Source organism: Ranitomeya imitator, chromosome 2 (assembly GCF_032444005.1).
Source record: "Ranitomeya imitator isolate aRanImi1 chromosome 2, aRanImi1.pri, whole genome shotgun sequence".
Taxonomy (NCBI): domain Eukaryota; kingdom Metazoa; phylum Chordata; class Amphibia; order Anura; family Dendrobatidae; genus Ranitomeya; species Ranitomeya imitator.
The window spans coordinates 23,210,522-23,354,700 of NC_091283.1; the positions used below are offsets into that span (position 1 = coordinate 23,210,522).

The following is a 144,179-nucleotide window of genomic DNA, read 5'->3' on the forward strand; positions in this document are numbered from 1 at the left end:
CAGGGGCCGGAGGATCAACAGAGGGAACAACGGGCACCACATATTTCCGCAATAAAGATCTATGGAAGACATTATGGATAGCAAAAGAGGCCGGAAGCGCCAATTGAAAAGACACCGGATTAATAATCTCAGAAATCTTATAAGGACCAATAAACCGAGGCTTAAACTTAGGGGAAGAAACCTTCATAGGAACATGACGGGAAGACAACCAGACCAGATCCCCAACCCGAAGCCGGGAACCAACACGCCGACGACGGTTAGCAAAACGTTGAGCCCTTTCCTGAGACAACGTCAAATTGTCCACCACATGAGCCCAAATCTGCTGTAACCTGTCAACCACAGAATCCACACCAGGACAGTCAGAAGGCTCAACCTGCCCAGAAGAAAAACAAGGATGACAACCAAAATTACAAAAGAAAGGCGAAACCAAAGTAGCCGAACTAGCCCGATTATTAAGGGCAAACTCAGCCAATGGCAAGAAGGCCACCCAATCATCCTGATCAGCAGACACAAAGCATCTCAAATAGGTCTCCAAGGTCTGATTAGTTCGCTCAGTCTGGCCATTTGTCTGAGGATGAAATGCAGAAGAAAAAGACAAATCAATGCCCAGCCTAGCACAAAAGGCTCGCCAAAACCTAGAAACAAACTGGGAACCTCTGTCAGACACAATATTCTCCGGAATCCCATGCAAACGAACCACATGCTGAAAAAACAACGGAACCAAATCCGAAGAAGAAGGCAATTTAGGCAAAGGCACCAAATGAACCATCTTAGAGAACCGGTCACAAACAACCCAGATAACAGACATTTTCTGGGAGACCGGAAGATCAGAAATAAAATCCATCGAAATATGCGTCCAGGGCCTCTCAGGGACTGGCAATGGCAAAAGCAACCCACTAGCACGGGAACAACAAGGCTTGGCCCGCGCACAAGTCCCACAGGACTGCACAAAAAAACGTACATCACGCGACAAAGAAGGCCACCAAAATGGCCTACCAACCAAGTCTCTGGTACCAAAAATGCCAGGATGACCAGCCAACACGGAACAGTGAACCTCAGAAATCACTCTACTAGTCCATCTGTCAGGAACAAACAGTTTCCCCACAGGACAGCGGTCAGGTTTGTCAGCCTGAAATTCCTGAAGAACCCGTCGTAAATCAGGGGAAATGGCAGAAAGGACCACCCCTTCCTTCAGAATACCGACCGGTTCTAAGACCTCTGGAGAATCAGGCAAAAAACTCCTAGAGAGGGCATCAGCCTTAATATTCTTAGTACCCGGAAGGTACGAGACCACGAAATCAAAACGGGAAAAAAACAAGGACCATCGAGCCTGTCTAGGATTCAGCCGTTTGGCAGACTCGAGGTAAATAAGATTCTTATGATCGGTCAAGACCACAATACGGTGCTTAGCTCCCTCAAGCCAATGTCGCCACTCCTCAAATGCCCACTTCATAGCCAACAACTCCCGATTGCCGACATCATAATTGCGTTCAGCAGGTGAAAACTTACGGGAAAAGAAGGCACACGGTTTCATCAAGGAACCAACAGGATCCCTCTGAGACAAAACGGCCCCTGCCCCAATCTCAGAAGCGTCAACCTCACCCTGAAACGGAAGAGAAACATCCGGTTGGCGCAACACAGGGGCAGAAGTAAATCGACGTTTAAGCTCCTGAAAAGCAGAGACAGCCGCAGAGGACCAATTCGCCACATCAGCGCCTTTCTTCGTCAAATCGGTCAAGGGTTTAACCACGCTGGAAAAATTAGCAATGAAACGGCGATAAAAATTTGGAAAACCCCAAAATTTCTGAAGGCTCTTCATGGATGTGGGCTGAATCCAATCATGAATGGCCTGAACCTTAACCGGATCCATCCCTATAGACGAGGGAGAAAAAATAAAGCCCAAAAAAGAAACCTTCTGCACCCCAAAGAGACACTTAGACCCTTTCACAAACAGGGCATTGTCACAAAGGATCTGAAATACCATCCTGACCTGTTGCACATGAGACGCCCAATCATCGGAAAAAATCAAAATATCGTCCAAATATACAATCAAGAATTTATCAATATAAGTCCAGAAAATATCATGCATGAAGGACTGAAAAACAGATGGAGCATTAGAGAGTCTGAATGGCATCACAAGGTATTCAAAATGGCCCTCGGGCGTATTAAACGCAGTTTTCCATTCATCACCCTGCTTAATACGAACAAGATTATATGCCCCCCCGAAGGTCAATCTTAGTAAACCAACTAGCTCCCTTAATCCTAGCAAACAAATCGGAAAGCAAAGGTAAAGGGTATAGAAACTTGACCGTGATCTTATTCAAGAGGCGATAATCTATACAGGGTCTCGAGGAACCATCTTTTTTAGCAACAAAAAAGAACCCCGCTCCCAACGGTGAAGAAGATGGCTGAATATGCCCTTTCTCCAAAGATTCCTTAATATAGCTCCGCATGGCGGTATGTTCTGTCACAGACAGGTTGAAAAGTCGACCCTTAGGAAACTTACAGCCTGGAATCAAGTCAATAGCACAATCGCAGTCCCTGTGCGGTGGAAGGAAACTGGACTTGGGCTTATTGAATACATCCTGAAAATCAGACAAAAACTCTGGAACTTCAGAAGAGGAAGAAGAGGAGATTGACATCAAAGGAACATGATTATGAACCCCCTGACAACCCCAACTAGTCACAGACATGGACTTCCAATCCAAAACAGGATTATGTACCTGCAACCACGGAAAACCCAGCACGATAGCATCATGCAAGTTATGCAACACCAGAAATCGACAATCTTCCTGATGGACAGGCGCCATGCGCATGGTAACCTGTGTCCAAAACTGGGGTTTGTTTTTAGCCAAGGGTGTAGCATCAATGCCCCTTAAAGGAATAGGGTTCTGCAAAGGCTGCAAGGGAAAACCACAACGCCTAGCAAATTCAAAGTCCATTAAGTTCAAGGCGGCGCCTGAATCCACAAACACCATGACAGAAAATGATGACAATGAGCAGATCAAGGACACAGATAACAGAAATTTAGGTTGTACAGTACAGATGGTAATTGAACTGGCGATCCTCTTTGTCCACTTAGGGCAGACTGAAATGACATGAGAAGCATCGCCACAATAATAACACAACCTATTCTGACGTCTGAAACCTTGTCGTTCCGTTCTAGACAGAATCCTATCACACTGCATTGGCTCAGGAATTTGCTCTGAGTACAACGCCACAGCGTGCACAGTTCTGCGCTCCCGCAAGCGCCGATCAATCTGAATGGCCAGAGACATAGAATCACTCAGACCGGAAGGCGTGGGAAACCCCACCATAACATCTTTAACGGATTCAGAAAGACCCTTTCTGAAAATTGCCGCCAAAGCATCATTATTCCATTTAGTCAACACCGACCATTTTCTGAATTTCTGACAATACAATTCTGCCGCCTCTTGACCCTGAGACAGGGCCAACAAGGTCTTTTCAGCTTGATCCACAGAATTAGGTTCATCATATAACAATCCCAAGGCCTGAAAAAAGGAGTCTACATCAAGCAAAGCCGGATTCCCAGTTTCCAGGGAAAATGCCCAATCCTGCGGGTCGCCACACAGCAGGGAAATGACAATTTTTACTCGCTGAATGGAATCACCGGAGGATCGAGGTCTCAAAGCAAAAAAACAGTTTACAGTTGTTTTTAAAACTCAAAAATTTGGACCTGTCACCAAAAAACAAATCAGGAGTAGGAATCTTCGGTTCCAAAACAGGAGTCTGAACAAAATAATCAGAAATACCCTGTACCCGAGCAGCAAGCTGGTCTACACGAGAAGCTAATTCCTGAACATTCATGCTTGCACAAGGCTCTTCAGCCACCCAGAGATAAAGAGGGAGGAAAAGACAAAGTAGACTGAAGAAAAAAAATGGCTCAAGACCTTTCTTCCCTTCTTCTGAGATGCATTTAACTAATTATTGGCAAGTTGTACTGTTATGATCAGGTGACCTTGGAGCAGCATGAATAACTTCCACTGGAGTAGGTGGTAACTATACTGACCGCAAACCCTGATCTTATCACCGCAACTAGAAGTAGCTGTGGAGTGTACCTAACAAAACCTAGACACCTCGACACAGCCGGAGGACTAAATACCCCTATAGATGGAAATAGGAATTTCTACCTTGCCTCAGAGCAGAACCCCAAAGGATAGGCAGCCCCCCCACAAATATTGACTGTGAGTAGTAGAGGAAAAGACACACGTAGGCAGGAAACAGGATTTAGCAAATGAGGCACACACTGGCTAAATAGGAAAGGATAGGACAGGATACTAAGTGGTCAGTATTAAAAATCCTTCCAAAAATATCCACAGCAGAAAATACAAAAACTCCACCATCTAACTAAAGATGTGGAGCGTATATCTGCATCTCCAGAGAATCCAACAAGACCGAGAAAACACTGACACAGTCTAAGCTGGACAAGAGAAAAACAAATGAATAGCACAGAATATAAGCACATTGCATGTGTGCCAAAGAAACAAAAACCAGACACTTATCTTTGCTGAGTTGGCAGCTGAGCAGGAGAAGCCAGAAAGTGAACCAACACGTCAGAAGAAACATTGACAACTGGCAAGGACTAATGAATCCTGCACACCTAAATATCCCAGTCAGAACTGCAATCAGTAGATACACCTGACCAGGACTGCAATCCAGGGACAACTGCATTCCCACCTACAACCACTGGAGGGAACCCAAGAGCAGAATTCACAACAGATATAGCGCACTGTACAGGTGACTGTGACATATCACACACTATACGGGTGACTGTGACGATATCACAATATTCGGGTGAAGGTGACGATATCACACAATCTACGGGTGACAGTGACGATATCACACAATATACGGGTGACGGTGATGATATCACACAATATATGGGTAACGGTGACGATATCACACAATATACGGGTGACAGTGACGATATCACACAATATACGGGTGACGGTGACGATATATTACACAATATATGGGTGACAGTGACGATATCACACAATATACGGTGACGGTGATGATATATTACACAATATATGGGTGACGGTGACGATATCACACAATATGCGGGTGACGGTGACGATATTGCACAATATACGGGTGACAGTAACAATATCACACAATCTATGGGTGACAGTGATGATATCACACAATATACGGGTGACAGTGATGATATCACACAATATACGGGTGACGGTGACGATATCGCACACTATACAGGTGACGGTGACGATATCACACAAAATACGGGTGACGGTGACGATATCACACAATATATACGGGTGACGTGACGATATTGCACAATATATACGGGTGACGGTGACGATATCGCACAATATATGGGTGACGGTGACGATATCGCACAATATACGGGTGACGGTGACGATATCGCACAATATACGGGTGACGGTGACAATATCGCACACTATATGGGTGACGGTGACGATATCACACAATATATGGGTGACGGTGACGATATCACACAATATACCGCTGACGGTGACGATATCGCACAATATACGGGTGACGGTGACGATATCGCACAATATGCGGATGACGGTGACGATATCACACAATATGCGGGTGACGGTGACAATATCACACAATATACGGGTGAAGGTGACGATATCACACAATCTACGGGTGACGGTGACGATATCACACAATATATGGGTGAAGGTGACGATATCACACAATATATGGGTGACAGTGACGATATCACACACTATACGGGTGACGGTGACGATATCACAATATATGGGTGACGGTGACGATATCACACAATATACGGATGACGGTGACGATATCACACAATATGCGGGTGACGGTGACGATATCACACAATATATGGGTGACGGTGACGATATCGCACAATATGCGGATGACGGTGACGATATCACACAATATGCGGGTGACGGTGACGATATCACACAATATGCAGGTGACGGTGACAATATCGCACAATATACGGGTGAAGGTGACGATATCACACAATCTACGGGTGACGGTGACGATATTACACAATATATGGGTGACAGTGACGATATCACACAATATACGGGTGACGGTGACGATATCACACAATATGCGGGGTGACGGTGACAATATCGCACAATATACGGGTGACAGTGACAATATCACACAATCTACGAGTGATGGTGATGATATCGCACAATATAGGGTGACGGTGACGATATCGCACACTATAAGGGTGACGGTGACGATATCACACAATATGCGGGTGACGGTGACGATATCGCACAATATACGGGTGACGGTGACGATATCACACAATATGCGGGTGACGGTGACGATATTGCACAATATGCGGATGACGGTGACGGTATCACACAATATATGGGTGACAGTGACGATATCACATAATATACGGGTGACGGTGACGATATTACACAATATATGGGTGACGGTGACGATATCACACAATATATGGGTGACAGTGACGATATCACACAATATACGGGTGACGGTGACGATATCACACAATATGCGGGTGACGGTGACGATATCGCACAATATACGGGTGACAGTGAGAATATCACACAATCTACGAGTGACGGTGACGATATCACACAATATAGGGTGACGGTGACGATATCGCACACTATACGGGTGACGGTGATGATATCGCACAATATATGGGTGACGGTGAAGATATCGCACAATATACGGGTGACGGTGACGATATCACACAATATATGGGTGACGGTGACGATATCGCACACTATACGGGTGACGGTGACGATATCGCACAATATACGGGTGACGGTGATGATATCACACAATATACGGGTGACGGTGACGATATCACACAATATACGGGTGACGGTGATGATATCACACAATATACGGGTGACGGTGACGATATCGCACAATATACGGGTGACGGTGATGATATCGCACAATATACGGGTGACGGTGACGATATCGCACAATATACGGGTGACGGTGACGATATCGCACAATATATGGGTGACGGTGACGATATCGCACAATATATGGGTGACGGTGACGATATCGCACAATATACGGGTGACGGTGACGATATCGCACAATATATGGGTGACGGTGACGATATCGCACAATATATGGGTGACGGTGACGATATCGCACAATATACGGGTGACGGTGACGATATCGCACAATATATGGGTGACGGGTGACGGTGACGATATCACACAATATACCGGTGACGGTGACGATATCACACAATATACGGGTGACGGTGACGATATCGCACAATATACGGGTGACGGTGACGATATCGCACAATATACGGGTGACGGTGACGATATCGCACAATATATGGGTGATGGTGACGATATCGCACAATATATGGGTGATGGTGACGATATCGCACAATATATGGGTGACGGTGACGATATCGCACAATATACGGGTGACGGTGACGATATCGCACAATATACGGGTGACGGTGACGATATCGCACAATATACGGGTGACGGTGACGATATCGCACAATATACGGGTGACGGTGACGATATTGCACAATATACGGGTGACGGTGACGATATCGCACAATATACGGGTGACGGTGACGATATCGCACAATATACGGGTGACGGTGACGATATCGCACAATATACGGGTGACGATATCGCACAATATACGGGTGACGGTATCGCACAATATACGGGTGACGGTGACGATATCGCACAATGTATGGGTGATGGGACGGTAACTGATATGATTCTACAGTATATACTGTGACTACATCATCACACATCTATCACACCTTATCTAGCGCTGCTCCCCCTGCTGGCCGCTCAGCAGCTTCGCACTTATAGCCACACTCTGACGTCACTTCCTGGTATAACCGCACTGCAGTATGGGAATTGTAGTTTTAGTGGAAATCCGGAGCGGGTGACAGGAAAGGAAGAAAGGGAGAGGCAGCGACATGGTGAGGAGCGGGCACCGGGATCATTCATCGTAACGTTACTGTGTGATAACCCGCGGCCGCCGGTACTGCGCTCACATCGCCTGTAGTGTCCGCTGCGTGTCATAGTGACAGGCGGCATCTCTGTGTATGAGGACAGGGCATCCCCTACAGCGGCTCCATAGATCCAGACATCCCGGGGTCACACACAGAGTCTACCACCCCACATAGTGTCTGCATCCCCCTGTAGAACGTGTGCACCCCCCGATACCTCCGTATATGACCCCCCCCCCGCTACCTCTGTATATGGTGTACAGCCCCCCCGCTACCTCTGTATATGGTGTACGGCCCCTCCGCTACCTCTGTATATGGTGTACGGCCCCTCCGCTACCTCTGTATATGGTGTATGGCCCCTCCGCTACCTCTGTATATGGTGTATGGCCCCTCTGCTACCTCTATATATGGTGTACGGCCCCTCCGCTACCTCTGTATATGGTGTACGGCCCCTCCGCTACCTCTGTATATGGTGTACGGCCCCTCCACTACCTCTGTATATGGTGTACAGCCCCTCCACTACCTCTGTATATGGTGTACGGCCCCTCCGCTACCTCTGTATATGGTGTATGGCCCCTCCGCTACCTCTGTATATGGTGTACGGCCCCTCCGCTACCTCTGTATATGGTGTACGGCCCCTCCGCTACCTCTGTATATGGTGTACGGCCCCTCCGCTACCTCTGTATATGGTGTACGGCCCCTCCGCTACCTCTGTATATGGTGTACGGCCCCTCCGCTACCTCTGTATATGGTGTACGGCCCCTCCGCTACCTCTGTATATGGTGTACGGCCCCTCCGCTACCTCTGTATATGGTGTACGGCCCCTCCGCTACCTCTGTATATGGTGTACGGCCCCTCCGCTACCTCTGTATATGGTGTACGGCCCCTCCGCTACCTCTGTATATGGTGTACGGCCCCTCCGCTACCTCTGTATATGGTGTACGGCCCCTCCGCTACCTCTGTATATGGTGTACGGCCCCTCCGCTACCTCTGTATATGGTGTACGGCCCCTCCGCTACCTCTGTATATGGTGTACGGCCCCTCCGCTACCTCTGTATATGGTGTACGGCCCCTCCGCTACCTCTGTATATGGTGTACGGCCCCTCCGCTACCTCTGTATATGGTGTACGGCCCCTCCGCTACCTCTGTATATGGTGTACGGCCCCTCCGCTACCTCTGTATATGGTGTACGGCCCCTCCGCTACCTCTGTATATGGTGTACGGCCCCTCCGCTACCTCTGTATATGGTGTACGGCCCCTCTGCTACCTCTGTATATGGTGTACGGCCCCTCCGCTACCTCTGTATATGGTGTACGGCCCCTCCGCTACCTCTGTATATTGTGTACGCCCCCCCCCCCCCCCGCAACCTCTGTATATGGTGTACGGCCCCCCCGCTACCTCTGTATATGGTGTACGGCCCCTCGCTACCTCTGTATATGGTGTACGGCCCCTCTGCTACCTCTGTATATGGTGTGCGACCCCCCCCCCCCCACTTCCTCTGTATATGGTGTACGGACCCTCCGCTACCTCCGTATATGGCCCCTCCGCTACCTCTGTATATGGTGTACGGCCCTCCGCTACCTCTGTATATGGTGTGTGGCCCCTCCGCTACCTCTGTATATGGTGTGCGGCCCCTCCGCTACCTCTGTATATGGTGTGCGGCCCCTCCGCTACCTCTGTATATGGTGTGCGGCCCCTTCGCTACCTCTGTATATGGTGTACGGCCCCTCCGCTACCTCTGTATATGGTGTACGGCCCCCCCCGCAACCTCTGTATATGGTGTATGGCCCCTCCGCTACCTCTGTATATGGTGTACGGCCCCCCCGCTACCTCTGTATATGGTGTACGGCCCCTCGCTACCTCTGTATATGGTGTACGGCCCCTCTGCTACCTCTGTATATGGTGTGCGACCCCCCCCCCCACTTCCTCTGTATATGGTGTACGGACCCTCCGCTACCTCTGTATATGGCCCCTCCGCTACCTCTGTATATGGTGTACGGCCCCTCCGCTACCTCTGTATATGGTGTACGGCCCTCCGCTACCTCTGTATATGGTGTGCGGCCCCTCCGCTACCTCTGTATATGGTGTGTGGCCCCTCCGCTACCTCTGTATATGGTGTGCGGCCCCTCCGCTACCTCTGTATATGGTGTGTGGCCCCTCTGCTACCTCTGTATATGGTGTACGGACCCTCCGCTACCTCCGTATATGGCCCCTCCGCTACCTCTGTATATGGTGTACGGCCCCTCCGCTACCTCTGTATATGGTGTACGGCCCTCCGCTACCTCTGTATATGGTGTGCGGCCCCTCCGCTACCTCTGTATATGGTGTGTGGCCCCTCCGCTACCTCTGTATATGGTGTGCGGCCCCTCCGCTACCTCTGTATATGGTGTGTGGCCCCTCTGCTACCTCTGTATATGGTGTATGGCCCCTCTGCTACCTCTGTATATGGTGTACGGCCCCTCCGCTACCTCTGTATATGGTGTGTGGCCCCTCCGCTACCTCTGTATATGGTGTGCGGCCCCTCCGCTACCTCTGTATATGGTGTGCGGCCCCTCCGCTACCTCTGTATATGGTGTACGGCCCCTCCGCTACCTCTGTATATGGTGTGCGGCCCCTCCGCTACCTCTGTATATGGTGTGCGGCCCCTCCGCTACCTCTGTATATGGTGTGTGTGGCCCCTCCGCTACCTCCGTATATGGTGTGTGGCCCCTCCGCTACCTCTGTATATGGTGTGTGGCCCCTCCGCTACCTCTGTATATGGTGTATGGCCCCTCTGCTACCTCTATATATGGTGTATGGCCCCTCCGCTACCTCTGTATATGGTGTGTGGCCCCTCTGCTACCTCCGTATATGGTGTGCGGCCCCTCCGCTACCTCTGTATATGGTATGTGGCCCCTCCGCTACCTCTGTATATGGTGTACAGCCCCTCCACTACCTCTGTATATGGTGTACGGCCCCTCCGCTACCTCTGTATATGGTGTACGGCCCCTCCGCTACCTCTGTATATGGTGTACGGCCCCTCCGCTACCTCTGTATATGGTGTACGGCCCCTCCGCTACCTCTGTATATGGTGTACGGCCCCTCCGCTACCTCTGTATATGGTGTACGGCCCCTCCGCTACCTCTGTATATGGTGTACGGCCCCTCCGCTACCTCTGTATATGGTGTACGGCCCCTCCGCTACCTCTGTATATGGTGTACGGCCCCTCCGCTACCTCTGTATATGGTGTGCGGCCCCTCCGCTACCTCTGTATATGGTGTACGGCCCCTCCGCTACCTCTGTATATGGTGTACGGCCCCTCCGCTACCTCTGTATATGGTGTACGGCCCCTCCGCTACCTCTGTATATGGTGTACGGCCCCTCCGCTACCTCTGTATATGGTGTACGGCCCCTCCGCTACCTCTGTATATGGTGTACGGCCCCTCCGCTACCTCTGTATATGGTGTACGGCCCCTCCGCTACCTCTGTATATGGTGTACGGCCCCTCCGCTACCTCTGTATATGGTGTACGGCCCCTCCGCTACCTCTGTATATGGTGTACGGCCCCTCTGCTACCTCTGTATATGGTGTACGGCCCCTCCGCTACCTCTGTATATGGTGTACGGCCCCTCCGCTACCTCTGTATATTGTGTACGCCCCCCCCCCCCCCCCCCGCAACCTCTGTATATGGTGTACGGCCCCCCCGCTACCTCTGTATATGGTGTACGGCCCCTCGCTACCTCTGTATATGGTGTACGGCCCCTCTGCTACCTCTGTATATGGTGTGCGACCCCCCCCCCCCCACTTCCTCTGTATATGGTGTACGGACCCTCCGCTACCTCCGTATATGGCCCCTCCGCTACCTCTGTATATGGTGTACGGCCCTCCGCTACCTCTGTATATGGTGTGTGGCCCCTCCGCTACCTCTGTATATGGTGTGCGGCCCCTCCGCTACCTCTGTATATGGTGTGCGGCCCCTCCGCTACCTCTGTATATGGTGTGCGGCCCCTTCGCTACCTCTGTATATGGTGTACGGCCCCTCCGCTACCTCTGTATATGGTGTACGGCCCCCCCCGCAACCTCTGTATATGGTGTATGGCCCCTCCGCTACCTCTGTATATGGTGTACGGCCCCCCCGCTACCTCTGTATATGGTGTACGGCCCCTCGCTACCTCTGTATATGGTGTACGGCCCCTCTGCTACCTCTGTATATGGTGTGCGACCCCCCCCCCACTTCCTCTGTATATGGTGTACGGACCCTCCGCTACCTCTGTATATGGCCCCTCCGCTACCTCTGTATATGGTGTACGGCCCCTCCGCTACCTCTGTATATGGTGTACGGCCCTCCGCTACCTCTGTATATGGTGTGCGGCCCCTCCGCTACCTCTGTATATGGTGTGTGGCCCCTCCGCTACCTCTGTATATGGTGTGCGGCCCCTCCGCTACCTCTGTATATGGTGTGTGGCCCCTCTGCTACCTCTGTATATGGTGTACGGACCCTCCGCTACCTCCGTATATGGCCCCTCCGCTACCTCTGTATATGGTGTACGGCCCCTCCGCTACCTCTGTATATGGTGTACGGCCCTCCGCTACCTCTGTATATGGTGTGCGGCCCCTCCGCTACCTCTGTATATGGTGTGTGGCCCCTCCGCTACCTCTGTATATGGTGTGCGGCCCCTCCGCTACCTCTGTATATGGTGTGTGGCCCCTCTGCTACCTCTGTATATGGTGTATGGCCCCTCTGCTACCTCTGTATATGGTGTACGGCCCCTCCGCTACCTCTGTATATGGTGTGTGGCCCCTCCGCTACCTCTGTATATGGTGTGCGGCCCCTCCGCTACCTCTGTATATGGTGTGCGGCCCCTCCGCTACCTCTGTATATGGTGTACGGCCCCTCCGCTACCTCTGTATATGGTGTGCGGCCCCTCCGCTACCTCTGTATATGGTGTGCGGCCCCTCCGCTACCTCTGTATATGGTGTGTGTGGCCCCTCCGCTACCTCCGTATATGGTGTGTGGCCCCTCCGCTACCTCTGTATATGGTGTGTGGCCCCTCCGCTACCTCTGTATATGGTGTATGGCCCCTCTGCTACCTCTATATATGGTGTATGGCCCCTCCGCTACCTCTGTATATGGTGTGTGGCCCCTCTGCTACCTCCGTATATGGTGTGCGGCCCCTCCGCTACCTCTGTATATGGTATGTGGCCCCTCCGCTACCTCTGTATATGGTGTGTGTGGCCCCTCCGCTACCTCCGTATATGGTGTGTGGCCCCTCCGCTACCTCTGTATATGGTGTGTGGCCCCTCCGCTACCTCTGTATATGGTGTATGGCCCCTCTGCTACCTCTATATATGGTGTATGGCCCCTCCGCTACCTCCGTATATGGTGTGTGGCCCCTCCACTACCTCTGTATATGGTGTGCGGCCCCTCCGCTACCTCTGTATATGGTGTGTGGCCCCTCTGCTACCTCCGTATATGGTGTGCGGCCCCTCCGCTACCTCTGTATATGGTATGTGGCCCCTCCGCTACCTCTGTATATGGTGTGTGGCCCCTCCGCTACCTCTGTATATGGTGTGTGGCCCCTCCGCTACCTCTGTATATGGTGTACGGCCCCTCCGCTCCTCTACATTTTTTTCCATGATCAGTTAAAGTTGGTTTAAATTATTCTGAAATAATTTGCGCTGCAGATATGAAACGACTTCAAATCTGCATGAAAAAAATGCAACATGTGCGATAGAATTCAGAAATTGCATTCACTTTACGATGAAAGTAAAATGCTATTTTTTGTTTGTTCGCAGCAAAAGCGCGTCGTCTGAACGTCGCCTTTGCTGATGTGTTTTTTTTAATTTGTTACATAATTCAGTGTTTTGGGGTCGGGGTCTCTCAGTGTGGCACATGTAGAATTGCATTGCCGATCTCTGCTCCTCCTTACAGTCGCCCCATGTCTGTCAGATAAATGGGACATCTCCTGTGTACAGCGCCCTCTTCAGGGCACCACAGATTGCGGGACATCTCCTGTGTACAGCGCCCTCTTCAGGGCACCACAGATTGCGGGACATCTCCTGTGTACAGCGCCCTCTTCAGGTCACCACAGATTGCGGGGACAACTCCTGTGTACAGCGCCCTCTTCAGGACACCACAGATTGCGGGGACATCTCCTGTGTACAGCGCCCTCTTCAGGACACCACAGATTGTGGGGACATCTCCTGTGTACAGCGCCCTCTTCAGGTCACCACAGATTGCGGGGACATCTCCTGTGTACAGCGCCCTCTTCAGGTCACCACAGATTGTGGGGACATCTCCTGTGTACAGCGCCCTCTTCAGGTCACCACAGATTGCGGGGACATCTCCTGTGTACAGCACCCTCTTCAGGTCACCACAGATTGCGGGACATCTCCTGTGTACAGCGCCCTCTTCAGGTCACCGCAGATGGCGGGGACATCTCCTGTGTACAGCGCCCTCTTCAGGTCACCACAGATTGCGGGGACAACTCCTGTGTACAGCGCCCTCTTCAGGGCACCACAGATTGCGGGACATCTCCTGTGTACAGCGTCCTCTTCAGGTCACCACAGATTGTGAGGACATCTCCTGTGTACAGCGTCCTCTTCAGGTCACCGCAGATGGCGGGGACATCTTCTGTGTACAGCGCCCTCTTCAGGTCACCACAGATTGCGGGGGCATCTCCTGTGTACAGCGCCCTCTTCAGGTCACCACAGATTGCGGGACATCTCCTGTGTACAGCGCCCTCTTCAGGTCACCGCAGATGGCGGGGACATCTCCTGTGTACAGCACCCTCTTCAGGTCACCACAGATTGCGGGGACATCTCCTGTGTACAGCGTCCTCTTCAGGTCACCGCAGATGGCGGGGACATCTCCTGTGTACAGCGCCCTCTTCAGGACACCACAGATTGCGGGGACATCTCCTGTGTACAGCGTCCTCTTCAGGTCACCACAGATTGCGGGGACATCTCCTGTGTACAGCGTCCTCTTCAGGTCACCACAGATTGCGGGGACATCTCCTGTGTACAGCGCCCTCTTCAGGTCACCACAGATTGCGGGGACATCTCCTGTGTACGGCGCCCTCTTGAGGGCACCACAGATGGTCACTTGGGTTTAGTTCTGGGCTCGGACATTGAGAATTGACATCTTTTGGTGTTTTGGAGGTCACTGGGGTCATTGTTGTGCTGATGCCCTGATAATGTCTTTGTACCTTCTAACCGTAACGTTTCGCACTGAGATTCTTTGCTGTGTTGTCAGCTGTTTACAGAGCAGAGAATGTCAGGAAAATCCTCTTAGAACAGCGACACTTTCTCTGGGTTACGCAAAACTGCTGTATATGACGGCGGCCGAGCGCTGACTACTGCGTAACAGGAGAGGAAATGTGATTGGCTGATTCTGAGCACAGCCCCCCACCCCCAATATAAGAGGGTGTGTACACTTGTGCACTTGTTAGTTTTGGCATCTCAAAATTATTATTTTTTCCTATGGATTTTCACAGATTGTCGGCAGGTGGAAATGATTCCTCTTTGGATTATTATTTTTTTTTTATAACAAACACCTGACATTTTATCAAAGGTGTGTAGACTTTTTTATCCAATGTATATGATGTAGACATCACCTTTACTACCTCTATATATCGTAGTATATCCGAAGTTTAGTCTCTGGAGAGAATGCTGCAAAGAAGTTTAAAAAACTAGAAGTGAGAATAGTTTATTTTCTTTATTTTATTACTTCTTTACTCACTTGTCCAACTGCGGTATTTTCACAACGTTATATAGAAATCATCGCTGTCCCCATTGGGGCTCACAGTCAGGAATCCAGATCAGTCTTTGTAATGTGGGAAGAAACCGGAGAACCCGGAGGAAACCCACCCAAACACAGGGAGGACATACAAACTCTTCACAGATGTTGTCTTGGTGGGATTTGAACCCCGAACTCCAGCGCTGCTGTGCTGACCACTGAGCCCTCGTGTAGTGCTGACCACTGAGCCCTCGTGTAGTGCTGACCACTGAGCCCTCGTGTAGTGCTGACCACTGAACCACTTGTTACCCTTAAAATGTAATGTGAATGGAGAAACACATCAGGTGCTGATGGCGGGGGTGACGGGCGCTCTACTGGTGCTGATGGTGGGGGTGACGGGCGCTCCACTGGTGCTGATGGCGGGGGGTGGCGGGCGCTCCGCTGGTGCTGATGGCGGGGGGTGGCGGGCGCTCCGCTGGTGCTGATGGCGGGGGGTGGCGGGCGCTCCGCTGGTGCTGATGGCGGGGGGTGACGGGCGCTCCACTGGTGCTGATGGCGGGGGGTGACGGGCGCTCCACTGGTGCTGATGGCGGGGGGTGGCGGGCGCTCCGCTGGTGCTGATGGCGGGGGGTGGCGGGCGCTCCGCTGGTGCTGATGGCGGGGGGTGACGGGCGCTCCACTGGTGCTGATGGCGGGGGGTGACGGGCGCTCCCCAGGTGCTGATGACGGGGGGTGACGGGCGCTCCCCAGGTGCTGATGGCGGGGGGTGACGAGCGCTCTCCAGGTGCTGATGATGGAGGGTGATGGGCGCTCCCCAGGTGCTGATGATGGGGGATGATGGGCGCTCCCCAGGTGCTGATGGCGGGGGGTGACAGGCGCTCCCCAGGTGCTGATGGCGGGGGGTGACGGGCGCTCCCCAGGTGCTGGGGGTGACGGGCACTCCCCTGGTGGTGATGGGCGTTCCCCAGGGGCTGATGGCGGGGGGTGACGGGCGCTCACCAGGTGCTGATGGCAGGGGGTGACGGGCGCTCACCAGGGGCTGATGGCGGGGGGTGACGGGCGTTCCCCAGGTGCTGATGGCGGGGGGTGACGGGCGTTCCCCAGGTGCTGATGGCGGGGGGTGACGGGCGCTCCCCAGGTGCTGATGGCAGGGGGTGATGGGCGCTCCCCAGGTGCTGATGGCAGGGGGTGATGGGCGCTCACCAGGTGCTGATGGCAGGGGGTGATGGGCGCTCACCAGATGCTGATGGGGGGTGACGGGCGCTCCCCAGGTGCTGATGATGGGGGGTGATGGGCGCTCCCCAGGTGCTGATGATGGGGGGTGATGGGCGCTCCCCAGGTGCTGATGGCGGGGGGTGACGGGCGTTCCCCAGGTGCTGATGGCGGGGGGTGACGGGCGCTCCCCAGGTGCTAATGGCAGGGGGTGATGGGCGTTCCCCAGGGGCTGATGGCGGGGGGTGACGGGCGTTCACCAGGTGCTGATGGCGGGGGGTGACGGGCGCTCCCCAGGTGCTGATGGCAGGGGGTGATGGGCGCTCACCAGGTGCTGATGGCAGGGGGTGATGGGCGCTCACCAGATGCTGATGGGGGGTGACGGGCGCTCCCCAGGTGCTGATGATGGGGGGTGATGGGCGCTCCCCAGGTGCTGATGATGGGGGGTGATGGGCGCTCCCCAGGTGCTGATGGCGGGGGGTGACGGGCGTTCCCCAGGTGCTGATGGCGGGGGGTGACGGGCGCTCCCCAGGTGCTAATGGCAGGGGGTGATGGGCGTTCCCCAGGGGCTGATGGCGGGGGGTGACGGGCGTTCACCAGGTGCTGATGGCAGGGGGTGATGGGCGCTCACCAGGTGCTGATGGCAGGGGGTGATGGGCGCTCACCAGGGGCTGATGGCGGGGGGTGACGGGCGTTCCCCAGGTACTGATGGCGGGGGTGATGGGCGCTCCCCAGATGCTGATGGCGGGCGGGGGGGGGGGGGGGGTGATGGGCGCTCCCCAGGTGCTGATGATGGGGGGTGATGGGCATTCCCCAGGTGCTGATGATGGGGGGTGATGGGCGCTCCCCAGGTGCTGATGATGGGGGGTGATGGGCGCTCCCCAGGTGCTGATGATGGGGGGTGATGGGCGCTCCCCAGGTGCTGATGATGGGGGGTGATGGGCATTCCCCAGGTGCTGATGATGGGGGGTGATGGGCGCTCCCCATCTACTGATGGCGGGAGGGTGATTGTCGTTCCCCAGGGGCTGATGGTGGGGGGGTGACGGACGCTCCCCAGGTGCTGATGGCAGGAGGTGGCAGGTGCTCCCCAGGGGCTGATGGTGGGGGGGGTGACGGACGCTCCCCAGGTGCTGATGGCAGGAGGTGGCAGGTGCTCCCCAGGAGCTGATGGTGAGGGGGGTGACGGGCGTTCCCCAGGTACTGATGATGGGGGGTGACAGGCGTTCCCCAGGTGCTGATGATGGGGGGGTGACGGGCGTTCCCCAGGTGCTGATGGGGGGGTGACAGGCGTTCCCCAGGTACTGATGATGGGGGGGTGACAGGCGTTCCCCAGGTGCTGATGATGGGGGGTGACGGGCATTCCCCAGGTGCTGATGATGGGGGGTGATGGGCGCTCCCCAGGTGCTGATGATGGGGGGTGATGGGCGCTCCCCAGGTGCTGATGATGGGGGGTGATGGGCGCTCCCCAGGTGCTGATGATGGGGGGTGATGGGCGCTCCCCAGGTGCTGATGATGGGGGGTGATGGGCGCTCCCCAGGTGCTGATGATGGGGGGTGATGGGCGCTCCCCAGGTGCTGATGATGGGGGGTGACGGACGCTCCCCATCTACTGATGGCGGGAGGGTGATTGTCGTTCCCCAGGGGCTGATGGTGGGGGGGTGACGGACGCTCCCCAGGTGCTGATGGCAGGAGGTGGCAGGTGCTCCCCAGGAGCTGATGGTGAGGGGGGTGACGGGCGTTCCCCAGGTACTGATGATGGGGGGTGACAGGCGTTCCCCAGGTGCTGATGATGGGGGGGGTGACGGGCGTTCCCCAGGTGCTGATGATGGGGGGGTGACAGGCGTTCCCCAGGTACTGATGATGGGGGGTGACAGGCGTTCCCCAGGTGCTGATGATGGGGGGGTGACGGGCGTTCCCCAGGTGCTGATGATGGGGGGTGACGGGCGTTCCCCAGTTGCTGATGAGGGGGGGTGATGGATGTTCCCCAGGTGCTGATGGTGGGGGGTGACGGACGCTCCCCAGGTGCTGTTGGTGGGGGAGGGGGGGTGACGGACGCTCCCCAGGTGCTGATGGCGGGGGGTGGCAGGCATTCCCCAGGTGCTGATGGCGGGGGGTGGCAGGCATTCCCCAGGTGCTGATGGTGGGGGGTGACGGACGCTCCCCAGGTGCTGTTGGTGGGGGAGGGGGGGTGACGGACGCTCCCCAGGTGCTGATGGAGGGGGGTGGCAGGCATTCCCCAGGTGCTGATGGCGGGGGGTGGCAGGCATTCCCCAGGTGCTGATGGCGGGGGGTGGCAGGCATTCCCCAGGTGCTGATGGCGGGGGGTGGCAGGCGCTCCCCAGGTGCTGATGGTGGGGGGGGGTGACGGACGCTCCCCAGGTGCTGCTGATGGGGGGTGGCAGGCGCTCCCCAGGTGCTGATGGTGGGGGGGGGGGTGACGGAAGCTCCCCAGGTGCTGCTGATGGGGGGGTGGCAGGCGCTCCCCAGGTGCTGATGGATCTTACATTTTTCGTTAGTCACTTTGCATTTGTCAGTTGATGATTATTTATCACTGCTATATATGAAGCTTTACCACCTGCCTAACACTTTTGCACAGCGCTGTGCCTCTAGATGACATTTTGGTTATTTTCCTGTCCGTCCTCTTCCTGCAGATCCGCTTCATCCTTATCCAGAATCGCGCCGGTAAGACCCGCCTGGCCAAGTGGTACATGCAGTTTGATGACGATGAGAAGCAGAAGCTGATAGAGGAGGTTCACGCCGTGGTGACGGTCCGTGACGCCAAGCACACAAACTTTGTGGAGGTAAGTGCACGGCGTGGACCCATCTGTGCGCTGGGGGGGCGGCCGTCACTCCTGTGTGTAGAGATGCTGCCGCTCCTCATCTTCTTATCTTCTCTGTCGCCGCCATTTTGACATTTCTCCCTTTTTTCCCCTCCAGTTTAGGAATTTTAAGATTATTTACCGGCGCTACGCCGGCCTCTACTTCTGTATCTGCGTGGACGTGACCGACAACAACCTGGCCTACCTGGAAGCCATCCACAACTTTGTAGAGGTAAGATGTTTGGGGCGGAGCCTCGGTGTCCTGCTTCATCCTCCATCTTGTGCTCGGGGGCGGAGCCTCGGTGTCCTGCTTCATCCTCCATCTTGTGCTCGGGGGCGGAGCCTCGGTGTCCTGCTTCATCCTCCATCTTGTGCTCGGGGGCGGAGCCTCGGTGTCCTGCTTCATCCTCCATCTTGTGCTCGGGGGCGGAGCCTCGGTGTCCTGCTTCATCCTCCATCTTGTGCTCGGGGGCGGAGCCTCGGTGTCCTGCTTCATCCTCCATCTTGTGCTCGGGGGCGGAGCCTCACTGACCTGCTTCATCCTCCATCTTGTATTCTTGTACTCGGGGGCAGAGCCTCAGTGTCCTGCTTCATCCTCCATCTTGTATTCTTGTACTCGGGGGCCGAGCCTCGGTGTCCTGCTTCATCCTCCATCTTGTATTCTTGTACTCGGGGGCGGAGCCTCACTGTCCTGCTTCATCCTCCATGTTGTATTCTTGTACTCGGGGGCGGAGCCTCACTGTCCTGCTTCATCCTCCATCTTGTATTTTTGTAGGGGCGGAGCCTCAGTGAATTGCTTCATCCTCCATCTTGTACTCGAGGGCGGAGCCTCAGTGTCCTGCTTCATCCTCCATCTTGTATTCTTGTACTCAGGGGCGGAGCCTCACTGTCCTGCTTCATCCTCCATCTTGTATTCTTGTAGGGGCGGAGCCTCAGTGAATTGCTTCATCCTCCATCTTGTATTCTTGTACTCAGGGGCGGAGCCTCAGTGTCCTGCTTCATCCTCCATGTTGTATTCTTGTACTCGGGGGCGGAGCCTCAGTGTCCTGCTTCATCCTCCATCTTGTATTCTTGTACTCGGGGGCGGAGCCTCACTGTCCTGCTTCATCCTCCATCTTGTATTCTTGTAAGGGCGGAGCCTCAGTGAATTGCTTCATCCTCCATCTTGTACTCGAGGGCGGAGCCTCAGTGTCCTGCTTCATCCTCCATCTTGTATTCTTGTAGGGGCGGAGCCTCAGGGAATTGCTTCATCCTCCATCTTGTACTCGAGGGCGGAGCCTCAGTGTCCTGCTTCATCCTCCATCTTGTACTCGAGGGCGGAGCCTCAGTGTCCTGCTTCATCCTCCATCTTGTATTCTTGTAGGGGCGGAGCCTCAGTGAATTGCTTCATCCTCCATCTTGTATTCTTGTACTCGAGGGCGGAGCCTCAGTGTCCTGCTTCATCCTCAATCTTGTATTCTTGTACTCGGGGGCGGAGCCTCAGTGAATTACTTCATCCTCCATCTTGTATTCTTGTACTTGGGGGCGGAGCCTCAGTGACTTGCTTCATCCTCCATCTTGTATTCTTGTACTTGGGGGCGGAACCTCAGTGAATTGTTTCATCCTCCATCTTGTATTCTTGTACTTGGGGGCGGAGCCTCAGTGACTTGCTTCATCCTCCATCTTGTATTCTTGTACTTGGGGGCGGAGCCTCAGTGAATTGCTTCATCCTCCATCTTGTATTCTTGTACTTGGGGGCGGAGCCTCAGTGACTTGCTTCATCCTCCATCTTGTATTCTTGTACTTGGGGGCGGAACCTCAGTGACTTGCTTCATCCTCCATCTTGTATTCTTGTACTCGGGGGCGGAGCCTCAGTGACTTGCTTCATCCTCCATCTTGTATTCTTGTACTCGGGGGTGGAGCCTCAGTGTCCTGCTTCATCCTCCATCTTGTATTCTTGTACTCGGGGGCGGAGCCTCAGTGACTTGCTTCATCCTCCATCTTGTATTCTTGTACTCGGGGGCGGAGCCTCAGTGTCCTGCTTCATCCTCCATCTTGTATTTTTGTACTTGGGGGCGGAGCCTCAGTTTCCTGCTTCATCCTCCATCTTGTATCCCTCTGTCGGGGGCGGAGCCTCAGTGATTGTCTTCATCCTCCATCTTGTATTTCTCTGTTGGTGACGCTTTGGTGACTCCTTTCCTCCATCTTGTTTCCTAGGTGCTGAATGAATACTTCCACAATGTCTGTGAGTTGGATCTAGTCTTTAACTTCTATAAGGTGAGTCCATACGTCTCTGTTCCGCCCAGTTTCTGCTCGGCCCCCGCCTGACATGCTCAGCTCCCGCCTCACATGCTCGGCCCCCGCCTCACGTGCTCTCCCCTCCCCCCAGGTGTACACGGTGGTGGACGAGATGTTTCTGGCCGGTGAGATTCGGGAAACGAGCCAAACCAAGGTTCTCAAACAGCTGCTGATGCTTCAGTCTCTGGAGTGACTCCGCCTCCTGTCACGTGACCACATTCCATCCTGTGTACACGCCCCCAGACCTCCCCCGCTGTGCTGACTCCACCCTCGCTCTGCTCATCATGGACAAATGGACTTTGTTTTTCTTTTTTGTACATTCTAAGTGTGAAAACAAATAAAATATTCCAATTGTGAATGAGGTCCGGTCACTCGTCATACCCCTGGGGGGAAGGGTGGGCGGTCCGATTTTTATTATACCGCTGGGGGGAAGGGTGGGTGGGCTGATCACTCGTCATACCCCTGGGGGGAAGGGTGGGCAGTCCGATCTTTATTATACCCCTGGGGACTGATCACTCGTCATACCCCTGGGGGGAAAGGTGGGCGGTCCGATCACTATTATACCCCCGGGGGGAAGGATGGGCGGTCCGATCACTATTATACCCCCGGGGGGAAGGATGGGTGCTCCGATCACTATTATACCCCCGGGGGGAAGGATGGGCGGTCCGATCACTATTATACCCCCGGGGGGAAGGATGGGCGGTCCGATCACTATTATACCCCCGGGGGGAAGGATGGGCGGTCCGATCACTATTATACCCCCGGGGGGAAGGATGGGTGCTCCGATCACTATTATACCCCCGGGGGGAAGGATGGGCGGTCCGATCACTATTATACCCCCGGGGGGAAGGATGGGCGGTCCGATCACTATTATACCCCCGGGGGGAAGGATGGGCGGTCCGATCACTATTATACCCCCGGGGGGAAGGATGGGCGGTCCGATCACTATTATACCCCCGGGGGGAAGGATGGGTGCTCCGATCACTATTATACCCCCGGGGGGAAGGATGGGCGGTCCGATCACTATTATACCCCCGGGGGGAAGGGTGGGCGCTCCGATCACTATTATACCCCCTGGGGGGAAGGATGGGCGGTCCGATCACTATTATACCCCCTGGGGGGAAGGATGGGCGGTCCGATCACTATTATACCCCCGGGGGGAAGGATGGGTGCTCCGATCACTATTATACCCCCGGGGGGAAGGATGGGCGGTCCGATCACTATTATACCCCCGGGGGGAAGGATGGGCGGTCCGATCACTATTATACCCCCGGGGGGAAGGATGGGCGGTCCGATCACTATTATACCCCCGGGGGGAAGGATGGGCGGTCCGATCACTATTATACCCCCGGGGGGAAGGATGGGTGCTCCGATCACTATTATACCCCCGGGGGGAAGGATGGGCGGTCCGATCACTATTATACCCCCGGGGGGAAGGGTGGGCGCTCCGATCACTATTATACCCCCTGGGGGGAAGGATGGGCGGTCCGATCACTATTATACCCCCTGGGGGGAAGGATGGGCGGTCCGATCACTATTATACCCCCGGGGGGAAGGGTGGGCGCTCCGATCACTATTATACCCCCTGGGGGGAAGGATGGGCGGTCCGATCACTATTATACCCCCGGGGGGAAGGATGGGTGCTCCGATCACTATTATACCCCCGGGGGGAAGGATGGGCGGTCCGATCACTATTATACCCCCGGGGGGAAGGATGGGCGGTCCGATCACTATTATACCCCCGGGGGGAAAGGTGGGCGGTCCGATCACTATTATACCCCCGGGGGGAAGGATGGGCGGTCCGATCACTATTATACCCCCGGGGGGAAGGATGGGCGCTCCGATCACTATTATACCCCCGGGGGGAAGGATGGGCGGTCCGATCACTATTATACCCCCGGGGGGAAGGATGGGCGGTCCGATCACTATTATACCCCCGGGGGGAAGGATGGGTGCTCCGATCACTATTATACCCCTGGGGGGAAGGGTGGGTGGGCTGATCACTCATCATACCCCTGGGGGGAAGGGTGGGCAGTCCGATCTTTATTATACCCCTGGGGACTGATCACTCGTCATACCCCTGGGGGGAAGGATGGGCGGTCCGATCACTATTATACCCCCGGGGGGAAGGATGGGCGGTCCGATCACTATTATACCCCCGGGGGGAAGGATGGGTGCTCCGATCACTATTATACCCCCGGGGGGAAGGGTGGGTGGGCTGATCACTCATCATACCCCTGGGGGGGGAGGGGGGGGTTTGTGTAAACCTCATGCACATGGGAGGATAGTGTCCTGGTCACTCGTCATTTTGGGGGCAGATGAGTGGCAGGATGAGATGATGGTGGGCGATGCAGCGGGGCGAGGACGTGCGCTGCTCTGACGTTGGTCCTGGTGTTTTTTCTGCTTCCCATTTTTTATATAAATATCAGAGGGATTCCGGCCGTTCAGGAGTCTCCGCCATGGAGGCAGTGAGGAGGATAGTCACTACACCCATACAATAATCATCTCTCCATCTGATCCCATACACTGCAGTCGCTGAACACACGGTGCTGCAGTGTAAAGCATGGGGGCAATGTGCATCCTGGAGTCACTGATCAGCGCTGTGGGGTCTCTGAGGTCTCGGATGGGTGGGGGTCCCACTGTCACATTGTAGGATGGGGGTCTGGGCTCTGGAGGCTGAAAATCCTATTACATCTTATAATCGCTCGGGTCCTACAATCCCTTCAGGCGGTTTGGGGTTTAACCCCCTAATGACCGCCCACTGCGGATTAGCAGCCTGCGGCTCTGAGCTCCCTGCAGTCATCACGGGATACAATGGGGAAGGAGCATTCGTGGGGATAACGCCGCATAAGTCTGTAATGCCCGGCAAATCTCCTTATAGTGACTGCGTGTACCAGAGACAGCCATGATTAATTCACACTGGCCGAGAAGCCACGAGTTCTGTTACCCTGCTACCTAAGACGTGTGATAAGGAAATAATTCTCCTGATCTCCTGGAATCGGAGCAGGAGGAACCCGGAGGATTTCCTGTTTTTCTGGTGATTTTCAGCTGAATTCATCATTTTTTTTAAATTGCTGTTCTACCCCAAATGTCCACGGTGGGGCGATAAAGCATCACAATCTGAAATCTATTCCATTCAAGCGCAGCCATCGCCCCGATGTATCTAAGTGCAATAACTACCGATATAATATAACCGCACCGATCACACTGGCAACAGCTCTACAGTACTGCCCCGCGAAGCATAACTGCTATAATACTGCCCCGCGAAGCATAACTGCTATAATACTGCCCCACAAAGCTATAATACTGCCCCACAAAGCATAACTGCTATAATACTGCCCCACAAAGCAAAACTGCTATAATACTGCCCCGCAAAGCATATATAACTACTATAATACTGCTCCTGTGTACAAGAATATAACTACTATAATACTGCTCCTATGTACAAAAATATAACTACTATAATACTGCTCCTATATACAAGAATATAACTACTATAATACTGCTCCTATGTACAAGAATATAACTACTATAATACTGCTCCTATATACAAGAATATAACTACTATAATACTGCTCCTATGTACAAGAATATAACTACTATAATACTGCTCCTATATACAAGAATATAACTACTATAATACTGCTCCTATGTACAAGAATATAACTACTATAATACTGCTCCTATGTACAAGAATATAACTACTATAATACTGCTCCTATGTACAAGAATATAACTACTATAATACTGCTCCTATGTACAAGAATATAACTACTATAATACTGCTCCTATGTACAAAAATATAACTACTATAATACTGCCCCCTATGTACAAGAATATAACTACTATAATACTGCCCCTATGTACAAGAATATAACTACTATAATACTGCTCCTGTGTACAAGGATATAACTACTATAATACTGCTCCTATATACAAGAATATAACTACTATAATACTGCTCCTATGTACAAGAATATAACTACTATAATACTGCTCCTATATACAAGAATATAACTACTATAATACTGCCCCTATGTACAAGAATATAACTACTATAATACTGCCCCTATGTACAAGAATATAACTACTATAATACTGCTCCTATGTACAAGAATATAACTACTATAATACTGCCCCTATGTATAAGAATATAACTACTATAATACTGCTCCTATGTACAAGAATATAACTACTATAATACTGCCCCTATGTACAAGAATATAAGTACTATAATACTGCTCCTATGTACAAGAATATAACTACTATAATACTGCCCCTATGTACAAGAATATAACTACTATAATACTGCTCCTATGTACAAGGATATAACTACTATAATACTGCCCCTATGTACAAGAATATAAGTACTATAATACTGCTCCTATGTACAAGAATATAAGTACTATAATACTGCTCCTATGTACAAGAATATAACTACTATAATACTGCCCCTATGTACAAGAATATAAGTACTATAATACTGCCCCCATATACAAGAATATAACTACTATAATACTGCCCCTATGTACAAGAATATAACTACTATAATACTGCCCCTATGTACAAGAATATAACTACTATAATACTGCTCCTATGTACAAGAATATAACTACTATAATACTGCCCCTATGTATAAGAATATAACTACTATAATACTGCCCCTATGTACAAGAATATAAGTACTATAATACTGCTCCTATGTACAAGAATATAACTACTATAATACTGCCCCTATGTACAAGAATATAACTACTATAATACTGCTCCTATGTACAAGGATATAACTACTATAATACTGCCCCTATGTACAAGAACATAACTACTATAATACTGCCCCTATGTACAAGAATATAAGTACTATAATACTGCTCCTATGTACAAGAATATAACTACTATAATACTGCTCCTATGTACAAGAATATAACTACTATAATACTGCTCCTATGTACAAGAATATAACTACTATAATACTGCTCCTATGTACAGGAATATAACTACTATAATACTGTCCCCTATGTACAAGAATATAACTACTATAATACTGCTCCTATGTACAAGAATATAACTACTATAATACTGCTCCTATGTACAAGAATATAACTACTATAATACTGCTCCTATGTACAAGAATATAAGTACTATAATACTGCCTCTATGTACAAGAATATAACTAATATAATACTGCCCCTATGTACAAGAATATAACTACTATAATACTGCCCCTATGTGCAAGAATATAACTACTATAATACTGCCCCTATGTACAAGAATATAAGTACTATAATACTGCCCCCATATACAAGAATATAACTAATATAATACTGCCCCTATGTACAAGAATATAACTACTATAATACTGCCCCTATGTGCAAGAATATAACTACTATAATACTGCCCCTATGTACAAGAATATAAGTACTATAATACTGCCCCCATATACAAGAATATAACTACTATAATACTGCTACTATATACAAGAATATAACTACTATAATACTGCTCCTATGTACAAGAATATAACTACTATAATACTGCCCCTATGTACAAGAATATAACTACTATAATACTGCTCCTATGTACAAGAATATAACTACTATAATACTGCCCCTATGTACAAGAATATAACTACTATAATACTGCCCCCATATACAAGAATATAACTACTATAATACTGCTACTATATACAAGAATATAACTACTATAATACCGCTCCTATGTACAAGAATATAACTACTATAATACTGCCCCTATGTACAAGAATATAAGTACTATAATACTGCCCCCATATACAAGAATATAACTACTATAATACTGCTACTATATACAAGAATATAACTACTATAATACTGCCCCTATGTACAAGAATATAACTACTATAATACTGCTCCTATGTACAAGAATATAACTACTATAATACTGCTCCTATGTACAAGAATATAACTACTATAATACTGCTCCTATGTACAAGAATATAACTACTATAATACTGCTCCTATGTACAAGAATATAACTACTATAATACTGCCCCTATGTACAAGAATATAACTACTATATTACTGCCCCTATGTACAAGAATATAACTACTATAATACTGCCCCTATGTACAAGAATATGAGTACTATAATACTGCCCCCATGTGTGAGAAGATGTCTAGTGTAGAGCCGTGTGGGGATGATGAGGGTTCTCCTCCTCCGTCGGTGACTCATCACTTTTCTCGGCTGTGGTATAACGGTGACTCGGCATCTTCTGTGAAGATTAATTTGCAGACGTCTTTATTATAATATAATGGTTCCTGTTGTGTTCTGCATTCTTTATCCTCGCGGACCTTCCTGCCTTATAACCCTTTCAGCCCCAGTTGTGTATCAAACAGCAGGTGACGGGTTACTCCTGACATCTGGGCGGCATTATTGTGATGGGCACTGGGACATTCTGTGGGCAGACTACCTGCCGGTGTTCCCTGTTCCTCTATGATCACCGCTGTCCTCCTCTCGGTGATCAGTGCCCGGACTCTGGGAAGACATTTTGGCCGCCTTCCTCGTGGGATCAGCGGCGGCTCCTCGGCACCAGGACGCAGATCCTGTAACTGATCCGGCGGTTGCATCAGATCCTATAAGCTGCAGCGGGAGGAGGGGAGGACGCCGAGACGCCATCACCTGTGGATATCTTCACTGCGTCACGGGCAGGTTTACTGACGAGCCGCCACGTCTTGGTGACCTCGCCCCGCACAGACTCTACGACCTCGAAGCACACTTGTATTGACATTCATTGTTTGCATAAGTCTTGGCACCCTCAGGAGTGGCTGTAAGGAGTGAACATGTGTGCGTGCACAGGAGCTGGAGATACATTGCAACAAACCCTTCATGTGTAAGCATGACATGGAAGGGTGGTGCAGTCTCTTGAAAAAAAAAAAAAATGAAGAGGCCGCGTATGGTATAAAATCACAAAACACACAAACTACACATCATACCGTATACACAGCACACACTATATACACGGCGCACACATGTATGGCGAGACGTGCTGTATACTCTGCACTGGAGGCCACAGTGTGACCTCGGCGATCTCCGTGGTGACGGGTTGTGGATTTATAAATAAGCACGCGCAGGTGTCGGGTGCGAGCGCAGGTGTCGGGTGCGAGCGCAGGTGTCGGGATGGAGCACAGGTGTCTGGAGCGAGTGCAGGTGTCTGTAGCGAGTGCAGGTGTCTGGATGGAGCGCAGGTGTCTGGATGGAGCGCAGGTGTCTGGATGGAGCGCAGGTGTCTGGATGGAGCGCAGGTGTCTGGATGGAGCGCAGGTGTCGGGATGGAGCGCAGGTGTCGGGATGGAGCGCAGGTGTCTGTAGCGAGTGCAGGTGTCTGGATGGAGCGCAGGTGTCTGGATGGAGCACAGGTGTCGGGATGGAGCACAGGTGTCTGGAGCGAGTGCAGGTGTCTGTAGCGAGTGCAGGTGTCTGGATGGAGCGCAGGTGTCTGGATGGAGCGCAGGTGTCTGGATGGAGCGCAGGTGTCTGGATGGAGCGCAGGTGTCTGGATGGAGCGCAGGTGTCTGTAGCGAGTGCAGGTGTCTGGATGGAGCACAGGTGTCTGTAGCGAGTGCAGGTGTCTGGATGGAGCGCAGGTGTCTGGATGGAGCGCAGGTGTCTGGATGGAGCGCAGGTGTCGGGATGGAGCACAGGTGTCTGGATGGAGCGCAGGTGTCTGGATGGAGCGCAGGTGTCTGGATGGAGCGCATGTGTCTGGATGGAGCGCAGGTGTCTGGATGGAGCGCAGGTGTCGGGATGGAGCGCAGGTGTCGGGATGGAGCGCAGGTGTCGGGATGGAGCGCAGGTGTCGGGATGGAGCGCAGGTGTCTGGATGGAGCGCAGGTGTCTGGATGGAGCGCAGGTGTCTGGATGGAGCGCAGGTGTCGGGATGGAGCGCAGGTGTCGGGATGGAGCGCAGGTGTCGGGATGGAGCGCAGGTGTCGGGATGGAGCGCAGGTGTCGGGATGGAGCGCAGGTGTCTGGATGGAGCGCAGGTGTCGGGATGGAGCACAGGTGTCTGTAGCGAGTGCAGGTGTGTGGATGGAGCGCAGGTGTCGGGATGGAGCACAGGTGTCTGTAGCGAGTGCAGGTGTCTGTAGCGAGTGCAGGTGTCTGGATGGAGCGCAGGTGTCTGGATGGAGCGCAGGTGTCTGGATGGAGCGCAGGTGTCTGTAGCGAGTGCAGGTGTCTGGATGGAGCGCAGGTGTCTGGATGGAGTGCAGGTGTCTGGAGCGAGTGCAGGTGTCTGGAGCGAGTGCAGGTGTCTGGATGGAGCGCAGGTGTCTGGAGCGAGTGCAGGTGTCGGGAGCGGGCGCTGGTTGGGAGGGAGCACGCAGGTGTCTGGATGGAGCGCAGGTGTCTGGATGGAGCGCAGGTGTCTGGATGGAGCGCAGGTGTCTGGATGGAGCGCAGGTGTCTGGATGGAGCGCAGGTGTCTGGATGGAGCGCAGGTGTCGGGATGGAGCGCAGGTGTCTGGATGGAGCGCAGGTGTCTGGATGGAGCGCAGGTGTCTGGATGGAGCGCAGGTGTCTGGATGGAGCGCAGGTGTCTGGATGGAGCGCAGGTGTCGGGATGGAGCGCAGGTGTCGGGATGGAGCGCAGGTGTCTGGATGGAGCGCAGGTGTCTGGATGGAGCGCAGGTGTCTGGATGGAGCGCAGGTGTCGAGATGGAGCGCAGGTGTCGGGATGGAGCGCAGGTGTCTGGATGGAGCGCAGGTGTCTGGATGGAGCGCAGGTGTCTGGATGGAGCGCAGGTGTCTGGATGGAGCGCAGGTGTCTGGATGGAGCGCAGGTGTCTGGATGGAGCGCAGGTGTCTGGATGGAGCGCAGGTGTCTGGATGGAGCGCAGGTGTCTGGATGGAGCGCAGGTGTCTGTAGCGAGTGCAGGTGTCTGGATGGAGCGCAGGTGTCTGGATGGAGTGCAGGTGTCGGGAGCGGGCGCTGGTTGGGAGGGAGCGCGCAGGTGTCGGGATGGAGCGCAGGTGTCTGGATGGAGCGCAGGTGTCTGGATGGAGCGCAGGTGTCGGGATGGAGCGCAGGTGTCTGGATGGAGCGCAGGTGTCTGGATGGAGCGCAGGTGTCTGGATGGAGCGCAGGTGTCTGGATGGAGCGCAGGTGTCTGGATGGAGCGCAGGTGTCTGGATGGAGCGCAGGTGTCTGGATGGAGCGCAGGTGTCTGGATGGAGCGCAGGTGTCTGGATGGAGCGCAGGTGTCTGGATGGAGCGCAGGTGTCTGGATGGAGCGCAGGTGTCTGGATGGAGCGCAGGTGTCTGGATGGAGCGCAGGTGTCTGGATGGAGCGCAGGTGTCTGGATGGAGCGCAGGTGTCGGGATGGAGCGCAGGTGTCTGGATGGAGCGCAGGTGTCTGGATGGAGCGCAGGTGTCTGGATGGAGCGCAGGTGTCTGGATGGAGCGCAGGTGTCGGGATGGAGCGCAGGTGTCGGGATGGAGCGCAGGTGTCGGGATGGAGCGCAGGTGTCGGGATGGAGCGCAGGTGTCGGGATGGAGCGCAGGTGTCGGGATGGAGCGCAGGTGTCGGGATGGAGCGCAGGTGTCGGGATGGAGCGCAGGTGTCGGGATGGAGCGCAGGTGTCGCGATGGAGCGCAGGTGTCTGGAGCGAGTGCAGGTGTCGGGAGCGGGCGCTTGTTGGGAAGGAGCGTAGGTGTCTAGAGCATGCACGGGGTCGGGAGAGAGCGTAGGTGTCTGGAGCGGGCGCAGGGGTCTGGAGCGGGCGCAGGGGTCTGGAGCAGACGCAGGCGTCGGGAGCGGGCGCAGGCGTCGGGAGCGGGCGCAGGCGTCGGGAGCGGGCGCAGGCGTCGGGAGCGAGCGCTGGTTGGGAGGGAGCGCTGGTTGGGAAGGAGCGTAGGTGTCGAGCGTGCGCGGGAGAGAGCGTAGGTGTCTGGAGCGTGCGCAGGGTCGGGAGGGAGCGTAGGTGTCTGGAGCGTGCGCGGGGTCGGGAGAGAGCGTAGGTGTATGGAGTGAGCTTAGGTGTCTTGAGCGTGCGCAGGGTCGGGAGGGAGCGCTTCCCCTTTAACTCCTTTCATGTGAAGTGTCATCATCAGTGTGAGAATCTCCATTGTTCCCCTTGTCCTGTTCGGTCAGTTCTGCTGTCTGAGCTGTGATCTCTCTGGGGATCTCAACATTCCCGCGCCAGTCACATACTTCCTGGGGGTCCGGCCCATACCGATGGTGGAGGACCCCTGTACGGCCGCCCCGCCCCTGCTGTAATGGTGGAGGATTCTCTATATGAACGTGCCGCCCCTGCCGTACATACAGTGCCTTCAAAAAGTCTTCATACCCGTGAACTGTTCCGCACCTTTTCACGTTGGACCCACAAACTTAAATGTATGTTATTTGGATTTTCTCTGATAAAACACAAAGTAACTGTTCTGTGGAAAAAAAACACGCGGAAACGCAGCAGTTTATATTCCGCAGCATGTCAATTCTTTGTGCGGATTCCGCTGCGGTTTACACCTGATCCTCAATAGGATTCCGCAGGTGTAAAACCGCAGTTGAATCCGCAATAAATCTGCAGTAATTCCGCAGGTAAAACGCAGTGCCTTTCACCTGCGGATTTCACAAATCCGCTGCGGCAAAATCCGCAGACCTTCAAGATACGTGTGCACATACCCTAAAGGGAATGATGCAGGGTTTTCTAATTCATTTATAAACATAAATCTGAACATTGTTCTGTGCATTTATATCCAGCCCCTGAGTCAGGACTCTGTAGGACCACCTTTCTCTGCAGTTACTGCTGCGGTCTATTGGGGTCTGTCTCTCCAGCTTTGCACATCTAGAGGTGACATTTTGCCCCTTCTCCTTTGCACCCTCGCTCAGTGACATTGGATGGAGACGTCTGTGATCAGGAATTTTCACGTCTTGTCACAGATTCCCGGGGATTTGGGCATGGATGGTGACTGTGCCGATCACACACAGGAATATGCTTTGATCTACAAGGATGTTTAGGGTGGTTGTTCTGCACCAAGGTGAACCTACGCCCCAGGGCTCAAGTCTTCTTCAGCCTCTAACAGGTTTTTCTCCTGGATTACCCTGTATTTAGCTCCATCCATCTTCCCATCACCTCTGACCAGCTTCCCTGCCCCTGCTGGAAAAAAGCCTCCCACAGTGTGATGCTGCCTCCAACATGTGTGACGGTGGGGATGGTGTTTTCGGGGTGATGTGCGGTGTTAGTTTTCTGTCACACATAGCATTTTGCATTTAGCCCAAAAAGTTCTCCTTTGGTCTCAACCGACCACAGCACCCTTTTCCACATGCTGGCTGTGTCCCATCCATGGCTTTTTGCAACTACTAATGGGAGTTTGATGCCTTTCTTCTTGCCTCTCTTCCATAATGGCCTGATTTGTGTAGTACACGACTTATAATTGTCTTGTGGACAGATCCTCCACCTGAGCTGTGGATCCCTGCAGCTCCTCCAGAATGACCATGGATCTTTTGGCTGCTTCTCTAGTTAGTGCTCTCCTGGGTTGGGATGTCGGGTTAGGTGGACGGCCATGTCTTGGTAGGTTTGCAGTTGCCATACTCCTTCTAATTTTGAATGATGGATATAACAGTGCTCCGTGAGATGTTCTGAGTTCAGGGTATTTTTTATAACCCTAATCCTGCTCTTCTTCACAACTTTATCCCTGACCTGTCTGGTGGGCTCCTTGGTTTTCATGAAGCTGTTTGATCCCTACTGTCCTCACATAAACCTCTGAGGCCTTCACAGAACAGCTGTAGTTATAATGAGGAGAAATCACACACAGGAGGACGCAATGTACTAATTATGGGACTTCTGGGGGCGATCGGTCACTCTGGATTTTATTTAGAAAACTCATTTCCTTTACTCATCACAAATATTTGCTACTTTGTGTTGGTATCACATAAAATCCCCCAAAAATACATTTAGGTTTGTGGGTGTGACGTGAGAAGATGTGGAAAAATTCACGGGGAAAGAATATTTTTTCAAGACTGTATATTCTGCGATAGAACAAATTTTTGTTCTTTTTGTCAGATTGTACCAGAAAACTCAAGGTATCTCTGGCCCCTATGGCCGCCCTGTTACATAATACAACCCCGTACTTGAGGCTTCACTGCCGGGAAACTCCTCATCATCAGACAGGGCCCTGATGCTGGGAAGGTCATTACAGCAGAGCTCGTCAGAGGCCGGTGGGCGGTCAGCGACTATTTTTGGGCTGTGATGTGGATGGCAGAAAAATAAACTACAGAACGTGTTTGTTTCTGCTATGGGGACATCAGACCCCACCGGGCGCAGCGGCCTCAGGTCCGGATATTTCCTTGCTGTAGTGGGTTCGCAGCCGCAGCGTCTGGTGCTCCTGTTTATATCGTCCAATCACAAGACCTCGTTCTGCGATGTCAGTGGTGATGTCCTCTGTCATGCTTTACGAGGTGGAAGGGATTACGTCTGTGTCATCCTGCATCTCCGGAGGAAGCCATGAATGGCGCCGACAGGAGGCAGTGGTGAGGATGAATGTGCCGCCTATTAGAACGCTGATCCTGCTGGGAGATCGCTGCACTCAGACGATCAGGAATTCGCGCTCATCATGGGGTTAATAGGAGATTTAGCAGATGCCCGGGGTCTGGGTGCAGCTGTTCTCCTGCCCAGACCTGCCATGTTCTCTGCCAACGGAGTGAGAAGAGTTCAGAACTGGGGTAATGACGCCAGCGACCCGCACCTCTCCCTGACAACGGACGTTTATTCTACTGTCCGGGCCTGGAAAAGCTGTGTGACATCCAGTATGACTGCCCACCGTGACCACTACGGTCACCACCAGCTCGGGGCGTCATGGCCGTCAGTGTTACCACATGGCTGAGCACATGATGATTCAGAGACGAGAGGATGAGATCCTGACTGTGAGGAGAAGCCCCCGGGGTCATGTGGTCGGGGGTCACACCTGTCACATGGTGCCGAAACGCTGACGCATACGGCAAAAGCTGGGGGTCATCATCTCGCACGCACAAGGCAGCGGCCATTAATATCTGCTAATGATGGAGTGCGAGACCCCAGGAGTAACCATGTACTCTCCAGCACGGACCCCGATATACGGACCCCCGATATACGGACGACAATATACTGACCTCAATATTATGGTCCCCCCAATATACTGACCTCAATATAACGATCCCCCCGATATACTGACCTCAATATACTGACCTCAATATAATGATCCCCCCAATATACTGACCTCAATATAATGATCCCCCCAATATACTGACCTCAATATAACGATCCCCCCGATATACTGACCTCAATATACTGACCTCAATATAATGATCCCCCCAATATACTGACCTCAATATAATGATCCCCCCCAATATACTGACCTCAATATAATGATCCCCCCAATATACTGACCTCAATATAACGATCCCCCCGATATACTGACCTCAATATAACGATCCCCCGATATACTGACCTCAATATAACGGTCCCCCCGATATACTGACCTCAATATAACGATCCCCCGATATACTGACCTCAATATAACGATCCCCCCAATATACTGACCTCAATATAACGATCCCCCGATATACTGACCTCAATATACTGACCTCAATATAACGATCCCCCCGATATACTGACCTCAATATAACGATCCCCCGATATACTGACCTCAATATAACGATCCCCCCGATATACTGACCTCAATATAACGATCCCCCGATATACTGACCACAATATAACGATCCCCCGATATACTGACCACAATATAACGATCCCCCGATATACTGACCTCAATATAACGGTCCCCCCGATATACTGACCTCAATATAACGATCCCCCCGATATACTGACCACAATATAACGATCCCCCGATATACTGACCTCAATATACTGACCTCAATATAACGATCTCCCCAATATACTGACCTCAACATAACGATCCCCCAATATTCTGACCTCAATATAACGATCCCCCGATATACTGACCTCAATATACTGACCTCAATATAACGATCCCCCGATATACTGACCTCAACATAACGATCCCCCAATATTCTGACCTCAATATAACGATCCCCCGATATACTGACCTCAATATAACGATCCCCCCGATATTCTGACCACAATATAACGATCCCCCAATATTCTGACCTCAATATAACGATCCCCCGATATACTGACCTCAATATAACGATCCCCCGATATACTGACCACAATATAACGATCCCCCGATATACTGACCACAATATAACGATCCCCCCGATATACTGACCACAATATAACGGTCCCCCCGATATACTGACCACAATATACTGACTTCAATATAACAATCTCCCCATATACTGACCACAATATAACGATCCCCCCGATATACTGACCTCAATATAACGATCCCCCCCGATATACTGACCACAATATAACGATCCCCCCGATATACTGACCACAATATAACGATCCCCCCCGATATACTGACCACAATATAACGATCCCCCCGATATACTGACCTCAATATAACGATCCCCCCCGATATACTGACCACAATATAACGATCCCCCCGATATACTGACCTCAATATAACGATCCCCCCCGATATACTGACCACAATATAACGATCCCCCCGATATACTGACCACAATATAACGATCCCCCCGATATACTGACCACAATATAACGGTCCCCCCGATATACTGACCACAATATACTGACTTCAATATAACGATCTCCCCATATACTGACCACAATATAACGATCCCCCCGATATACTGACCTCAATATAACGATCTCCCCGATATACTGACTTCAATATAACGATCCCCCCGATATACTGACCTCAATATAACGATCCCCCCGATATACTGACCACAATATACTGACTTCAATATAACGATCTCCCCATATACTGACCACAATATAACGATCCCCCCGATATACTGACCTCAATATAACGATCTCCCCGATATACTGACCACAATATAACGATCCCCCCGATATACTGACCTCAATATAACGATCCCCCCGATATACTGACCACAATATAACGATCCCCCGATATACTGACCTCAATATAACGATCCCCCCGATATACTGACCTCAATATAACGATCCCCCGATATACTGACCTCAATATAACGATCCCCCGATATACTGACCTCAATATAACGATCCCCCCGATATACTGACCTCAATATAACGATCCCCCCGATATACTGACCTCAATATAACGATCCCCCGATATACTGACCTCAATATAACGATCCCCCGATATACTGACCACAATATAACGATCCCCCGATATACTGACCACAATGTAACGATCCCCCGATATACTGACCTCAATATAACGATCCCCCCGATATACTGACCTCAATATAACGATCCCCCCGATATACTGACCTCAATATAACGATCCCCCGATATACTGACCTCAATATAACGATCCCCCGATATACTGACCTCAATATAACGATCCCCCGATATACTGACCTCAATATAACGATCCCCCGATATACTGACCTCAATATAACGATCCCCCGATATACTGACCTCAAAATAACGATCCCCCGATATACTGACCTCAATATAACGATCCCCCGATATACTGACCTCAATATAACGATCCCACGATATACTGACCACAATATAACGATCCCCCCGATATTCTGACCACAATATAACGATCCCCCGATATACTGACCTCAATATAACGATCCCCCGATATACTGACCTCAATATAACGATCCCCCGATATTCTGACCACAATATAACGATCCCCCGATATTCTGACCACAATATAACGATCCCCCGATATTCTGACCACAATATAACGATCCCCCGATATACTGATCACAATATAACGATCCCCCCGATATTCTGACCACAGTATAACGATCCCCCCGATATACTGACCACAATATAACGATCCCCCCGATATACTGACCTCAATATAACGATCCCCCCGATATACTGACCTCAATATAACGATCCCCCCGATATACTGACCTCAATATAACGATCCCCCGATATACTGACCTCAATATAACGATCCCCCGATATACTGACCACAATATAACGATCCCCCGATATACTGACCTCAATATAACGATCCCCCCGATATTCTGACCACAATATAACGATCCCCCCGATATTCTGACCACAATATAACGATCCCCCCGATATACTGACCTCAATATAACGATCCCCCCGATATACTGACCTCAATATAACGATCCCCCCGATATACTGACCTCAATATAACGATCCCCCATTATAGCCGATGATGGGCAGCGCAGGATGCGTCGCTGACCGATTTTCCGACATGCAGAAAAAAACGTTCCTCTCAACTTTTTCTCCGCACGACTGACCGCTATTTTCCGACGGATCCAGTGCATGACGGATGAAATGGATGGCCAAATTTTTTTGCGTTTTCTCAAAAAACGACGAATTGTGACGAAAGCTGAAAGACGGAAGTGTGAAAGAGGCCTAAGAGATGATGTAACAGCAGAATAGTGACTGCAGCTCTGGAAGTGACTGGAGGATAAGACACGATGTAACAGCAGAATAGTGGCTGCAGCTCTGGAGGTGACTGGAGGATAAGACCACATCTACCAGCAGAATAGTGACTGTAGCTCTGGAGGTGACTGGCGGATAATGACCGCAGCTCTGGAGGTGACTGGAGGATAAGACACGGTGTAACCGCTGAATAGTGACTGCAGCTCTGGAGGTGACTGGAGGATAATGACCGCAGCTCTGGAGGATAGTGATTGCAGCTCTGGAGGATAAGACATGGTGTAACCACAGAATAGTGACAGTAGCTCTGGATGTGACTGGAGGATAATGACTGCAGCTCTGGAGGTGGCTGGAGGATAAGACATGATGTAACTGCAGAAGTGACTGCAGCTCTGGAGGTGACTGGAGGATAATGACCGCAGCTCTGGAGGATAGTGATTGCAGCTCTGGAGGATAAGACATGGTGTAACCACAGAATAGTGACAGTAGCTCTGGATGTGACTGGAGGATAATGACTGCAGCTCTGGAGGTGGCTGGAGGATAAGACATGATGTAACTGCAGAAGTGACTGCAGCTCTGGAGGTGACTGGAGGATAATGACCGCAGCTCTGGAGGATAATGACTGCAGCTCTGGAGGTGACTGGAGGATAGTGATTGCAGCTCTGGAGGCTATGTCCAGAGGCTAGGACAGGCTTCCAATGATTTGGAGGCCATTAATGCTCGGTGTCCGGCGGTGATGGCCGCGCCCTCTGTGAAGGTGAATTATGTAACGTGAGCAGCTGGGACGGAGCGTGTGACTAATATATATTTGTCCTGACACCACGTGGTCGCTGTATACTCCGCTGCGCCCAATGAGAGGTCACCATGGCCGGCCGTCCTCTGTACTGCAGTGACAGGGCCCAGCCCGGAGGGGGCGCCATATGTGGGGTCAGATATCTTCTGTCTGTCCTCGTCCTGCGGATGCTGCGGCCGGTTACCTGCTGCGATATGAGATCTGTTGGGTGAACGATCCCACAGCCGCCGTTTATAGGGCAGACGTTACATAGCGCTTCCAGCCGCGGCCTGTAATTGGCTGGCAGCAGAGGCGGCGCACATCTGGCCCTGATTCATAGGACTCACATGTGGCTCGTACATTCTGATCTTGGCGGCAGAACGTGGAAATGTTATAATAAGACGGCTCCGGCTGGAAATAGTAACTCCTCCATGGACAGATCCAGGGGTGCACAGTCATAGCCATGAAACCATGCAAGAGCTGAGGGTTTGTCACAGTCACATCCAGCATCAGCAGCACACGGGCGATAGAGCACGGTCATACAGGGCACAGATAACCAGACCAAACACTATCGTGCCCAAACCACAGCGACATACACAGGGGACGGCACAATCTAACATAATGCAGATAATACAGTATATCAGTATCATGCTTCCTAGTGCATACCACCAAACCGTGCACAGATACCCCCAAACCGTGCACAGATACCAACATACAGTGCACAAATACCACCAAACCGTGCACAGATACCACCAAACCGAGGAGAGATACCTCCATATGGAGCGCCCGCTGGGGCCGTGGGGTATTCTGAACCGGGTCGGACGATTCTTAAAGGGGTGGCCACTTCCCGTGCCCCTAGGACCCCTTTGTTCCTTCTTGGAGCTTCTCTCCCTCTCTCTCTTGTTCTTTCATGCTGGGATGAGCTCCCCCAGCTCCAACTCTCCGCTCTCTCTTCACCCGACTTAACCCCTTCTCCACTTTCTCCACCCACACCTTCTACCTAATCCCTCCCTGGCCTGGAGAGGTCCAGTGATGGGTGCAAATGTTAGGGTTCTGTACTGTGTCCCCTCCTTACCAGAGAGTGGGGGCACCACACCTCTGGCTGAAATGCAGTACCTCTGTGGCGACTGGACCCTCAGGGGTACCACATACCCCCCCCTTCCATTAAACACAGCACATCCCCAGGCTGGAGCAAAGCACTAACAGGTGAACAACATACAAACATTTTTGTGAAATGCATTTCAACGGGTAAACAGGTAAAACATTAACTCTTCTTCCTTTTATGGGAGGTACTTTTGTCTTGAACGTTACATTTAAAATATTAAAAGTGCAAAACATAACATTACTATAACACCACTTTACAGTACTTTAAATAACATTTTCTTCCATTGTTGTGATATCCCGAACCGGGTGCGTCCTTCTCATTAATTGTCCTTGGAGCAATATGGGGGGGGCGGACCCGTCTCAAACCCCCAATGTGGGCCTTGGGCGTGGCTACAAGGCATAACTGATTAAGTTGTTGGACCTTTCTTCGGCCACGCCAGACGGTTTTCGTTCTTGGTCAACAGTTAAATAAAGGACGTTCTACTCACACTGACAATGTGATGTAAAACCAATAAGGAGCACTTAAAGTGCTAACGATTTACAATTAAGTTCTGATGATCACTCACTGTTCATGACCACAATGTCCTGAAACCTTCCTGCACAGACCTACCCAGGTTAACTAACTATCAACTATAAACACTGACTTTCTGCGACCTCATTTACTTTCTTTTCCAGGGCAGTTCCTGGTGCTCACAGCCTCCTGCTTGGGGAAGCTTTCTTTCCTGTATCACAGCAGGTGATACCAGTAGGGCTAGTCCAGCAACCGGGGTCTGCGTTGCCTGTGACCGCACTGCGATTTTGGTTGCTGCAGCTGCAAGTGAAGCTGCCGATTTTGCTTCTTTGGCATCGCTTCCATTTGTTTGGAATCAGCATGCTCCCCGTGCATTTTTTTACATCGAGGGTGTACCAGCCCCTTTCACCCCCTATGCCGGGTGAATGTTACCTGATCCCCCACGTATAGGTCACGGTACGGGAGTCCCTTTTAAGAGACGTGATTCCACGTTCCGGCGGTTTACAAAGAGTTCCGAGAACTCTCCATGGTCCCTGATGAATCCCCAGCCCTTGTTCAGCTTGAAAGAGACCACAGTGCCCTGCCTTAGCGGACCCCGGTCAGCAGGTCTGACTTTGCGGGTCTGGGCCTTTGCTTGCATGTTGTGCTCCTCCATTGCCTCCCACTGGGCCCTACGCTCCCGCCCCTCCGCCTCCAACTTCAGCCCCTGCCGCCGGCAGTAGTCCTCCCCGCTAATGGTCTTCACAGGGTTTGCCCCTGCTTGGGCCTCCTCCAGAAACCCCATCAAGTCTGTCCCCGGGAGTTCCCAGCGGAGTGCTTCTCCTTCCCGGCGCACCTCCAGGAACAAGGGTTCAGGTAGCAGCGGATCCACCAGCATGTCCCCTAGGTCTGCCAACCGGTCCCAGGTTATATCTATCTACCTGGCCGGGTTCTGTGGTCTGCAGGGGCCTTAAAGTTCCCACTAGGGTCTCCTCCGCTACTGGGTCAATGTTCGTACCTCTCCTCCGCCACCGCTGGGGTTAAGGATGCTGGTTTCGAGGCAGACCACGGTCCGACGACGAGGGCAGCAGCGAACAGTCCTGGACTCTGCCCTGGCACTTAGGCTGGCGTGTGGCGCTTAGCTGAACAGGGCTCCTGGCTCTTCCCTTATTACTGCGGGGGGCTCCGGCAGCGTCCCGGCATCGGTCCAGCTGCGCCCGCTCAGAGCCTACTGCGCATGCACCTTGCCTCTGTCACCACCGGTGGGAAACTGCCCGACGCTGCGCACGCTTTTACTTATAACCGTTCCCCCAGCTTCCGGGTCAGGGAGCCTGTCCGGGCTTTTAGCCTTCCCCCGGACAACATGGGACGCAGCCTCAGTAGTTCCGGACCCGGTCTGGCACAGGTACCCGCAGTCCGGTCTTCCTCCTTACAGCTGCACCAACCTATCATATTTGTCACAATGTATCGGTGCAGTCGGACTGTTTGTCTCGATAAAGCTGACCTACAACATTTCAGTATCCAAAATTAGGACATTTAAAGGGGTTGTCCACGGCTCGGACCGGTCGGCTGTGGGGAGGCCAAATATGGACACTGTGCGGGGCAATATATTCTGCGAGGGACATTATACTGACCGGGGGGCATATGATGAGTCACATGATCCATAATCCATCACAGGCCTGGAATACAGGCGAGGTCTCCATGGAAACCATTACGTCTTCTTACGCGAGTCACCATGGAAACCGATAGTGAGGGGAGGAAGGGTGAAAAATGACCCCCAGACAACTCAGCACGAGGATCAGTTACGGGTTTCCTGCTTCATCCTCGGGGGTCCGGTAGCTGCTGTTCTGGATGAGCCGCCCGTGACAAGATCCATAACCAGAATATCAGGATAGACCGGGGTGTCGGGATTCCCAGGATCGGGCCATTAACCCCATGCTGCCTGTCAGACCCCCATAAACAAAATATAAACAAGGAATGTTCTCATTCACTGACAGCAAGCAGAGATCGATAAAATGATGCAAAACAAACTTATTAGAAAGTCGCAGAACATTTTAATATTACAACCATGAATCCGTCATTTCCAAAAAACTGGCCGCCGGCCCTTCAACTGTAGCTGGGGACCACCACATCACAGATGGAGGGCAGCAGTAATGGCGGCACAGCTGGCACAAGGGTCTTACATTCAGGAGGACATAGAGGAGCGGGCGAGGGTCACCATGTGCCAGATCATTGCATGCACATGTGGAGCCTGGGGGCGCCCAAAAGATCACACTATTAAAGACCCATAATAGTTGGGGGCCATGAGTTTCTGGTTTCACCACCGCCCTATGACTCTGCAGTAAAATGCCAGGGGGTCGCTGCCAGCACACAACCCACGAGATCGGGTCCAAGTCCCAGTCGGGTCAAATAAGGTCAAGATGCAGGAAATAAGAGACTGGGCCGACACATGATACGAGAAGGTGAGTGCCAGCAGCGGAGGGTGCTGGGTACAGAGGGTGAGTGCCAGCAGCGGAGGGTGCGGGGTACAGAGGGTGAGTGCCAGCAGCGGAGGGTGCGGGGTACAGAGGGCGTGTGCCAGCTGCGGAGGGTGCGGGGTGCAGAGGGTGAGTGCCAGCAGCGGAGGGTGCGGGGTACAGAGGGCGTGTGCCAGCTGCGGAGGGTGCGGGGTACAGAGGGCGTGTGCCAGCTGCGGAGGGTGTGGGGTACAGAGGGCGTGTGCCAGCAGCGGAGGGTGTGGGGTACAGAGGGTAAGTGCCAGCAGCGGAGGGTGCAGGGTACAGAGGGTAAGTGCCAGCAGCGGAGGGTGTGGGGTACAGAGGGCGAGTGTCACTAGCAAAGGATGCAGGGTACAGAGGGTGTGTGCCAGCTGCGGAGGGTGCGGGGTACAGAGGGTGATGCCAGCAGCGGAGGGTGCAGGGTACAGAGGGTGATGCCAGCAGCGGAGGGTGCGGGGTACAGAGGGTGATGCCAGCAGCGGAGGGTGCAGGGTACAGAGGGTGATGCCAGCAGCGGAGGGTGCGGGGTACAGAGGGTAAGTGCCAGCAGCGGAGGGTGCGGGGTACAGAGGGTGAGTGCCAGTAGCAGAGGGTGCTGGGTACAGAGGGTGAGTGCCAGCATCAGAGGGTGTGGGGTACAGAGGGCAATGCCAGCAGCGGAGGGTGCGGGGTACAGAGGGTGAGTGCCAGCAGCGGAGGGTGCTGGGTACAGAGGGTGAGTGCCAGCAGCGGAGGGTGCAGGGTACAGAGGGTGATGCCAGCAGCGGAGGGTGCGGGGTACAGAGGGTGATGCCAGCAGCGGAGGGTGCGGGGTACAGAGGGTGAGTGCCAGTAGCAGAGGGTGCTGGGTACAGAGGGTGAGTGCCAGCAGCAGAGGGTGTGGGGTACAGAGGGCAATGCCAGCAGCGGAGGGTGCGGGGTACAGAGGGTAAGTGCCAGCAGCGGAGGGTGCTGGGTACAGAGGGTGAGTGCCAGCAGCGGAGGGTGCAGGGTACAGAGGGTGATGCCAGCAGCGGAGGGTGCGGGGTACAGAGGGTAAGTGCCAGCAGAGGAGGGTGCGGGGTACAGAGGGTGATGCCAGCAGCGGAGGGTGTGGGGTACAGAGGGTGAGTGCCAGTAGCAGAGGGTGCTGGGTACAGAGGGTGAGTGCCAGCAGCAGAGGGTGTGGGGTACAGAGGGCAATGCCAGCAGCAGAGGGTGCTGGGTACAGAGGGTGAGTGCCAGCAGCAGAGGGTGCTGGGTACAGAGGGTGAGTGCCAGCAGCAGAGGGTGCTGGGTACAGAGGGTGAGTGCCAGCAGCAGAGGGTGCTGGGTACAGAGGGTGAGTGCCAGCAGCGGAGGGTGCGGGGTACAGAGGGCGAGTGTCACTAGCAAAGGATGCAGGGTACAGAGGGCGTGTGCCAGCTGCGGAGGGTGTGGGGTACAGAGGGTGAGTGCCAGCAGCAGATCGTAGGGGATAGAGAGGGACAGAGGGTGAGTACCAGTAGGAGGGGGTGCTAAGTACAGAGGGCGATGCCAGCAGCGAACTGTGTGGGGTACAGAGGGCAAGTGCCAGGAGCGGAGGGTGCGGGGTACAGAGGGCGATGCCAGCCGCGGAGGGTGCGGGGTACAGAGGACGATGCCAGCAGCGGAGGGTGCTGGGTACAGAGGGCGATGCCAGCAGCGGAGGGTGCTGGGTACAGAGGGCGATGCCAGCAGCGGGGGATGCAGGGTACAGAGGGCGATGCCAGCAGCGGAGGGTGCGGGGTACAGAGGGCGATGCCAGCAGCGGAAGGTGCGGGGTACAGAGGGCGATGCCAGCAGCGGAGGGTGCGGGGTACAGAGGGTGATGCCAGCAGCGGAGGGTGCGGGGTACAGAGGGTAAGTGCCAGCAGCGGAGGGTGCGGGGTACAGAGGGTGATGCCAGCAGCGGAGGGTGCGGGGTACAGAGGGTGATGCCAGCAGCGGAGGGTGCAGGGTACAGAGGGCGATGCCAGCAGCGGAGGGTGCGGGGTACAGAGGGCGATGCCAGCAGCCAGGGCTGCCACTAGAAATTTCGGGGCCACATACTGGCAAAATTTTCGGGGCCCCCTTGAGACTCCGCCCAGGCTCCACCCCAGCCCCGCCTCCACGCTCCACCCCTCGAACTGTCCACAGTCCCACCGCTCTCTCTTGGAAAAACTCCACTTCTCACCTATCACACATTAACAGTTCCCATCACCAGTTTTGGCCAAAAGATTTTTTAAGCCGCCACCATAACACGGTAGACACTTTTGGCCGGGCCCTACTCTACTATAACCTATTAAATATTTGTTAAAATATGCAATACAATTTAGGTATATTTTTATTTATTTTTCAATGTTTAAAATGACCAATAATATCACATACAAGGAACAAATACCACAACACCACAACAACCACATATTACCACCACAGTGATCGAATAATATCATATACAAGGAACAAATACCACAACACCATGACCAGACCACATATTACCACCACAAAGTGACCGAATACTACAATTCTGATCAGTAATTAAAAAAAAAAGCACCATACTATCACCATAAGTGCCATTATACACAGGAGATCTGTACTTAGTATGCAGTGTCTGTGTACAGGTAATACAGTGATCACTAGTGAAATTATACACAGGAGCTCTGTATATAGTATACAGTGTATAGTGTCAGTGTATAGGTAACACACTGACTCACCAGTGATGTCTCTAGGTGAAGTCCTTCATCTTTCATCCAGCACAGACCGTCATCATTTCATCCAGCCAGGGCTCTTCTCAGCAGGAAATAACACAGTTATCTCGAGCTCCGCTTGAAGAACACATTACTTAATTTTTCACAACTTCTACATTACACCACATGAAGAAAAAGAGGCCACATAGTATCACTCTATACAGTAACAGGACCGCCCCCTCATTTAAAACAGTATACTCAAAAAATAAAATAAATTAATCACTGCAGTAATAATATCCCTAAATTAGCCCCTATGGTAATAATATTCCCCATCCTGGCCACCGTGTGTCTCATTCCTGGCGTCAGCCATATGTTCTCCCATCCTGCCCTCATGAGTATCCATCCTGCCCCATGTGATCTCTCCATCCGGCCCCATCTGTCTCCATCATATCCATCCTGCCCCATGATCCTGCATGATCTGTCTCCAATTCTGCCCCCAGTGTCTCCAATCATGCCCCAGGTCTCCATTCTGCCCCCTATGTCTCCAACCATGCCCCTGTGTCTGCAATTCTGCCACTTGTCTCCAATTATGCCCCCTGTGTCTCCATTCTGCCCCATCTGTCTCTAATCCTCACCCATCTGTCTCCAGTCATGCCCCCATGTCTTTCATCCTGCCCCGTGTCTCCAATCATGCCCCGTATCTCCATTCTGCCCCGTGTCTCGCATTCTGCCCCTGTGTCCAGCATTCTGCCCCAATGTCCAGCATTCTGCCCCCGGGTCTCACATTCTGCCCCTGTCACTGTGTCCAGCATTCTGCCCCTGTCACTGTGTCCAGCATTCTGCCCCTGTCACTGTGTCCAGCATTCTGCCCCTGTCACTGTGTCCAGCATTCTGCCCCTGTCACTGTGTCCAGCATTCTGCCCCTGTCACTGTGTCCAGCATTCTGCCCCTGTCACTGTGTCCAGCATTCTGCCCCTGTCACTGTGTCCAGCATTCTGCCCCTGTCACTGTGTCCAGCATTCTGCCCCTGTCACTGTGTCCAGCATTCTGCCCCTGTCACTGTGTCCAGCATTCTGCCCCTGTCACTGTGTCCAGCATTCTGCCCCTGTCACTGTGTCCAGCATTCTGCCCCTGTCACTGTGTCCAGCATTCTGCCCCTGTCACTGTGTCCAGCATTCTGCCCCACTGTGTCCAGCATTTCTGCCCCACTGTGTACAGCATTCTGCCCCACTGTGTCCAGCATTTCTGCCCCACTGTGTTCAGCATTTCTGCCCCACTGTGTTCAGCATTTCTGCCCACCTGTGTCCAGCATTCTGGCCCACTGTGTCCAGCTTTCTGCCCCCCCGTGTCCAGCTTTCTGCCCCCCCCCCGTGTCCAGCTTTCTGCCCCCCCCCGTGTCCAGCTTTCTGCCCCCCCCCCGTGTCCAGCTTTCTGCCCCCCCGTGTCCAGCTTTCTGCCCCCACTGTGTCCAGCTTTCTGCCCCCACTGTGTCCAGCATTCTGCCCCCACTGTGTCCAGCATTCTGCCCCCACTGTGTCCAGCATTCTGCCCCCACTGTGTCCAGCATTCTGCCCCCACTGTGTCCAGCATTCTGCCCCCACTGTGTCCAGCATTCTGCCCCACTGTGTCCAGCATTCTGCCCCACTGTGTCCAGCATTCTGCCCCACTGTGTCCAGCATTCTGCCCCACTGTGTCCAGCATTCTGCCCCACTGTGTCCAGCATTCTGCCCCACTGTGTCCAGCATTCTGCCCCCCCGTGTCCAGCATTCTGCCCCCCCGTGTCCAGCTTTCTGCCCCCCCGTGTCCAGCTTTCTGCCCCCCCGTGTCCAGCTTTCTGCCCCCCCCCCCCGTGTCCAGCTTTCTGCCCCCCCCCCCGTGTCCAGCTTTCTGCCCCCCCCTGTGTCCAGCTTTCTGCCCCCCCCTGTGTCCAGCTTTCTGCCCCCACTGTGTCCAGCATTCTGCCCCCACTGTGTCCAGCATTCTGCCCCCACTGTGTCCAGCATTCTGCCCCCACTGTGTCCAGCATTCTGCCCCCACTGTGTCCAGCATTCTGCCCCCACTGTGTCCAGCATTCTGCCCCCACTGTGTCCAGCATTCTGCCCCCACTGTGTCCAGCATTCTGCCCCCACTGTGTCCAGCATTCTGCCCCCACTGTGTCCAGCATTCTGCCCCCACTGTGTCCAGCATTCTGCCCCCACTGTGTCCAGCATTCTGCCCCCACTGTGTCCAGCATTCTGCCCCCACTGTGTCCAGCATTCTGCCCCCACTGTGTCCAGCATTCTGCCCCCACTGTGTCCAGCATTCTGCCCCCACTGTGTCCAGCATTCTGCCCCCACTGTGTCCAGCATTCTGCCCCCACTGTGTCCAGCATTCTGCCCCCACTGTGTCCAGCATTCTGCCCCCACTGTGTCCAGCATTCTGCCCCCACTGTGTCCAGCATTCTGCCCCCACTGTGTCCAGCATTCTGCCCCCACTGTGTCCAGCATTCTGCCCCCACTGTGTCCAGCATTCTGCCCCCACTGTGTCCAGCATTCTGCCCCCACTGTGTCCAGCATTCTGCCCCCACTGTGTCCAGCATTCTGCCCCCACTGTGTCCAGCATTCTGCCCCCACTGTGTCCAGCATTCTGCCCCCACTGTGTCCAGCATTCTGCCCCCACTGTGTCCAGCATTCTGCCCCCACTGTGTCCAGCATTCTGCCCCCACTGTGTCCAGCATTCTGCCCCCACTGTGTCCAGCATTCTGCCCCCACTGTGTCCAGCATTCTGCCCCCACTGTGTCCAGCATTCTGCCCCCACTGTGTCCAGCATTCTGCCCCCACTGTGTCCAGCATTCTGCCCCCACTGTGTCCAGCATTCTGCCCCCACTGTGTCCAGCATTCTGCCCCCACTGTGTCCAGCATTCTGCCCCCACTGTGTCCAGCATTCTGCCCCCACTGTGTCCAGCATTCTGCCCCCACTGTGTCCAGCATTCTGCCCCCACTGTGTCCAGCATTCTGCCCCCACTGTGTCCAGCATTCTGCCCCCACTGTGTCCAGCATTCTGCCCCCACTGTGTCCAGCATTCTGCCCCCACTGTGTCCAGCATTCTGCCCCCACTGTGTCCAGCATTCTGCCCCCACTGTGTCCAGCATTCTGCCCCCACTGTGTCCAGCATTCTGCCCCCACTGTGTCCAGCATTCTGCCCCCACTGTGTCCAGCATTCTGCCCCCACTGTGTCCAGCATTCTGCCCCCACTGTGTCCAGCATTCTGCCCCCACTGTGTCCAGCATTCTGCCCCCACTGTGTCCAGCATTCTGCCCCCACTGTGTCCAGCATTCTGCCCCCACTGTGTCCAGCATTCTGCCCCACTGTGTCCAGCCCGCACGTCAATAGCGTTAAACAGCTGTAGCGCCGGCCGCCGGCACCGCTAAGGGCCCGGTTCAGCCTGCGGCTGCCGGTAGGGGCCCGGTGAGCAGGTAAGAGGGGGCCCGATGCGGGCCCCCTCTGCTCACCGGGCCCCATACGCCAGTCACGGCTGTAATGCCCTGATGGCGGCCCTGCCAGCAGCGGAGGGTGCGCGGGTGAGAAGTGCGCACAGAAAGCACCCATCATCCCTCACTGTGAGGGCCAGTGCCAGGCCTGAGGGGCAGATTACACAGGGATTATTGTGGAGGGTTGGCAGGCCGCGGCGCAGGGTGTGGTGTTCTGTTCTTAGCAGGATTCCATCGCCCCTGTTCTGGGGATTGTGAGATCTTTGCTCTTCCTTAGTTGCAATGTTAGTGGGCCGGGGGTATTTTGTGCCCCCCGTGGTTACAGCGGCCGGAGGGGAATGTTCGGGTCTCCTCATTCGTACCCATGGGGCAGGTGAACAGACGCCACGTCTGCGCCCGATGACTGGCACATTGCAGCAGCGCGGGCAGCGGCGTCACCCTGTAATGAGCCGCTTGGGTTATTATCCCAGGATTTCTGAAAATCTCCCCGGAGGCTACAAATCTGCAGCTTTATAGGGAGCGTCCTCATGTCTGGCGGCAGACATTCTCCGCCGCTGCTGTGTGTCTATCACTATGAGAACACATCACTGCGCAGGTAGCTGCGTACCCGGCGTACAACACTACTCTGCAGCCCGACCACATGCGAATGAATGAGATCAGTAAACAGCAGGTGTGGCCCCAGGGGTCATCAGCCTGCAGAAACAAGGGTTAATAATATCCTGCACTTAGGGTCAATTTATGGAATCTGACAAAGGGGCGGGGCATAGAAAAGGGAGTGGCTTATATTTTACTCCTACTGGGGGAGAGGCTCCTGCTGCAGCCATGTGGCCTTTACACAGCAGTATTATATTAGCAGTGTATGGCAGTATTATTTCAGTACTGTACAGTGGTATCGTCACTGATGTGCTGCAGTATTGTCGCTGTCGGGCGATGTTATATGGCGGTGTTACGCAGCATTGTACCGTTTATCCTGCTCTTTGTTATCGCTCATTGCTGCGACCGCTCCGTTTTATAGTTTTGTTTTTCTCACTTTTCCCCTTTGCTCTGGATTCGGGGAGTTCAGATCAGACGTCCGGAGTCGCCACGTCCGCACTCGATATTAAATATAACGCTCTAGTGGGAGGAACATAACCCCCAGCCGCCATGACGCCTGCTGGGGGTTATATTACTATCATTATTAAGGTGCTGCGGAATATGTTGGCGCTATATAAATAAAGAGATTATTATTATTATTGCACTTTCTGATTGATGACATCTTGATCGGCGCTGATCGATCCTCCGCTACAAATAAATTCAGCTCAAAAGAACCCGATTCTAAGCGACAACGGGGCGGAGCTATGCAAATCAGCTCAAATAACAGTGATAATAATAATAATTTTTATTTATATAGCGCCAACATATTCCGCAGCGCTTTACAAATTATAGAGGGGACTTGTACATACAATAGACATTACAGCATAACAGAAATATAGTTCAAAACAGATACCAGGAGGAATGAGGGCCCTGCTGCTCGCAAGCTACAAACTATGGGGAAAAGGGGAGACACGAGAGGTGGATGGTAACAATTGCTTTAGTTATTCGGACCGGCCATAGTGTAAGGCTCGGGTGTTCATGTAAAGCTGCATGAACCAGTTACCTGCCTAAGTATGTAGCAGTACAGACACAGAGGGCTATTAACTGCATAAAGTGAATGAGAACATTTTTTTTTTTAAATAGGCCACACAGGGATCCACACAGGGATACGTGTATGTGGGGGTCATTACATGTCAGCAATAAGGCCACAGGGACTGCGGAGCCAAAGTCCCATCATGCCTGGCTTTATATCTGTTGCAGAAGAACCACAAGTCCCAGCCGATCATACTAGCAGTTCAATACATTACAAGGAGAGATATAAAATGTGCCAGGCCTCCGCCAGCGCTGCTCCTCTGTTAACCCTTCCATTATCCATCCCATCTCCCAGGTATAATCCTGGGGTCTTCTCAGGGGGCAGCGGGGGCTTCCGGCTCCAGGGTCCATGTGATACCCCCAATACCCGCCCCGGTTTGTGTCTTGGGGTCTCTCCTCTGTCCTTGATAGACATTGCAGTATGTAGTGCAAGCGATCGAACATTCACAGGTTAAAGTCCCTTATGGGGACTAAAAAAATTATAGTAAAAAAAAAAAATGTTTTTAAAAATGTTTTAAATAATAGAATAATAAATAGCAATACTAATAATAAATAGCAATAATAATAATAATACATTGAAAAATTAGAATTTATCATACTGAGGATCGCCGGGTCCCTACAAGTCCGATCTATGAAAATATTGTCTGTACAAGTCCCCTCTAAAATGTGAAGTGCTGCGGAATATGTTGGCGCTATAGAAATACAATTCTCATTATATTTAACTCATAAGGGTAAAGTCCTTTAAAAATAAAAATACTTATTAAAACAACAAACGTTTTGCTGGATGCACCTCACCCAAAAATGCAATAAAAAGTGACAAAAATGTCCCCAGAAATAAAAGTAACAAAGTGACAAGTTTGGGAAGAATCAGAGGGGAAAAAAAGGAAAACTGTGGCAGGAAAGGGTTAAAAAAAAGCTTACACCCCAGACACACCTCCTCTAGTTTCCGCCTGCGTTGCGTCAGTGTTGACAGGCCACGCCCCCTCAGTATAAGAGCGGCCCCCCACCGCGTTCCTCGCTCACTAGAAGCGGCAGCGGGCGGTGCACGTCACGTGCGGGTCTCCGGCTACAGACACGTGTCCCGGCATCATGAAGGAATGTAACGGAGGAGACCCGCCGGTGCCCCCCGGCCTGCACCGGCCCCAGAAGGACTCCTCTTCCTGCTGCGCCCGCACCCGGCGCTTCCTCGGCGGCAATGCCCTGGTGCTGCTGACCGTGGCCGGGGTGCTGGCGGGCGCGGCGCTGGGGATGGGGGTCCGGCAGCTGGAGCTGAACGCGGCGCAGATCTCCCGCTTCTCGTTCCCCGGGGAGCTGCTGCTGCGGCTGCTGAAGATGATCATCCTGCCGCTGGTGGTCTGCAGCCTGGTGTCCGGGGCCGCCTCCCTGCAGCCCTCCGCCCTGGGGAAGCTCGGCGGCTGGGCGCTGCTCTTCTTCCTGGTCACCACCCTGCTCGCCTCCGGCCTGGGGGTCTGCCTGGCGCTGCTCATCCGGCCCGGGGACGGCGCCGAGGCCAAGCTCGGGGCGGACGGCGACATCCCGGAGAAGAAGGAGGTGGTGGACTCCTTCCTGGACCTCGTGCGGTGAGTTACGGGCGACGGAGGGGGAAACGGGCGAGAAGTGTGGGGTGAGGAGCCAGGAGACAGAGGGGGAAGTGCGAGGAGCCTGGAGACAGAGGGGGAAGTGTGAGGAGCCGGGAGACAGAGGGGGAAGTGTGAGGAGCCGGGAGACAGAGGGGGAAACGGGGCGAGGAGCCGGGAGACAGAGGGGGAAACGGGGCGAGGAGCCGGGAGACAGAGGGGGAAGTGTGAGGAGCCGGGAGACAGAGGGGGAAGTGCGAGGAGCCGGGAGACAGAGGGGGAAGTGCGAGGAGCCGGGAGACAGAGGGGGAAGTGCGAGGAGCCGGGAGACAGAGGGGGAAGTGCGAGGAGCCGGGAGACAGAGGGGGAAGTGCGAGGAGCCGGGAGACAGAGGGGGAAGTGCGAGGAGCCGGGAGACAGAGGGGGAAGTGTGAGGAGCCGGGAGACAGAGGGGGAAGTGCGAGGAGCCGGGAGACAGAGGGGGAAGTGCGAGGAGCCGGGAGACAGAGGGGGAAGTGCGAGGAGCCGGGAGACAGAGGGGGAAGTGCGAGGAGCCGGGAGACAGAGGGGGAAACGGGGCGAGGAGCCGGGAGACAGAGGAAGAAGTGTGAGGAGCCGGGAGACAGAGGAAGAAGTGTGAGGAGCCGGGAGACAGAGGGGGAAGTGCGAGGAGCCGGGAGACAGAGGGGGAAATGCGAGGAGCCGGGAGACAGAGGGGGAAGTGCGAGGAGCCGGGAGACAGAGGGGGAAGTGCGAGGAGCCGGGAGACAGAGGGGGAAGTGCGAGGAGCCGGGAGACAGAGGGTGAAGTGTGAGGAGCCGGGAGACAGAGGGGGAAGTGTGAGGAGCCGGGAGACAGAGGGGGAAGTGTGAGGAGCAGGGAGACAGAGGGGGAAGTGTGAGGAGCCGGGAGACAGAGGGGGAAGTGTGAGGAGCCGGGAGACAGAGAGGGGAAGTGTGAGGAGCCGGGAGACAGAGGAAGAAGTGTGAGGAGCCGGGAGACAGAGGAAGAAGTGTGAGGAGCCGGGAGACAGAGGAAGAAGTGTGAGGAGCCGGGAGACAGAGGGGGAAGTGTGAGGAGCCGGGAGACAGAGGAAGAAGTGTGAGGAGCCGGGAGACAGTGGGAGAACCGGGGTGAGAAGTCGGGAGACAGAGGGGGAACCGGGTGTGAGGAGCTGGGAGACAGAGGGGGAACCGGGCGAGAAGTGTGGGGTGAGGAGCCGGGAGACAGAGGAAGAAGTGTGAGGAGACGGGAGACAGAGGGGGAACCGGGGCGAGAAGTGTGGGGTGAGGAGCCGGGAGACAGAGGAAGAAGTGTGGGGTGAGGAGCCGGGTGACAGAGGGAGAACTGTGAGGAGCCGGGTGACAGAGGGAGAACTGTGAGGAGCCGGGTGACAGAGGGAGAACTGTGAGGAGCCGGGTGACAGAGGGAGAACTGTGAGGAGCCGGGTGACAGAGGGAGAACTGTGAGGAGCCGGGTGACAGAGGGAGAACTGTGAGGAGCCGGGTGACAGAGGGAGAACTGTGAGGAGCCGGGTGACAGGGAGAACTGTGGGGTGAGGAGCTGGGTGACAGAGGCAGAACTGTGAGGAGCCGGGTGACAGAGGGAGAACTGTGAGGAGCCGGGTGACAGAGGGAGAACTGTGGGGTGAGGAGCCGGGAGACAGAGGAGGAACCGGAGCTAGAAGCCAGGGACTGAGGGAGAACTGTGAGGAGCCGGGTGACAGAGGGGAAGCTGTGAGGCGAGGATCCGGGTTACAGAGGGGGAGCTGTGGGGCGAGGATCCGGGTGATAGAGGGTGAGCTGTGGGGCGAGGAGTGAACTTGGATGTAGATGATGGGGGTTGCTGTATCTTCGGTTGTTGGTACCAGGTGGGAGCTGTAGTTGTGGATTGAGGGGTGCAGATGATATTGGGGTCTTGGTTAGATGAGGCTCTGGTGTTACGGAGTTGCCGCGCCCCCTCATGCTTCCTCTGCATTCAGCTGATGCAATGTTGACTGTGGATTGTGTGAGACACGTGGGGGGGCTGGCTGTGGTGACGACTTGTGGGGGGGGCTGGCTGTGGTGACATCGCCAGCCGCTCATTGTTTCCCTCCTGCGTCACTCGTGGTCTCTGGTTACACGGTCCGGGATGTTCCTCCTGATGTCAGAGCGGGGTCCGGCCTCTTGTTGTCTGACTACAGGCTGTTATCGTCCGGTCTGGCTGCTACGGGCGGACATGTTTGCCTGTGTGCTGACTGTGCTTGTCTGCAGCTTCTCGTCCTGACAGACGGATGTCACTTCCATGTCTGAAGTTCGTCTTTTCTCCACAGAAACATCTTCCCTTCGAACTTGGTGTCGGCCGCCTTCCAGTCGGTGAGTTTGGTGGCCCCCCGAGCTGTGGGTGGGCTGTAGTGGCGGCTCCTGCGAGCTGCAGCGCTGTGACCTGTGCGTTTCTCTTGCAGTACTCCACCTCCTATACCTGGGAACACCGCAATGGCTCCCGCATCAATGTGTCCGAGGCCGCCGACATGAACAGTACGATCCAGGTGAGCGGTCGCAGCCATCGTCCACCATCGTCCCCACGCTGCCTGTGTCTCACAGCTTGTGTCCTCTAGGTGCCCTACGGTAAAGAGGTGGAGGGCATGAACATCCTGGGCCTGGTGGTCTTCGCCATCGTCTTTGGGGTTGCGCTGCGCAAGTTGGGGGAAGAGGGAGAGATTCTCATCAAGTTCTTCAACTCCTTTAATGAGGCCACGATGGTGCTGGTGACCTGGATCATGTGGTAGGTGCCGCAGACGTGGCCGCTGCTCAGGCTGTCACTGCCTCCGGCTAAATGTCTGTCTGCTTCCCAGGTACGCACCGCTCGGTATCATGTTCCTGGTGGCTGGAAAGATTGTGGAGATGGAAGACGTGGTGCAACTATTCACCAGCCTGGGCAAGTACATCTGCTGCTGCCTCGTGGGCCACGCCATCCACGGCCTCATCGTCCTGCCACTCATCTACTTCGCCTTCACCCGGAAGAACCCGTACCGCTTTCTTTGGGGCATCATCAGTGCTCTGGCCACAGCATTTGGAACGTCTTCTAGGTGAGGTTGTCAAGCGGGTAGTGATGTGTACACAGAATAGTGAGTGCAGCTCTGGAGGATAATACAGAAAGTAACTCTGGATCAGTAATGTATGTACAGTGACTGCACCAGCAGAATAGTGAGTGCAGCTCTGGGGTATAATACAGGATGTAACTTAGGATCAGTAATGTATGTACACAGTGACTGCACCAGCAGAAAAGTGAGTGCAGCTCTGGGGTATAATACAGGAGGTAACTCAGGATCAGTAATGTAATGTATGTACACAGTGACTGCACCAGCAGAATAGTGAGTGCAGCTCTGGAGTGTAATGCAGGATGTAACTCAGGATCAGTAATGTAATGTATGTACACAGTGACTGCACCAGCAGAATAGTGAGTGCAGCTCTGGGGTATAATACAGGATGTAACTCAGGATCAGTAATGTATGTACACAGTGACTGCACCAGCAGAAAAGTGAGTGCAGCTCTGGGGTATAATACAGGGTGTAACTCCGGATCAGTAATGTAATGTATGCACACAGTGACTGCACCAGCAGAATAGTGAGTGCAGCTCTGGGGTATAATACAGGATGTAACTCAGGATCAGTAATGTATGTACACAGTGACTGCACCAGCAGAAAAGTGAGTGCAGCTCTGGGGTATAATACAGGAGGTAACTCAGGATCAGTAATGTAATGTATGTACACAGTGACTGCACCAGCAGAATAGTGAGTGCAGCTCTGGAGTGTAATGCAGGATGTAACTCGGGATCAGTAATGTAATGTATGTACACAGTGACTGCACCAGCAGAATAGTGAGTGCATCTCTGGGGTATAATACAGGATGTAACTCAGGATCAGTAATGTATGTACACAGTGACTGCACCAGCAGAAAAGTGAGTGCAGCTCTGGGGTATAATACAGGGTGTAACTCCGGATCAGTAATGTAATGTATGTACACAGTGACTGCACCAGCAGAATAGTGAGTGCAGCTCTGGGGTATAATACAGGATGTAACTCAGGATCAGTAATGTAATGTATGTACATAGTGACTGCACCAGCAGAAAAGTGAGTGCAGCTCTGGGGTATAATACAGGGTGTAACTCCGGATCAGTAATGTAATATATGTACACAGTGACTGCACCAGCAGAATAGTGAGTGCAGCTCTGGAGTATAATACAGGATGTAACTCAGGATCAGTAATGTAATGTATGTACACAGTGACTGCTCCAGCAGAATAGTGAGTGCAGCTCTGGAGTTTTATCCTGATGTCATCGCCTTTGTTTAGTGGTCCATGTGTTGTGCTGTAGTGTTACGTCCTCTGCTCTTTCTGTAGCTCGGCCACCCTCCCTCTGATGATGAAATGTGTGGAAGAGAGGAATGGCGTTTCTAAGCAGATCAGTAGATTCATCCTCCCCATCGGTGCCACAGTTAACATGGACGGCGCGGCGTTATTCCAGTGTGTGGCGGCCGTCTTCATTGCGCAGCTTAATAACCATCCCCTGGACTTCATCCAGATCATCACCATCCTGTGAGTGCGGTGCTCGGAGCGGCTTCTCTCCTGACCAGGGGCCACGTATCTGGATCTGACCTTTCCTCTTCACTGTCTCCCAGGGTCACGGCCACAGCGTCCAGTGTGGGGGCTGCGGGGATCCCGGCGGGCGGCGTGCTGACACTCGCTATCATTCTCGAGGCGGTGGGGCTGCCCACTAATGACATCTCCCTCATCCTGGCTGTGGACTGGTTGGTGTAAGTATCGGCCTTTGGTCTCTACAGTCTGCAGGGCCGAGCTCTGATGTAACGAGGGCAGTGGGGGAGCGGTTGCTGTAATCTGACACATGGGTGGAAATAATCCACACTATTACTCAACATCGGCCACAAGTTGAAATGTAAAAATGTTCAATACCTGTGTAGGGTGGAATCGATTCTTTAAAGCGCCTTAATCACATGGGCCAAAACTGCAGCGTGACTGTGTGTGATGGAATCCATCAGTGCGTGGGTGTTCAGAGAGCAAAGATACACTGCTCAAAAAAAATAAAGGGAACACTTAAACACCAGAATATAACTCCAAATAAATCAAACTTCTGTGAAATCAAACTGTCCACTTAGAAAGCAACACTGACAATCAATTTCACATGCTGTTGTGCAAATGGAATAGACAACAGATGGAAATTATTGGCAATTATCAAGACACACTCAATAAGCAGTGGTTCTGCAGGTGGGGACCACAGACCACATCTCAGTACCAATGTTTTCTGGCTGATGTTTTGGTCACTCTTGGATGTTGGTTGTGCTTTCACACTTGTGGTAGTATGAGACGGACTCTACAACCCACACAAGTGGCTCAGGTAGTGCAGCTCATCCAGGATGGCACATCAATGCAAGCTGTGGCAAGAAGGTTTGCCGTGTCTGTCAGCGTAGTGTCCAGAGGCTGGAGGCTCTACCAGGAGACAGGCCAGTACACCAAGAGACGTGGAGAGAGCCGTAGGAGGGCAACACCCCAGCAGCAGGACCACTACCTCAGCCTTTGTGCAAGGAGGAGCACTGCCAGAGCCCTGCAAAATGACCTCCAGCAGGCCACAAATGTGCATGTGTCTGCACAAATGGTTAGAAAATGATTCCATGAGGATGGTCTGAGGGCCCGACATCCACAGATGGGGGTTGTGCTCACAGCCCAACACCGTGCAGGATGTTTGGCATTGCCACAGAACGTCAGGATTGGCAAATTCGCCCTGGGTTCCTCCTCATGCAGGACAATGCTAGACCTCATGTGGCTGGAGTGTCAGCAGTTCCTGCAAGATGAAGGCATCGAAGCTATTGACTGGCCCGCCCGTTCCCCAGACCTGAATCTGATTGAACACATCTGGGACATCATGTCTCGCACCATCCACCAGCATCATGTTGCACCACAGACTGTCCAGGAGTTGGTGGATGCTTTAGTCCAGGTCTGGTAGAAGATCCCTCAGGAGACCATCTGCCGCCTCATCAGGAGCATGCCCAGGCGTTGTAGGGAAGTCATACAGGCACGTGGAGGCCACACACACTACTGAGCATCATTTCCTTGTCTTGAGGCATTTCCACTGAAGTTGGATCAGCCTGCAATTTGATTTTCCACTTTTTGAACATCCTTCCTACTCCAGACCTCCGTGGCATATTCATTTTCATTGATAATTATGTTTTATTGTTCTGAACACATTCCACTATGTAATGGATACAAATTAGCAAATTGAATATTTCATTCAGAGATATCTAGGATGTGTTTGTTTGTTTTTTGAGCAGTGTATATAGCAACAATGAAATACAAGTCTCCAGACTAATCCACTATCCACAACACAGGGCTGGAGTTGAAGAGCTGTAGAGTCCAGCACCGCAACATAAGGCTGGTGTGAATGTGACAAGGTTTAGCTGGTTCTCCTCTAAGCTCTCTAAAACACAAGGGTGAATGCGATCAGATCTTCAGGTGTTGGGACCAGACGCTGTAATCTGATTGATTTTCTGGGTGACTGTACAAAGCCTGGTCCACAGGCAACTCTGCCTGCCCGTTAGTTACTACTTGTCCACAAGCTTACTGCTTTCTTTCAACCAGCAGTAGTGGGAGTTCAGCTCTGGAGTATAATTATTACAGTGTGCAGGGATGAGTCTGAGCGCTCTGCCATTATATTAACACCACTTTTGTTTCCCCCAGTGACCGCACTTGTACGATTCTGAATGTAGAGGGAGATGCGTTTGGTGCCGGCCTTCTCCAGGTTTATAGCGACCGGACTGCAAAAACCAGCGGTGACGACGTGGCCTTAACATCGGTCCGTGTGGTGGAGGATGAGCCAGAAGGCAACCCCCTCCTGAAGGACGCATGCGTGGTGGTGGACGGCTACAGCCCTTCAGAGAAGGAGTCCACCATGTGAGGCCGAGCGTGGTGACCTCTGGACTTGTTTAGGTCGAGGGCAGTTTTATTTTTTTATATTATATTATTTTTTTTACCTGGATTTTAACTTATGCTGCATCTTCGGGGCAATTGGGTTCATTTTCTGTCAATCTGAGCCCAGCGCTGCCTCCTTTACCTCCAATCACGGTGACGTAATTATCTGCCAGCAGGTCCTGCCTGTGTCCGCCATGCTGCATGGAGCCGTTTCCCAGGTTCCGCACTATTTTATACGTTTGTCGGGGACGTGAGTGTCTGTAACATTATTTTGGGAATATTTGATTTTTTTTTATTTTTGGGACCAAATTCACGTTTTGTATAATTACCGCCGTGGCTGCAGTGCGGTACAGAGGTCGTGGCTGTGATCGGCCCGCTCTACCGGGTCCACATGGGTGATTACTGCACACGGGGAAGCGGTCGCTGCTAATCAAGCACTGTACAGGACGTGTGTAATATGGAGTCTGTTACTTGTGATGATCCCCCAAATCTAAACAAAGTGTGAGTGATGGAGTGGATGATGAGAACGTAGTGCTCAATGAAGTAAAGACAAACAATCACATAATTGACTTTATTGTGCATTTTCTCCGTAACACATCCTGGATACAATGGTACTTTCCCTCTGAGCTGGTCCTAGGAGCTCAATCTGATCACTGCCACACTGTCTGGCTCCATCCTCCACTCATCAGTAAATGCTTGGGGGGGTGTAAAGTTCAACCCCCTAATTATGCCATAATCTGTGGGGGGCTTATAGCACCCACCAGTCTATTAAATGGCTGGATCAGCTCTAGACGTTCTGCTGGACTTGTAGCAATAGTGGTGCTGATGTTGGTCCCGGTTCAGGACTGCACACGATTCTCACTGCTCGGTGTGACGGGAGCTGACGCTTCATTGCCTTCTCTAAACTACCAACACACAAGTAATAGGCCGTACAGCAGGAACCACCAAAATACAGGGGCATCTCGCAAAATTAGAATATCAAAAAGTAAATTTCAGTTCTTAAATACAAAAGGTGAAACTCAGAATAATTACAATCTGTGTGAAGTCTCCACAATCAGTGATGGTTTGGGGAGCCATGTCATCTGCTGGTATAGGTCCACTGTGTTTTATCAAGACCAAAGTCAGCGCAGCCGTCTACCAGGACATTTTAGAGCACTTCATACTTCCCTCTGCCGACAAGCTTTATGGAGATGGAAATGTCATTCTCCAGCAGGACTTGGCCCCTGTCCACACTGCCAAAGGTACCAATACCTGGTGTAAAAACAACAGTATCACTGGGCTTGATTGGCAGCAAACTCACCTGACCTTAACCCCATAGAGAATCTATGGAGTATTGTCAAGAGGAAGATGAGACACCAGACCCAACAATGCAGACGAGCTGAAGGCTGCTATCAAAGCAACCTGGGCTTCCATAGCCCCTCAGCAGTGCCACAGGCTGATCGCCTCCATGCCACGCACATTGATGCAGTAATTGATGCAAAAGGAGCCGCGACCAAGTACTGAGGGCATTTACTGAACATACGTTTCATTAGGCCAACATTTCCGATTTTAAAATCATTTTTCAAGCTGGTGTTAAAGTATTCTGATTTACTGAGATAATGACTGTTGGGTTTTCATTGGCTGTAAGCCATAATCATCAACATTAACAGAAATAAACAGGTGAAATAGATCACTCTGTGTGTAATGACTCTATAGAATATACGAGTTTCACTTTTTGAATAGAAGAACTGAAATAAATTCACTATTTGATGATATTCTAGTTTTGTCAGACGCACCTGTAAGAACTCATTCTGAGGCTGCGGGTGATTCCCAGAACTGAACAGAAACATTGTGAGGATGAATAACACATGGATCCGGTTGGATCTGAACCTCTGCGCACTGTTACATTGTATCAGTGCAGGAACCAGGACGGAGGAGCTGTGTGCGGCCGAGCGATCCGCATACATATATGGAAGGATCGGGGTTGACGACGTCTTGTTCCTCTACTATATATGACCAGTGTTACGTACACCGCCATATACAGCTAGTGTCAGGTGCGGCTCCTCCGTGTACAGAACCGGATCAAACCCGTCTCTGCTTTTCTTAGACTCATATTCAAGGTCAGCGACGCCTTATCCTGTAGTGTAGCGCAGCGCTGCCCCCCAGTGGTTAAAGCCTTGAAGTGCAGGACTTATCAATACAGTATATACCTGTTATTCATACGGCCTCCGTCATCTGGAATGTATTAATTCAGTCTTGGCTACATTCTATTTTGGCAAATGCACATCTATCCAAACCTCACCGGAAAGGCCATGGGCAGTAAAATGCCCACTTTCCGTGGCTTATTTGTCTACATCGATAATAGCTGTGCAATAGTAAGGAAATCCTGAAAACATGATGTGTTGGGGCTCGTGGGGACTGGTGTTTGGGAAACACTGACCTAACTGGTTTTCACTTTTTGGATAAATGCCATTGCAGTTTGAGTCCTGGCCTGAACTGGAGCCAGAAAGCTACAAACGCTGCGAAGCCGTACAAGGCTATGTGATGAATAGATGTAGAATGTCACCCTGATATATAGTCACCTGGTCCCCTAGTAGATTCCTCCACTGCAGAGAAGACCATCATGCACCTCGCCTTGTGACCTACTGCCCCCCAATATCTCCAGCATATGCAATACATGGGTGGCCCATCCCCCGCTCCTATGGACTGAGGAGGTCCGGGCCATCGGCAAGTTACCTGGTGGTTGATAACTTGCATAGATGAGAATAAGCCTTTGACATTTTCTTTTACTTGACATTAACCATTTGTGACCAGGAGAATGTGTTTTGGCGCTTTCCTTTATCCTCACCTCCTGCTGCGAGCCATAACTTTCTGTTTTTCCTATCGCCATATTGGAGCTGTTTTTTTTGCCGTGGGAGTTGTAGTTCAAAACGACTCCATTCACTTCACCATAAAACGCAGAACAAGAAACATGCGGTAGAATGACAACAAGAACCCCACAATTCCATCATTGATTTTTATTGCGGTCTGTGAGCAGAAATTCTGAGACTTTGAGTTTTACATTTTACTGGTTAAAAAGAAATCTGAAATTTGTTAGGAAAAAAAATTTGCTTCCGTCCAATTTCTCTGAGAGCAGTCGCTCATTTTTCGGTCAGTGTCACGATCTACATTGCGACTGTCACTTTCTGACGACGCACCTTCAGCTCGGTGTGAGACACAAGGTAGAGAGGAACATCAGACGACAACTCTCCAAACGCTGATCAATAAGAGGTGTTCTAATTAGAAACGGTCTCACTTTTAGGGGGCAGGCCCATAAACTCGCCACTTCTGCCGGTCCATGTGGGTTTATTCCTTTCATTTATCCCACGTGGGTTAATTTTATATCTTCATGGATCGGACTTTACAGATGCGGTAACAGGAAATATATGTTGTCTAACTGGTGGGAGGGGATTCATTTGTTTTTTAAAATATATATATATATTTTTTTATGTCCCCTCCAGGGGAATGGGAACTTTGTGGGCATACAAAGATGGCAACAATGTGGACCGTCAGCAGGCGCATAACTGCAATAACGCATCGGCACGCAGCGATCTCGTGTACGGAAGGGGGATGGGTACGCTCATAGACTGTAACCATTTAAATGCTGCTGTCAAAGTTTGACAGCTGTGATCAGAGCCAACTCCTGTTACTGCTGTTTGAGCCAGATAGTGGAGTCAGCAGCTGCCGTTTATGGGGTGGGATCAGCTCCTGCGCTTGTTCCTTACACCCACACTGGACATAGAAGGTACTTGGACATTACATGTAGGCAACAGCGAGATGATCATTCTGAGTCAGAGGTGACGGGTGCTCCTCATGTTGTTGCCCCTGCACCCCTCACCCCCAATAACTTCCTGGCTCCGGCCTCCTGCTCCCCTCGCTGACCGCCTGGCTCCGGCCTCCTGCTCCCCTCGCCCCCCACTGACCGCCTGGCTCCTGCCTCCTCGCCCCAGCTGACCGCCTGACTCTGACGTCCTGCACCCCTCGCCCCCACTGACCGCCTGGCTCCGACGTCCTGCACCCCGCTGACCGCCTGGCTCCGGGCTCCTACTCCCCTCGATGACCGCCTGGCTCTGGCCTCCTACTCCCCTCCGCTGACCGCCTGGCTCCTACTCCCCTCAATGACCACCTGGCTGCGGCCTCCTACTCCCCTCGCCCCCGCTGACCGCCTGGCTCCTGCCCCCTCGCCCCCGCTGACCGCCTGGTTCCTACTCCCCTCGATGACCGCCTGGCTCCGGCCTCCTACTCCCCTCGCCCCCGTTGACCGCCTGGCTCCTGCCCCCTCGCCCCCGCTGACCGCCTGGCTCCGACTTCCTGCACCCCTTGCCCCCACTGACCGCCTGGCTCCGACGTCCTGCACCCCTCGTCCCCCGCCTGGCTCCGACGTCCTGCACCCCTCGCCCCCGATAACCGCCTGGCTCCGGCCTCACTGCCCCTCTATTCTCAGTACGGCTGGGTTTGGATACTGAGGAACCTCTATTGCGCTCTCCCCAAACTTCATCTTCAGCAGCTCCACATGGTGATTTGGAGCCTGAACTAAAGCACCAGCAAAAGGCAACGTCTGGAGGGGCCGGAGGAAACGCTCTGGAAACTCAATGTCCTGCGGGTGACCGGTCCACGAGTCCCGGGTCATTAACCCATCCCGGGGATAGAAAGGCCACAGATCCACATGTAAGTGGTTGCTCTGACTGTACTGCACCCTGAAGAAGTCGCCCTCCACTGCCCGCTCCCACACAAAGCCCTCCTCATCTATGAGAGACCCCCCCTGAGCCCCCCGAAGCTCTGGACACAGTGTGACGTCTTCCAGGTAGATGCCCAGATCCACATCATAGTCCCAAGGTATGATGTCCCCGTGCCGGGCCGCCCCCAGCAAGCTTCCACCTTCGAGCCAGTACCGTACATTGTTTGCTTCCAGGACCTTGATAACATGGAGGGCAGTGACCCTCAGCGCACGGAGGCAACAGGGGGGTGTCCAGCGCCCCTCATACAGGTAATCCGGGGTTTCTCCAACCACAGTCCCAAAGCAGCGTGGTGTCTCCTTACTGCACCCAAACCAGTGATCCCCTCCGTCCAGGCCGCGGACCCGTCTAATGTCCAGCGCTCGCATTGTCACTGCCTCCTCCGCTCGCTCCGCCTGCTCGGCCTTCCAGCGACCATGGTCTGTGGCTGGAAACGGAGTGCGAGGAAACACAGCGTCAGCCATCACCTTAACCTTCCACCCCCGAAGAGCTGCCTGGATAAATATGGCCGCCTGCAGAGGGCGGGAGAGAGGGAAGGGCAGGTCAAACAAGTCACGGGAGCGCATCAGCAGGACGGCAGCGCCAGACACGGCTCCGCAGGACTCCCCGATGCCGGCCGCTCGGTACTGTGCTGTCCACTCGCGCTGAGACACGTTCAGGTGCAGACAGTGCAGGGCAGCGCCAGCTCCGGCCGCCACGAGCCGGACTCCGGGGGGAGCATCGCGCAGTCCTCGAGCCATCCGCTCCAGTAGATCAGGAGGGTCCAGAGCACATCCATCTGGAACCAGCGCCACCAGACGAGTGCGAACATGGGACTCCAGGCGGGAGGCCGAGCCGGGCTGCTCCGGGTACGGGTGAAGCCGCAGCAGGGTTATCCCAGGTACCGGGGGGTACGGAGCCGTCTCTGAAGCCACCAGGATATGGAGAGAAGGGCGGGAGCGCAGGAAGCTGCGGTGTAACTCCGCCAGGCCATGCTCAAAGGGGCGGAACTCCCGCACAATGACGGTGACCCCAGCGGACAACGAGGATGGAGGGCGTCCTGCCGGCCGGACGTGGAGGTGCCAGGTGTAGTACAGCAGCAGCACGTTACAGAGCAGAGTCAGCACCACCAGGACGTAGCAGAGCGGGCAGCGCATCCTGCGGCCATCACACGTCCCTGCCCAGCCTGCGGGAGAAGACAACACATTACTACACCAGGGATGATGGGGGTTATCAGCGCTCGGCCCTGTCTGGATGATGGGGGTTATGGGCGCTCGGCCCTGTCTGGATGATGGGGAGTATGGGAGCTCGGCCCTCTCTGGATGATGGGGGTTATGAGCGCTCGGCCCTGTCTGGATGACGGGGGTTATGGGCGCTCGGCCCTCTCTGGATGATGGGGGTTATGGGCGCTCGGCCCTCTCTGGATGATGGGGGTTATGGGCGCTCGGCCCTGTCTTGGATGATGGGGGTTATCAGCACACAGCTCTGTCTGGATGATGGGGCTTATGGGAGCTCGGCCCTCTCTGGATAATGGGGGTTATGAGCGCTCGGCCCTGTCTGGATGATGGGGGTTATGGGCGCTCGGCCCCGTCTTGAATGACGGGAGTTATGGACACTCGGCCCTCTCTGGATGATGGGGGTTATGGGCGCTCGGCCCTGTCTTGGATGATGGGGGTTATGGGGGCTCGGCCCTGTCTGGATGATGGGGGTTATGGGCGCTCGGCCCTGTCTGGATGATGGGGGTTATGGGCGCTCGGCCCTGTCTGGATGATGGGGGTTATGGGCGCTCGGCCCTGTCTGGATGATGGGGGTTATGGGCGCTCGGCCCTGTCTTGCATGATGGGGGTTATGGGCGCTCGGCCCTGTCTTGGATGATGGGGGTTATGGGCGCTCGGCCCTGTCTTGGATGATGGGGGTTATGGGCGCTCGGCCCTGTCTTGGATGATGGGGGTTATGGGCGCTCGGCCCTGTCTGGATGATTGGGGTTATGGGCGCTCGGCCCTGTCTTGGATGATGGGGGTTATGGGCGCTCGGCCCTGTCTTGGATGATGGGGGTTATGGGCGCTCGGCCCTGTCTGGATGATGGGGGTTATGGGCTCTCGGCCCTGTCTGGATGATGGGGGTTATGGGCTCTCGGCCCTGTCTGGATGATGGGGGTTATGGGCGCTCGGCCCTGTCTGGATGATGGGGGTTATGGGCGCTCGGCCCTGTCTGGATGATGGGGGTTATGGGCGCTCGGCCCTGTCTGGATGATGGGGGTTATGGGCGCTCGGCCCTGTCTGGATGATGGGGGTTATGGGCGCTCGGCCCTGTCTGGATGATGGGGGTTATGGGCGCTCGGCCCTGTCTTGGATGATGGGGGTTATGGGCGCTTGGCCCTGTCTGGATGATGGGGGTTATGGGCGCTCGGCCCTGTCTGGATGATGGGGGTTATGGGCGCTCGGCCCTGTCTGGATGATGGGGGTTATGGGCGCTCGGCCCTGTCTGGATGATGGGGGTTATGGGCGCTCGGCCCTGTCTGGATGATGGGGGTTATGGGCGCTCGGCCCTGTCTTGGATGATGGGGGTTATGGGCGCTCGGCCCTGTCTTGGAAGATGGGGGTTATGGGCGCTCGGCCCTGTCTGGACGATGGGGGTTATGGGCGCTCGGCCCTGTCTGGACGATGGGGGTTATGGGCGCTCGGCCCTGTCTGGACGATGGGGGTTATGGGCGCTCGGCCCTGTCTGGACGATGGAGGTTATGGGCGCTCGGCCCTGTCTGGACGATGGGGGTTATGGGCGCTCGGCCCTATCTGGATGATGGGGGGTTATGGGCGCTCGGCCCTGTCTGGATGATGGGGATTATGGGCGCTCGGCCCTGTCTGGACGATGGGGGTTATGGGCGCTCGGCCCTGTCTGGACGATGGAGGTTATGGGCGCTCGGCCCTGTCTGGACGATGGGGGGTTATGGGGGCTCGGCCCTGTCTGGATGATGGGGGTTATGGGCGCTCGGCCCGTCTGGATGATGGGGGTTATGGGGGCTCGGTCTGACAGTCCGGTTGCTATGGAGATATTGCTACACAGGTTATCAGACTCCATAGTAACCGGTCACATGACTGTTACACAGCCCCTGTGGGGCCCTAACCTCTGCCGGGGCGCAGCACATTTTAAGGGGGCCCTCTCACATTGACCTATAATTACGGCTTCAGGTTTCCCTTTTTCTTACCGTTAGAAATCCCTGATGGAAACGTGACCGTAGAGCAGGCGGAGCACCGGGCGGCCGCGAGGTGCCGGCTCTATGAGGGAGGAGCCGCCATCACCGCAGTTTCCGCCGCTGGATACAATGTATCACTACATTTACATAAAACCCACGTGTCTTCCCATGTTCCCGCCCCTATGACGTCACCTATTCTAAACTTTATTGTTCTCCGCGACACGGACATAAACAATGTCTGTTCCTTCAGGAGCTTGTCTCCGCCCACCTCCTAAACAATACTGTCAGCTCCTCCCTGGGTTACGCCCACTGATGACGTTTAAGCTTTACTTTGACGTGGCAATGCATTGAGGGTGTGGCTAGTAGGGGAAATTTATACCTGCAGCCTAGGCAACTATGTGCTTATTGGCTCTTAGCTAAATACTAATCAGTGATTGGCTGTTACGTTCCTCTGAGTAATGTTATTGGCTTTGTTCAGTGTCAGTCATGCAGGCTTCTTTTAAGAGGCGTGGTTTAATAGTTCGCCGAGCTCTGGGCGTGGCTAAAACATTTACAGATGACTCGTCCTGTGATTGGATCAGCTCTGGGTGGGCGGGGTTAATCTGCATCCGATCCGGCCTGTCTGAGACAGGGCGGGACTTGTCAGTATCTCCTGCCTATGATTGGGTAAGACGCAGCGCGTCAGTGGATCAGCGGCCTGTGATTGGTTCCTGCTGCGCTCCGGGCCGCTGAGCTCTAGCTGCGGCTGCTCAGTCAGATCGCCGCCGGCTCCGGGTGACATGCTGGGCTCCGGGGTCTCTGTGGACCGGGGGCGGCTCCGGCAGTTGTTGCGGGGCAGTGTGGCCGGGCTGTGCGAGCTGAAACTCCTGCGGGAGCGACAGGAGGTGCGAGTGCGGCGGGCGCTGCTGGGCGGAGAGGTAAGAAGGCGGCGAGAGCAGCGTCCCCCGCACTGTGTGCACGGCCGGCGTGAGCCCGAGTAGACCCCCATCATCCCACCTCAGTGTATATGTATAACCCCCATCATCCCACCTCAGTGTATATATAATCCCCATCATCCCACCTCAGTGTATATGTATAACCCCCATCATCCCACCTCAGTGTATATATAATCCCCATCATCCCACCTCAGTGTATATGTATAACCCCCATCATCCCACCTCAGTGTATATATAACCCCCATCATCCCACCTCAGTGTATATATATAATCCCCATCATCCCACCTCAGTATATATATATATAACCCCCATCATCCCACCTCAGTGTATATATATATAACCCCCATCATCCCACCTCAGTGTATATATATCTATATATATAACTAGATTGTGGCCCGATTCTAACGCATCGGGTATTCTAGAATATGCATGTCCCCGTAGTATATGGACAATGATGATTCCAGAATTCGCGGCAGACTGTGCCCGTCGCTGATTGGTCGAGGCAACCTTTATGACATCGTCGCCATGGCAACCATTATGACATCATCGTCGCTGTGCCCGTTGCTGATTGGTCGAGGCCTGGCGGCCTCGACCAATCAGACGCGGGATTTCTACGTCCTTTATGACATCATCGTCGCTGTGCCCGTTGCTGATTGGTCGAGGCCTGGCGGCCTCGACCAATCAGAGACGCGGGATTTCTACGTCGATGCTGTGCCGGTCTCTGATTGGTCGAGGCCTGGCGGCCTCGACCAATCAGAGAGCCGGGATTTCCAGGACAGACAGACAGACAGACAGACGGAAAAACCCTTAGACAATTATATATATATAGATTGTCTAAGGGTTTTTCCGTCTGTCTGTCTGTCCTGGAAATCCCGCTTCTCTGATTGGTCGAGGCCACCAGGCCTCGACCAATCAGCAACGAGCACAGCGACGATGATGTCATAAAGGACGTAGATATCCCGCGTCTCTGATTGGTCGAGGCCACCAGGCCTCGACCAATCAGCAACGGGCACAGCGACGATGATGTCATAATGGTTGCCATGGCGACGATGATGTCATAAAGGTTGCCTCGACCAATCAGCGACGGGCACAGTCTGCCGCGAATTCTGGAGTCATCATTGTCCATATACTACGGGGACATGCATATTCTAGAATACCCGATGCGTTAGAATCGGGCCACAATCTAGTATCTATATATAACCCCCATCATCCCACCTCAGTGTGTGTATGTATGTGCATATATATATATATATATATATATATATATATATATATATATATATATATATATATATATATATACTAGATTGTGGCCCGATTCTAACGCATCGGGTATTCTAGAATATGCATGTCCCCGTAGTATATGGACAATGATGATTCCAGAATTCGCGGCAGACTGTGCCCGTCGCTGATTGGTTGAGGCAACCTTTATGACGACATCGTCACCATGGCAACCATTATGACATTATCGTCGCTGTGCCCGTCGCTGATTGGTCGAGGCAACCTTTATGACATCATTGTCGCCATGGCAACCATTATGACATCATCGTCGCTGTGCCCGTTGCTGATTGGTCGAGGCCACCAATCAGAGAGCCGGGATTTCCAGGACAGACAGACGGAAAAACCCTTAGACAATTATATATATAGATATATATATACTAGATGGCAGCCCGATTCTAAAGAATCGGGAGTCTAGAATCCATATATACTTTATTTATTCATAGTAACATAGTAACATAGTTAGTAAGGCCGAAAAAAGACATTTGTCCATCCAGTTCAGCCTATATTCCATCATAATAAATACCCAGATCTACGTCCTTCTACAGAACCTAATAATTGTATGATACAATATTGTTCTGCTCCAGGAAGACATCCAGGCCTCTCATTATTCTTACATTCAAATGTAAGAATAATACAATTAATAAATAATAGTAAGAAAGAACAAAAATAATAGGCAGTATATGGAGAAAACACCAAACAAAAGTTCAAAATTGGTGTGAAAATGTCACTGAACCACTTCACAACTAAATATATATAGTTTTGGTAAATGGTATTATCATTTTTTTGACGAAATTCGGCAGGAGCTTGAAGAGCAACGTCACTGGGCCCGCCTCCACGCAGTAGAAACTTGCTGTGAGGTAAAAATTCAAAAATCACACCAAAATGGCGGGCGGAGTGTGTCACAGTACGGCACGTTTCTGATTGGTCGCTCGCAGCAGGCGGCAACCAATCAGACACTGGACACTGTTGACGTCACTTATCTCCGGACATTAGCTCCGGACAGGAAGTTGGCACAAATTGCAGGAAGTAGTATTCTAGGCAATTATATATTAGATTGTGGCCCGATTCTAACGCATCGGGTATTCTAGAATATGCATGTCCCTGTAATATATGGACAATGATGATTCCAGAATTCGCGGCACACTGTGTCCGTCGCTGATTGATCGAGGCAAGCTTTATGACATCATCGTCGCTGTGCCCGTGCCTGGCGGCCTCGACCAATCAGAGACGCAGGATGTCTACGTCCTTTATGACATCATCGTCGCTGTGCCCGTTGCTGATTGGTCGAGGCCTGGCGGCCTCGACCAATCAGAGAGCCGGGATTTCCTGGACAGACAGACAGACAGACGGAAAAACCCTTAGACAATTATATATATATATATATACTATATATATATAATTGTCTAACGGTTTTTCCGTGTCTGTCTGTCCTGGAAATCCCGGCTCTCTGATTGGTCGAGGCCGCCAGGCCTCGACCAATCAGCGACGGGCACAGCGACGATGATGTCATAATGGTTGCCATGGCGACGATGATGTCATAAAGGTTGCCTCGACCAATCAGCGACGGGCACAGTCTGCCGCGAATTCTGGAATCATCATTGTCCATATACTACGGGGACATGCATATTCTAGAATACCCGATGCGTTAAAATCGGGCCACAATCTAATATATATATATTACAACCCCCATCATCCCACCTCAGTGTATATATATATATATATAACCCCCATCATCCCACCTCAGTGCGTGTGTGTCTGTCACTGTAAATTTGTGTACTGTAAACGATATCTATAACCCTGTATGTAACCCCTTCTCATGTACAACACCATGGAAATAATGATGCTATATATATATATATATACACTGTACATACAGTACGCAAATCACAAAGAAACGCAGTCATAAGTCCAAATATATAGAAATATACCAACTTTATTAAATACTAAACAGGTGTACAGTAAAAAGTGGAAAAACCACCCGTGCCATCAACAGCACACATAAATGGACAGGAAATGATGCACACCAACCCATATCATAGGTATCATAACCATATAAATACACAGCATGAATAGAGGACCGATAGACAGATCATGGCAAACAATGGCAATATCTAAGTACATACATACCGGTAGTATAAGATGGGTGTATATGTGCATCCAGGACCCGTTTTTTTAATATACAGTACAGACCAAAAGTTTGGACACACCTTCTCATTTAAAGATTTTTTTCTGTATTTTCATGACTATGAAAATTGTACATTCACACTGAAGGCATCAAAACTATGAATTAACACATGTGGAATTATATACTTAACAAAAAAGTGTGAAACAACTGAAAACATGTCTTATATTCTAGGTTCTTCAAAGTAGCCACCTTTCGCTTTGATGACTGCTTTGCACACTCTTGGCATTCTCTTGATGAGCTTCAAGAGGTAGTCACCGGGAATGGTCTTCCAACAATCTTGAAGGAGTTCCCAGAGATGCTTAGCACTTGTTGGCCCTTTTGCCTTCACTCTGCGGTCCAGCTCACCCCAAACCATCTCGATTGGGTTCAGGTCTGGTGACTGTGGAGGCCAGGTCATCTGGCGTAGCCCCCATCACTCTCGTTCTTGGTCAAATAGCCCTTACACAGCCTGGAGGTGTTTGGGGTCATTGTCCTGTTGAAAAATAAATGATGGTCCAACTAAACGCCAATAGGATGGAATAGCATGCCGCTGCAAGATGCTGTGGTAGCCATGCTGGGTCAGTATGCCTTCAATTTTGAATAAATCCCCAACAGTGTCACCAGCAAAGCCCCCCACACCATCACACCTCCTCCTCCATGCTTCACGGTGGGAACCAGGCATGTAGAGTCCATCTGTTCACCTTTTCTGCGTCGCACAAAGACACGGTGGTTGGAACCAAAGATCTCAAATTTGGACTCATCAGACCAAAGCACAGATTTCCACTGGTCTAATGTCCGATCCTTGTGTTCTTTAGCCCAAACAAGTCTCTTCTGCTGGTTGCCCATCCTTAGCAGTGGTTTCCCAGTAGCTATTTTACCATGAAGGCCTGCTGCACAAAGTCTCCTCTTCACAGTTGTTGTAGAGATGTGTCTGCTACTAGAACTCTGTGTGGCATTGACCTGGTCTCTAATCTGAGCTGCTGTTAACCTGCGATTTCTGAGGCTGGTGACTCAGATAAACTTATCCTCAGAAGCAGAGGTGACTCTTGGTCTTCCTTTCCTGGGGCGGTCCTCATGTGAGCCAGTTTCTTTGTAGCGCTTGATGGTTTTTGCAACTGCACTTGGAGACACTTTCAAAGTTTTCCCAATTTTTCGGACTGACCTTCATTTCTTAAAGTAATAATGGCCACTCGTTCTTCTTTACTTAGCTGCTTTTTTCTTGCCATAATACAAATTCTAACAGTCTATTCAGTAGGACTATCAGCTGTGTATCCACCAGACTTCTGCACAACACAACTGATGGTCCCAACACTATTCATAAGGCAAGAAATCCCACTTATTAAACCTGACAGGGCACACCTGTGAAGAGAAAACCATTCCCGTGACTACCTCTTGAAGCCCATCAAGAGAATGCCAAGAGTGTGCAAAGCAGTCATCAAAGCAAAAGGTGGCTACTTTGAAGTACCTAGAATATAAGACATAATTTCAGTTTCCCACTTTTTTGTTATGTATATAATTTCACATGTGTTAATTCATAGTTTTGATGCCTTCAGTGTAAATGTACAATTTTCATAGTCATGAAAATACAGAAAAATCTTTAAATGAGAAGGTGTGTCCAAACTTTTGGTATATGTGTATATATATATATATATATATATATTTACACACACGCACGCACACATGTATGTGTTTGTTTATATATATATATATATATATATATATATATATATATATATAGTGCCTTGCAAAAGTATTCGGCCCCCACAAACTTTTCAACCTTTTTCCACATATCATACTTTAAACATAAAGATACCAAATGTAAATTTTTGGTGAAGAATCAACAAGTGGAACACAATTGTGAAGTTGAATGAAATTATTGGTTATTTTAAATTTTTGTGGAAATTCAAAAACTGAAAAGTGGGGCGTGCAATATTATTTGGCCCCTTTTACTTTCAGTGCAGCAAACTCCCTCCAGAAGTTCATTGTGGATCTCTGAATGATCCAATGTTGTCCTAAATGCCTAATGATGATACATATAATCCACCTGTGTGTAATCAAGTCTCCGTATAAATGCACCTGCTCTGTGATAGTCTCAGGGTTCTGTGTGAAGCACAGAGAGCATCATGAAGACCAAGGAACACAACAGGCAGGTCCGTGATACCGTTGTGGAGAAGTTTAAAGCCGGATTTGGATACAAAATAATTTCCAAAACTTTAAACATCCCAAGGAGCACTGTGCAAGTGATCATATTGAAATGGAAGGAGTATCATACCACTGCAAATCTACCAAGACCCGGCCGTCCCTCTAAACTTTCATCTCAAACAAGGAGAAGACTGATCAGAGATGCAGCCAAGAGGCCGATGATCCCTCTGGATGAACTGCAGAGATCTACAGCTGAGGTGGGACAGTCTGTCCATAGGACAACAATCAGTTGTACACTGCACAAATCTGGCCTTTATGGAAGAGTGGCAAAAAGAAAGATATTTCTCAAAGATATCCATAAAAAGTGTTGCTTAAAAATTGCAACAAGCCACCTGGGAGACACCAAACATGTGGAAGAAGGTGCTCTGGTCAGATGAAACCAAAATCGAACTTTTTGTCAACAATGCCAAACAATATGTTTGGCATAAAAGCAACACAGCTCATCACCATGAACACACCATCCCCACTGTCAAACATGGTGGTAGCAGAACCATGGTTTGGGCCTGCTATTCTTCAGCAGGGACAGGGAAGATGGTTAAAATTGATGGGAAGATGGATGGAGCCAAATACAGGACCATTCTGGAAGAAAACCTGTGGGACAGAGATTTGTCTTCCAACAAGACAATGATCCCAAACATAAAGCAAAATCTACAATGGAATGGTTCACAAATAGTGTTGAGCATTCCGATACCGCAAGTATCGGGTATCGGCCGATACTTGCGGTATCGGAATTCCGATACCGAGATCCGATATTTTTGTGATATCGGGTATCGGTATCGGAAGTGTAAAATAAAGAATTAAAATAAAAAATATTGTTATATTGACCTCTCCGGCGGCCCCTGGACATCTGCGCGAGGAACCGGCGTCCGGCACGGCTTCTTTCTTCAAAATGCGCGCCTTTAGGACCTGTGGTATGACGTCCCGGCTTCTGATTGGTCGCGTGCCGCCCATGTGACCGCCACGCGACCAATCAGAAGCCGCGACGTCATTCCTCAGCTAAAGTCCTAGAATGAGCGCCTTTTAGGACCTGAGGAATGACGTCGCGGCTTCTGATTGGTCGCGTGGCGGTCACATGGGCGGCACGCGACCAATCAGAAGCCGGGACGTCATTCCACAGGTCCTAAAGGCGCGCATTTTGAAGAAAGAAGCCGTGCCGGACGCCGGATCCTCCCGCTGATGTCCAGGGGCCGCCGGAGAGGTGAATATAACAATATTTTTTATTTTAATTCTTTATTTTACACTTTAATATGGATCCCAGGGCCTGAAGGAGAGTTTCCTCTCCTTCAGACCCTGGGATCCATGAGGATACATTCCGATACTTGATGTCCCATTGACTTGTATTGGTATCGGATATCGGTATCGGCGATATCCGATATTTTTCGGGTATCGGCCGATACTATCCGATACCGATACTTTCAAGTATCGGACGGTATCGCTCAACACTATTCACAAATAAACGTATCCAGGTGTTAGAATGGCCAAGTCACAGTCCACTATTAAGTTAAAGGGGCCAAATAATATTGCACGCCCCACTTTTCAGTTTTTGTATTTCCACAAAAATTTAAAATAACCAATACATTTCGTTCAACTTCACAATTGTGTTCCACTTGTTGATTCTTCACCAAAAATTTACATTTGGTATCTTTATGTTTGAAGCATGAAATGTGGGAAAAGGTTGAAAAGTTCCAGGGGGCCGAATACTTTCGCAAGGCACTGTATAACCCCCATCATCCCCACCTCAGTATGTGCTGTGTGTGTATGTATGTACTGTATATGTGTGTGTATATATATATATATATATATATATATACACATATATATATATATATATATATATATATATATATATATATATATATATATATATATATATATATTACACACACAAAAATAAAGGGAACACTTAAACAACAGAATATAACTCCAAGTAGTAAATCAAACTTATGTGAAATCAAACTACCCACTTAGGAAGCAACACTGATTGATAATCAATTTCACCTGCTGCTGTGCAAGTGGAATAGACAACAGATGGATATTATTGGCAATTATCAAGACACCCTCAATAAAGTAGTGGTTCTGCAGGTGGGGACAACAGACCACATCTCAGTACAATGCTTTCTGGCTGATGCTTTGGTCACTTTTGAATGTTGGTTGTGCTTTCACACTCGTGGTAGCATGAGACGAAACTATAACCCACACAAGTGCCTCAGGTAGTGCAGTTCATCCAGGATGGCACATCAATGCGAGCTCTGGCAAGAAGGTTTGCTGTGTCTGTCAGCGTAGTGTCCAGAGGCTGGAGGCGCTACCAGGAGACAGGCTAGAACACCAGGAGATGTGGAGGGGGCCATAGGAGGGCAACAACCCAGCAGCAGGACCGCTACCTCAGCCTTTGTGCAAGGAGGAACAGGAGGAGCACTGCCCGAGCCCTGCAAAATGACCTCCAAGAGGCCACAAATGTGCATGTCTGCTCAAACGGTTTGAAACCAACTCCAGGAGGATGGTCTGAGTGCCCGACGTCCACAGATGGGGGTTGTGCTCACAGCCCAACCCCATGCAGGATGCTTGGCATTTGCCACAGAACACCAGGACTGGCAAATTCACCACTGGCGCCCTGTGCTCTTCACAGATGAAAGCAGGTTCACACTGAGCACATGTGACAAACTTGACAGAGTCTGGGGACACCGTGGAGAGCGATCTGCTGCCTGCAACATCCTTCAGCATGACCAGTTTGGCAGCGGGTCAGTAATGGTGTAGGGTGGCATTTCTTTGGTGGGCCGCACAGCCCTCCATGTGCTCGCCAGAGGTATCCTGACTGCCATTAGGTACCGAGATGAGATCCTCAGACCTCTTGTGAGACCATATGCTGGTGCGGTTGGCCCTGGGTTCCTCCTAATGCAGGACAATGCCAGACCTCATGTGGCTGGAGTGTGTCAGCAGTTCCTGTAAGATGAACACATTGAAGCTATAATAATAATAATAATTTTTATTTATATAGCGCCAACATATTCCGCAGCGCTTTACAAATTATAGAGGGGACTTGTACAGACAATAGACATTACAGCATAACAGAAATACAATTCAAAACAGATACCAGGAGGAATGAGGGCCCGCCCGTTCCCCAGACCTGAATCCAATTGAACACATCTGGGACATCATGTCTCGCTCCATCCACCAACGTCACATTGCATCACAGACTGTCCAGGAGTTGGCGGATGCTTTAGCCCTGGTCTGGGAGAAGATCCCTCAGGAGACCATCTGCCGCCTCATCAGTAGCATGCCCAGGCGTTGTAGGGAGGTCATACAGGCACGTGGAGGGCACACACACTACTGAGCATCATTTCCTTGTCTTGAGGCATTTCCACTGAAGTTGGTTCAGCCTTCATTTTCAACTTTGATTTTGAGCATCATTCCAACTCCAGACCTCTGTGGGATATTAGCTGTGATTTACATTGATCATTTTTAGGGTATTCTAGAATATGCATGTCCACGTAGTATATTGGCCCAGCCACGTAGTATATTGGCCCAGCCACGTAGTATATTGGCCCAGCCACGTAGTATATTGGCCCAGCCACGTAGTATATTGGCCCAGCCACGTAGTATATTGGCCCAGCCACGTAGTATATTGGCCCAGCCACGTAGTATATTGGCCCAGCCACGTAGTATATTGGCCCAGCCACGTAGTATATTGGCCCAGCCACGTAGTATATTGCCCAGCCACGTAGTATATTGGCCCAGCCACGTAGTATATTGCCCAGCCACGTAGTATATTGGCCCAGCCACGTAGTATATTGCCCAGCCACGTAGTATATTGGCCCAGCCACGTAGTATATTGGCCCAGCCACGTAGTATATTGCCCAGCCACGTAGTATATTGGCCCAGCCACGTAGTATATTGCCCAGCCACGTAGTATATTGGCCCAGCCACGTAGTATATTGGCCCAGTCACGTAGTATATTGCCCAGCCACGTAGTATATTGGCCCAGCCACGTAGTATATTGCACAGCCCATGTAGTATATAACAATGTGGGCGTCATATCCCTGTTAAAAAGAATTAAAATAAAAAATAGTTATATACTCACCTTCCGTTGGCCCCCGGATCGAAGCGGTTACCGACGCAGAATCCTCGCGCGCTCCGGTCTGAAGAGTGTATTGCGGTCTTGCAAGATGATGACGTAGCGGTCTTGCGAGACCGCTACATCATCATCTCGCGAGATCGCAGCATGGACCGGTTACCGGAGCGTCGTGAGCGGGAAAGGCCTGTTGTGGATCCGAGGGGCCGACGGACGGTGAGTATATAACGATTTTTTATTTTTTAAATTATTTTTAACATTAGATCTTTTTACTATTGATGCCGCATAGGCCGCATCAATAGTAAAAATTTGGTCACACAGGGTTAATAGCAGCGTTAACCGAGTGTGTTACACCGTGGCAGAGCGCTGCCATTAACCCTGTGTGAGCGCTGACTTGAGGGGAGTACGGAGCGGCGCTGACTGCTGGGAGGAAGGAGCGGCCATGTTGCCGCCGGACTGTGCCTGTCGCTGATTGGTCGTGGGTGTTTTGCCGCGACCAATCAGCGACTTGGATTTCCATGATAGACCGAGGCCGCGACCAATGAATATCCGTGACAGACAGACGGAAGTGACCCTTAGACAATTATATAGTACATATATATAACCCCCATCATCCCCACCTCAGTATGTGTGTGTGTATAACCTCCATCATCCTTGCCTGCCTTTGTGTGACACCCGTTGCCCCCGTATGTTCTGACATTCGCCTGTTTCCCCCTCAGGATCTGGACCGGCAGCTGTGGGAGTTGGAGAGACAACTTGGAGAATTACGGTTAAGAGCAGAGAACGACCAGGAGAACGGTGAGCCGGCAACGCGACTGTAGCGGGAGATCAGCATCCGGCCCGAGAGTGGGCAGTGTGGGACGGCGTGTGTCAGGGTGGTGACGCCGTATGTGCAGCGGGCGGGAGGCCCGTACAGATACCACTAGGATACACCTGCCGCCACTGATTCTTTGGCCGCTCGTCCTCTGTGATGTTTCTGGTTTCTGGACTTGTTTCCTTGTCGCAATGTCCCCTGAGGTGCCAGTCTCACCCATTCTCCACCCCTCATACCCTCCGGCCCCGGGGTCCCATCTCCCCCAGGGTGCCCGAGGATTCTCAGTTTTGCACGTAATCTGTGCCGTTATAAAAGGTTTTAGTTGCCTGCAGTTGGAGGGGATGAATGTTGTTTTGGTGGTCCCCGACTTTTGGTGACCTTTCTTACTCTCCAGCCTGGAGTTCTGCAGCCGGCGGTCCCAGTGCCATCACCGCTGTGCTCTGTAGAGGGCGCCGCTGTGATGGGTTTGGATGGGGATTTTGTGGGTTGACTGACAGGCCGTGTTCATTCCTGCCCAGCACACGTGTGGATCCTGAGGTTTTCCTTCTCCTGCCCAGTGGACCGTGCCCTGCGCCCTTCAGTGCTGCCTATCAGGGGGCAGGGATAAAAATTAACCCTTTGGAAATCACAATTTTCTTTTTTTTGTGTGTGCAGTGATAAAACTGCAGGCCGGCTGTGCATCCCCTGTTCTTTCTGATTCCCTCCCTCCAGCACTTGCCAGAACCCCTGGAACTCCACCCAGGGAGCCACCTGAGCGCCTACAAAACCCACTCTGCCCTCACGCCTTCACTTCACACCAACAGGTGCAGGATTCCCGGCGTATTTTGGATGCTCCCCTTTTCCTTGGACTGTTAGACGGCTGCAGATAATGAGATTTATTTTTAGCACTGAGCTTTGTTTATAAAGCCCCTCGTGCCCACCGAGTTTACACAGCTGCCTCACACCCACTCGCTACCGTCCTCTGAAGAAAAGTGGAACCCTGTATATATGGGCGGAGTACGGACTAGGAAATGGAGTCCGAGGGTGTCTATACTGGGTGGTACAGTAGTGGAGGGATGTATATACTGGGTGGCGCAGCAATGGTGGGGTGTATGGTACTGGGAGGCACAGCAATGGTGGGGTGTATGGTACTGGGAGGCACAGCAATGGTGGGGTGTATGGTACTGGGAGGCACAGCAATGGTGGGGTGTATGGTACTGGGAGGCACAGCAATGGTGGGGTGTATGGTACTGGGAGGCACAGCAATGGTGGGGTGTATGGTACTGGGAGGCACAGCAATGGTGGGGTGTATGGTACTGGGAGGCACAGCAATGGTGGGGTGTATGGTACTGGGAGGCACAGCAATGGTGGGGTGTATGGTACTGGGTGGTGCAGTGGTGGGGAGGGGTGTGTGTACTGGGTGGCGAAGTGGCGGGAGGGGTGCGTGTACTGGGTGGCGGGGAGGGGTGCGTGTACTGGGTGGCGAGGAGGGGTGCGTGTACCGGGTGGCTCAGTGGCGGGGAGGGGTGCGTGCACTGGGTGGCACAGTGGCGGGGAGGGGTGCGAGTACCGGGTGGCACAGTGGCGGGGAGGGGTGCGTGCACTGGGTGGCACAGTGGCGGGGAGGGGTGCGAGTACCGGGTGGCACAGTGGCGGGGAGGGGTGCGAGTACCGGGTGGCACAGTGGCGGGGAGGGGTGCGTGCACTGGGTGGCACAGTGGCGGGGAGGGGTGCGAGTACCGGGTGGCACAGTGGCGGGGAGGGGTGCGAGTACCGGGTGGCACAGTGGCGGGGAGGGGTGCGTGCACCGGGTGGCGCAGTGGCAGGGAGGGGTGCGTGCACCGGGTGGCGTAGTAGCATAGGGGTGCGTGCACTGGGTGGCGTAGTAGCGGAGGGGTGCGTGCACTGGGTGGCGCAGTAGCGGAGGGGTGCGTGCACTGGGTGGCGCAGTAGCGGAGGGGTGCGTGCACTGGGTGGCGTAGTAGCGGAGGGATGCGTGCACTGGGTGGCGCAGTAGCGGAGGGGTGCGTGCACTGGGTGGCGTAGTAGCGGAGGGGTGCGTGCACTGGGTGGCGCAGTAGCGGAGGGGTGCGTGCACTGGGTGGCGCAGTAGCGGAGGGGTGCGTGCACTGGGTGGCGCAGTAGCGGAGGGGTGCGTGCACTGGGTGGCGCAGTAGCGGAGGGGTGCGTGCACTGGGTGGCGCAGTAGCGGAGGGGTGCGTGCACTGGGTGGCGCAGTAGCGGAGGGGTGCGTACACTGGGTGGCGCAGTAGCGGAGGGGTGCGTGCACTGGGTGGCGCAGTAGCGGAGGGGTGCGTGCACTGGGTGGCGCAGTAGCGGAGGGGTGCGTGCACTGGGTGGCGCAGTAGCGGAGGGGTGCGTGCACTGGGTGGCGCAGTAGCGGAGTGGTGCGTGCACTGGGTGGCGCAGTAGCGGAGGGGTGCGTGCACTGGGTGGCGCAGTGGCGCGGAGGGGTGCGTGCACTGGGTGGCGCAGTGGCGCGGAGGGGTGCGTGCACTGGGTGGCGCAGTGGCGCGGAGGGGTGCGTGCACTGGGTGGCGCAGTGGCGCGGAGGGGTGCGTGCACTGGGTGGCGCAGTGGCGCGGAGGGATGCGTGCACTGGGTGGCGCAGTGGCGCGGAGGGGTGCGTGCACTGGGTGGCGCGGAGGGGTGCGTGCACTGGGTGGCGCGGAGGGGTGCGTGCACTGGGTGGCGCGGAGGGGTGCGTGCACTGGGTGGCGCAGTGGCGCGGAGGGGTGCGTGCACTGGGTGGCGCAGTGGCGCGGAGGGGTGCGTGCACTGGGTGGCGCAGTGGCGCGGAGGGGTGCGTGCACTGGGTGGCGCAGTGGCGCGGAGGGGTGCGTGCACTGGGTGGCGCAGTAGCGGAGGGGTGCGTGCACTGGGTGGCGCAGGAGGGGTGCGTGCACTGGGTGGCGCAGGAGGGGTGCGTGCACTGGGTGGCGCAGTAGCGGAGGGGTGCGTGCACTGGGTGGCGCAGTAGCGGAGGGGTGCGTGCACTGGGTGGCGCAGTAGAGGAGGGGTGCGTGCACTGGGTGGCGCAGTAGCGGAGGGGTGCGTGCACCAGGGATTCAAGCTTCAGGAGGCTAATTTGCATATTCCAGGTGCCTTCTGGGAGAAGCGAAGTCTCCCTAAGCTAGAAGATCGTTGGGTACAGCCGGGACCAGCTGCTTCGAAAGCATCACCAAACCAGGGATTCAAGCTTCAGGAGGCTAATTTGCATATTCCAGGTGCCTTCTGGGAGAAGCGAAGTCTCCCTAAGCTAGAAGATCGTTGGGTACAGCCGGGACCAGCTGCTTCGAAAGCATCACCAAACCAGGGATTCAAGCTTCAGGAGGCTAATTTGCATATTCCAGGTGCCTTCTGGGAGAAGCGAAGTCTCCCTAAGCTAGAAGATCGTTGGGTACAGCCGGGACCAGCTGCTTCGAAAGCATCACCAAACCAGGGATTCAAGCTTCAGGAGGCTAATTTGCATATTCCAGGTGCCTTCTGGGAGAAGCGAAGTCTCCCTAAGCTAGAAGATCGTTGGGTACAGCCGGGACCAGCTGCTTCGAAAGCATCACCAAACCAGGGATTCAAGCTTCAGGAGGCTAATTTGCATATTCCAGGTGCCTTCTGGGAGAAGCGAAGTCTCCCTAAGCTAGAAGATCGTTGGGTACAGCCGGGACCAGCTGCTTCGAAAGCATCACCAAACCAGGGATTCAAGCTTCAGGAGGCTAATTTGCATATTCCAGGTGCCTTCTGGGAGAAGCGAAGTCTCCCTAAGCTAGAAGATCGTTGGGTACAGCCGGGACCAGCTGCTTCGAAAGCATCACCAAACCAGGGATTCAAGCTTCAGGAGGCTAATTTGCATATTCCAGGTGCCTTCTGGGAGAAGCGAAGTCTCCCTAAGCTAGAAGATCGTTGGGTACAGCCGGGACCAGCTGCTTCGAAAGCATCACCAAACCAGGGATTCAAGCTTCAGGAGGCTAATTTGCATATTCCAGGTGCCTTCTGGGAGAAGCGAAGTCTCCCTAAGCTAGAAGATCGTTGGGTACAGCCGGGACCAGCTGCTTCGAAAGCATCACCAAACCAGGGATTCAAGCTTCAGGAGGCTAATTTGCATATTCCAGGTGCCTTCTGGGAGAAGCGAAGTCTCCCTAAGCTAGAAGATCGTTGGGTACAGCCGGGACCAGCTGCTTCGAAAGCATCACCAAACCAGGGATTCAAGCTTCAGGAGGCTAATTTGCATATTCCAGGTGCCTTCTGGGAGAAGCGAAGTCTCCCTAAGCTAGAAGATCGTTGGGTACAGCCGGGACCAGCTGCTTCGAAAGCATCACCAAACCAGGGATTCAAGCTTCAGGAGGCTAATTTGCATATTCCAGGTGCCTTCTGGGAGAAGCGAAGTCTCCCTAAGCTAGAAGATCGTTGGGTACAGCCGGGACCAGCTGCTTCGAAAGCATCACCAAACCAGGGATTCAAGCTTCAGGAGGCTAATTTGCATATTCCAGGTGCCTTCTGGGAGAAGCGAAGTCTCCCTAAGCTAGAAGATCGTTGGGTACAGCCGGGACCAGCTGCTTCGAAAGCATCACCAAACCAGGGATTCAAGCTTCAGGAGGCTAATTTGCATATTCCAGGTGCCTTCTGGGAGAAGCGAAGTCTCCCTAAGCTAGAAGATCGTTGGGTACAGCCGGGACCAGCTGCTTCGAAAGCATCACCAAACCAGGGATTCAAGCTTCAGGAGGCTAATTTGCATATTCCAGGTGCCTTCTGGGAGAAGCGAAGTCTCCCTAAGCTAGAAGATCGTTGGGTACAGCCGGGACCAGCTGCTTCGAAAGCATCACCAAACCAGGGATTCAAGCTTCAGGAGGCTAATTTGCATATTCCAGGTGCCTTCTGGGAGAAGCGAAGTCTCCCTAAGCTAGAAGATCGTTGGGTACAGCCGGGACCAGCTGCTTCGAAAGCATCACCAAACCAGGGATTCAAGCTTCAGGAGGCTAATTTGCATATTCCAGGTGCCTTCTGGGATCAGCGAAGTCTCCCTAAGCTAGAAGATCGTTGGGTACAGCCGGGACCAGCTGCTTCGAAAGCATCACCAAATTTTTGCCTGTAGGACATTATTGCAAGAGAGCTTGGCTGAGTAGATTACACAAGAAGGAAAACACACAGCAAGTCAGCAGGATCTAGGAGCAACATGGCAGATGTGACAACCTACATGGTGAGCTGCAGCATGTGCTACATGTTCACAGATCGACCAGAAGAAGAATCCAATTTCACCTGTCAGAAGTGTAGACTAGTGGCCCTTTTAGAAGAAAAGGTGCGGGGTCTGGAAGAAAGAATAGCAACTTTGAAACTCATCAAAGAGAATGAAGACTTTCTAGACAGAACAGAAGCATCTCTACTGGTCACAGAAGGTGCAAAAAGTGTCAGAGAACCTCCAAAAGCAGATGAGTGGAAGCATGTGACCAAAAGAAGCAAGAAGACCATGGAGAAATCACCAACCACACAACTGAAGAACCGATATCAAATCTTTGTAGAGGATGAAGATGGCACACCTAAGAATGAAGCAATACCAGCAAGCAAAAAAGAAAAGGGCACACAGCAACAAGTGACAGCAAAAAGTACAGCCAAGAAGCAACGAAGAGTGGTGGTGGTGGGAGACTCACTACTGAGAGGCACCGAAGCAGCCATCTGCAGACCGGACATAACTGCAAGAGAAGTATGCTGCCTTCCAGGTGCGATGATCAAGGATGTGACCGATAGGATACCAAAGCTCTTCAGCTCCAAGGACGTCCACCCATTTCTTCTGATACATGTTGGCACCAATGACACGGCAAGGAAGGACCTACCGACAATCTGCAAGGACTTTGAAGAGTTGGGGAAGAAAGTAAAGGAACTGGATGCACAGGTAGTTTTTTCTTCTATCCTTCCAGTAGACGGGCATGGCACCAGGAGATGGAACAGGATCCTTGATGCAAACAACTGGCTAAGACGATGGTGCAGACAACAAGGATTTGGATTCCTGGACCACGGTGTGAATTACTGGTATGATGGACTCCTCGCCAGAGACGGACTACACCTCAACAAACCTGGGAAACACACATTCGCCAGAAGACTCGCTACACTCATCAGGAGGGCGTTAAACTAGAAGAAGAGGGGACGGGAAGAAAAACATTAGACTCGAACAAAGACGACCCAGGAAAACATACTCAGAAGGGAGGTAAGAACATTTCTAAAACAATCCACAGTGAGGAGATTGGAACAAAACAAAATCCTCTAAACTGCATGCTCGCAAACGCCAGAAGCCTGACAAACAAGATGGAAGAACTAGAAGCAGAAATATCTACAGGTAACTTTGACATAGTGGGAATAACCGAGACATGGTTAGATGAAAGCTATGACTGGGCAGTTAACTTACAGGGTTACAGTCTGTTTAGAAAGGATCGTAAAAATCGGAGAGGAGGAGGGGTTTGTCTCTATGTAAAGTCTTGTCTAAAGTCCACTTTAAGGGAGGATATTAGCGAAGGGAATGAGGATGTCGAGTCCATATGGGTTGAAATTCATGGAGGGAAAATGGTAACAAAATTCTCATTGGGGTCTGTTACAAACCCCCAAATATAACAGAAAGCATGGAAAGTCTACTTCTAAAGCAGATAGATGAAGCTGCAACCCATAATGAGGTCCTGGTTATGGGGGACTTTAACTACCCGGATATTAACTGGGAAACAGAAACCTGTGAAACCCATAAAGGCAACAGGTTTCTGCTAATAACCAAGAAAAATTATCTTTCACAATTGGTGCAGAATCCAACCAGAGGAGCAGCACTTTTAGACCTAATACTATCTAATAGACCTGACAGAATAACAAATCTGCAGGTGGTTGGGCATTTAGGAAATAGCGACCACAATATTGTGCAGTTTCACCTGTCTTTCACTAGGGGGACTTGTCAGGGAGTCACAAAAACATTGAACTTTAGGAAGGCAAAGTTTGAACAGCTTAGAGATGCCCTTAATCTGGTAGACTGGGACAATATCCTCAGAAATGAGAATACAGATAATAAATGGGAAATGTTTAAGAACATCCTAAATAGGCACTGTAAGCGGTTTATACCTTGTGGGAATAAAAGGACTAGAAATAGGAAAAACCCAATGTGGCTAAACAAAGAAGTAAGACAGGCAATTAACAGTAAAAAGAAAGCATTTGCACTATTAAAGCAGGATGGCACCATTGAAGCTCTAAAAAACTATAGGGAGAAAAATACTTTATCTAAAAAACTAATTAAAGCTGCCAAAAAGGAAACAGAGAAGCACATTGCTAAGGAGAGTAAAACTAATCCCAAACGGTTCTTCAACTATATCAATAGTAAAAGAATAAAAACTGAAAATGTAGGCCCCTTAAAAAATAGTGAGGAAAGAATGGTTGTAGATGACGAGGAAAAAGCTAACATATTAAACACCTTCTTCTCCACGGTATTCACGGTGGAAAATGAAATGCTAGGTGAAATCCCAAGAAACAATGAAAACCCTATATTAAGGGTCACCAATCTAACCCAAGAAGAGGTGCGAAACCGGCTAAATAAGATTAAAATAGATAAATCTCCGGGTCCGGATGGCATACACCCACGAGTACTAAGAGAACTAAGTAATGTAATGGATAAACCATTATTTCTTATTTTTAGGGACTCTATAGAGACAGGGTCTGTTCCGCAGGATTGGCGCATAGCAAATGTGGTGCCAATATTCAAAAAGGGCTCTAAAAGTGAACCTGGAAATTATAGGCCAGTAAGTCTAACCTCTATTGTTGGTAAAATATTTGAAGGGATTCTGAGGGATGTTATTCTGGATTATCTCAATGAGAATAACTGTTTAACTCCATATCAGCATGGGTTTATGAGAAATCGCTCCTGTCAAACCAATCTAATCAGTTTTTATGAAGAGGTAAGCTATAGGCTGGACCACGGTGAGTCATTGGACGTGGTATATCTCGATTTTTCCAAAGCGTTTGATACCGTGCCGCACAAGAGGTTGGTACACAAAATGAGAATGCTTGGTCTGGGGGAAAATGTGTGTAAATGGGTTAGTAACTGGCTTAGTGATAGAAAGCAGAGGGTGGTTATAAATGGTATAGTCTCTAACTGGGTCGCTGTGACCAGTGGGGTACCGCAGGGGTCAGTATTGGGACCTGTTCTCTTCAACATATTCATTAATGATCTGGTAGAAGGTTTACACAGTAAAATATCGATATTTGCAGATGATACAAAACTATGTAAAGCAGTTAATACAAGAGAAGATAGTATTCTGCTACAGATGGATCTGGATAAGTTGGAAACTTGGGCTGAAAGGTGGCAGATGAGGTTTAACAATGATAAATGTAAGGTTATACACATGGGAAGAAGGAATCAATGTCACCATTACACACTGAACGGGAAACCACTGGGTAAATCTGACAGGGAGAAGGACTTGGGGATCCTAGTTAATGATAAACTTACCTGGAGCAGCCAGTGCCAGGCAGCAGCTGCCAAGGCAAACAGGATCATGGGGTGCATTAAAAGAGGTCTGGATACACATGATGAGAGCATTATACTGCCTCTGTACAAATCCCTAGTTAGACCGCACATGGAGTACTGTGTCCAGTTTTGGGCACCGGTGCTCAGGAAGGATATAATGGAACTAGAGAGAGTACAAAGGAGGGCAACAAAATTAATAAAGGGGATGGGAGAACTACAATACCCAGATAGATTAGCGAAATTAGGATTATTTAGTCTAGAAAAAAGACGACTGAGGGGCGATCTAATAACCATGTATAAGTATATAAGGGGACAATACAAATATCTCGCTGAGGATCTGTTTATACCAAGGAAGGTGACGGGCACAAGGGGGCATTCTTTGCGTCTGGAGGAGAGAAGGTTTTTCCACCAACATAGAAGAGGATTCTTTACTGTTAGGGCAGTGAGAATCTGGAATTGCTTGCCTGAGGAGGTGGTGATGGCGAACTCAGTCGAGGGGTTCAAGAGAGGCCTGGATGTCTACTTGGAGCAGAACAATATTGTATCATACAATTATTAGGTTCTGTAGAAGGACGTAGATCTGGGTATTTATTATGATGGAATATAGGCTGAACTGGATGGACAAATGTCTTTTTTCGGCCTTACTAACTATGTTACTATGTTACTATGTTACTGGGTGGCGCAGTAGCGGAGGGGTGCGTGCACTGGGTGGCGCAGTAGCGGAGGGGTGCGTGCACTGGGTGGCGCAGTAGCGGAGGGGTGCGTGCACTGGGTGGCGCAGTAGCGGAGGGGTGCGTGCACTGGGTGGCGCAGTAGCGGAGGGGTGCGTGCACTGGGTGGCGCAGTAGCGGAGGGGTGCGTGCACTGGGTGGCGCAGTAGCGGAGGGGTGCGTGCACTGGGTGGCGCAGTAGCGGAGGGGTGCGTGCACTGGGTGGCGCAGTAGCGGAGGGGTGCGTGCACCGGGTGGCGCAGTAGCGGAGGGGTGCGTGCACCAGGTGGCGCAGTAGCGGAGGGGTGCGTGCACCGGGTGGCGCAGTAGCGGAGGGGTGCGTGCACCGGGTGGCGCAGTAGCGGAGGGGTGCGTGCACCGGGTGGCGCAGTAGCGGAGGGGTGCGTGCACCGGGTGGCGCAGTAGCGGAGGGGTGCGTGCACTGGGTGGCGCAGTAGCGGAGGGGTGCGTGCACTGGGTGGCGCAGTAGCGGAGGGGTGCGTGCACTGGGTGGCGCAGTAGCGGAGGGGTGCGTGCACTGGGTGGCGCAGGAGGGGTGCGTGCACTGGGTGGCGCAGGAGGGGTGCGTGCACTGGGTGGCGCAGTAGCGGAGGGGTGCGTGCACTGGGTGGCGCAGTAGCGGAGGGGTGCGTGCACTGGGTGGCGCAGTAGCGGAGGGGTGCGTGCACTGGGTGGCGCAGTAGCGGAGGGGTGCGTGCACTGGGTGGCGCAGTAGCGGAGGGGTGCGTGCACTGGGTGGCGCAGTAGCGGAGGGGTGCGTGCACTGGGTGGCGCAGTAGCGGAGGGGTGCGTGCACTGGGTGGCGCAGTAGCGGAGGGGTGCGTGCACTGGGTGGCGCAGTAGCGGAGGGGTGCGTGCACTGGGTGGCGCAGTAGCGGAGGGGTGCGTGCACTGGGTGGCGCAGTAGCGGAGGGGTGCGTGCACTGGGTGGCGCAGTAGCGGAGGGGTGCGTGCACTGGGTGGCGCAGTAGCGGAGGGGTGCGTGCACTGGGTGGCGCAGTAGCGGAGGGGTGCGTGCACCGGGTGGCGCAGTAGCGGAGGGGTGCGTGCACCAGGTGGCGCAGTAGCGGAGGGGTGCGTGCACCGGGTGGCGCAGTAGCGGAGGGGTGCGTGCACCGGGTGGCGCAGTAGCGGAGGGGTGCGTGCACCGGGTGGCGCAGTAGCGGAGGGGTGCGTGCACCGGGTGGCGCAGTAGCGGAGGGGTGCGTGCACTGGGTGGCGCAGTAGCGGAGGGGTGCGTGCACTGGGTGGCGCAGTAGCGGAGGGGTGCGTGCACTGGGTGGCGCAGTAGCGGAGGGGTGCGTGCACTGGGTGGCGCAGGAGGGGTGCGTGCACTGGGTGGCGCAGGAGGGGTGCGTGCACTGGGTGGCGCAGTAGCGGAGGGGTGCGTGCACTGGGTGGCGCAGTAGCGGAGGGGTGCGTGCACTGGGTGGCGCAGTAGCGGAGGGGTGCGTGCACTGGGTGGCGCAGTAGCGGAGGGGTGCGTGCACTGGGTGGCGCAGTAGCGGAGGGGTGCGTGCACTGGGTGGCGCAGTAGCGGAGGGGTGCGTGCACTGGGTGGCGCAGTAGCGGAGGGGTGCGTGCACTGGGTGGCGCAGTAGCGGAGGGGTGCGTGCACTGGGTGGCGCAGTAGCGGAGGGGTGCGTGCACTGGGTGGCGCAGTAGCGGAGGGGTGCGTGCACTGGGTGGCGCAGTAGCGGAGGGGTGCGTGCACTGGGCATTGACTCTTGGAGTGGGATTCACATTTAGGGTCTTATCATTTCTGTCCTTTTCCCTGCAGTGGAGTATGAAGCTGATGGTTCGGAGGCAGGTGACGTGTTCCTGGACCGGGCCCCCCGAGTAGGACAAGCTGAGGCTCGGCTGCATTATGCCAGTGAGCGCCCGAAAAGCGCAGGTGAGGTCCTGCGAGTTTCCCCCGCTGCTCCTGTCGCTTCTCCTCTTCTGTGTAACTGCCCCGCTCTTCTTTCTGCCCTCAGGTGATCTGGTTGTGGGATCCCATCACCCTCGTTCCTCTTCTTCTCGTCTTCTGGTGCCTCGTTCCATGTCTGCCCCTTACCCTTCCCCTTCATCTCCCCCTCCCCCACCTCCTCCGCCACCGCCTCCTGCTCGCCGCGCTGAAGGTTATATTCTTTCTCTCCTTCGCCGTCAGCTCCGCGCCCCGTATCTCCGTTCTGTTTCTGCTGATCGTCCACCTGCCCCGGCCCCAGTGTGCAGAATGGCCAGCACCTCTTATACCCCAACTCACCGCGGCCCCCGCAGAAAGCACCCGCCTCTCTTAAAGGGCCACAGTGTGGAGGGGTCTCCACCAAAGCCCCCAAGGAAATGCCTTTCTGCAGAGGAACCGCCTAGGAAAAGAGGTGGACGAAGGACGCCAAGGTCACTGTCAGAAACTAGCCTGAGGGACCCGGCCCCACGGCCGGAGGAGAACGTGGACCTCCGGGTGCCCCCAGAAGTGTGGCAGGGATCCAGGGGGCACTTAGATGGCTGGGTCAACCCCCGCACTTACAAGGAGAGCTGGGCTAATACCAGGGCTCACACCGAGGGCTGGGCGGACCCACAGGCCTTCGTGCAGGAATGGGGGGACCCTCAACCGCATATGCAAGAAGGGAGCCGTTGTTACACCCTGGGAAGAGATGGAAGGACCCCAACAGTGAGGATCGGACCCCCCTGCAGAAAGTGGAGGTCGACGGCAGAGATTAGTGCTGGGGTCCCAGAGGGGGAAGCGAGGGTAGACTCGGAAGGAGAAGAGGAGGAAGAAGAAGGGGGCTTGGTATGGCCCATGCAGCTTCCTCCCCGGGATGCCGATGGGCGCCCCCAAATGTTTAAGGTGAAGGCTTCTCAGGCGCTTAAGAAAAAGATCATGCGGTTCCACACAGGGTCACTCAAGGTCATGACCACTGTGTGACCAGACCCCAATCCACACTGTGGACCCCATCCAACACAATCATGGTGGAACTCCCCCTTCCCTGCACATCCTGCCACCGCTCCCATCGAAGAACCCTAGTCAGCAGTGGCTGATAACTGGGAGCAATAGAGTGTGCTTACTCGACCTCCAGCCTCCTCCCCCAGTAATGGCTGATAACAGGGAGTAATAGAGGACATTCTCTTGCTCTGTACATGCAGAGACCCCCAGACTGCGGCTGTAACGCCGCTTTAATGTGCCCGCTTTCTGGACTGTGTCTCCCACAATGCGTCATGGCGCAACTCCCATGATGATTCTAGATCGGCAGGGGACTACAAGTGCCAGGATGCATTTATGTCTGTGAGGTTGCATGAGTGTTTAACCCTTTCTCTGTCGGTGAAGGTTCCTCACTCCAATCCACCCCCATCATCAGTCTCCCGGTGTTCTGTACAGTTCTGTGTATAATGACCCGGCGGCTGTGTACAGACGTGTATAGAGACGGCGCCGCGGACCGAGCATTGATTGTATATATCACCCTGCCGTGTACAGGAGGCGCCGCCGCCGCAAACTGCTGTAAATATCCGCCATTGTTTTCTATCCGAGCCTGTAAATAAAGTGTTTCTGTCACTTTGTGTCTTCGGGCTCTTATTTCCTCGGTTACTGTAAGGGGTGTTATGTCCTGGGGGCAGCAGCTCGTCAGTACAGTGTGCTTCCCCCCCCAAAAAAAAAAAGCAAACTGTAGGGCTTATATTCATGTAGCAGGTGGCTCAGGATGAACAGACACCCAGATTAGGGTGTTGTGGTTCTCTACTGGCTGCATTGTTCTCAACTCGCTGTCCCAGAGCCGCTGCGATTGTGCTTGGATCAGCCGTCATGGCGGCCTCGGCGGTCGCTCCGCCTTGCGGTGAATGTTTCGGCGAACGCGGTTCCGTTTTGTGCACGACATTGCCGTCCCCATCACCGCAGGATCCGCGTCCACATCTGCCCCTCGCACACAAAGTGCCGTCTGTCTCATCTCCGAGTCGTCATGGAAACTGAACAAAAACCTCCAGTCCAAATATAACACAGAACGTGATTCATGCAGAGCCGCGCTGTACACGGGCAGGTGGGGGGCTGTAATCCGCAGGCTGGGATGAGAACGCTCAGCCTCCTGTAATGTGCGCCCCCACATCGTGCCGCACTCAGCATTACACCTGCGCGCTGCCCCCTAGAGGAGAGGATGGAATGCCGCAGCACCAGAGAGAATTCCATGGACGCCCGCAGAACCGATATAGATAGATAGATACATGGATAGATAGATAGATGGATAAAGAGGAACAGCACCAGAAAAAAAGACCTTAAAGCGCTTTCCTGACCAGCATTCCAATGGCCTTTCGGGGAAACGGCACAAGAAGATATAATAAGGACTTTAATGCCCTGCGGCGTGGCAACGTTTCGGATAAAACAAATCCTTTCTCAAGCAATGAATCAAGCAGTGTTACAGACATATATAGGGTGCACATGTCATTAATGAATTAATTAGTATAACATTTCAAACATGATATATATAATTAGTGCAGATTCAAAGAGTCCGGGACGTGGTGGCAGATTGTGGTTAGTGGTATAAAAAACTGGCTCTGATTCCCCCCCGCCCCCCAACAAAAAACTGGGCCCCACAGGTTTCAACTGGAGTGTATATCCTTTTTCTTTCCCCAGCCCTTCATTGCAAAAATTCCAAGATCCTTTTTAAAAAAAAAAACAACTTTTGCTTGGGTTGTGCCTTTTTATACTAAAGGCTCGCACAATTTGTCGCATATTACTTCTGATCTGCCAAAAAGAAAGATGAGATTTTGGACTACAGTTTCATTTTATGAAGTCACAAATGATGAATTCTCCAATATTCCTCTTCTGAACAAAGAAAATAAAAAAAAAATAGTGATTAGAACCAGGAATAGGTGGCCTGGGGAACAAAAAGGTGCAAATCAAAAGGTCACTGTTAGATGGTGAGATTAATGGGTAGAGGAGCGGCCACGGCCTCGCCAGCAGAGGAGGAAATGTCACTAGACGGCGATTCGATAATCTCTGGGAGGAGGAAAACATTATCTGGGAGTAGATGTTATGGGGAGGAGAAGGGCAGGAGACTTCAATAGAGGAGGAAGAGGGCAGGAGGCTTCAATAGAGGAGGAAAGGGCAGGAGGCTTCAATGGAGAAGGAGAAGGGCAGGAGACTTCAATAGAGGAGGAGAAGGGCAGGAGGCTTCAATAGAGGAGGAGAAGGGCAGGAGACGTCAATAGAGGAGGAGAAGGGCAGGAGGCTTCAATAGAGGAGGAGAAGGGCAGGAGGCTTCAATAGAGGAGGAAAGGGCAGGCGACTTCAATAGAGGAGGAAGAGGGCAGGAGGCTTCAATAGAGAAGGAAGAGGGCAGGAGACTTCAATAGAGGAGGAAGAGGGCAGGAGGCTTCAATAGAGGAGGAGAAGGGCAGGAGACGTCAATAGAGGAGGAGAAGGGCAGGAGGCTTCAATAGAGGAGGAGAAGGGCAGGAGACTTCAATGAAGAAGGAGAAGGGCAGGAGACTTCAATAGAGAAGGGCAGCAGACTTCAATAGAGACGGAGAGCGGCAGGAGGCTTCAGTAGAGGAGGAGAAGGGCAGGAGGCTTCAACAGAGGAGGAGAAGGGCAGGAGGCTTCAACAGAGGAGGAGAAGGGCAGGAGGCTTCAACAGAGGAGGAGAAGGGCAGGAGGCTTCAACAGAGGAGGAGAAGGGCAGGAGGCTTCAACAGAGGAGGAGAAGGGCAGGAGGCTTCAACAGAGGAGGAGAAGGGCAGGAGGCTTCAACAGAGGAGGAGAAGGGCAGGAGGCTTCAACAGAGGAGGAGAAGGGCAGGAGGCTTCAAAAGAGGAGGAGAAGGGCAGGAGGCTTCAACGGAGATGGAGAGCGGCAGGAGGCTTCAATAGAGGAGGAGAAGGGCAGGAGACTTCAATGGAGAAGGGCAATAGACTTCAATGGAGAAGGGCAGGCGACTTCAATAGAAGAGGATAAGGGCAGGCGACTTCAATAGAGGAGGATAAGGGCACGCGACTTCAATAGAGGAGAAGGGCAGGAGGCTTCAATAGAGGAGGAGAAGGGCAGGAGGCTTCAATGGAGGAGGAGAAGGGCAGGAGGCTTCAATGGAGGAGGAGAAGGGCAGGAGACTTCAATAGAGAAGGGCAGGAGACTTCAACAGAGGAGGAGAAGGGCAGGAGGCTTCAACAGAGGAGGAGAAGGGCAGGAGGCTTCAACAGAGGAGGAGAAGGGCAGGAGACTTCAATGGAGAAGGGCAATAGACTTCAATGGAGAAGGGCAGGCGACTTCAATAGAGGAGGATAAGGGCAGGCGACTTCAATAGAGGAGGATAAGGGCAGGAGGCTTCAATGGAGGAGGAGAAGGGCAGGAGGCTTCAATGGAGGAGGAGAAGGGCAGGAAGCTTCAATGGAGGAGGAGAAGGGCAGGAGACTTCAATGGAGAAGGAGAAGGGCAGGAGACTTCAATAGAGAAGGGCAGGAGACTTCAATAGAGACGGAGACCGGCAGGAGGCTTCAGTAGAGGAGAAGAAGGGCAGGAGGCTTCAACGGAGGAGGAGAAGGGCAGGAGGCTTCAACGGAGGAGGAGAAGGGCAGGAGGCTTCAACGGAGGAGGAGAAGGGCAGGAGGCTTCAACGGAGGAGGAGAAGGGCAGGAGGCTTCAACGGAGGAGGAGAAGGGCAGGAGGCTTCAACGGAGGAGGAGAAGGGCAGGAGGCTTCAACGGAGGAGGAGAAGGGCAGGAGGCTTCAACGGAGGAGGAGAAGGGCAGGAGGCTTCAACGGAGGAGGAGAAGGGCAGGAGGCTTCAACGGAGGAGGAGAAGGGCAGGAGACTTCAATGGAGAAGGGCAGGAAACTTCAATAGAGAAGGGCAGGAGACTTCAATAGAGACGGAGAGCGGCAGGAGGCTTCAATAGAGGAGAAGGGCAGGAGGCTTCAATAGAGGAGGAGAAGGGCAGGAGACTTCAATAGAGGAGAAGGGCAATAGACTTCAATGGAGAAGGGCAGGAGACTTCAATAGAGGAGGAGAAGGGCAGGAGACGTCAATAGAGGAGGAGAAGGGCAGGAGACTTCAGTAGAGGAGGAGAAGGGCAGGAGACTTCAATAGAGGAGGAGAAGGGCAGGAGACTTCAATAGAGACGGAGAAGGGCAGGAGGCTTCAATAGAGGAGGAGAAGGGCAGGAGGCTTCAATAGAGGAGGAGAAGGGCAGGAGACTTCAATAGAGACGGAGAAGGGCAGGAGACTTCAATAGAGACGGAGAAGGGCAGGAGGCTTCAATAGAGGAGGAGAAGGGCAGGAGGCTTCAATGGAGGAGGATAAGGGCAGGCGACTTCAATGGAGGAGGATAAGGGCAGGCGACTTCAATGGAGGACGAGAAGGGCAGGCGACTTCAATGGAGGAGGAGAAGGGCAGGAGGCTTCAATGGAGGAGGAGAAGGGCAGGAGGCTTCAATGGAGGAGGAGAAGGGCAGGAGACTTCAATGAAGAAGGAGAAGGGCAGGAGACTTCAATAGAGAAGGGCAGCAGACTTCAATAGAGACGGAGAGCGGCAGGAGGCTTCAACAGAGGAGGAGAAGGGCAGGAGGCTTCAACAGAGGAGGAGAAGGGCAGGAGGCTTCAACAGAGGAGGAGAAGGGCAGGAGGCTTCAACAGAGGAGGAGAAGGGCAGGAGGCTTCAACAGAGGAGGAGAAGGGCAGGAGGCTTCAACAGAGGAGGAGAAGGGAAGGAGGCTTCAACAGAGGAGGAGAAGGGCAGGAGGCTTCAAAAGAGGAGGAGAAGGGCAGGAGGCTTCAACGGAGATGGAGAGCGGCAGGAGGCTTCAATAGAGGAGGAGAAGGGCAGGAGACTTCAATGGAGAAGGGCAGGCGACTTCAATAGAAGAGGATAAGGGCAGGCGACTTCAATAGAGGAGGATAAGGGCACGCGACTTCAATAGAGGAGAAGGGCAGGAGGCTTCAATGGAGGAGGAGAAGGGCAGGAGGCTTCAATGGAGGAGGAGAAGGGCAGGAGGCTTCAATGGAGGAGGAGAAGGGCAGGAGACTTCAATAGAGAAGGACAGGAGACTTCAACAGAGGAGGAGAAGGGCAGGAGGCTTCAACAGAGGAGGAGAAGGGCAGGAGGCTTCAACAGAGGAGGAGAAGGGCAGGAGACTTCAATGGAGAAGGGCAATAGACTTCAATGGAGAAGGGCAGGCGACTTCAATAGAGGAGGATAAGGGCAGGCGACTTCAATAGAGGAGGATAAGGGCAGGAGGCTTCAATAGAGGAGGAGAAGGGCAGGAGGCTTCAATGGAGGAGGAGAAGGGCAGGAAGCTTCAATGGAGGAGGAGAAGGGCAGGAGACTTCAATGGAGAAGGAGAAGGGCAGGAGACTTCAATAGAGAAGGGCAGGAGACTTCAATAGAGACGGAGACCGGCAGGAGGCTTCAGTAGAGGAGGAGAAGGGCAGGAGGCTTCAATAGAGGAGAAGAAGGGCAGGAGGCTTCAACGGAGGAGGAGAAGGGCAGGAGGCTTCAACGGAGGAGGAGAAGGGCAGGAGGCTTCAACGGAGGAGGAGAAGGGCAGGAGGCTTCAACGGAGGAGGAAAAGGGCAGGAGGCTTCAACGGAGGAGGAGAAGGGCAGGAGGCTTCAACGGAGGAGGAGAAGGGCAGGAGGCTTCAACGGAGGAGGAGAAGGGCAGGAGGCTTCAACGGAGGAGGAGAAGGGCAGGAGGCTTCAACGGAGGAGGAGAAGGGCAGGAGACTGCAATAGAGACGGAGAGCGGCAGGAGGCTTCAATAGAGGAGGAGAAGGGCAGGAGGCTTCAATAGAGGAGGAGAAGGGCAGGAGACTTCAATAGAGGAGGAGAAGGGCAGGAGACTTCAATAGAGGAGAAGGGCAATAGACTTCAATGGAGAAGTGCAGGAGACTTCAATGGAGAAGGGCAGGAGACTTCAATAGAGAAGGGCAGGAGACTTCAATAGAGACGGAGAGCGGCAGGAGGCTTCAATAGAGGAGAAGGGCAGGAGGCTTCAATAGAGGAGGAGAAGGGCAGGAGACTTCAATAGAGGAGAAGGGCAATAGACTTCAATGGAGAAGGGCAGGAGACTTCAATAGAGAAGGGCAGGAGACTTCAATAGAGACGGAGAGCGGCAGGAGGCTTCAATAGAGGAGGAGAAGGGCAGGAGGCTTCAACAGAGGAGGAGAAGGACAGAAGGCTTCAACAGAGGAGGAGAAGGGCAGGAGGCTTCAACGGAGACGGAGAGCGGCAGGAGGCTTCAATAGAGGAGGAGAAGGGCAGGAGGCTTCAATAGAGGAGGAGAAGGGCAGGAGGCTTCAATAGAGGAGGAGAAGGGCAGGAGACTTCAATGGAGAAGGGCAGGCGACTTCAATAGAGGAGGAGAAGGGCAGGCGACTTCAATAGAGGAGGAGAAGGGCAGGAGGCTTCAATAGAGGAGGAGAAGGGCAGGAGGCTTCAATAGAGGAGAAGGGCAGGAGGCTTCAATGGAGGAGGAGAAGGGCAGGAGACTTCAATGGAAAAGGAGAAGGGCAGGAGACTTCAATAGAGACGGAGAGCGGCAGGAGGCTTCAGTAGAGGAGGAGAAGGGCAGGAGGCTTCAACAGAGGAGGAGAAGGGCAGGAGGCTTCAACAGAGGAGGAGAAGGGCAGGAGGCTTTAACAGAGGAGGAGAAGGGCAGGAGGCTTTAACAGAGGAGGAGAAGGGCAGGAGGCTTTAATGGAGAAGGGCAGGAGGCTTCAATAGAGGAGGAGAAGGGCAGGAGACTTCAATGGAGAAGGGCAATAGACTTCAATGGAGAAGGGCAGGAGACTTCAATAGAGATGGAGAAGGGCAGGAGACTTCAATAGAGACGGAGAGCGGCAGGAGGCTTCAATAGAGGAGGAGAAGGGCAGGAGGCTTCAATAGAGGAGGAGAAGGGCAGGAGGCTTCAATAGAGGAGGAGAAGGGCAGGAGGCTTCAATGGAGGGCAATAGACTTCAATGGAGAAGGGCAGGAGACTTCAATGGAGAAGGAGAAGGGCAGGAGACTTCAATAGAGACGGAGAGCGGCAGGAGGCTTCAATAGAGGAGGAGAAGGGCAGGAGGCTTCAATAGAGGAGGAGAAGGGCAGGAAGCTTCAATAGAGACGGAGAAGGGCAGGAGGCTTCAATAGAGATGGAGATTGTTACTGGAGGTGAAACAGAAGAGATTTTATGGAAAAATGGTGACAATCGGTGAGGGAAGAGGGGGAGAAGACATTACTGTGGTGGAGACATTATCCGGGAGTAAGAGCAGACCGTACTGAGAGAGGACAGGACTGATTTAAATGGAAGGAGATGTTACCAGGGATGAAAGGATGAGATGATGCCAGGAAAGATGTGAAGGAGACCTGATCCAATTTCTCATGCCAATAGCTGCATCCTGCACGGCACTTGTTCCCTTTGTGTCGCCCCTGTTTCCTCGTAGATTGTAAGCTCTTGTGGTCCGGACCCCCGCTCTGGTAATTGTAGTATTGTGTGCCCCTCTGCAATGTCTGACGCGTCTCCCGAGTTGTAAAGTGCAGAATATGTCAGCGCCATATAAATAAACTGATTCCTCCCAGCACAGCGCATCCTCTGTCCATGACAGTGTGTGGTATCGTACCCAGCACTGAGCCCGCCCCACCAGGCACTGCCACGTACAAGGGTGGCGCTGTTTTTGAAAATTGCGCCCACGTTTTACCTTTGGCCTAATACTTCACCCTCTAAGGTTAGAAGGGAAAATCCTCCAATAAAAGATGTCAGAACACAATTTCTGGGGGTATTAGGGCCTTGATAGAAGGGTCCGGGGATTAGTTTGGGGTCTGCCCGATTTATATTTATGGTTATAGAGTTGTCTTTAGTTCTCCTGAGCGGGTTGTTGGGAGGAGGTGTAACACTTCTCGTATTCATCAGGTCAGGGGAGAATTAGACTTTACAGTATTTGGACGGTCTCGCTCTTTTAGGGAATTACTTTGAGGGGCGCTGCTGAGCTCTCCGTGATATCCAATAATGGCGAACAGCCTACTAATTCCCAGGGGCCGACACCTAGCGGGACAGCGGGCGGCAATGGATTACCCTGTGATCGTTGCAGGGGGATGGCGGAAGAGTCCAGGATCACTGTGTGGTTCTGATGACCTACCCCACACTGAACTACAAATGACGAGTTACATAACGACCACTGCATGACCAGCTCTATCCTCACCTACTGTATCCTCACCCATCCCTTGTAGATTGTGAGCCCTCGCGGGCAGGGTCCTCATTCCTCCTGGACCAGTTGTGACTTGTATTGTTTAAGATTATTGTACTTGTTTTTATTATGTATACCCCTCCTTACATGTAAAGCGCCATGGAATAAATGGTGCTATAATAATAAATAATAATAATAAATAATAACGAAGCCGCCCCCAAAAATACTAACCCCCGTAGTACAGAGGGGAAAACCTGGATCAACTAGGCCTCAATTATCAAAACTCTTAGTTACCCATAGCAACCAACCAGAATGCAGCTTTCATTTTCACACAGCAGGTTCAGAAATTAAAGCTGTGCTGTGATTGGTTGCCATGGGTAACGGGTTAGATAAATAAGGCCTAATACATATCTGATGCTCACTGATTGTGAAAGGCGTCAGGTGATTCGGCCATTGTGCGATCTGTGGACGTCTCCCGCCCCTCATACTCCTGTAATGAGATTCTCCTCTGAGAGGAACAATGAGGCGACATCTGCTCTGCCGTCTCCACCCCATCTCCTGGGACCGTCAATCAGGAGAAGGCGTCCCGGCCACCTGCCAGTACCTGGAAGAGACGCCCGGAGCCTGCACCGCCGTCCTGCCTGCTCTGCCCGGGATACAGGTGGGTACATGGGCTATGGGGGGCTGCATCTGCGGGATACCTGGGGGGGAGCTCGGGTGAATCAATATTGGGCCCCTGCTGGGGGCCACAAACTGAACATTGAGGCTCTGTGCACACGTTAGGATTTCTGACAGAAATTTTCCTGACAAAAACCTGACATTTCTGCCTGAAATCTGCATGCGTTTTTATGCGTTTTTTTCTTGCGTTTTTTCCAAATGCATAGAATAGCGGGAAAAGCACAGAAAATCCGCAAAATTAATGAACATGCTGCTTTTTTGACCGCAATGCGTTTTTTGGGGGGGAAAAATGCATCATGTGCACAAAAATTGAAGAATGCATTCTAAATGATAGGATGCATATGTAGGCGTTTTCTAGTGCGTTTTCTAGTGCGTTTTTATCGCGAAAACAACCTGAACGTGTGCACATACTTCGCCATCCCAGATATCATCTATAATATAACGCTGGGAGCGTCACTCTGGCCGAAGCCTCTATAGACTGCGCAAGCGCCGGCGCAGTCTGGGCCTCACAGAGCGACGCTCCCGGGAGATCGCGGTATGCGTAAGCACTGAACGCATACCGCGATCTCCACCGGAGAGTCAGGGACCGCCAGGAGGGAGGGTAAGTATACTCACCTTTCCCGGTTCCAGCGCTGCTTGCGGCTCCGTCTCCCGGCTCCTCTGCTCCCGGCTCCGGAGGGCGCGGACTGCGCAGGCGCCGATTCCTGCTGCCGGAATCGGCGCCTGCGCAGTCCCCGCTTTCCGGCACCATTTTCTTGAAGACATACCTGCAGTGGAGCCGGACGATAGGTGAGTATGGTATTTTTTTTTTTTTTATATGGCAGCAGCATTCGGGGGCATACACACTGGAGCGGGGGGCATATAATACAATGGTGCCGCAGGATGGCAGCAGCACATCACAGAACGGGCGCAGGATGGCAGCAGCACATGACAGAACGGGCGCAGGATGGCCGCAGCACATGACAGAACGGGCGCAGGATGGCAGCAGCACATGACAGAACGGGCGCAGGATGGCCGCAGCACATGACAGAACGGGCGCAGGATGGCAGCAGCACATGACAGAACGGGCGCAGGATGGCAGCAGCACATGACAGAACGGGCGCAGGATGGCAGCAGCACATGACAGAACGGGCGCAGGATAGCAGCAGCACATGACAGAACGGGCGCAGGATGGCAGCAGCACATGACAGAACGGGCGCAGGATGGCCGCAGCACATGACAGAACGGGCGCAGGATGGGAGCAGCACATGACAGAACGGGCGCAGGATGGCAGCAGCACATGACAGAACGGGCGCAGGATGGCAGCAGCACATGACAGAACGGGCGCAGGATGGCAGCAGCACATGACAGAACGGGCGCAGGATGGCCGCAGCACATGACAGAACGGGCGCAGGATGGCAGCAGCACATGACAGAACGGGCGCAGGATGGCAGCAGCACATGACAGAACGGGCGCAGGATGGCAGCAGCACATGACAGAACGGGCGCAGGATGGCAGCAGCACATGACAGAACGGGCGCAGGATGGCAGCAGCACATGACAGAACGGGCGCAGGATGGCAGCAGCACATGTCAGAACGGGCGCAGGATGGCCGCAGCACATGACAGAACGGGCGCAGGATGGCAGCAGCACATGACAGAACGGGCGCAGGATGGCAGCAGCACATGACAGAACGGGCGCAGGATGGCCGCAACACATGACAGAACGGGCGCAGGATGGCAGCAGCACATGACAGAACGGGCGAAGGATGGCAGCAGCACATGACAGAACGGGCGAAGGATGGCAGCAGCACATGACAGAACGGGCGCAGGATGGCAGCAGCACATGACAGAACGGGCGCAGGATGGCAGCAGCACATGACAGAACGGGCGCAGGATGGGAGCAGCACATGACAGAACGGGCGCAGGATGGCAGCAGCACATGACAGAACGGGCGCAGGATGGCAGCAGCACATGACAGAACGGGCGCAGGATGGCAGCAGCACATGACAGAACGGGCGCAGGATGGCAGCAGCACATGACAGAACGGGCGCAGGATGGCAGCAGCAAATGACAGAACGGGGACGCAGGATGGGAGCAGCAAATGACAGAACGGGCGCAGGATGGGAGCAGCAAATGACAGGATGGGGGCGCAGGATGGAGCAGCACATACCAGGATGGAGACCATATACCAATATAAATGCTCGCCACCCGGGCGTAGAACGGGTTCAATAGCTAGTACTGATATATTCCTAGGGAAATGTAGTGACAGATACACTGCAGCTCTATTGTCCTCAGTCATCTGCCCTGGTGTAAAGCTCTGCAGCTGCAGGCGAGCATTGCTCTGCAGAAACCGGTGTGAGGTAATGGGGGAGATTTAGTCAGCTAAATGCACCACAATTCTCATTTATTTTGCCTTTCCCCTAAAGTTACGATCTGTTTTAGATCTTTTTTGCACCTTATCCTCCATCGTGCATTCAGCAGGATCTGAGTTATACAGTATCTGCCTCTAACAGCAGTGACCGGAGCGAGCTCTGATCGCTGCTGTTGAATCCTTAAAATGTCGCTGTCAATCACTGGCAGCAGCATGTAAACCGCGCCATCCCGGTGGAGTGTTTCCATTTGGGTGACCATGGTCCGTGCTCCTCCATCATGGGTTCACAAGGACTGATGTGATGGCAGCCTGGAGCTTGCTGAAGGCCCCTGCTGCTGCCATCTTGGTTCCCCAGGTTCTACCTTCATAGACCATGAGCTGTTCTCTATATTGTGGCATTGCAATGTATTGAACACGTGAATAGACAATCCTAGATTCCAGATTAATAGATAAAAATCAAATGTAAAAATAAATACGCTTATAATTTTGAATGGCCTTATTTTTCTCAGTTAAAAAGAAAAAAATGAATAAAATTAAATAATATTCATTCTGCCTATACTCAGAGATCAGATAATTAAAAACTAAAATTATTTAACTCATACAGTAAACCTTGTAAAAAAAAAAAACAGAATAAAGATGCCAATATTACTGTGCTCACAAATAAGGATCACGGCATTGTGTGTAGATCAGGATGGCCATTACACGCTGCGGCGCGGCTCAAGGGGAAAATAATAAGTTGTCTCAAATTGGCGACACAAACCCAATTTATTTATCTTTTTACAGAGTTCAGGATATTTTAAGCCACTAATATAGCATAGAGACTATTACATATATGGTATTCCTGTGATCGCACTGACCTGTGAAAACGTTACCAAATCATTTTTACCGCACAAGGAACAATAAGGCTATTATTATTATTATTATTTATTTATATAGCACCATTGATTCCATGGTGCTGTACATGAGAAGGGGTTACATACAAGTTACAAATATCACATACAGTAAACAAACTAACAATGACGGACTGATACAGAGGGGCGAGGACCCTGCCCTTGCGGGCTTACATTCTACAGGATTATGGGGAAGGAGACAGGTTGAGGGTTGCAGGAGCCCCGGTGTTGGTGAGGCGGTAGCTCCGGTGTTGGTGAGGCGGTAGCTTCGTTGGTGATGAGGCAGCAGCGGTGTCAGTGCAGGCTGTAGGCTTTCCTGAAGAGATGAGTTTTCAGGTTCCGTCTGAAGGATCCGACTGTGGTTTATAGTCGGACGTGTGTTCACACTTTGCGGATTTTGCTGCGGATCCGCAGCGGATTTGACCGCTGTGGTTCCGCAGCAGTTTCCCATGAGTTTACAGTCCAATGTAAACCTATGGGAAACAAAAAACGCTGTGCACATGCTGCGGAAAAAAAACGTGCGGAAACGCAGAGGATTACATTCCGCAGCATGTCACTTCTTTACTGCGGATTTTCACCTGCTCCAATAGGAAAATGCAGATGAAAATCCGCATAAGAAACCGCAGTAAAAACCGCAATAAATCCGCAGTAAAAACCTCAACGGGTTTTCACTGCGGATTTTGGAATTCCGCTGCGGAAAATTCCGCAGTGGAATCCGCAAAGTGTGAACATAGCCTAAAAGTGCGGAACTCAAGAAACAATGGCCGTCATGTAACTGAAATCCGCTGTGTGCCGCCACTTCATCGCAGTGCTGCACAAGTCAATGGGGTCTACCGCGACAAGCAAGTCGCATAAAGTCGCACCTGGTTTGATCCCTTCCGGATTTCTTGTTGCCGTAGTGTGTTACAATGTGACTTCATTCACTTGTGTAGCGGTGGCACAGGGCGAATTTCATGTGTCGTCTCTCGCAGCCAAAGTCGCCATGTAGCCCCATCCAAAAGGAATTTCCCCATATTAGTAGTTACACTGTATCCATAGGATAGGCGATAATCTTCCCCATTGCTGGGGTCCGGCTGCTGGGACCCCCACTGATATGTACATTGTTTGCTCTCTGCTTTCATGCCCTGTTTTTCTTGCTGATGGGTTTGGTCTTGTCCCCTGCTGTGTAATTGCTGCGGTGATTACCTCTCTGGGGTGATCTGCTGCCTGCAGGTACAAGGTACACCTGCCACATCCCAAATATAACTGCTCTCTCAACACCTGTTGTGAATTCTGTGGCTGAATTCACTCCTGTGGTCACAAGTGGTACTGCAGCTTCTGAGCTTCCTCCCTCAGGTGTTCTGGTGAGCTCGTTAACTGCTTCATTACTTAACTCCGCCTGATGCTGCTATCCTTGCTCCTTGTCAATGTTTCAGTGTTGGATCTGAGCTTCTCCTGATTGTTCCTGTGACCTGCTGCTCTGTATAGCTAAGTGCTTTTTGCTTTTTGTTGTTTTTTTTCTGTCCAGCTTGTCTTTTGTTTTGCTGGAAGCTCTGAGACGCAAAGGGTGTACCGCCGTGCCGTTAGTTCGGCACGGTGGTTTTTTTTTTGCCCCCTTTGCGTGGTTTTGCTTTAGGGTTTTTTGTAGACTGCAAAGTTCGCTTTACTGTCCTCGCTCTGTCCTAGAATATCGGGCCCCACTTTGCTGAATCTATTTCATCCCTACGTTTTGTCTTTTCATCTTACTCACAGTCATTATATGTGGGGGGCTGCCTTTTCCTTTGGGGAATTTCTCTGGGGCAAGTCAGGCCTATTTTTCTATCTTCAGGCTAGCTAGTTTCTTAGGCTGTGCCGAGTTGCCTAGGTAGTTGTTAGGCGCAATCCACAGCCGCTTTTAGTTGTGTTTAGGATAGGATCAGGTGTGCAGTCTACAGAGTTTCCACGTCTCAGAGCTCGTTCTTGTATTTTTGGGTATTTGTCAGATCACTGTGTGCGCTCTGATCGCTAAGCACACTGTGTTTCTGGATTGCCTTCATAACACCTGTCATTAGCAAACATAACAGTACAAGGAGCCTAACTAATGATTCTCAATAGAGGGAAAGAAAAAGTTCTGACATCATTTTTTTTTTTCTGCTCTGTGTTCACTTTTTTTTTTTTCCCCTAGACATTTGGGTGATTCTGGACACAGGTGTGGACATGGATAATCTCGTTATAAATGTACAAAAAATTCAAGATACTATTGATCAGAAATCTATGTTAGAACCAAGAATTCCTATTCCTGATTTGTTTTTTGGAGATAGAACTAAGTTTCTAAGTTTCAAAAATAATTGTAAGCTATTTCTGGCCTTGAAACCTCATTCTTCTGGTAATCCTATTCAACAGGTTTTGATTATTATTTCTTTTTTGCGCGGCGACCCTCAAGACTGGGCATTTTCTCTTGCGCCAGGAGACCCTGCATTGAGTAGTGTCGATGCGTTTTTCCTGGCGCTCGGATTGCTGTACGATGAGCCTAATTCAGTGGATCAGGCTGAGAAAAATTTGCTGGCTTTGTGTCAGGGTCAGGATGAGATAGAAGTATATTGTCAGAAATTTAGGAAATGGTCAGTACTCACTCAGTGGAATGAATCTGCGCTGGCAGCTTTGTTCAGAAAGGGTCTCTCTGAGGCTCTTAAGGATGTCATGGTGGGATTTCCTATGCCTGCTGGTTTGAATGAGTCTTTGTTTTTGGCCATTCAGATCGGTCGACGCTTGCGCGAGCGTAAATCTGTGCACCATTTGGCGGTACTGCCTGAGGTTAAACCTGAGCCTATGCAGTGCGATAGGACTATGACTAGAGTTGAACTGCAGGAATACAGACGTCTGAATGGTCTGTGTTTCTACTGTGGTGATTCCACTCATGCTATTTCTGATTGTCCTAAGCGCACTAAGCGGTTCGCTAGGTCTGCCGTCATTGGTACTGTACAGTCCAAATTCCTTCTGTCCATTACCTTGATATGCTCTTTGTCGTCGTTTTCTGTCATGGCGTTTGTGGATTCGGGCGCTGCCCTGAATCTGATGGATTTGGATTATGCTAAACGTTGTGGGTTTTTCTTGGAGCCTTTGCGGTGTCCTATTCCATTGAGAGGAATTGATGCTACACCTTTGGCCAAGAATAAACCTCAATACTGGGCCCAGCTGACCATGTGCATGGCTCCTGCACATCAGGAAGTTATTCGCTTTCTGGTGTTGCATAATCTGCATGATGTGGTCGTGTTGGGGTTGCCATGGCTACAAACCCATAATCCAGTATTGGATTGGAATTCCATGTCGGTATCCAGCTGGGGTTGTCAGGGGGTACATGGTGATGTTCCATTTTTGTCGATTTCGTCATCCACCCCTTCTGAGGTCCCAGAGTTCTTGTCTGATTATCAGGATGTATTTGAAGAGCCCAAGTCCGATGCTCTACCTCCGCATAGGGATTGTGATTGTGCTATCAATTTGATTCCTGGTAGTAAATTCCCTAAAGGTCGATTATTTAATTTATCCGTGCCCGAACACGCCGCTATGCGCAGTTATGTGAAGGAATCCCTGGAGAAGGGACATATTCGCCCATCGTCATCACCACTGGGAGCAGGGTTCTTCTTTGTAGCCAAGAAGGATGGTTCGCTGAGACCGTGTATTGATTACCGCCTTCTTAATAAGATCACTGTTAAATTTCAGTATCCCTTGCCATTGTTATCTGACTTGTTTGCTCGGATTAAGGGGGCTAGTTGGTTCACTAAGATAGATCTTCGTGGTGCGTATAATCTGGTGAGAATCAGGCAAGGAGATGAATGGAAAACTGCATTCAATACACCCGAGGGTCATTTTGAGTATCTAGTGATGCCGTTCGGACTTGCCAATGCTCCATCTGTGTTTCAGTCTTTTATGCATGACATCTTCCGTGAGTATCTGGATAAATTCCTGATTGTTTACTTGGATGACATTTTGATCTTCTCAGATGATTGGGAGTCTCATGTGAAGCAGGTCAGAATGGTTTTTCAGGTCCTGCTTGCTAACTCTTTGTTTGTGAAGGGATCAAAGTGTCTTTTCGGTGTGCAGAAAGTTTCATTTTTGGGGTTCATCTTTACCCCTTCTACTATCGAGATGGATCCAGTTAAGGTCCAAGCCATCCAGGATTGGATTCAGCCGACATCTCTGAAAAGTCTGCAAAAGTTCCTGGGCTTTGCTAATTTTTATCGTCGCTTCATCTGTAATTTTTCTAGCATTGCCAAACCATTGACCGATTTGACCAAGAAGGGTGCTGATTTGGTTAATTGGTCTTCTGCTGCTGTGGAAGCTTTTCAGGAGTTGAAGCGTCGTTTTTGTTCTGCCCCTGTGTTGTGTCAGCCAGATGTTTCTCTTCCGTTCCAGGTCGAGGTTGATGCTTCTGAGATTGGAGCAGGGGCGGTTTTGTCACAGAGAGGTTCTGATTGCTCAGTGATGAAACCATGTGCTTTCTTTTCCAGGAAGTTTTCGCCCGCTGAGCGTAATTATGATGTGGGCAATCGAGAGTTGCTGGCCATGAAGTGGGCATTCGAGGAGTGGCGTCATTGGCTTGAAGGAGCTAAGCATCGCGTGGTGGTATTGACTGATCATAAGAACTTGACTTATCTCGAGTCTGCCAAGCGCTTGAATCCTAGACAGGCCCGTTGGTCGTTATTTTTTGCCCGCTTCGACTTTGTGATTTCGTACCTTCCGGGCTCTAAAAATGTGAAGGCGGATGCTCTGTCTAGGAGTTTTGTGCCCGACTCTCCGGGTTTATCTGAGCCAGCGGGTATCCTCAAGGAAGGAGTCATTGTGTCTGCCATCTCCCCTGATTTGCGGCGGGTGCTGCAAAAATTTCAGGCGAATAAACCTGATCGTTGTCCAGCAGAGAAACTGTTCGTCCCTGATAGGTGGACTAATAAACTTATCTCTGAACTTCATTGTTCTGTGTTGGCTGGTCATCCTGGAATCTTTGGTACCAGAGAGTTAGTGGCTAGATCCTTCTGGTGGCCATCTCTGTCACGGGATGTACGTACTTTTGTGCAGTCCTGTGGGATTTGTGCTAGGGCTAAGCCCTGCTGTTCTCGTGCCAGTGGGTTGCTTTTGCCCTTGCCGGTCCCAAAGAGGCCTTGGACACATATTTCGATGGATTTCATTTCTGACCTTCCCGTTTCTCAAAAGATGTCAGTCATTTGGGTGGTCTGTGATCGCTTTTCTAAAATGGTCCATCTGGTGCCCTTGGCTAAATTGCCTTCCTCCTCTGATTTGGTACCTTTGTTCTTTCAGCATGTGGTTCGGTTGCATGGCATTCCTGAGAATATTGTTTCTGACAGAGGTTCCCAGTTTGTTTCAAGGTTTTGGCGAGCCTTTTGTGGTAGGATGGGCATTGACCTATCCTTTTCCTCGGCTTTCCATCCTCAGACTAATGGCCAGACCGAACGAACCAATCAGACCTTGGAATCATATCTGAGATGTTTTGTTTCTGCAGACCAGGATGATTGGGTGTCCTTTTTGCCGTCGGCTGAGTTCGCCCTTAATAATCGGGCCAGCTCGGCTACCTTGGTTTCTCCATTTTTTTGCAATTCTGGGTTCCATCCTCGTTTCTCTTCAGGACAGGTTGAGTCTTCGGACTGTCCTGGTGTGGATTCTGTGGTGGATAGGTTGCAGCAGATCTGGACTCAGGTAGTGGACAATTTGATCTTGTCCCAGGAGAAAGCTCAACTTTTCGCTAATCGCAGACGCCGTGTGGGTCCCCGACTTCGTGTTGGGGATCTGGTTTGGTTATCTTCTCGTCATATTCCTATGAAGGTTTCCTCTCCTAAATTTAAACCTCGTTTTATTAGTCCGTATAGGATTTCTGAGGTTCTCAATCCTGTGTCTTTTCGATTGACCCTCCCAGACTCCTTTTCCATACATAATGTATTCCATAGGTCGTTGTTGCGGAGATACGTGGCACCTATGGTTCCATCTGTTGAGCCTCCTGCCCCGGTTTTGGTGGAGGGGGAATTGGAGTATATTGTGGAGAAGATTTTGGATTCTCGTGTTTCTAGACGGAAACTCCAGTATCTGGTTAAATGGAAGGGTTATGCTCAGGAAGATAATTCCTGGGTTTTTGCCTCTGATGTTCATGCTTCCGATCTTGTTCGTGCCTTTCATGCGGCTCATCCTGGTCGGCCTGGGGGCTCTGGTGAGGGTTCGGTGACCCCTCCTCAAGGGGGGGGTACTGTTGTGAATTCTGTGGCTGAATTCACTCCTGTGGTCACAAGTGGTACTGCAGCTTCTGAGCTTCCTCCCTCAGGTGTTCTGGTGAGCTCGTTAACTGCTTCATTACTTAACTCCGCCTGATGCTGCTATCCTTGCTCCTTGTCAATGTTTCAGTGTTGGATCTGAGCTTCTCCTGATTGTTCCTGTGACCTGCTGCTCTGTATAGCTAAGTGCTTTTTGCTTTTTGTTGTTTTTTTTCTGTCCAGCTTGTCTTTTGTTTTGCTGGAAGCTCTGAGACGCAAAGGGTGTACCGCCGTGCCGTTAGTTCGGCACGGTGGGTTTTTTTTTGCCCCCTTTGCGTGGTTTTGCTTTAGGGTTTTTTGTAGACTGCAAAGTTCGCTTTACTGTCCTCGCTCTGTCCTAGAATATCGGGCCCCACTTTGCTGAATCTATTTCATCCCTACGTTTTGTCTTTTCATCTTACTCACAGTCATTATATGTGGGGGGCTGCCTTTTCCTTTGGGGAATTTCTCTGGGGCAAGTCAGGCCTATTTTTCTATCTTCAGGCTAGCTAGTTTCTTAGGCTGTGCCGAGTTGCCTAGGTAGTTGTTAGGCGCAATCCACAGCCGCTTTTAGTTGTGTTTAGGATAGGATCAGGTGTGCAGTCTACAGAGTTTCCACGTCTCAGAGCTCGTTCTTGTATTTTTGGGTATTTGTCAGATCACTGTGTGCGCTCTGATCGCTAAGCACACTGTGTTTCTGGATTGCCTTCATAACACCTGTCATTAGCAAACATAACAACACCTAATCCACCTCCCATTAGAGGAAGGTGCATCAGCCGTGTCCGTAATCTGACCACTGGGAGAGGCCGCCGAGAACCACAGCATTCATACCTCTTCTTTTGATTAGCCATCCTGGTGCAATGTCATCATTGAGGCATGGCGCACAAGTGACTGCGCCAGGCCGGCTAATCAGATGAGCTGCTTGTGCTACACGTATGAGGTGGTGCGCTGGGCTCCCAACCGGCACCCACAGATTACTGACGTGGACTATGGACCAAGGTCCTGCCAATCCATTCACAACAACTACCATTAACAACATGCAGGACACTGATTACTGATGAGGAGAAGCAGGTGGGGTGTAACTATATATGTACAGCTGGTATAACCTGGGCATCTCCTGTATATAGTTATATATGTACAGCTGGTATAACCTGGGCATCTCCTGTATATAGTTATATATGTACAGCTGGTATAACCTGGGCATCTCCTGTATATAATTATATATATACAGCTGGTATAACCTGGGCATCTCCTGCATATAGTTATATATGTATAGCTGGTATAACCTGGGCATCTCCTGTATATAACTATATATATATACAGCTGGTATAACCTGGGCATCTCCTGTATATAGTTACATATGTATAGCTGGTATAACCTGGGCATCTCCTGTATATAGTTATATATGTATAGCTGGGATAACCTGGGCATCTCCTGTATATAACTATATATATATATATATATATATATATATATATATATATACAGCTGGTATAACCTGGGCATCTCCTGTATATAATTATATATGTACAGCCGGTATAACCTGGGCATCCTCTGTATATAATTATATATGTACAGCCGGTATAACCTGGGCATCTCCTGTATATAATTATATATGTACAGCCGGTATAACCTGGGCATCTCCTGTATATAATTATATATGTACAGCCGGTATAACCTGGGCATCCTCTGTATATAATTATATATGTACATCTGGTATAACCTGGGCATCCTCTGTATATATTTATATATGTACAGCTGGTGTAACCTGGGCATCCTCTGTATATATTTATATATGTACAGCTGGTATAACCTGGGCATCTCCTGTATATAGTTATCAGTATAATCAGTAAAACATCAGTATCAGTATCATCAGTAAAGCAGATGAATCAACCCTGCACTGCCCCTCCAGGGTGTCGCGCCCTCCCAAGGACTGCCCCCTCCAGGGTGTCGCGCCCTCCCAAGGACTGCCCCTCCAGGGTGTCGCCCCCCCCTCCCAAGGACTGCCCCTCCAGGGTGTCGCCCCCTCCCAAGGACTGCCCCTCCAGGGTGTCACCGCTCTCAGGACTGCCTCTTCAGGGTGTCACCCCCTCCCAAGGACTGCCCCTCCAGGGTATCGCCGCTGCCCTCAGGACTGCCCTCCATGGTGTCGCCCCTGCCCTCAGGACTGTCCCTCCAGGGTGTCGCCCCTGCCCTCAGGACTGCCCCTCCAGTGTCTCGCCCCAGCCCTCAGGACCAACCCTCCAGGGTGTCTCCCAGTACCACTCCTCCAGGGTGTCGCCCCCTTCCCCAGGACCAATACTCTCCACCCAAAGCTTCTTGAATGCAGGTTTTCATGGTTGCGCCCCCATATGACATCAGCCCAAAAACAGTCAGAGTTTTGGGAGTTCATATATTTTTTTTCTGTGTAAGGAAAGTGTCCAATATCTAAATATTATGTTATAATCCTATTGTGCTGTCGCTTTATTACAGAATGTCTAATAATTTAGCCAAAATTGTTGAGGCCCGAAAAGACGTGGAGCAGCTAAAGATGGAGGTGAACATAGACCGGATGAAGGTGAGGCGTGTCTGTGCTAGCCATCAGGATTGGTTGCCCATAGCCCCGCCCCCTGGTGATGACATCACTGATATGACATAACTGTGGCGTGTTGCTGTCTGACGCTGTGCTGTTGTCTCGCAGGTGTCAGTCGTGGTGTCGGACATTCTCTCCTTCTGTCAGTCTCACTTTGTGTCGGATCCGCTGGTCTCTCCGGTTCCGGCTGTCGAGAATCCTTTCCGTGACAAGAGACTTGTCTGCGTTGTGCTGTGAGCTGTCAGCATCAGGACGAGTTGTCAGCACTCCGTATGTGTCCTGTGTACAGTCCTGATCTCATTAAAGCTGTCGTCATCCCTCCGCTTCTGCGTCAGTGTCTGCCATTATTCACGATTGAGGGATCAATCACTGATCATTCCACCAAGAGTACTACAATGTCCAGCAGAGGATGTGTGGGTGGAGTGTGGCCTCTATATGAGGGCAGGTCTCGTGTTTTATGGCCCGGAGCTCCCTGTAGATGGCGATGTAGCAGGAGGTCAGCTATTCTCAGTGCGGTCTGTGGAGGAAGCGGGCCTGCACCGTACAGATAATCCATCAGTGTATATAATACTAGATGGTGGCCCGATTCTAACGCATCGGGTATTCTAGAATATGCATGTCCACGTAGTATATTGCACAGCCACATAGTATATTGCCCAGCCATGTAGTATATTGCCCAGCTACGTAGTATATTGCCCAGTCACATACTATATTGCCCAGCCCACGTAGTATATTGCACAGCCCACGTAGTATATTGCACAGGCCACGTAGTATATTGCCCAGCCACGTAGTATATTGCCCAGTCACGTAGTATATTGCCCAGCTACATAGTATATTGCACAGGCCACGTAGTATATTGCCCAGCCACGTAGTATAATATTGCCCAGCCACGTAGTATATTGCCCAGCCACGTAGTATATTGCCCAGTTACGTAGTATATTGCCCAGTCACGTAGTATATTGCCCAGTGACGTAGTATACAGCACAGAGCCACGTAGTATACAGCACAGAGCCACATAGTATATTGCCCAGCCACGTAGTATATTGCCCAGTGACGTAGTATACAGCACAGAGCCACGTAGTTTATTGCCCAGCCACGTATGTCACAGGTTAAAAAATAAACATATACTCACCTTCCGAGGGAGCCCTTGTAGTCATGTCGTCTGAAAGACAGAAAGTGAGCTAGATGCAGTGCAGGAAGGAGGAGAATGCAGAACATTAGGGGATTGGGAGAACATTTCCTGTCGGATATGGTCCATTTTTTCTTTGAAATAATTGCCCAGATTATCAGCGCTGAGGTTGGTTGTCGAGGCTTGCACTCTTGGATTGAGTTGTTTAGGGTTGTTGGATAGTGCAGTGATGAGGGCGGGGAAGTAGGTTTGCTTGGAGAGGTGAAGGGCAGAGTTGTAAGTTTTGAGCATAAACTTATAATGGATGAAATCCTCAGCCAGATTGGATTTTCTCCACAGACTTTCAGCACCTGGAGCGCCGCTGGAGAAAACGTGTTTACAGCATGTGCCAGGGTTGTCGCAGATGAGGAGCGGGGATTACCAATGGGGATGTTAAAGATCCATGATGAGAGTGGGAATGTCACAGGATAGAAAATGTAGAAGTCAGGTGGCAAAGTGACCTAGGAACTGACAGGAGAGGCCCGGAGGGCAATACACAACCGCCACTCGCAGGGATAAGAGCCAGTAGAGTCTGACAGCATGGTCCTCAAAAGAAGGTAGGATACATGAGGGTACTGGGGGATCACCTGAAAAGTACATTTTGTTGACAGGAAAAGACCAACACCTCCACCTAATCTGTCCTCCGGTCTGGAGGTATGTGAAAAATGAAAGCCACCATACGAGAGCAGCAGTGGCGGTGGTGTCCGACTGCTGGATACAGGTTTTATTAAAAGCCAAAATGTTGAGGGAATTAGAAAGGAAAATGTCATGGAAGTGGGAAAGTTTGTTACACACTGACCGTGAGTTCCAGAGAGCACAGTTAAGAGACAGAAGGCATGCAAGGAACACTAATGAGATTTGCAGGGTTTCTGAGTGTAGCACGGAGGAGTTAAACTTACTATTACAAAAAGAGCCTGGGTTGGGAGAGATATCTCTTGTGACTAGGGGAAGGAGAATAGAGAGGGTGAACAAATGGTAATGAGATTTGTGGGAGGGTCTCTTGTGTATGGTATGGATTAAATGGATCAGTGCAGTTTAAGATTGTGAAAAGAGCTTGAGAGTCGAACAGAGTAGAAGAGGGGCTGATATGGATGGAGAGCACACAGTGTGTGAAAGGACGGTAGATGTGAGTGATTACAGCAGCTGGAACATACCTGGTACAAATATATTTTGCAATGCAAATGACCTGAAAATAAGTTTCTTTGAATGTCTTGTGTCTCCTGCCCTGACACTTTGAAAAATCTGGTACAAAATCTGCACAAATGCCGTCCCCGAGGCTAGGTCCAAATATATAGGGAAGTTTGTGCTTAGATCTATCACTAATTTATCTCGTTAACAATCAACTAAATTAAGAAACCAGGAGAAAAATAAAATGCAGAAACAAACAAACTTACACATCAACATAGATCATAAACTCCAAGAGCAAGTGAGACAACTTCAATAAGAGGAATGCTCCCACAAATCATTCAGCGACTATAAGTAATAATCGCTTCCAGCCCGGTATAAGGCACAAGTCAGCAACCAGATCAGGGCGATATAAAGTCATTGCTCTATATAATAAGTCGAACCTATATATAATACATCCTCACTGTGTGTAATAAATAGGTTCACCCCAAGCTGTATATAGTATATCATTGCTGTATATATCAGGTCCTCACTGTATATAGCAAGTCCTCTCTGTATATAATAGGTCCTTTCTGTATATAATAGATCCTAGCTGTATATAATAGGTCCTCGCCAGTAACGTAGCTACTGGGGGACAGAGGGGGCCGCCGACCCGAAGCCATGTTCTGTGGCAGAGCAGGGAGAATCAATCTCCCTGCTCTTCCGCCCGGCCACTACGGGGCCCCTGAGCAGGCGGGTGGCGGTGCCAGCAGTGGGCCCTCACCTGTCATCGCAGGTTCAACTGTATCTGCTGGATGCTGTTACGCTCCCTCTCCCATCATCCCGCTATCAGCGTCTGACGCAGACTCTGACACTGCGGGCGCTCGGAGCAGCGCAGGAACCAGGAGGAAGAGAGGTGAGTATTGGATTTTTTTTATGGAGGTGCATCATACTATAGATACTATGGGGGCTGCTTTATATTAGAGTCTGCCCTGGGGACTGCCTTATATTAAAGTCTGCCTATGGGGGGGCTGCTGTTGTGAATTCTGTGGTCGAGCTCCCTCCTGTGGTCACAAGTGGTACTTCGGCTGATTCTGTCTATGGGCTTCCGTTGGTGGATGTGAGTGGTACTGCAGCTTCTGAGTTTCCTTCCTCAGGTGATGAGGTTAAGTCGTTAGGTGCTGCTCTATTTAACTCCACCTAGTGCTTTGATCCTGGCCTCCAGTCAATGTTCTAGTATTGGTCTTGCTTCCTCCTGGATCGTTCCTGTGGCCTGTCTGCCCAGCATAAGCTAAGTTTTGCTTGTGTTACTTTTGTTTGCTATATTTTTCTGTCCAGCTTGCTATATTGGTTTTTCTTGCTTGCTGGAAGCTCTGAGACGCAGAGGGAGCACCTCGGTACCGTTAGTCGGTGCGGAGGGTCTTTTTGCCCCTCTGCGTGGTTGTTTGTAGGTTTTTGTGTTGACCGCAAAGCTATCTTTCCTATCCTCGGTCTATTCAGTAAGTCGGGCCTCACTTTGCTAAATCTATTTCATCTGTGTTTGTATTTTCATCTTAACTCACAGTCATTATATGTGGGGGGCTGCCTTTTCCTTTGGGGAATTTCTCTGAGGCAAGGTAGGCTTATTTTTCTATCTTCAGGGCTAGTTAGTTTCTCAGGCTGTGCCGAGTTGCATAGGGAGCGTTAGGCGCAATCCACGGCTACCTCTAGTGTGGTGTGATAGGATTAGGGATTGCGGTCAGCAGAGTTCCCACGTCTCAGAGCTCGTCCTATGCTTTTTGGTTATTGTCAGGTCATTTGTGTGCTCTGAACTTCAAGGTCCATTGTGGTTCTGAATTACCTATTCATAACAGGCTGCATTATATTAAAGTCTGCCAATGGAGGCTATATTATATCAGAGTCTGCCTGTGGGGTGCATTATATTACAGTCTGCCTATGGGGGACTGCCTTATATTAGTCTGCCTATGGGGGGCTCAATTTATTAGTCTGCCTGGGGGTTGCCTTATATTAGTCTGCCTATGGGGGGTGCATTATACTATATTGAGGTCTATCTGGTGCATTATACTATATGGAGGCTATCTAGGGGGCCATCGTACAGTGTGGGGATTACAGTGAGGGGGTCATCTTACAGTGTTGGAGCCATCAAACAGTTTGGAGGCTACTAAGGAGTCAGTATACTGTGTGGGTGGTACTATATAGTGAGGGGGCATTGTACTGTGTATAAGAGAGCATCATATTGTGTATAGGGGAGCTGTACAGGGGGAGACTCGGGACATTATTAAATGTAAAGTGGGCACTTATTGTTATAGGGGAACTCAGGTTACTGTGACTACCAAAGGGGCACACAGGGCATTATTACTTTCTAGTCTGGTTTACATACTTTCTAGGGGCAGAATGTTGGCAGTGTTTTCTAGGGCACTTGTACCCAGCATTACTATATTATAGAGGGGTGATTTAGAATTTAGAAGGCACAGAGAACCACACAGCAGGTGCAGTAATAGGGACACATACGGCAGCAGCGGCTCAATATTGGGGTATCAGGTGCAGTAATAGGGACACATACGGCAGCAGCGGCTCAATATTGGGGTATCAGGTGCAATAATAGGGACACATACGGCAGCAGCGGCTCAGTATTGGGGTATCAGGTGCAGTAATAGGGACACATACGGCAGCAGAGGCTCAGTATTGGGATATCAGGTGCAGTAATAGGGACACATACGGCAGCAGAGGCTCAGTATTGGGATATCAGGTGCAGTAATAGGGACACATACGGCAGCAGAGGCTCAGTATTGGGGTATCAGGGGCAGTAATAGGGGCACATACGGCAGCAGCGGCTCCGTATTGGGATATCAGGTGCAGTAATAGGGACACATACGGCAGCAGCGGCTCAGTATTGGGATATCAGGTGCAGTAATAAGGACACATATGGCAGCAGCGGCTCAGTATTGGGGTATCAGGGGCAGTAAAAAGGACACATATGGCAGCAGCAGCTCAGTATTGGGGTATCAGGGGCAGTAATAGGGACACATACGGCAGCAGCGGCTCAGTATTGGGGTATCAGGGGCAGTAATAGGGACACATACGGCAGCAGCGGCTCAGTATTGGGGTATCAGGGGCAGTAATAGGGACACATACGGCAGCAGCGGCTCAGTATTGGGGTATAAGGGGCAGTAATAGGGACACATATGGCAGCAGCGGCTCAGTATTGGGGTATCAGGGGCAGTAATAGGGACACATACAGCAGCAGCGGCTCAGTATTGGGGTATCAGGGGCAGTAATAGGGACACATACGGCAGCAGCGGCTCAGTATTGGGGTATAAGGGGCAGTAATAGGGACACATGGCAGCAGCGGCTCAGTATTGGGGTATCAGGGGCAGTAATAGGGACACATACGGCAGCAGCGGCTCAGTATTAGGGTATCAGCAGGATGAGGAGTTTGTGCAGGTTGCGAATAGATGGTGATGGGGCTGGAATGTGAGAAGTGAAATGTGTCTTTGTTGTTTTCTCTGCAGACGAGTTGTAGCTGGAAGAAGTTGTCATGTCGGTCTGGGCCAGACAGAAAAGACGGGAAAAGTGAACGATTCCATCAGAAAGAACGTCACCGGTAAGTCACCATCTGTAACTGTGCTGTGATCTTATATGTTCTGTAGGCCATATAGCGGTAATATCCATATTGGTCTTTATATAGAGATTATCTTCAGTAACAGTGCGGTCATCTGCTGAGGTTCCCCTCCACTATTAGGGTGCGTCACCCAGTTGTAATCAAGGTTACTTGGTTAGGGGCCCACCCAGAAGCTTTGCCCCCCCCTCCCCCCCGAACCAAAACCTTAGCTACGCCTCTGGGCAATATAGTCCCATCATTTGGCTACTGTGTTCAAGTGTAAACAAAAAACACATATACAGTACAAACTGTACATACAACATACAGTACATACTCATCAATCACCTAGTCCCCGAAGCCATCGATCACCTGTAAAAAATATTAAAATAATAAACCAAAAGTATACTCTCTGATCTGCAGTAATCCATGTAATAACAAGTGTCCCACAACGATCTCCTGTGGAGAGCTGTCACATTGGCAGATGCGACCGCTCTCCAGGGGCTTCGGGGATACAATGATGGAAGGTATCCGCCGCTGTGAGTACAGTATAGTTCATACTGTCACTTGCAGCACAGCTGTGTGGGAAAATTCTCATGCAGCAGTGCCGTAAAGTGAGAGCAATGAACTCTATTGAACCCTCAGTGATAACACTGCAGGAGCCATTGTCTCCTGTCAGTGTGTCACTGGAGCCCATGTAGAGCGGTCATATCACCCGATGTCACTGTTCTATAGGGGAGATCGTCATTCGACACTTGTTATTAAATGGACTACGTCGGAACAGGGATAACACTTGGTTTATTTTTTGTAGGTGATCGATGGCTTTGGGGAATTAGGCGTGGTTGTAAGTATGGTGAAATTAAGAATATTACTATACTTTTTTTCTGGCTGTGTCTATTTAACTCTTTCACTACTATAGGATTAGTGATGGATAGGTGTCTTATTGACGCCTCTCCAATATTAACCGGGTTTAATGTCACCTTACAATACAAAGGTGACCTTAACCCCTTATTACCCCATATCCCACCGCTACAGGGCAGTGGGAAAAGAGAGGCTAAGTGCCGGAATTGGCACATCTTACAGATGTGCCATTTCTGGGGTGGCTAGGAGCTGGTATTTGTAGCCAGGGGCTGCTAATAACCATGGTCCCTTCCTAGGCTATGAATATCAGCCTGCAGCTGTCTGCGTAGCCTTTCAGCTTTTCTGGCTATAAATTATAGGGGGACCCCACATCATTTTTTGGGGGGTCCCCCTATTTTAACCAATGCTAGCACAAAAACAGGATTCAAAGATCCTCCAAAAATTCAGAAAAATAGCAAAAAGGGCAGGAGATGCTTACCTGCCTAGGCCTCCAAACAAATGCACTATCAGGATGCAGTGGACCCATATGGTTAAGATTGCAACACAAGTACAGAAATACCGATGAGGCAGCCACTCACAACCTACCAAATTAATGGAGGGGGTGGCTGCTTGGCATATGACTGCACATTAGAGACTTGTATGTGGCGCTGTTCACACAATGGGAATGTGTGTTGCCATCTTAACCATATGGGTCCACTGCATCCTGATAGTGCATTTGTTTGGAGGCCTAGGCAGGTAAGCATCTCCTGCCCTTTTTGCTATTTTTCCTGTCCCTCTATTTTAATAGCCAGTAAAGGCTATGCAGACAGCTGTGGGCTAATATTCATAGCCTGGGAAGATCCATGGGTATTACCTGTTTCCCAGGCTATAACCACCGGCCCCCAGTCGCCGGCTTTCCCACTCTGGACTTGAAAATTGCGTGGGAGCCCATGCAATTTTTTTCCCATTTTTTTTTAAACATGTTGTGTTTAAGGCCAGGGTCACACTTGCGCGAAACTCGTACCTCAATACCTGGCACTGCCGCCAGCACTCAGGACCGGAGTGTAGGGCTGCATGTATTTCTATGTAGCTGAACGCTCCGGTCCCAGTGCCGCGTATTGAGGTGCGAGACTCGTGCGAGTTTCTTGCAAGTGTGACCCCTCACACAGATTTTTTCTATCTATCTACAGATAGACAGATACATATATCTATAGATACATCTATAGATAGATATAAATCTATCCATCTGTCTATCTGTGTGTGTAATGGAGTGTGGGTTGGACAAATGTTAAAAAGGAGGTTGGACCAGAAATAACATCACAATTCTTTTTTTTTTTGTTCAATAATAGATCTTTATTTAGCTTTGCAAAAACGCATACAAACCCGCAAGAAAAAAACGCATCAAATCCGCACCTGCATTTTCTGGCAAGAGAGGATAGAATCTCCACAGAAAATTCCACAGGCAAATCTGCAACGTGCGCATATAAGGTAAAGGCAAGGAAAAGAAAACAGGCAAAACCATGTGTACCCTCTACTCATGATGACATAAGTACAATGTAAGTAAGAGGTAGCTAACGCCTGTCAGTGGAATAATGCAGGACACACCAAGTACTGCAAAAGCAAAAACTCAAAGAAAAAAAATGGTGCAGCAAAGTCCAGAGAAGATGGCAAAATTTTTTATTAAATATATATAGATATAAAAAACACAAGGAATCAAGAAATAGTAGTGGGTTAAAATTTGCTCACATGATACACAGAACGCATGGAGACGAAACAAACTCCCCACGCCAGCAGCCAGGTAAAATGCACTGGAAACATAAGGCAGCAGTAGCCACTGCGCACTTCATGGTAGTAATGCTCAATAGTAACAAAATAGTAACCAGAGCCCGCAGGAATAGGAAACCAAATGGCACATATCTACAGTGATAACCCAGAGAAATACCTGATCAGCTGATGATGCGGGGAGAACGTACGCTCCAGACCCATCCCGACGCGCGTTTCGGAGATGTCCTTCCTCAGAGGGCGTCACGTCCGAAAATACCATGAAGTGCGCAGTGGCTACTGGGCAATAAAAATGAAAAAAGCATATACGAATGGGAGGAATAGAACTAAGCAACAGCATGTGTGAAAAAGACTTGGGTATACTAATAGATCACAGACTGCACATGAGTCAACAGTGTGATGCAGCAGCAAAAAGGGCAAATACAATTCTGGGATGTATTAACAGAAGCATACAGTCTAGATCAAGTGAAGTCACTATTGCCCTCTACTCCTCTTTGGTCAAGCCTCATCTGGAATACTGGGTCCAGTTTTGGGCACCATATTTTAAAAAAAGACATCAACAAACTGGAGCAAGTTCAGAGAAGAGCGACCAGAATGGTGACCGGTCTGCAAACCATGTCCTATCGGGAACGGTTACAGGATTTGGGAATGTTTAGCTGCAAAAAAGAAGACTGAGAGGAGACTTAATAGCTGTCTACAAATATCTCAAGGGCTGTCACATTGTAGAAGGATCATCTTTATCCACATTTGCACAAGGAAAGACTAGAAGCAATGGGATGAAACTGAATGGGAGGAGACACAGATTAGATATTAGAAAAAACTTTTTGACAGTGAGGGTGATCAATGAGTGGAACAGGCGGCCACGAGAGGTGGTGAGTTCTCCTTCAATGGAAGTCTTCAAACAGAAGCTGGACAGACATCTGTCTGCGATAGTTCAGTGAATCTTGCATTGAGCCGGGTGGTGGACCAGATGACCCAGGAGGTCCCTTCCAACTCTAACATTCTATCATTCTACATGTTAGACCAGTAATTCAGGATCAATGATTGTATTGGCTGTGGTCCGGACTCAAAGTGTAATAATGTTTATCTTTTTGCACATTTTCCACAGTTGCTTTCGGTGGAGTTTTTGTTTGGACATTTTAAAAGTATTTCAATAAATTTTATATTTAAGGGATGTTTATGTTAGAAATTAGTCCTGTACCCTTGTAAAACTATATACTCTGTAATCCGAAGTATCTAAGTGGCCAATATGACAGGAAATGAGAAGCTGATAACAGAGAGCACTAGTAAAGAGAGAGGGGCTGAGCCAGCTCCCCGGATATAGGGGTTGAGTGGTCAACAGTTGCTCCCTATGGGCCCGATTCACCTTCTCTCCAGCCTTGATTGACATGGCTGACGTCTCCTATGTTATCCACTGTCTGTCCGTCTCTCACACCTGCACAGGAGGGAACAGGAGCTGCGCGGCGCAACAGACTGGATGACATAGGAGACGTCAGCCATGTCGGTAAAGGCAGGAGGATGGCAGTTTGGGGTCAGAGGAGGCAGCGAGCAGGGACCATAGACGCTCATCCGGCTGGACGCTGCTGATTAGCTTACGAGAAGGAGATTATTTTCTTAAGTTTGTCAGTGGCTGGAATCTTGAAGGACGGCTTTTAAATGTAGCTAAAAGAAAGACGGTGGATATAGGTCTAACAGATTAAAGGGAGGTCGTCCCCATATAAGCATGTGTACGCCCCCACATACAATGTTCCAGAATGCTCTATATGTCCCCAATCTTCTATGCCAGGCACAAAATAGAGCCGTTATTACACTCACAGACGGCGCAGTCTGGGCGTCTCTAGTCTTGATCCGGCGCACACTATCTTCGTGTGGAAGATGCGTCCTACATCCTGTGCAGGCGCACTCCCCTATACCCGGCTGAAGTCAGAGCACAGTATTGTAGTGCGCATGCGCCGGCTTTATTTCCAGGTCATCAGCGCCCTTTGGCCTTTCCCAGCGCATACGCACTACAGTACTTAGCTCTGCTTTCAGCAGCCCAGAGAGAAGGTCGCCTGCACAGGAGCCCGATGGGTGAGACTGTGTGGATGATATAGGATGTGTCATCCAGATGAAGCAGTAATGGAGGATGGCGATCTTAAGTCAAGACCAGCTATGCCTTGGTGAGCCCCATTGGTGAATATAATGAGGGCTCATTTTTATGCCTTGTAGCGGGGATTGGGGACAGATTAACATCCTTCTATATAGAGGCTGCCTATGGGGATGCATCACGCTATAGAGGCTGCCTATGGGGAATGCATTATACTATATATATGTATTATACTGTAGCCTGTTGTGAGTTCTGTTTTTGGGCTCCCTCTGGTGGTTACTGATGGTACTGGGTGACTTGTCTTTCCTGGGTTTCTGGGTTCCACCTGTTCCATCAGCATATGGGAGTTTCCTATTTAACCTGGCTTTGCTGGCATTTCCTCGCCGGTTATCAATGTATCCAGTGTGTCTTGTTACCTCTGCTCCCTGCTCCTAGAACCTTCTGGTCAAGCTAAGTTTGGATTTTCCTGTTTTGGTGTTTTGCTTTATTTGGTTTTTAGTCCAGCCTGCAGATATGTGATTCTTGCTGCTGGTTGCTCTAGTGGGCTGAAATTGCTCCTCATGTACCATGAGTTGGCACATGAGTTCAAGTAATTTCAGGATGGTTTTTTGAAGGGTTTTTCGCTGACCGCGCAGTTCACTTTTGTATCCTCTGCTATCTAGCTTTAGCGGGCCTCATTTTGCTGAAACTGTTTTCATACTGCGTATGTGCTTTCCTCTCATTTCACCGTCATTATATGTGGGGGGCTGCTATTTCTGTGGGGGATTTCTCTGGAGGCAAGAGAGGTCTGTGTTTCTTCTAATAGGGGAAGTTAGATCTTCGGCTGGAGCGAGACGTCTAGGATCATCGTAGGCACGTTCCCCGGCTACTTTTATTTGTGTGTTAGGTTCAGGGTCGCGGTCAGCTCAGGTTCCATCGCCCTAGAGCTTGTTTGTATCTGTGCTTGTCCTTTAGTGATCCCCTGCCATTGGGATCATGACAGTATAACCGGCCCACAAAGTGTTAATTGTATTGGCTGAAGTAGGAGGATAAGTAGTCTGAGGAAGTTTTTTTTTTTTTTTTTCTTTCTCTTTCCCTCAGAGTTTGCTGCCTAGCCTTATTGCAGCCTGGCTACTTCCTCCTCCTCTTAATCTTTGAATGGCTCTGATCCCAGCTGTTTATCATGGACGTCCAGAGTTTGGCTTCCAGCCTGAATAATCTTGCCACTAAGGTTCAAAATATACAGGATTTTGTTGTACATGCTCCTATGTCTGAACCTAGAATTCCTGTCCCAGAGTTTTTTTCTGGAGATAGATCTCGTTTTCTGAATTTTAGGAACAATTGCAAGTTGTTTCTTTCTTTGAAATCTCGCTCCTCTGGAGACCCTGCTCAGCAAGTCAAGATAATTATATCTTTCCTGCGGGGTGACCCTCAGGATTGGGCATTTGCATTGGCACCAGGGGACCCTGCGTTGCTTAATGCGGATGCGTTTTTTCTGGCATTGGGTTTGCTCTATGAGGAACCTAACCAAGAGATTCAGGCTGAAAAAGCTTTGTTGGCCCTCTCTCAGGGGCAAGATGAAGCAGAAATTTATTGTCAAAAATTTCGGAAGTGGTCGGTGCTTACTCAGTGGAATGAGTGCGCTCTGGCTGCAAAGTTCAGAGATGGCCTTTCTGAGGCCATTAAAGATGTTATGGTGGGGTTCCCTGCGCCTGCTGGTCTGAATGAGTCTATGACTATGGCTGTTCAGATTGATCGGCGTTTACGGGAGCGCAAACCTGTGCATCATTTGGCGGTGTCGTCTGAACCGTCACCTGAGATAATGCAATGTGATAGAATTCAGTCCAGAAGTGAACGGCAAAAGTATAGGCGGAAAAAAGGGTTGTGCTTTTATTGTGGTGATTCAGCTCATGTTATATCCGCATGCTCTAAACGCACAAAAAAGGTTGATAAGTCTGTTGCCATTAGTACTTTACAGTCTAAGTTCATTCTGTCTGTGACTCTGATTTGTTCATTATCATCCATTTCCGTCGATGCCTATGTGGATTCAGGCGCTGCTCTGAGTCTTATGGATTGGTCTTTTGCCAATCGCTGTGGGTTTAGTCTGGAGCCTCTGGAAGTCCCTATTCCTTTGAAGGGAATTGACTCTACACCTTTGGCTATGAATAAACCTCAGTACTGGACACAAGTGACCATGCGTATGACTCCCGTTCATCAGGAGGTGATTCGCTTCCTGGTACTGTATAATTTGCATGATGTTCTAGTACTTGGTCTGCCATGGTTACAAACTCATAATCCAGTCCTTGACTGGAAATCAATGTCTGTGTTAAGCTGGGGTTGTCAGGGGGTTCATGATGATGCACCTCCAATTTCTATCGCTTCATCTACTCCTTCTGAGATTCCTGTGTTTTTGTCTGACTATCGGGATGTTTTTGAGGAGCCTAAGCTCAGTTCGCTTCCTCCTCACAGGGATTGCGATTGTGCTATAAATTTGATTCCAGGCAGTAAATTTCCTAAAGGTCGTTTGTTCAATCTGTCAGTGCCAGAGCATACTGCTATGCGGGATTATGTTAAGGAGTCCTTGGAAAAGGGACATATCCGTCCATCTTTGTCCCCTTTGGGAGCAGGTTTTTTTTTTGTGGCCAAAAAAGATGGTTCCTTGAGGCCTTGTATAGATTATCGTCTTTTGAATAAGATTACCGTAAAATATCAGTATCCTTTGCCATTGTTGACTGATTTGTTTGCTCGCATTAAGGGGGCTAAATGGTTCACTAAGATTGATCTTCGGGGTGCGTATAATCTTATACGAATAAAGCAAGGTGATGAGGGGAAAACCGCATTTAATACGCCTGAGGGCCATTTTGAGTATTTGGTAATGCCTTTTGGACTTTCTAATGCTCCTTCAGTCTTCCAGTCCTTTATGCACGATATTTTCCGTGAATATCTGGATAAATTTATGATTGTGTATTTGGATGATATTTTGGTTTTTTCTGATGACTGGGAGTCTCATGTTCAGCAGGTCAGGAAGGTGTTTCAGGTCCTGCGGGCCAATTCCTTGTTTGTAAAAGGCTCAAAGTGTCTCTTTGGAGTCCAGAAGATTTCTTTCTTGGGGTATATTTTTTCCCCTTCTACTATTGAGATGGATCCCGTCAAGGTTCAGGCTATTTGTGACTGGACGCAGCCTACATCTCTTAAGAGTCTACAGAAGTTCTTGGGCTTTGCTAATTTCTATCGTCGTTTTATAACTAATTTTTCTAGTGTTGTTAAGCCTTTGACGGATTTGACTAAGAAGGGTGCTGATGTTGCTAATTGGTCTCCTGCGGCTGTGGAGGCCTTTCAGGAACTTAAGCGCCGGTTTTCTTCTGCTCCTGTGTTGCGTCAGCCAGATGTTTCGCTCCCTTTTCAGGTTGAGGTTGATGCTTCCGAGATTGGAGCGGGGGCGGTTTTGTCACAGAGAAGCTCCGATTGCTCGGTGATGAAGCCATGTGCGTTCTTTTCTAGAAAGTTTTCGCCCGCTGAGCGGAATTATGATGTGGGTAATCGGGAACTTTTGGCCATGAAGTGGGCATTTGAGGAGTGGCGTCATTGGCTGGAGGGTGCTAGACATCGTGTGGTGGTCTTGACTGATCACAAAAATCTGATTTACCTTATGTCTGCCAGGCGTCTGAATCCTAGACAGGCTCGTTGGTCACTGTTTTTCTCTCGTTTCAATTTTGTGGTTTCATACCTGCCAGGTTCAAAGAATGTGAAGGCGGATGCTCTTTCTAGGAGTTTTGTGCCTGACTCCCCTGGAAATTCTGAGCCCTCTGGTATCCTTAGGGATGGGGTGATTTTGTCTGCTGTCTCCCCAGACTTGCGACGTGCTTTGCAGGAGTTTCAGGCGGGTAAACCTGATCGTTGTCCGCCTGAGAGACTGTTTGTTCCGGATAATTGGACCAGTAGAGTCATCTCCGAGGTCCATTCTTCTGCGTTGGCAGGTAATCCTGGAATATTTGGTACTAGAGACTTGGTGGCCAGGTCTTTTTGGTGGCCTTCCTTGTCGAGGGATGTGCGTTCTTTTGTGCAGTCTTGTGAGGTTTGTGCTCGGGCTAAGCCTTGCTGTTCTCGGGCCAGTGGATTGTTGTCACCTTTGCCTATCCCGAAGAGGCCTTGGACGCACATTTCCATGGACTTTATTTCGGATCTCCCTGTCTCTCAAAAAATGTCCGTCATCTGGGTTGTGTGTGATCGCTTTTCTAAAATGGTTCATCTGGTACCCTTGCCTAAGTTGCCTTCCTCCTCTGAGTTGGTCCCTCTGTTTTTTCAGAATGTGGTTCGTTTGCATGGGATTCCTGAGAACATCGTTTCTGACAGGGGATCCCAGTTTGTGTCTAGATTTTGGCGGACGTTCTGTGCTAAGATGGGCATTGATTTGTCCTTTTCGTCTGCATTCCATCCTCAGACGAATGGCCAGACTAAACGAACTAATCAGACCTTGGAAACTTATTTAAGGTGTTTTGTTTCTGCTGATCAGGATGACTGGGTTACCTTTTTGCCGCTGGCCGAGTTTGCCCTTAATAATCGGGCTAGTTCTGCTACCTTGGTTTCTCCTTTCTTTTGTAATTCGGGGTTTCATCCTCGTTTTTCCTCTGGTCAGGTGGAACCTTCTGATTGTCCTGGAGTGGACATGGTGGTGGATAGGTTGCATCGGATTTGGAGTCATGTGGTGGACAATTTGAAGTTGTCCCAGGAGAAGGCTCAGCAGTTTGCTAATCGCCGTCGCCGCGTGGGTCCTCGACTTCTTGTTGGTGACTTGGTGTGGTTGTCTTCTCGTTTTGTTCCTATGAAGGTCTCTTCTCCTAAGTTCAAGCCTCGGTTCATCGGTCCCTATAGGATCTTGGAAATTCTTAACCCTGTGTCGTTTCGTTTGGATCTCCCGGCATCGTTTGCTATTCATAATGTGTTCCATCGGTCGTTGTTGCGGAAGTATGAGGTACCTGTTGTTCCTTCGCTTGAGCCTCCTGCTCCAGTGCTGGTGGAGGGAGAATTGGAGTATGTTGTGGAGAAGATCTTGGATTCTCGTGTTTCCAGACGGAAACTCCAGTATTTGGTCAAGTGGAAGGGTTATGGTCAGGAGGATAATTCTTGGGTGGTTGCCTCGGATGTTCATGCTGATGATTTGGTTCGCGCTTTTCATAGGGCTCATCCTGGTCGCCCTGGTGGTTCTCGTGAGGGTTCGGTGACCCCTCCTCAAGGGGGGGGTACTGTTGTGAGTTCTGTTTTTGGGCTCCCTCTGGTGGTTACTGATGGTACTGGGTGACTTGTCTTTCCTGGGTTTCTGGGTTCCACCTGTTCCATCAGCATATGGGAGTTTCCTATTTAACCTGGCTTTGCTGGCATTTCCTCGCCGGTTATCAATGTATCCAGTGTGTCTTGTTACCTCTGCTCCCTGCTCCTAGAACCTTCTGGTCAAGCTAAGTTTGGATTTTCCTGTTTTGGTGTTTTGCTTTATTTGGTTTTTAGTCCAGCCTGCAGATATGTGATTCTTGCTGCTGGTTGCTCTAGTGGGCTGAAATTGCTCCTCATGTACCATGAGTTGGCACATGAGTTCAAGTAATTTCAGGATGGTTTTTTGAAGGGTTTTTCGCTGACCGCGCAGTTCACTTTTGTATCCTCTGCTATCTAGCTTTAGCGGGCCTCATTTTGCTGAAACTGTTTTCATACTGCGTATGTGCTTTCCTCTCATTTCACCGTCATTATATGTGGGGGGCTGCTATTTCTGTGGGGGATTTCTCTGGAGGCAAGAGAGGTCTGTGTTTCTTCTAATAGGGGAAGTTAGATCTTCGGCTGGAGCGAGACGTCTAGGATCATCGTAGGCACGTTCCCCGGCTACTTTTATTTGTGTGTTAGGTTCAGGGTCGCGGTCAGCTCAGGTTCCATCGCCCTAGAGCTTGTTTGTATCTGTGCTTGTCCTTTAGTGATCCCTTGCCATTGGGATCATGACAGTAGCCTACCTATGTGAAGTTTGGGGATATTATGGGGTCAGTATATATGCAGTGAGGGGGCATTATACTGTGTATAGGGGAGCTGTATAGGGGGGAGACTCGAGACATTATTAAATGTAAAGTGGACACTTATTGTTATAGGGGAACTCAGGTTACTGTGACTATCAAAGGGGCACACAGGGCAATATTACTTTTTAGGGGGCAAAATGTAGGCTCTGTTTTCTAGGGCACTTGCACCCGGTATTACTATATTATAGAGGGGTGCTTTAGAATTTAGAGGCCACAGAGAATCACACAGCAGGTGCAGTAATAGGGACACATATGGCAGCAGCGGCTCAGTATTGGGGTATCGGGGGCAGTAATAGGGACACATACGCCAGCAGCGGCTCAGTATTGGGGTATCAGGGGCAGAAATAGGGACACATACGGCAGCAGAGGCTCAGTATTGGGGCATCAGGGGCAGTAATAGGGACACATACGGCAGCAGAGGCTCAGTATTGGGGCATCAGGTGCAGTAATAGGGACACATACGGCAGCAGAGGCTCAGTATTGGGGTATCAGGTGCAGTCAGGGCTACCACTAGAAATTTTGGGGCCCCATACTGGCAAAATTTTTGGGGCCCCCTTGAGACTCCGCCCAGGCTCCACCCCAGCCCCGCCTCCACGCTCCACCCCTCGAACTGTCCACAGTCCCACCGCTCTCTCTTGGAAAATCTCCACTTCTCACCTATCACACATTAACAGTTCCTATCCCCAGATCACACATATAGCCGGCAGCTTTTGTTTTGGCCAAAAGATTTTTTAAGCCGCCACCATAACACGGTAGACACTTTTGGCCGGGCCCTACTCTACTGTGACCTATTAAATATTTGTTAAAATATGCAATACAATTTAGGTATATTTTAATTTATTTTTCAATTTTTAAAATGACCAATAATATCACATACAAAGAACAAATACCGCTACACCATGACCAGACCACATATTACCACCACATAGTGACTGAATACTACAATTCTGATCAGTAATAAAAAAAAGCACCATACTATCACCATAAGTGCCATTATACACAGAAGATCTGTACTTTGTATGCAGTGTCTGTGTACAGATAATACAGTGATCACTAGTGAAATTATACACAGGACCTCTGTATACAGTATACAGTGTATAGTGTCAGTGTATAGGTAACACACTGACTCACCAGTGACGTTTCTAGGTGAAGCCCTTCATCTTTCATCCAGCACAGACCGCCATCATTTCATCCAGCCAGGACTTGTCTCTGCAGGAAATAATACAGTTATCTCGAGCTCTGCTTGTAGAATACATTACTTAATTTTTCCCAACTTCTACATTACACCACATGAAGAAAAAGAGGCGACATGGTATCACTCCACACAGTAACAGGACCACCCCCTCATTTAAAACAGTATACTAAAAAAATAAAATAAATACATATACATCACTGCAGTAATAATATCCCTAAATTAGCCCCTATGGTAATAATATTCCCCATCCTGGCCACCGTGTGTCTCATTCCTGGCGTCAGCCATATGTTATCCCATCCTGCCCTCATGAGTATCCATTCTGCCCCATATGATCTCCCCATCCTGCCCCATAGTCCTGCACGATCTGTCTCCAATTCTGCCCCCTATGTCTCCAGTCATGCCCCCATGTCTGCAATCCTGCCACTTGTCTCCAATCATGCCCCCTGTGTCTCCAATCCTCCCCCATCTGTCTTCAGTCATGCCCCCATGTCTTTCATACTGCCCCGTATCTCCATTCTGCCCCGTGTCTCGCATTCTGCCCCAATGTCCAGCATTCTGCCCCAATGTCCTGCATTCTGCCCCCCGGGTCTCACAGTCTGCCCCTGTGTCCAGCATACTGCCCCTGTCACTGTGTCCAGCATTCTGCGCCAGTGTGTCCTGCATTCTGCCCCATTGTGTGTCCACCAGCATTCTGCCCCAGTGTGTGTCCACCAGCATTCTGCCCCAGTGTGTGTCCACCAGCATGCTGCCCCAGTGTGTGTCCACCAGCATGCTGCCCCAGTGTGTCCACCAGCATGCTGCCCCAGTGTGTGTCCACCAGCATGCTGCCCCAGTGTGTGTCCACCAGCATGCTGCCCCAGTGTGTGTCCACCAGCATGCTGCCCCAGTGTGTGTCCACCAGCATGCTGCCCCAGTGTGTGTCCACCAGCATGCTGCCCCAGTGTGTGTCCACCAGCATTCTGCCCCAGTGTGTGTCCACCAGCATGCTGCCCCAGTGTGTGTCCACCAGCATTCTGCCCCAGTGTGTGTCCACCAGCATGCTGCCCCAGTGTGTGTCCACCAGCATGCTGCCCCAGTGTGTGTCCACCAGCATGCTGCCCCAGTGTGTGTCCACCAGCATGCTGCCCCAGTGTGTCCACCAGCATTCTGCCCCAGTGTGTGTCCACAAGCATACTGCCCCCGTGTCCTGAATTCTGCCCCGGGCCCCCCTGGATCGCCGCTCTCAAAGAAAAAAAAAAACACGAGTTCTTACCTGGCCGTGCTCCTGCGCCGGGCGAAGCTCCCTCCAGGCTCCACGCAGGTGAAGATGCACTCGCCGGACCCGGCGGCTGACAATGACGTCAGACGCCGGCAAGTGCGCACTGCGGCCCTACTCAGCTGCCAGCCTCCGACTGGCTGGCGGCTGTTAACTATTGACATGCGGGCGCGGGCCCACACGTCAATAGTGTGCCGCAACGCCTGCAAGGGGGGCCCGGTGAGCAGATGAGACGGGACCCGATGCGGGTCCCCTCTGCCTACCGGGCCCCATACGCGAGTCACAGCTGTAATGCCCTGATGGCGGCCCTGGGTGCAGTAATAGGGACACATACGGCAGCAGCGTCTCAGTATTGGGGTATCAGGTGCAGTAATAGGGACATATACGGCAGCAGTGGCTCAGTATTGGGGTATCAAGGGCAGTAATAGGGGCACATACGGCAGCAGCGGCTCAGTATTGGGGTATCAGGGGCAGTAATAGGGACACATACGGCAGCAGTGGCTCAGTATTGGAGTATCAGGGGCAGTAATAGGGACACATACGGCAGCAGCGGCTCAGTATTGGGGTATCAGGTGCAGTAATAGGGACACATACGGCAGCAGCAGCTCAGTATTGGTGTATCAGGGGTAGTAATAGGGACACATAAGGCAGCAGAGGCTCAGTATTGGGGTATCAGGGGTAGTAATAGGGACACATACGGCAGGAGAGGCTCAGTATTGGGGTATCAGGGGCAGTAATAGGGACACATACAGCAGCAGTGGCTCAGTATTGGGGTATCAGGTGCAGTAATAGGGACACATACGCCAGCAGTGGCTCAGTATTGGAGTATCAGGGGCAGTAATAGGGACACATACAGCAGCAGTGGCTCAGTATTGGGGTATCAGGGGCAGTAATAGGGACACATATGGCAGCAGCGGCTCAGTATTGGAGTATCAGGGGCAGTAATAGGGACACATACGGCAGCAGGGGCTCAGTATTGGGGTATCAGGTACAGTAATAGGGACACATACGGCAGCAGCGGCTCAGTATTGGGGTATCGGGTAGTAATAGGGACACATACGGCAGCAGTGGCTCAGTATTGGGGAATCAGGTGCAGTAATAGGGACACATACGGCAGCAGTGGCTCAGTATTGGGGTATCAGGTGCAGTAATAGGGACACATACGGCAGCAGTGGCTCAGTATTGGGGTATCAGGTGCAGTAATAGGGACACATACGGCACTTGAGGCTCAGTATTGGGGTATCAGGGGCAGTAATAGGGACACATACGGCAGCAGCGGCGCATTATTGGGCTATCAGGTACAGTAATAGGGTCACATACGGCAGCAGCGGCGCAGTATTGGGGTATCAGGTGCAGTAATAGGGACACATATGGCAGCAGAGGCTCAGTATTGGGGTATCGGGGCAGTAATAGGGACACATACGGCAGCAGCGGCTTAGTATTGGGGTATCAGGTGCAGTAATAGGGACACATACGGCAGCAGCGGCTCAGTATTGGGGTATCAGGTGCAGTAATAGGGACACATACGGCAGCAGCGGCTCAGTATTGGGGTATCAGGTGCAGTAATAGGGACACATACGGCAGCAGCGGCTCAGTATTGGGGTATCAGGGGCAGTAATAGGGACACATACGGCAGCAGCGGCTCAGTATTGGGGTATCAGGTGCAGTAATAGGGACACATACGGCAACAGCGGCTCAGTATTGGGGTATCAGGTACAGTAATAGGGACACATACGGCAGCAGAGGCTCAGTATTGGGGTATCAGGTGCAGTAATAGGGACACATACGGCAGCAGCGGCTCAGTATTGGGGTATCAGGTGCAGTAATAGGGACACATACGGCAGCAGCGGCTCAGTATTGGGGTATCAGGTGCAGTAATAGGGACACATACGGCAGCAGCGGCTCAGTATTTGGGTATCAGGGGCAGTAATAGGGACACATACGGCAGCAGTGGCTCAGTATTGGAGTATCAGGGGCAGTAATAGGGACACATACAGCAGCAGTGGCTCAGTATTGGGGTATCAGGGGCAGTAATAGGGACACATATGGCAGCAGCGGCTCAGTATTGGAGTATCAGGGGCAGTAATAGGGACACATACGGCAGCAGGGGCTCAGTATTGGGGTATCAGGTACAGTAATAGGGACACATACGGCAGCAGCGGCTCAGTATTGGGGTATCAGGGGTAGTAATAGGGACACATACGGCAGCAGTGGCTCAGTAATGGGGAATCAGGTGCAGTAATAGGGACACATACAGCAGCAGTGGCTCAGTATTGGGGTATCAGGTGCAGTAATAGGGACACATACGGCAGCAGTGGCTCAGTATTGGGGTATCAGGTGCAGTAATAGGGACACATACGGCAGCAGCGGCTCAGTATTGGGGTATCAGGTGCAGTAATAGGGACACATACGGCACTTGAGGCTCAGTATTGGGGTATCAGGGGCAGTAATAGGGACACATACGGCACTTGAGGCTCAGTATTGGGGTATCAGGTGCAGTAATAGGGACACATACGGCAGCAGTGGCTCAGTATTGGGGTATCAGGGGCAGTAATAGGGACACATACGGCAGCAGAGGCTCAGTATTGGGGTATCAGTTGCAGTAATAGGGACACATACGGCACTTGAGGCTCAGTATTGGGGTATCAGGTGCAGTAATAGGGACACATACGGCAGCAGTGGCTCAGTATTGGGGTATCAGGGGCAGTAATAGGGACACATACGGCAGCAGAGGCTCAGTATTGGGGTATCAGGGGCAGTAATAGGGACACATACGGCACTTGAGGCTCAGTATTGGGGTATCAGGTGCAGTAATAGGGACACATACGGCAGCAGCGGCTCAGTATTGGGGTATCGGGCAGTAATAGGGACACATACGGCAGCAGTGGCTCAGTATTGGAGTATCAGGGGCAGTAATAGGGACACATACGGCAGCAGAGGCTCAGTATTGGGGTATCAGTTGCAGTAATAGGGACACATACGGCAGCAGCGGCTCAGTATTGGGGTATCAAGTGCAGTAATAGGGACACATACGGCAGCAGCGGCGCATTATTGGGGTATCAGGTACAGTAATAGGGTCACATACGGCAGCAGCGGCGCAGTATTGGGGTATCAGGTGCAGTAATAGGGACACATATGGCAGCAGAGGCTCAGTATTGGGGTATCGGGGCAGTAATAGGGACACATACGGCAGCAGCGGCTCAGTATTGGGGTATCAGGTGCAGTAATAGGGACACATACGGCAGCAGCGGCTCAGTATTGGGGTATCAGGTGCAGTAATAGGGACACATACGGCAGCAGCGGCTCAGTATTGGGGTATCAGGTGCAGTAATAGGGACACATACGGCAGCAGCGGCTCAGTATTGGGGTATCAGGTGCAGTAATAGGGACACATACGGCAGCAGCGGCTCAGTATTGGGGTATCAGGGGCAGTAATAGGGACACATACGGCAGCAGCGGCTCAGTATTGGGGTATCAGGTGCAGTAATAGGGACACATCCGGCAACAGCGGCTCAGTATTGGGGTATCAGGTGCAGTAATAGGGACACATACGGCAGCAGAGGCTCAGTATTGGGGTATCAGGTGCAGTAATAGGGACACATACGGCAGCAGCGGCTCAGTATTGGGGTATCAGGTGCAGTAATAGGGACACATACGGCAGCAGCGGCTCAGTATTGGGGTATCAGGTGCAGTAATAGGGACACATACGGCAGCAGCGGCTCAGTATTTGGGTATCAGGGGCAGTAATAGGGACACATACGGCAGCAGCGGCTCAGTATTGGGGTATCAGGTGCAGTAATAGGGACACATACGGCAGCAGAGGCTCAGTATTGGGATATCAGGTGCAGTAATAGGGACACATACGGCAGCAGCGGCTCAGTATTGGGGTATCAGGGGCAGTAATAGGGACACATACGGCAGCAGCAGCTCAGTATTGGGGTATCAGGTGCAGTAATAGGGATACATACGGCAGCAGCAGCTCAGTATTGGGGTATCAGGTGCAGTAATAGGGACACATACGGCAGCAGCGGCTCAGTATTGGGGTATCAGGTGTACTAATAGGGACACATACGGCTGCAGCGGCTCAGTATTGGGGTATCAGGTGCAGTAATAGGGACACATACGGCAGCAGCGGCTCAGTATTGGGGTATCAGGTGCAGTAATAGGGACACATACGGCAGCAGCGGCTCAGTATTTGGGTATCAGGGGCAGTAATAGGGACACATACGGCAGCAGCGGCTCAGTATTGGGGTATCAGGTGCAGTAATAGGGACACATGGGGTATCAGGTGCAGTAATAGGGACACATACGGCAGCAGCGGCTCAGTATTTGGGTATCAGGGGCAGTAATAGGGACACATACGGCAGCAGCGGCTCAGTATTGGGGTATCAGGTGCAGTAATAGGGACACATACGGCAGCAGAGGCTCAGTATTGGGATATCAGGTGCAGTAATAGGGACACATACGGCAGCAGCGGCTCAGTATTGGGGTATCAGGTGTACTAATAGGGACACATACGGCTGCAGCGGCTCAGTATTGGGGTATCAGGGGCAGTAATAGGGACACATACGGCTGCAGCGGCTCAGTATTGGGGTATCAGGGGCAGTAATAGGGACACATACGGCTGCAGCGGCTCAGTATTGGGGTATCAGGGGCAGTAATTGGTGACACATACGGCAGCAGCAGCTCAGTATTGGGGTATCAGGTGTACTAATAGGGACACATACGGCAGCAGCGGCTCAGTATTGGGGTATCAGGGGCAGTAATAGGGACACATACGGCAGCAGTGGCTCAGTATTGGGGTATCAGGGGCAGTAATAGGGACACATACGGCAGCAGCAGCTCAGTATTGGGGTATCAGGTGTACTAATAGGGACACATACGGCAGCAGCGGCTCAGTATTGGGGTATCAGGGGCAGTAATAGGGTCACATACGGCAGCAGCGGCTTAGTATTAGGGTATCAGGTGCAGTAATAGGGGCACATACTGCAGCAGCGGCTCAGTATTAGGGTATCAGGTGCAGTAATAGGGACACATACTGCAGCAGCGGCTCAGTATTAGGGTATCAGGTGCAGTAATAGGGACACATACGGCAGCAGCGGCTCAGTATTGGGATATCAGGTGCAGTAATAGGGACACATACGGCAGTAGCGGCTCAGTATTGGGATATCAGGGGCAGTAATAGGGACACATACGGCAGCAGCGGCTCAGTATTGGGGTATCAGGTGTACTAATAGGGACACATACGGCTGCAGCGGCTCAGTATTGGGGTATCAGGTGTACTAATAGGGACACATACGGCAGCAGCGGCTCAGTATTGGGGTATCATGGGCAGTAATAGGGACACATATGGCAGCAGGAGCTCAGTATTAGGGTATCAGGTGCAGTAATAGGGTCACATACGGCAGCAGCGACTCAGTATTAGGGTATCAGGTGCAGTAATAGGGGCACATACTGCAGCAGCGGCTCAGTATTGGGGTATCAGGTGCAGTAATAGGGACACATACGGCAGTAGCGGCTCAGTATTGGGGTATCAGCAGGATGAGGAGTTTGTGCAGGTTGGGAATAGATGGTGATGGCTGGAATATGAGAAGTTAAATGTGTCTTTGTTGTTTTCTCTGCAGACTACTCCTGGCTGGAAGAAGTTGTCATGTCGGTCTGGGCCAGATGGAAAAGACGGCAAAAATGAACGATTCCATCAGAACGATCATCAGCGGTAAGACATTATCTGTACCTGTGCAGTGATCTCTTATATGTTCTGTAGGGCTGGTATCTACCACTGAACATATGGCGGTAATATCCATGTTGGTCTTTATATGGAGATTATTTTCAGTAAGGCTGGAGTCACACTCAGCGTAAGACAATGCGGTCCGTATCTTACGGCCGTAATACGCTGAAAAGTCCCCAAAAAAGTGGTCCGTAGCTCCTCCGTAGGCAGGGTGTGTCAGCGTATTTTGCGCATGGCATCCTCTGTATGTAATCCGTATGGTATCCGTACTGCGTGTTTTTCTCGCAGGCTTGCAAAACCAACATACGGCTATACAACTAGACACATATATGTATATATATTATTATTTCATACAGCGCTAGATAGCTTTAAAGCCGGTAATTCAGTTACCGGCTTTTGCTTTCTCCTTCCTAAACCCGACATGATATGAGACCTGGTTACATACAGTAAACCATCTCATATCACCTTTTTTTTGCATATTCCACACTACTAATGTCAGTAGTGTGTATATGCAAAATTTGGCCGTTCTAGCTATTAAATTAAAGGGTTAAATGGCGGAAAAAATTGGCGTGGGCTCCCGCGCAATTTTCTCCGCCAGAGTAGTAAAGCCAGTGACTGAGGGCAGATATTAATAGCCTGGAGAGGGTCCACGGTTATTGGCCCCCCCCTGGCTAAAAACATCTGCCCCCAGGCACCCCAGAAAAGGCACATCTGGAAGATATTGTTGTTTTTTTTTTTTGCTACAGATCGAGGGTCTTCAGTGAGTGGATTGAGCGTAGAATAAAATATTACAACAACCTTTGTGATTTTTTCATTAAAATACTTTTTAATAATGTGTTTGTGTATTTTTTAACCCTTTACTACTATTGGATTAATAATGGATAGGTGTCATAATTGACGTCTCTCCATTATTAATTTGGCTTAATGTCACCTTACAATAGCAAGGTGGCATTAACCCTTCATTACCCCATATCCCACCGCTACACAGGAATGGGAAGAGAGTGGCCAAGTGCCAGAATAGGCGCATCTTCCAGATGTGCCTTTTCTGGGGTGGCTGGGGGCAGATGTTTTTAGCCAGGGGGGGGCCAATAACCATGGACCCTCTCCAGGCTATTAATATCTGCCCTCAGTCACTGGCTTTACTACTCTGGCGGAGAAAATTGCGCGGGAGCCCACGCCAATTTTTTCCGCCATTTAACCCTTTAATTTAATAGCTAGAACGGCCAAATTTTGCATATACACACTACTAACATTAGTAGTGTGGAATATGCAAAAAAAAGGTGATATGAGATGGTTTACTGTATGTAATCATGTCTCGTATCATGTCGGGTTTAGGAAGGAGATAGCAAAAGCCGGTAATTGAATTACCAGCTTTAAAGCTATCTAGCGCTGTATGAAGTGATAATATATATACATATATGTGTCTACTGATATATATATACAGGTCCTTCTCAAAAAATTAGCATATAGTGTTAAATTTCTTTATTTACCAAAATGTAATGATTACAATTAAACTTTCATATATTATAGATTCATTATCCACCAACTGAAATTTATCAGGTCTTTTATTGTTTTAATACTGATGATTTTGGCATACAACTCCTGATAACCCAAAAAACCTGTCTCAATAAATTAGCATATTTCACCCATCCAATCAAATAAAAGTGTTTTTTAATAACAAACAAAAAAACCATCAAATAATAATGTTCAGTTATGCACTCAATACTTGGTCGGGAATCCTTTGGCAGAAATGACTGCTTCAATGCGGCGTGGCATGGAGGCAATCAGCCTGTGACACTGCTGAGATGTTATGGAGGCCCAGGATGCTTCAATAGCGGCCTTAAGCTCATCCAGAGTGTTGGGTCTTGCGTCTCTCAACTTTCTCTTCACAATATCCCACAGATTCTCTATGGGGTTCAGGTCAGGAGAGTTGGCAGGCCAATTGAGCACAGTAATACCATGGTCAGTAAACCATTTACCAGTGGTTTTGGCACTGTGAGCAGGTGCCAGGTCGTGCTGAAAAATGAAATCTTCATCTCCATAAAGCATTTCAGCCGATGGAAGCATGAAGTGCTCCAAAATCTCCTGATAGCTAGCTGCATTGACCCTGCCCTTGATGAAACACAGTGGACCAACACCAGCAGCTGACATGGCACCCCACACCATCACTGACTGTGGGTACTTGACACTGGACTTCAGGCATTTTGGCATTTCCTTCTCCCCAGTCTTCCTCCAGACTCTGGCACCTTGATTTCCGAATGACATGCAAAATTTGCTTTCATCAGAAAAAAGTACTTGGGACCACTTAGCAACAGTCCAGTGCTGCTTCTCTGTAGCCCAGGTCAGGCGCCTCTGCCGCTGTTTATGGTTCAAAAGTGGCTTTACCTGGGGAATGCGGCACCTGTAGCCCATTTCCTGCACACGCCTGTGCACGGTGGCTCTGGATGTTTCCACACCAGACTCAGTCCACTGCTTCCTCAGGTTCCCCAAGGTCTGGAATCGGTCCTTCTCCACAATCTTCCTCAGGGTCCGGTCTCCTCTTCTCGTTGTACAGCGTTTTCTGCCACATTGTTTCCTTCCAACAGACTTACCATTGAGGTGCCTTGATACAGCACTCTGGGAACAGCCTATTTGTTGAGAAATTTCTTTCTGGGTCTTACCCTCTTGCTTGAGGGTGTCAATGATGGCCTTCTTGACATCTGTCAGGTCGCTAGTCTTACCCATGATGGGGGTTTTGAGTAATGAACCAGGCAGGGAGTTTATAAAAGCCTCAGGTATCTTTTGCATGTGTTTAGAGTTAATTAGTTGATTCAGAAGATTAGGGTAATAGGTCGTTTAGAGCAGAGGTCCCCAACTCCAGTCCTCAAGGCCCACCAACAGGTCATGTTTTCAGGATTTCCTTTGCATTGCACAGGTGATGCAATTATTACCTGGGCAAGACTAAGGAAATCCTGAAAACATGACCTGTTGGTGGGCCTTGAGGACTGGAGTTGGGGACCTCTGGTTTAGAGAACCTTTTCTTGATATGCTAATTTATTGAGACAGGTTTTTTGGGTTATCAGGAGTTGTATGCCAAAATCACCAGTATTAAAACAATAAAAGACCTGACAAATTTCAGTTGGTGGATAATGAATCTATAATATATGAAAGTTTAATTGTAATCATTACATTATGGTAAATAATGAAATTTAACACTATATGCTAATTTTTTGAGAAGGACCTGTATATATATAACTATTCTATGTGTACACATTTATTCTACCTATTCTACTGTAAGCTGTCAGTGTGATTTTACTGTACACCGCACTGAATTACCGGCTTTTCTCTCTAACACCGCAGCGTATTCCTCGCAAGTCACACTGCTGGTCCGTGTGTAATCCGTATTTTTCTGGCTTCCATAGACTTTCATTGGCATTTTTTTTGCGCAATACGGTGACAAACGCAGCATGCCGTAGAAAGCCGTATAATACTGATCAGTAAAATACGGCAGATAGGAGGTGGGCCATAGAGAATAATTGGGACGTTTGTTAGGCGTGTTTTACGGACGTATTTTCTGCACTCATACGTCCGTAAAACTCGCTAGTGTGATGGCGGCCTAATAGTGCGGTCATCTGCTGAGGTTCTCCTCCACTATTAATCAGGGTTACCTGGTTAGGGGCCCACCCAGAAGCTTGCCCCCCTAATCCCTTCCCCCCCCCCCCCCCAAGCCTATACCCTAGCTACGTCTCTGCTCCCATCGTTACATTGTGTCAGTAGATGGATATTATGGATTTTATACTTCCATAGCACACTATCTCCACCGTGTGGTAACTGTGAGGTACTGCATGTGAGTTTATGTTGTGCCCTCATGTTTCCCAGCACAATCCTGCTGGAGCTCATCACTGCCAAGTGCCAACCTGTATAATCTGCTGTGCCGTAGTCAAAAAAAGCACAAAAAAAGATAACTCCTTCCCAGCCAGGCATTTTTTTTTTCTTTTTATGTCCACGTATACATAAGAGTTGTTTTTTTTTTTCTTTTTATGTGTGACACAGTGTAGAGTTGAATGACACCGTTCACTTTCCCATGCAGTAACAAATGGCTGGTGGGGGCTGAATTCCAAGTGAGATGAAATCCATTCTGGATTCTGGGTTTAGTTTTCGCCGCGTTCATTGTGCGGTGACAGTCGCAGCAGCGATGTTCTTCACATCTGATTCCGGTGATAAACTTTTACCTCTATTTATATTTTAAAGTTTAGGGGCTAAAAAAAATTCCAACCTTTGTTAAAAAATAAAATAAATGTTTGTTTTTTTTTTCGCCTTTTCCTGAGCTCAGGAACAGTTTTGGGCCTGTGGAGTGCGGTGGGGGAATAGTTTTTATTTGGGGTACATTAGACATGTATTTGGGGGTGGCCATTCTGGGGACTGATTTCTTTCTCACATTTATGCAGGTCGGTTAATTTGATATTTTCACCAATGCTGAATATGTTTATGTGTCTATATTTTTCCTGCTGTGACTAATTACCACTGATCTCTTTTTATCTTATTTTTATGTTTTGTTTTGTATTCTTTGCTTTGTGTTTCTCCGGTGATTGTTTCTTCTCTTGTGCTGCAGTCTCAGCTCCAGTGCCAACATTTCCCACAATCCCGTCTGCCGCTGGCTGGGGGTGCACTTATTTCTGAGCAGCCGCCGGTGTCGCGTCTGGCTGGTGGCGCTCCGAGTCTTATCATCACTTTACCGCCATTGATTTTTCCATCTTGTCATTGCTGCAGATGTCGCTCAGGGGAAGAATCAGAAATCACCGCGGCCATTAATAACAGGAAAGGATCTGATGATGTCTGGAAAATATTCATCCCCCGGGAATAAAGGAAATGAGTGTTTGTCACCGAATCTAACCGGACACTAAGTCTGCAACTACACAACTTCATACAAGTAGTGCTAGAGCTACAGCAAAATGCTTATGTTATACCAGCTGTACATATATCATTATATACAGGAGATGCCCAGGTTATACCGGCTGTACATATATCATTATATACAGGAGGTACCTAGGTTATACCAGCTGTACATATATCATTATATACAGGAGATGCCCAGGTTATACCGGCTGTACATATATCATTATATACAGGAGGTACCTAGGTTATACCAGCTGTACATATATCATTATATACAGGAGATGCCGAGCAGATTATACCGGCTGTACATATATAATTATATACAGGAGGTACCTAGGTTATACCAGCTGTACATATAATTATATACAGGAGGTACCTAGGTTATACCAGCTGTACATATATCATTATATACAGGAGGTACCTAGGTTATACCGGCTGTACATATATCATTATATACAGGAGGTACCTAGGTTATACCAGCTGTACATATATCATTATATACAGGAGATGCCCAGCAGATTATACCGGCTGTACATATATAATTATATACAGGAGGTACCTAGGTTATACCAGCTGTACATATATCATTATATACAGGAGGTACCTAGGTTATACCGGCTGTACATATATCATTATATACAGGAGGTACCTAGGTTATACCGGCTGTACATATATCATTATATACAGGAGGTACCTAGGTTATACCGGCTGTACATATATAATTATATACAGGAGATACCTAGGTTATACCGGCTGTACATATATAATTATATACAGGAGATGCCCAGGTTATAACGGCTGTACATATATAGTTATCTACATGAGATGCCCAGGTTATAACGGCTGTACGTATATCATTATATACAGGAGATGCCCAGCTCATACCAGCTGTACGTATATCATTATATACAGGAGATGCCCAGGTTATACCAGCTGTACATATATAATTATATACAGGAGATGCCCAGGTTATACCGGCTGTACATATATAGTTATCTACATGAGATGCCCAGGTTATAACGGCTGTACATATATCATTATATACAGGAGATGCCCAGGTTATACCAGCTGTACGTATATCATTATATACAGGAGATGCCCAGGTTATACCAGCTGTACATATATAATTATATACAGGAGATGCCCAGGTTATACCAGCTGTACATATATAACTATATACAGGAGATGCCCAGGTTATACCAGCTGTACATATATAGTTATATACAGGAGATGCCCAGGTTATACCAGCTGTACATACATAGTTACACCCCACCTGCTTCTCCTCATCAGTAATCAGTGTCCTGCATGTTGTTAATGGTAGTTGTTGTGAATGGATTGGCAGGACCTTGGTCCATAGTCCATTAAATATATTAAATACATGAGATGCCCAGGTTATATCAGCTATACATATATAATTATATACAGGAGATGCCCAGGTTATACCAACTATACATATATAATTATATACAGGAGATGCCCAGGTTATACATATATCATTATATACAGGAGGTACCTAGGTTATACCGGCTGTACACATATAATTATATACAGGAGGTACCTAGGTTATACCGGCTGTACATATATAATTATATACAGGAGATGCCCAGGTTATACCGGCTTTACATATATCATTATATACAGGAGATGCCCAGGTTATACCAGCTGTACATATATAATTATATACAGGAGGTACCTAGGTTATACCGGCTGTACATATATCATTATATACAAGAGATGCCCAGGTTATACCAGCTGTACATATATAATTATATACAGGAGGTACCTAGGTTATACTGGCTGTACATATATCATTATATACAGGAGAGGTTATACCAGCTGTACATATATAATTATATACAGGAGATGCCCAGGTTATACCAGCTGTACATATATAATTATATACAGGAGATGCCCAGGTTATACTAGCTGTACATATATATTAAATACATGAGATGCCCAGGTTATATCAGCTGTACGTATATCATTATATACAGGAGATGCCCAGGTTATACCAGCTGTACATATATAATTATATACAGGAGATGCCCAGGTTATACCAGCTGTACATATATATTAAATACATGAGATGCCCAGGTTATATCAGCTATACATATATAATTATATACAGGAGATGCCCTGGTTATACCAACTATACATATATAATTATATACAGGAGATGCCCAGGTTATACATATATCATTATATACAGGAGGTACCTAGGTTATACCGGCTGTACATATATAATTATATACAGGAGGTACCTAGGTTATACCGGCTGTACATATATAATTATATACAGGAGATGCCCAGGTTATACCGGCTTTATATATATCATTAT

The 144,179-nt window shown here is 50.9% G+C and overlaps 4 protein-coding genes across 8 annotated transcripts; 3 read left to right on the forward strand and 1 right to left on the reverse strand.

Moving 5' to 3' along the window:
* Positions 1 to 7,860: 7,860 nt before the first annotated feature.
* Positions 7,861 to 22,369, forward strand: AP2S1 (adaptor related protein complex 2 subunit sigma 1). The gene is made up of 5 exons (XM_069746137.1): positions 7,861 to 7,957; positions 19,567 to 19,716; positions 19,853 to 19,966; positions 21,931 to 21,990; positions 22,103 to 22,369. The coding sequence occupies exons 1-5, from the start codon at positions 7,955 to 7,957 to the stop codon at positions 22,202 to 22,204; spliced, it is 429 nt and encodes a 142-aa protein (XP_069602238.1). The 5' UTR covers positions 7,861 to 7,954; the 3' UTR covers positions 22,205 to 22,369.
* Positions 22,370 to 52,183: 29,814 nt separating this feature from the next.
* SLC1A5 (solute carrier family 1 member 5) lies at positions 52,184 to 60,273 on the forward strand. The gene is made up of 8 exons (XM_069746139.1): positions 52,184 to 52,752; positions 55,061 to 55,103; positions 55,193 to 55,276; positions 55,346 to 55,512; positions 55,583 to 55,816; positions 57,129 to 57,323; positions 57,407 to 57,541; positions 59,478 to 60,273. The coding sequence occupies exons 1-8, from the start codon at positions 52,262 to 52,264 to the stop codon at positions 59,692 to 59,694; spliced, it is 1,566 nt and encodes a 521-aa protein (XP_069602240.1). The 5' UTR covers positions 52,184 to 52,261; the 3' UTR covers positions 59,695 to 60,273.
* Positions 60,274 to 64,003: 3,730 nt separating this feature from the next.
* Positions 64,004 to 67,782, reverse strand: FKRP (fukutin related protein). Its single transcript, XM_069746140.1, has 2 exons — positions 67,647 to 67,782; positions 64,004 to 65,627 (listed from the first exon to the last, which is right to left on the reverse strand). Exon 2 carries the CDS (start codon positions 65,596 to 65,598, stop codon positions 64,150 to 64,152), a length of 1,449 nt encoding a protein of 482 aa, XP_069602241.1. The 5' UTR covers positions 65,599 to 65,627; positions 67,647 to 67,782; the 3' UTR covers positions 64,004 to 64,149.
* Positions 67,783 to 68,343: 561 nt separating this feature from the next.
* Positions 68,344 to 112,501, forward strand: LOC138661454 (guanine nucleotide-binding protein G(I)/G(S)/G(O) subunit gamma-8-like). Of its 5 annotated transcripts, XR_011317932.1 has the most exons (5): positions 68,349 to 68,551; positions 79,006 to 79,084; positions 90,094 to 90,207; positions 112,079 to 112,163; positions 112,287 to 112,501. XR_011317932.1 is itself a non-coding variant. In XM_069746142.1 (4 exons), exons 1-4 carry the CDS (start codon positions 68,414 to 68,416, stop codon positions 90,495 to 90,497), a joined length of 366 nt encoding a protein of 121 aa, XP_069602243.1. In that variant the 5' UTR covers positions 68,344 to 68,413; the 3' UTR covers positions 90,498 to 91,842. The 5 variants fall into 5 exon arrangements, 4 of the variants coding, with proteins under 4 accessions (XP_069602243.1, XP_069602242.1, XP_069602244.1 ...); XM_069746142.1 differs by lacking the exons at positions 112,079 to 112,163; positions 112,287 to 112,501 and adding an exon at positions 90,463 to 91,842 and having other exon boundaries at positions 68,344 to 68,551; XM_069746141.1 differs by lacking the exons at positions 112,079 to 112,163; positions 112,287 to 112,501 and adding an exon at positions 90,290 to 91,842.
* Positions 112,502 to 144,179: the final 31,678 nt, after the last annotated feature.

Excerpts from the sequence above, each read along its gene's own strand:
- SLC1A5 (XM_069746139.1), top strand. The coding sequence starts at position 52,262 with ATGAAGGAATGTAACGGAGGAGACCCGCCGGTGCCCCCCGGCCTGCAC. Across the intron at positions 55,513-55,582 it reads CTGGTGACCTGGATCATGTG|GTACGCACCGCTCGGTATCA; the intron begins GTAGGTGCCGCA and ends TCTGCTTCCCAG. Across the intron at positions 57,542-59,477 it reads CTGGCTGTGGACTGGTTGGT|TGACCGCACTTGTACGATTC; the intron begins GTAAGTATCGGC and ends TGTTTCCCCCAG.
- FKRP (XM_069746140.1), bottom strand. The coding sequence starts at position 65,598 with ATGCGCTGCCCGCTCTGCTACGTCCTGGTGGTGCTGACTCTGCTCTGT.
- AP2S1 (XM_069746137.1), top strand. Across the intron at positions 19,717-19,852 it reads AGCACACAAACTTTGTGGAG|TTTAGGAATTTTAAGATTAT; the intron begins GTAAGTGCACGG and ends TTTCCCCTCCAG. Across the intron at positions 19,967-21,930 it reads CCATCCACAACTTTGTAGAG|GTGCTGAATGAATACTTCCA; the intron begins GTAAGATGTTTG and ends CTTGTTTCCTAG.
- LOC138661454 (XM_069746141.1), top strand. The coding sequence starts at position 68,414 with ATGCTGGGCTCCGGGGTCTCTGTGGACCGGGGGCGGCTCCGGCAGTTG. Across the intron at positions 79,085-90,093 it reads AGAGAACGACCAGGAGAACG|TGGAGTATGAAGCTGATGGT; the intron begins GTGAGCCGGCAA and ends TTTTCCCTGCAG. Across the intron at positions 90,208-90,289 it reads TGAGCGCCCGAAAAGCGCAG|GTGATCTGGTTGTGGGATCC; the intron begins GTGAGGTCCTGC and ends TTCTGCCCTCAG.